The sequence below is a fragment of the Sphaeramia orbicularis genome, chromosome 11, assembly GCF_902148855.1.
Source record: "Sphaeramia orbicularis chromosome 11, fSphaOr1.1, whole genome shotgun sequence".
In the NCBI taxonomy this organism is placed as follows: domain Eukaryota; kingdom Metazoa; phylum Chordata; class Actinopteri; order Kurtiformes; family Apogonidae; genus Sphaeramia; species Sphaeramia orbicularis.
Window position 1 is genome coordinate 30,824,466 of NC_043967.1, and position 144,179 is coordinate 30,968,644.

Genomic DNA, 144,179 nt, shown 5'->3' on the forward strand with positions numbered 1-144,179 from the left:
TTTTGCATTTTGCTTTTGACTTGATCTCCCAAGACATGAACAGAGTAAGTCAAACATCTACAGATAAATGCACATGAAGAAGCTTGAGAAATGGCAAATTCATGGTAGCATGGAGTTTTTAAGAATATGAAGAATTAAAGAAATTTGGCTGTGTCCAAAAAACTTGAAAGAATGAATGAATGAATGAATGAATGAATGAATGACACAGCAGCAGGACACAGTGTTATAAAAATAGCTTTGTTCCCGTTGCTGTCACTGAGCTCAATAAGAAATAGTGACATCGCACTTTACTAACTTATTTATTGATTTATTCCATTTCTTTGCTCTATTTATTATTATTTATTATTATTGTGACTTCAAATGTTTACATTTTTACATTTTATGTTCTTATCCTGTTTTTTTTTTATCCCAGATTGTTTTTATCTTTTCTGGTTTTTATTGTGTTTTATTGCATCTTGTTTTTATTTCTTTGATCTTATTTATTTTATTCTTTTACTTATCCATGCTGCTATACCCATGAATGGTGGAACACTGAGCACTTTTTGTCCTGTCTGTAAGCGTGATCAAGTGCCTGTCTTGCATGTTCAATGGATGTGTTGTTGTAATGCCAAGGCAATCACCTAGACTGCAAAACAAATCTACCTACGGGTATAAATAAAGAAACCTTGACCTTGAATGAATGAATGAATGAATGAATGGTTTATTTTTAGTTTGCACAGTAATCACCACACACAGCACAACAACCACATTAAACACAAAAACCAAAAAAAGGAATAGGCCAGAAGCAAAAGCTTATTTTTTGCCTATCCTTTTCACCCGACACACCACTTACATTAATTTAACCTTTTCATGCACAAATTATGAGAACCTTAATCAAGATTTTTTTCCTGAGTGTTTTCATTTCTCTTTAAACATGAAAAAAACAATGTGATTGAAAAATTTCTTATGAAAAATAAATAAATAAAGTAAAAAAAAACAAACAAACATAAAAATAGTAATAATAATAATAATAATAATAATAATAATAATGATAATAATAATGTTATTAACCTATTTTTCATGAAGTTGCAAAAATATGCATTCAGCTGGATGCCATGTGTTTAATTTTTCAAGCGAAGAAACATGTATTTACCAATAAATTGCATGAAAACTATAACTATTACGCTCAGGGGAGATCTACACAATGTTACCAATTCATGTCATAAAAGATATGTAGTGTCTTAAAATTTTAATAAAGATATGTCCAAAAAAATAAAACAACAAAATCCATGAATATACAAGAGAACAGCTGTCGAATAGCTGTCCACTGTAGTGACCAGTATGCATGAAAGGGTTAAATGTGTACATCATGGAGCATCGTCGTTATAACAAAAGAATCAATAACAAAACAAAAACACGTCTACCATCTCCACTTAATATTCCTGAATGATTTTATACTTAAGACATTTTTTAAACTTTATCAGAGAAGTGAACAACTTAAGTTCATCATCAAGTCCATCCCATAATTTCACACCCACAACCAAAATACCTCTGGACTTCACATTTGTCCTCACTTTCATACATTCAAAAATATAAAGACGACTTAAATTATAGTTACTCTCTCTTAATTTAAAGAACTCTTGAATGTCATTTGGAACAATAGAATTTTTTTCTTTATAAATCATCTCTAATATTTTAATATATACAATATCTGGCAATTTTAAGGTATTAAGTTGAATAAATAAATTATTATTATTATTATCTTTAATAACCCTTTCATGCATGAATTATGAGAACGTTAATCAAGATTTTTTTCTTTATTCCTCTTTCAGCATTTAAAAAACGATGAGAGTATTATTATTTTTCTTATGAAACTAATTTTTAATGGAGTTGCAAAAATGTGCATTTAATTTTTAAAGCTACGAAACATGTATTTACTGATACACTGTGTGAAAACCATAAAATAAAAACGTTAAACGCTGCTAATTTGATATTTTCTCACATTTTAACATACACTACAAACAAAAAGTTATGGATATTTAAAATTTTGGGGGCTATTTTTTTCAGTTGGGATTTTTTACACAACGCATTTTACTTTTTTTTGTGTGTATGTGAATTGAATTGAAACATATTTTTTTAATGACCAGACATAGTTTTATTAACAAATGGTAAAAATGACCAAAAAAAAGAAAAAAAAAAAAAAAAAGAGAAATATCCTGAACTTTTTGTTTGTAGTGAACTCCAATACTAGTCACTTCATGGAGATAATATGTCAAATAATAATAATAATAATAATAATAATAATAATAATAATAATAATAATAATAATAAATAAATAAACACTTTTATTGTTAATTCAAGTCTAATAACGATAATAAGGAATTGATTTACACTCAAACATGTTAGATTTGATTTATCAAGAACAGCAAAGTTACAGTAATGTTATCAATTGCAGTGTTTTGTGTATTGTTTTGGCTGATATGAAGCTAAAATAACAAAATCCATGAATAAACAAGAGAACAGCTGTAGAATAACTGTCCACTGTAGTGACCACTATGCATGAAAGGGTTAATTATTCTAATAGCTGTTTTTTTTTTTTGTTGTAATTTTACTAATGTATCTATACTAGTTTTTCCTTAATGAAATGCAGTTAAATTAAGACAAAGTTTTAACATTTTCCACCGTTATTGCAGCATTTTCCAAGGACAATAATTGATCAGATGTCTTATGTACACTCTGTTTTTTGCAGAAACAGTGAATCAGCAAAGACACAATGAATACACAGTCCGTAACCAACCCTGGCAGTCAGGTACTGCAATTAAAATGCCATCTGTCCTGGTTAAACAACTCCTCACAGACTAATCACTCATCAGATAAGGGGGAGGGGGATTATGTAACCACAAATGAATAAAAACGTGCATGAGCCATAAGCTGTTGGCGGTGGTAACTGTGTGTTTAACAATTGTCAACAGGAGGAAATGAGTTTGTTCCGTCAGCTTGTTGGGCTCTTTTGTTTCGGCAATGACTCAGCCTGTGCAGGATAACTGTTTTCCACCTCTGTTCCCTCCTTCACCTTCAAAAAAAAAAAAAAAAAAAAAAAAAAGTCAATTGCTGCTTTTCTCTCATGGCGTTCTGCCACAAGCTGCGAGCACTCTTGATTAAGAGAGGAGCATTATTGATTTTTTTTTTTCTCCAAATGGTTGGCAGAGCAGATGACCATATAGTCTGAAAAAAAACTGGCAGAAATATCGAAAAGGTTACGCAGCAAGGACACCGATTTTAACACAGTCCAATATTAGAGGTTTAGGTTATTAAAGGAAGACTGAGGAGAGAGGCTGATAAAAGGAGCTTTTTATTTATTTATTTATTTTTTCATGACAGTTTATGTTCCAAATCATGCAGAGTTCTCTTTAGAAATTCAAAAACATTGATCAAATTGGTCAGAACCGTACAAGTAAGTCGTAGTAACATCAAAATCTCTGTTATAACCCTGGGTCATAATTTGTCTATTTATATGTATACAGGGTGGGGAAGCAAAATTTACAATATTTTGAGGCAGGGATTGAAAGACAGTGTATGACCAATTAGTTTATTGAAAGTCATGAGAATTTATTTGCCACAAGAAAATGTCCATAATAGAAAATGTTTTTATTCTATGTGTCCTCCTTCTTTCTCAATAACTGCCTTCACACGCTTCCTGAAACTTGCGCAAGTGTTCCTCAAATATTGGGGTGACAACTTCTCCCATTCTTCTTTAATAGTATCTTCCAAACTTTGTCGTAATAGTTTTGCTCATAGTCATTCTCTTCTTTCCATTATAAACAGTCTTTATGGACACTCCAACTATTTTTGAAATCTCCTTTGGTGTGACGAGTGCATTCAGCAAATCACACACTCTTTGACGTTTGCTTTCCTGATTACTCATATGGGCAAAAGTTTCTGAAAAGGTATGGATAATAGTGTTAGGTATGATTATGACATCAATATATGTTTGGTTTCAAAACAATTGACGTAGTGCCTGTTGAGAAAAAACAACTAAATGTTCATTATAAATTTTGCTTCCCCACCCTGTATGTATATGTATGTGTTTTCTGTTTAGTGTGTGTGTTCTCCCCCGTCCTGTAGGTGTGCTGTGCCCCTTTTGTGTCTGTTTATTGCAGGAACCGGATTGGTGGAAGGTGATTGCCTGGCCCCTTTAAAAATGGCCCTGGAGCTTCCGTCCCCTCTCTCTCTTGCCTCCTGCCAGCTCCCAGCCCGGTGTTCTGTGTGTGACCGTCAGTCTTCGTGGGCTCGTGTGATAATTTGAATGTATATTGTTGTAAATAGTTTTTGTAACTTGAACCTTTTTCTGGTAGGGGAGGCCAGCTCTTTTGTTTTCCCGTTTTCTCCTGTTTTTGGTTAGGAAGCTCAGGTTAGTTTTCTGTATTTTATTTCTTGCATTTATTTTGGTTAGGTAAGTTAGCTTGAGCTCCTCGGAAGATATTTTTGTTTGTTGTTTTAGCCGCGCCCTCCCCTAACCCTTCCTTAGTTGTTTAAAACAAAAGTAGTAATAATAAATATTGTGAATCTTAGTTTGTGACTGACGCGTGTGCTTGGGAGCTGGGAGGGGACAAAAGTTGAGCATTTTATGTTCGCCCTGGTGAACCCCTAGGCCGGGGCGTAACATCTCTGTGATTATATGGGCTTAGTTTGACTTTGTGTGTCTGCTGCAAAAAGATTGCATGACGATTATTTAGAATGGGTGTAAAAATGTATTTGCAGGTTTTCTTTTATTATTAAGTGGCGGTTTTTGGAAGCATCATAAGCCCCCAGTAGACTACCTGTGGCACATTGCAAAAAAAGGGGTGTCTAAAAACAAGATAAAAACACTAAATCTGAGGAAAAAGCTACTTAAAACAACTGAAATATCTGTCCATGCAGCAAAATAATTAAACTTCACAAGATCCTTGAATTAGGATTGCTAACTTCATCCCGCTCCTGTTTGAATGTTTGACTTTCTTTTATATAATTCTTTTGTTGTTTGGTTTTAATGCAAATTCAAAATAAATGTTTATGTTTATGTTTACGCATTTGGCAGACGCTTTTTTCCAAAGCGACTTACAGGGGAAAACCAATTAAATCACTCAATCAATCAAATTTTATTTATATAGCGCCAGATCACAAAAAAGTTATCTCTTGACATTTTATATATAGAATTGGTCAAAACCAGACTCTAAGTCAATTCTACAGAAACCCAACAGAATCCTCCTGGAGCAAACACTTGTGACTGGTGACAGTGGCGAGGAAAAACTTCCCTTTAACAGCAGAAACCTCGAGCAGACCCAGACTCCTGGAGGATGGCCATCTGCCTTGACCAGTTGGGGTTAAAGAGAGAGAGTAGAGAAAGGGAAAAAGAGAGAGCGATAGAGATAGGGACTGGGGGAGAGGGGGAGAAGGGGGGAGTAGGGGGAGACACATGGAGGCGGTTGAGGATAAGTGAGTGGTGATGATGAGGGCAAGGAAGAGGCCGGACCACCGCAGCAGGTCCAGAGATAATCGTGAAAGAATCTGTGGTTGTCTTGGGAAAAACCTTATTAGAATATTTAAAATGGAATGTTTGAAAGTGCTAGGACAGGAGGTGCTCTCGGAAGAGCTGGGTCTTCAGGAGCTTCTTGAAGATAGGCAGGGATGACTCTGTTCTTGTAGCACTTGGTCGAGCGTTCCACCAACGTGGAACGACCCATGAAAAGAGCCTGGATTGTCTTGTACAAGGTCTGGGGACCACCAGACTACGTTCCCCAGACGAGCGGAGTGGTCGTGGGGCGACATAAGCTTTTATTAGTGCACCTAAGTAGACAGGAGCAGACCCACTGAGAATTTTGTAGGCTAGGATTAAAGATTTGAATTTGATGCGGGCAGCTATGGGTAGCCAGTGTAACTCAATGAGTAAGGGGGTGACATGTGCCCTTTTAGGCTGAATGAATAAACAAACAAACAAATCTCAAAATAAACGTCTCTACGGATGTATGAAGACTTATAATAAGAAATTAACTCTTAAAACAAGATGAATTTACCAACACTTCTAAATTTAAGTTTTGTTTTGTTCTGTTTTTTTTTTTTTTTGTTTTTTTTTTTTAAATCTTGGTAAGAACCAAATAATTTGCAGTGCAGCTACTGTTTCATCTGTGTTGCCACGGTAATGCTACACAATGCTTGTAGCTATATGCACATGCTATACATTTACGTAACCAGAGGAACAATGACTAAAAGCTCAACAAAGAAAACAGAATATAATCTAAACAACAAGTACTTAAATGAGCAAATTTCTAAAACAAGCTAACAGTCTGGGGCAAGTGTATGTCATGAATATTTTAATAAAACAACAGACCAATGAGACAAACGTTGCAGTGCTAAGCTAACACAGTCCAAGAATTATTTCTCTACTACTGCAACTCACTGAACGAGCAAAAATAAAGCTTGTATTATGCAGTTATGTTGAGGAATTTTGTCTATATTTACTCTTTTCTGATCATAGTTCAGTTTTACCATGAATGCAGCCTCTGCTAATCCAATATTTCATGTTACATTGAAATGATTCTGAATGGAAACAAAAGGCCCAGGGTTTAAAATGTGTCATGATGATGTGTTTATCTTCTTGGTAACATGTCCTCAAAGTGAAACAACAGATGACATATAAGACCATGGACATAGACAGCAGCAAACATTTGTATGTGCTAATGCAGGGGTGTCAAACTCATTTTGGTTCAGGGGCCATATTTAGCCCAATTTGATCTCAAGCGGGTCAGACCAGTAAAATAATGACTTAATAACCTATAAACAACGACAAATTCACGTTTTTCTTTATGTTTTAGTACAAAAAACCCCCAATTACATTAGGAAAATATCCACATTTTTCAAAAAGATGTGAATAATCTGAAAAATGGAAATTTCATTTGAAAAATTAGTGCAATTTTAACAATATTATGCCTCGACTTATTACTTATACATGTACATTACACACAGTGTTCCATAAACATTTGGTAACAGGCAGAATATTGTTAAAATTTTGGAGTTTGGAACTAAAATTGAACAATTTCTACAATATTCCATCTCTTATTATTAACACAACTACAGATCACAGTGGATCCATAAATGCACAAAACATTTAGTAACAGGCAGAATATTGTTCGAATTGCGCATTTCAGGTTGTTCGTCTTTGTTTTTATTTATGTATTTATTTGCATTTTATTATGAAAGAATAGTTTTGTAGATATAAATATTTCACACTGTGAAGTTATTTTTTTACTTAAATTTTTTACACATCATTTTTCACAAAGAAAATTCGCAGTTGTCATTATTTATGGGTTATTGTGTGGTTATTTTGACTGTAGATCACATTGGTCTGTATGTGGAACCTGAACCAAACTGATTTGGACAACCTGGACTGTTCAGGTTCATTTTTGCACTTTCATCCTGCTGGGCCGGAATGGAACCTTTGGTGGGCCAGATTTGGCCCCCGGGCCGCATGTTTGACACCTGTGTGCTAATGTGTTAAGTGTTGATGCTAATTGCTAATGCTAATGCCAGGTATTGCTTGTATTTTTACAGGTAAAATGCAGAGATTGAATTTCCCTATGGAGATAGTAAAATTAATCAACCTTTAAATTAGAGTTTCATTTGCGCTGTTCAATGCTGAGGTTTAGTTCATTTTCGTCAGGGTTCGGAAAAGATCTTGGTTACTGCTAAAATAAAAGCATTGACTCTATTCATACATTACACTGGTCAACAACAAATTTATTGTTTAAGTTTTTTGAGCTGATTTAGGATAATTTTGGTGTGCTGAATCCAAAAATCACATTCATTTTGCTCAATCAGGTCAACTTTATGAACTATGCTACATATTGGCTTTTTAACATTTTTGCTTACATTTATGGGCATTTTCACATCATATGATACAAAAATTCTTTCATATTTCTTGCAATAAACGAGTTCTGAAGATTTTACTTTTGCCAATTTATGATTAGTGTTTTTTTTTTTTATATTACAGGTGAAGGAAATGGCTTCGACTAGAAGATCTTGCAAAAATAAGCCTGACGTATTCTGCTACATCTGCGGTGAATACACCATTGTACCTAACAGGAATCAAATGATTTTTTTTCTCTTAAAACCTATTTTGGGTGAGAATTATATAAAAAAATCAACGGATAAAATCACAAAAATGTAATCAATTTTGTGAGAAGATCAAATTTTTCAAAATCAAATTAGCAAAAAAACCTGACCTGATTGAGAAAAACAGATGTCATTTTTGGATTTAGCGGTGCAAAATGGTCCTAATTCAGTTGAAAAAACCTACAGGGTGGGGAAGCAAAATTTACAATGAACATTTAGTTGTTTTTTCTCAGCAGGCACTACGTCAATTGTTTTGAAACCAAACATATATTGATGTCATAATCATACCTAACACTATTATCCATACCTTTTCAGAAACTTTTGCCCATATGAGCAGTCAGGAAAGCAAACGTCAAAGAGTGTGTGATTCGCTGAATGCACTCGTCACACCAAAGGAGATTTCAAAAATAGTTGGAGTGTCCATAAAGACTGTTTATAATGGAAAGAAGAGAATGACTATGAGCAAAACTATTACGAGAAAGTCTGGAAGTGGAGGAAGCAACAAAAAACGTACCAAAGCTTTTATTAAAGCTCTCAAATCCAAAGTCCTAAAGGATCCAACCAAATCCATGAGAAAAATGGCAATTGAACTTGAGGTAGACAACAAGACCGTTAGAAATGCAGTAAAATGTGATTTGACGTTAAAATCTTACACAAGAACACCAAAACACTTGTTGACAACAGCAACAAATCCAACTTTAGCAATTTTTGGGAATCATGTTTATGGCCGCCTTCTAGCCCAGATCTAAACCCTCTGGATTCTGCTATTTGGGCCGTTTTAGAACATGCTACCAATAGAACATCACACAGCAATGTCGACTTTCTTAAAGATACTATTAAACAAGAATGGGAGAAGTTGTCACCCGAATATTTGAGGAACACTTGCGCAAGTTTCAGGAAGCGTGTGAAGGCAGTTATTGAGACAGAAGGAGGACACATAGAATAAAAACATCTTCTATTATGTAAATTTTCTTGTGGCAAATAAATTCTCATGACTTTCAATAAACTAATTGGTCATACACTGTCTTTCAATCCCTGCCTCAAAATATTGTAAATTTTGCTTCTCCACCCTGTAGACAACTTGCAAAAAACATTTTTTTTGTAACCCAGTGTTATTATGGTCACAATAAGTACAGTCACCTCCAAAAGTATTGGAACAGCAAGTTCAATTCCTTTGTTTTTGTTGCATACTGAAGACATTTGGGTTTCAGATAAAACGATGACTATGACACAAAAGTTCAGAATTCCAGCATTTATTTGGTGGTTATTAAATCAAAATGTGTTAAACAACCCACGAAATATGGCCTTTTCTTTGAAACCACCCACTTTTCAAGTGAGCAAAAGTATTGGAACATGTGACTGATGGGTGTTTCTAGTTGCCCAGGTGTTGCCTTTTAGATTGTTTGCAGAGACATTAAATATTTCTTGTTTTTGGCTTTGGGTTTGACCTGTGAAAACAGCATTTTCTGTTAAGCAAACATGAAGACCAGAGAGCTGTGTATGGGAGAAAAGCAAACCATTTTGAAGATGAGAGAAGAGGGAAAATCGATCAGAGCTATTGCACAAACATTGGGCATAGCCACTACAACAATTTGGAATGTTCTGAAAAAGAAAGAAACTACTGGTGTAGTGAGCAACAAACATCGAACAGGTCGGCCCAGGGTAACAACAGCAGTTGATGACAGAAACATTGTGAGAGCTGTGAAGAAAAACCCCAAAACTACAATCACTGACATCACTGCCAACCTCCACAGGGCAGGGGTGAAAGTGTCACAATCCACTGTTCGAAGAAGACTTTGAGAGAAGGAATATAGAGGCCATACCACAAGATGCAAACCACTCATCAGCAAAAAGAATCGGAAGGCCAGATTGGATTTTGCAAAAAAGTACAGAGATCAGCCACAAAAGTTTTGGAACAGCGTTTTATGGACTGATGAGACCAAGATTAACCTCTACCAAAGTGATGGAAAGGCCAAAGTATGGAGAAAGAAAGGATCTGCTTATGATCCAAAACATACAAGCTCATCTGTGAAACATGGTGGAGGTAGTGTCATGTCTTGGGCTTGCATGGCTGCTTCTGGAACGGGCTCACTAGTCTTTATTGATGATGTAACTCATGATGGTAGCAGCAGAATGAATTCTGATGTCTACAAAACCATTCTGTCTGGAAATTTACAGAAAAATGCATCCAAACTAATTGGGAGAAGCTTCATCATGCAACAAGACAATGACCCAAAGCACACAGCCAACACAACAAAGGCCTTCATCAGGGGGAAAAAGTGGAAGGTCTTGGACTGGCCAAGTCAGTCACCGGACCTTAACCCATTAGAACATGCATTTTACCTCCTGAAGAGGAGACTGAAGGGAGAAACCCCCAGAAGCAAACAAGAACTGAAAGAGGCTGCAGTAAAGGCCTGGAACAGCATTTCTAATGAAGAATGCAGCAGCCTGGTGAAGTCAGTGGGTCGCAGGCTCCATGCAGTTATTGCAAATACAGGTTTTGCCACCAAATATTAAATGTTATTCACTTTAAGTTGATTTAATAATGTCTGTTCCAATACTTTTGCTCACTTGAAAAGTGGGTGGTTTCAAAGAAAAGGCCATATTTCCTGGGTTGTTTTACACATTTTGATTTAATTACCACCAAATAAAAGCTGGAATTCTGAACTTTTGTGTCATATTCATCGTTTTATCTGAAACCCAAATGTCTTCAGTATGCAACAAAAACAAAGGAATTGAACTTGCTGTTCCAATACTTTTGGAGGTGACTGTATAAGACAGAAACAATATTTATTCTGTTTGAAACAAGAAATAAACCCCTTCTGATATTTTTTCCATCATATCCACCTGAATCTCCCACTGAAGACTTACAAGACATAAATGTAATACTGGTTGACCCCCCCCCGTATAATCATCCAGGGTTGTTGTTTTTCAGATGAGGCTAGGTTCGTCACATTTTGGCTAAAACTCCTCATCAAGATCACAGGTATTTGATAAGGGAGGAATGTGAGCGCTCCTTTTCCAGAGCCAGTGAAACCCACAGACTGTGCTGTAAATCTTGCCCAGCAGGTCAAGCAGCACTTCAGCAGCAGGTACAGTCCTTAGTCACTGTCTACACAGGACACGTTCAGCCAGAAAACTGTGGACATTTGTGCAGAGCTGGGGACTCTGACAAATGTAAGTGTTTGTGATGCATAAAAGTACGGTTGTTCTGTTCTTCCAGATCATAGATGACTAAAAGCTACACATCCAGACTGCACTGAATGGATGTTGGAGTGATGTTTGTATGGATGGCTTCAAACTCCACATTTCAGTTCTGTGTTTTTTCTCAGACCTAGCATAAAGCTTCCCCAGTGTGTGATTTCAAATTGAATGTAGGCGCTACACAATCAGTTACATGATATACACATTGGAAACTCTACTATACCAGTGTTACCCTCAAAACAATAACAGCAGGTGATTTTTTTCTCCTTCTGAATCCCACCGAGGCCCCATTTTCACAGAAGTATTCTGGTTCCTGCCTTAGTTCTTCTGTAGGTGTCTCAGGAGTGTGAGTTTGGGTTCATTTTGCTGAGAACCAGACATCCATTTGTAGATAACATGGGTAACTGTGGTGGCTCATGGTAACAACTGTAGCTACGGTAACTTTGGATTACACTACTTCGTAGTCATGACCATCACAATATCGTATTTAACATTAAATAACAGGACAGTTTTAAAATGACAAACACTACTCCTGATTATTTAATGTCAGCTCTAGCTTTTGTTTACAAGCCACAACAAGTATGTAATATATGTGGTGTTAAAAAACATACATATTTAACTAGACAGCACTGGACATTTGGTTAAACTTATAACATCCATCCATCCACCTTTTCATCCATCCATTCACCTTTTCATCCATCAATCCATCCATCCATCTTTTCATTCACCTGTCATCCATCCATTCACCTTTTCATATGTCCATCCATCCATCCATCCATCCATCCATCCATCCATCCATCCATCCATCCATCCATCTTTTCATTCACCTGTCATCCATCCATCCATCCTTCCGGTCACCTTTTCATTTGTCCATCCATCCATCCATCCATCCATCCATCCATCCATCCATCCATCCATCCATCTTTTCATTCACCTGTCATCCATCCATCCATCTTTTCATTTGTCCATCCATCCATCCATCTTTTCATTCACCTGTCATCCATCATCCATCCATCCATCCATCCATCCATCCATCCATCCATCCATCCATCCATCCATCCATCCATCCATCCATCTTTTCATTCACCTGTCATCCATCCATCCAACCATCCATCCATTCACCTTTTCATCCATCCATCCATCCATCCATCTTTTCATTTGTCCATCCATCCATCCATCCATCCATCCATCCATCCATCCATCCATCCATCCATCCATCCATCCATCCCCAAAATTGATGTGTATTCCTTCACTATCATGTCATAATTCTTTTTACAGTTCAAGACATGTTTTCGTCTTTAGTATCACTTTAGTTGGTTTGGTTGGGGTCACATTTGAGTCAGGTGTGAATTGATGTTTAGCTTTTCTTTTTTTTTTTTCAGCCATAAGTTAAACACAGAATCCAGCAGATATTCCTTTTCAAATGAAGTCTAACACATGCATTTTACAGCTCTAAGTGAAAATTCTCTGCTTAACACTCTTAGTGATGCAGTCAATCCTAACGTGTGATGTAATCGGTAAATGCCGCAGGCTGAGCAGATCTGGCAACTCCACTGACTCTTTTACATCGACGCTGATGCGGCTCTGTGACTACATCTGCCGCCAGCTTAGAGGAAAAACAACATCAGTATTTGTAGTTTTGTGTTCACTTCAGTGAGGTTGGAACAAAAGCGTTACAGTGGTATTGACTGCATGCTTTCCGTGCTCACTCTTTTCACTTCCACCATTGACACCACAACAAAAACCTACCAGGATGCAAAGAATTCCCATCCACTCAGCTCTAATTTACTGGATTTCTGCCTGTTGTCGTGGTACATGTAGTTCTAACCAGAACATCATGCTCTAACTCAAGGGCTTTGGTGAATATGTGACTCGCAGTCACAAGTGTACGAGTCATGAGGCCCGCCACATGGATGAATAATCACAACTTGTTTTCTGTATTTCTTCTGTCTGCGCTGTCTGTGCTCGCTCTCTCATTGAAAGCATGAGCTCTCAATTATCCAGACCAGACACATGATCTCTCTGCGAAAATCTCAGAGGAGGACCAGTCATCGTATTATGTTTCGCTCACAGCTCAGTCATTCGAGCAGCGTGGTAGTGGAGCTACAAAAACACAATCAATCGGTGTAGTATGATACAGTCATAAATACTTTACCTTTGACCTTTATATTATTGGCTGTAGTAAATTGGAGAGTATCAGATGACTGTGAGGTTATTGATCATTAATAACAGATTATAAACTATCATATTCCATAGACAACAACTGCCAGGATCGATAAACCAATATCCACACAGGAAAACAGGCGCTTATGAAGAAATACTCAACCGGTCATCAGAACAAATGTTACCTCTATATAATTCTGCAAACCACAGATCTGTAGAATCTAAGCAAGATTTGTCTTTGAATGATCTATCCTCAGTACTCAGTGTGTGATTTGGATGGATGGAGAATACACAAAATCCAAGAGAGTGGAGTTTACATCCCAAAATGCCTGGATATGGATGTAGATAATATCAGTGCCTGTGGAGTAAAAGTATGTTTCAGATTAACATTCCTACAGTCACCTACTGTATGTCCATGTTTAGTCTTTTCCTGACAGTTCCTCATAATTTTGGTCAATGGACTGGAGTTGGACGGTGAGGGGGGCAGTGGCGGCACCAGGATTTTAAAAGTGGGGGGGCAACTAGAGGGCAAAGAAAATGTTGGGGGGGCGGACAAAAAATTTATGCGCATAGCGTGAAATTAACGTTTTGCACTTTAGTGGCTGCAATAGATAGATAGATAGATAGATAGATAGATAGATAGATAGATAGATAGATAGATAGATAGATAGATAGATAGATAGATAGATAATGTATAGCCTATCCGTTACACTTTATATAGAGGGCAATTTTAGGTAAAATCAGGTAATACTTAATTAATTCAAGGTATTTGTTAAAAACTACAGCATGAACAACTCAGACTTTCTGTTATGATTTTTTAATAGGTACAATCTACTTTCACATATTTCTCCAGTGGGGCTTTGGACAGTGACCAGCTGGCCTTTGAGAGAACCCTCTAAAGATGTGTGCATGGAAGGGGGGGGGACTGTCTGCCTGGTTGTATTATAAGTGTATCAAAATGTGTTATGTACGCTTTCATTGAGGGATTTTTAATATTTCTTTGTTGCCCAAATTTTCCCAAAGATTTGCCCAAATCTTGGGGGGGGGCAAAGGTTGTGACTTACCCCCATGCCCCCCCCCCCCCCCCCCCCTTGGTGTCACCACTGGAGGGTGGAGGGGGGGGGTCCAAAAATCCAGAACCAAGTATTTGTTTGTTACCTCCACCAAGAAGGTTATGTTTTTCTCAGTGTTGGTTTGTCTGTCTGTCTGTCTGTCTGTCTGTTTGTGTGCAAGATAACTCAAAAAGTCATGGATGGATTTGGATGAAATTTTCAGGAAATGTTGATACTGGCACAAGGAACAAATGATTAAATTTTGATGGTGATCGGGGGTGGGGGTGGGGGGGCACTGATCTGCCTTGGCGGAGGTCTGTGCTCTTCAAGTGCTTTTCTAGCTTTTTTTTTTACTCAATAACAGAGAATACTTTGGAGCTTACATTATTTCTAAGTTTTATTACTGGTCCGGCCCACTTTAGATCATATTAGGCTGTATATGGCCCCTGAACTAAAATGAGTTTGACACCCCTGTGCTAAATGAAGACATATCTTCTGTGTTGTGACATGCACCCATGTTAAAATATGAATAAGTCAAAGTGGTTATTATGCTCCTGGACAGCAGTACTTATCTTTTTTTTTTTTTTTAGATCCAAATTGCTTTTCCTTTAAAGCAGGTGTTACAAAGCCATGCTTTTAAAACACAGTGTATGACATTTGCTTTGTGCTTTGGAGAGATCAGTACCCACAGGCAAAGTGGTTCATGTCACTTCACAAAGCTTGGGTACTCTAAGAGCAACCATTTGGGAATAAATCTTGTGAAACACTAAAAAAAATGCCTCAGAGTTTTTGGTTAATTGGGGTTAATGTGAGTATTTCTGCAAGAAATTAACCGCACTGTTCAATTAAGCTGCTCGAATCACAAGAGTAGGGTAAAGAGAATTTATTTAGCTGATCAGACACCTTAAATGCAATGCAATTACATAACATGCAGGATACATAAACAGCATGTGGGCCTGAGGCTGTTCAACTAATAACAAGGCTACGTTCACGTCAACAGACATCCACTCTAACCGGCATTCTTCAGCCACACTGATGAGTACACGTGATTATGAAATCCACATTTCATCACTCAGTGGCTGCACCCTCCTTATCCTGATGATAATTATAAAGAGAATTACATACAGGCGGCACATGTCATTAGGGGGTGCAGTAAAAGAAAAGTAAAGGAGGTGGAGGTGGGGGTTACACACAGAGGCCCACTGACTTTTGCATCTTTTTAAGTGTCGGTAATAAAACCCAGTCACCACCTCCTGAGGAACTTCCAGCCAATGGGAACACATTGAACAAACTTTTATGTGGCCTCAGAAAATGTTTGAGCATCCTCTGCAGCGCTGGCCTCAGTCAGTCCTCAACATGCGCAGGTAGGACTGACTTCAGGGGGGAATTTCAGATCTGCTGCTGCTTCTGTTCCTGCGTCTCATCCCTGTGCACCACATCGCCAAGCCTGTCCGGAGGGGTGTGAAACATGGCCTTCCACAGCGCTGATCTGACCAGGTAAACGCCTCATGTTGAATATCTGTCATGGCTACTCATTACAAGCTCCAGTTGGTGACACATTTTCAGACTAGGTTTTCACTAATAATGGCTCAGAGTTCATTTATTTTGACCTGTCCATTCGGGTGGGCCAACAATCATGGTAAAAAATAAAGTCTCAGATAACCTCAGTTAGAACCCTGCATTAGGTTTTGGCATTCAAAAGATGATTTAGGAAAAAATTTGGAAGAAAAAGGAGATGTTTTAGAGCAGGGGTGTCAAACATGCAGCCCGGGGGCCAAATCCGGCCCGTGAGATGAATTTGTGAAATGCAAAAATTACACTGAAAATATGAATCATTTTAGTTCAGGCTCCACATTCAGACCAATTCAATCTCAAGTGGGTCAGACCAGTAAAATACGATTATAATAACCTGTAAATAATGCCAACTCAAATATTTTCCCTTTGTAAATGTAAACATTTTTATGTAATTTTACTGTATTTATACAAAAACAAACTATCATTTCTCATAAAAAAAGAATAACCTGAACAAATATGAACCTGAGATGTCTTAAATGCAATTTTACCAATATTCTGTCTGTTATTAAATGTTTTGTGTATTTGTAGATCCGCTTTGATTTGTAAGTTATAATGTACATGTGTAAATGATAAACTGAAGCATAAAACTGTTAAAATTGCAGTTATTTTTCTTAAGAAATTTCAGTTTGTTTCTGTTATTCACATTGTTTTAAAGGATAGTTTGTAGATGTAAACATTTTTATAATGTAAGTTTACTTTTTTCATTCTAAAACATGGAGAAAAGTTTGGAGTTGACATTGTCTGTATATTATTATGTTCTTATTTTACTGGTTGGGCCCACTGCAGATCAAATTTGTCTTAATGTGGTCCCTAAACTAAAATGGGTTTGACACTCCTGTTTTAGAGGTTGGACAGGCTGGCATTCTGTGACTCCAGTGTGACACAAGAGCAGAAGCAGCTGATGGTTCACAACATGATGGAAAATGAAGGTTCTTTGGGTTCCACTAAAGCGTTGGGATGCCCTTAATCCATCAGATTATGAAGGGAAGCAGATCAGTGATTTTGTCTCCACCAGCACCATGCATTTATTTGAAACTTTGGATCTGCCACAAACATTCTTCAGAATTCCTCCAGAAGACTGGGCTGATGATGCAGACTTTCAGAAGGCTGATAAAATTGTGCATTCCAGAAAAGCTGTTGAAAGAGGGGTGAAGCTTATTCAAGACGTCAACTGTAGCCGAACAAAAAATGAAGATCACAAACAGTACTGGCTCCAAGTTGTCAAAGAACACAGGAACATTTTTTGTAATTTCAATAAAGCAACAGTGGTTGCTGGACTTTCTAAGTAACATTTTTATGTGAGTTGCAGTTTGATTTTGAGAATAAAATTACACATTATTCTAATATGCCTTATTCATTTGGCTAGTTATGTTATAGTATATAGAGCAATCTTCATGTGTCTTGTGCAACCTCTAAATATTAATTAATTTGCATAAAATTTGGACCAAAGTAATTTGGCCAGATATGGAACCAAATGCAGGGTTCTAATCCAGAGAATCTTAAAAAAAATGTTTTGGACCACCCTACTGTCTGTGAACTTTAGCTTCAAATCGCATGTATCTGTCTCCATTTGAAAGGACTCATACATCTTTGTTCCCTACATCAGGCTCACATGACATTCTATATACTACATCTGATGTTAAGAGGTTAACATCCCATTACAGGTACCTGGAAACACATTTAAGTATTAGTCTTAGGCCATGAAGGACACACTGACTCTGGATGTTCATTTTCAAGTCAAATCTAACAACTGACATGTAGCCTATTTAACTTTTTTTTTTGTCATAACCATAAAACCAAGTGAAATTGTCATGAAAATGATGGCTGTGAAAGGGTTAAACCTATTTTACTGCAAATTTTGATCTGTGTATTTAGTTTAATTTAGTTTATTAGGGACACTATTAGCTACAGCTATAATTCCTGGGCTCTAACACATTAAAATAACTCAATTAAATTAAAAAACGTAAGAAAATTTAGTGCAATTTTAACAATATTATTTCTCAACTTATCATTTCTACATGTGCATGATGGATCAGATCTACAAAGACACTAAACACTGAGGAACAAGCAGAAAAGAGTTCAAATTGGGCTGAATTTTCTTTAGACATTTCAGGTTGTTCATATTTGTTCAGGTTATTCACATTTTATTGTTACAGGATAGTTTGTGAATGTAAATATTTTCATAATTTAATGTTATTTTTTGCACTAAAACAAAGAAAGAAATTAAGTTGTTAATTCTAGATTTTTTTTTGGCTTAATTCAAGAATTTTTTACTTAATTGAAGATTTTTTTTTTGGCATAATTCAAGATTATTTTTAACTTAATTGAAGATTTTTTTTGCTTAATTGAAATTTTTTTTACTAAATTGAAGTTTTTTTTGTTTAATTCATGATTTTTTTTACTTAATTGAAGACTTTTTTGGCTTAATTGGAGATTTTTTTTTTACTTAAATGAAGATTTTTTTTGGCTTAATTCAAGATTTTTTGCTAAATTTGAGATTTTTTTTTTTTGCTTAATTGAAGATTTTTTTTTTACTTAATTGAAGATTTTTTTTTGGCTTATTTCAAGATTTTTTTCCTTAATTCAAGCTTAATTTTTTTTTGCTTAATTCAATTCAAGACTGTGGAATTTTTGCACTTGGCAAAAACATCCCAGGGGCTGAACTGGACCCTTTGGCGGGCTGCATTTGGCCCCCGGGCCGAATGTTTGACACCCCTGATCTAAATGATATAATAGTCTATAGATTTTAATATTTCATTTCCATTATATACTACATATAACATATTTATTCATGCCCATTCTAAATATTCTGTTTTCTTTAAGTACTAATATACTGCATTTTACTACTATGTCTGATATACTAAAACATATTTAATGTATATCCTTTCAAAATACTCCATGTGTGCATGACATGGGACTTGAAAAACACATGGTAACCATATAATGTTTCATATAATTAGAAATAACATGTAACAAATAAATGAATACAAATGCAAATAAAGCAAGTAGCCCTAACCCTCAGCATTTCTTGAAAAGGTCAAGTTAAAAGGTCAGACATGGGAGCTCCTATTTATTTCCTCTTTTCACTCATGATAAATCTCAGCCTTATGGATGTAATAAGATCTGGATCTGAGCTCAGATTACAGAAGCTCCCCATTTGTCCAGGATGGAGATTGAACCATAATCATAATCTGGTCTGCAGAAGCATATTTGTAGCCTATAAACCTTTATCGCGTGACATGTCAACAATTTCAGTCCGAAAGAAAAAGTCTTTCAAGATAAATAGCAAGGTTATGATATGTTTCCACTCTGGTTTTTTATCAGGGGGCTTCTGTGAAACTTGGGTTCATTTTTGTACCTGGTATTTTTTCAGTGTTTTAGACCCAATAATAAAAGACATATTTAGACATATTTCCCCTCAGGATGTACCTAATGATGACCTCAGATAAATGCAAAAACATTATACTCTTTCTCTGAGCAATCCCAAAATTTAGGAATTTTTAATAAAATATTGTGACCAAAATTGGGACAGGAAAAGCTACCTAGGTGTCAGTGCATTTGCATTTCTGGAAAACATGGCTGTAAATGGTCTTATATACCACTATAAATAAAGACACTGTGTTAAATGTGTCGATCTTAGTGGTTTTTCTAATCCAGACATGGAGGTTTTTCATGAATCGGCAGCCTCATTCCACGTTTCGCGTGTAACCCTTTGTGTCCACTCGAGTTACATGCAGAACCTGCCCTTTTAAACACAAATAAATCATGAGTGATTTTGGAACAGTGGCTATTTTTTGTGAAACACTCTGCCTTGAATAATTAGTTCGATTCCCAAAATGTATCTGTGAGAGAATAAAGACATATTCTAAAAAAATAGTAGCATGCAATTTTCGTGTCCTTTTTACTGAGTTACATGCAGATTTTTGTATAAAAAATAATATTAAAAAAATATAAAAATGTGTTTTATCTTTTATCTCAGTAGATATTTATTTTAAAAATAGACCCAAAGTGTTTCCAAACTTGCTTCATAACATTAGTCTACATCTGGTTTAAATTTTTAGCCCCTATGTCCTGTTTTTAGGGACCAGTTTCATAGACGCACCCATGTGGAATCGACAGTCTCATCATTTGTAAAGACACCTCAAAGCCTCTGTCCATTTATTTTCTGCTACAGTGAACTTCAACATCCATTTTGGGTAATTAAGACCAATGAGAGAGTGGAAGACATGCCAGGAGTGTTGGCACATTTGGTGGGAACATAAGGGAAATCACTACATGGGTGGCAGGGGAATCCCATCAAATGTTGATGAATGGCAGGAATTACCGTACATGACGTGCCATTACCTAATTGACATGACTGATGTGTTACAAAGCTTAGGAAATGTACTGGAAATATATTTTGGGAATTTTTTATGCTACGATGTGAACTTGGTTATTACTGAGCGTTAACATCAGTATCTGTGTGGACATACATGTGTGTTTGTATACTCCACCAAGGATCTCAGCAGGTTTCTAACACACACTGTATTTACAATAAATGTGCTTTTTTTTCCACGGTTGACAGGGAACTCTAGAACAGTCAAATTTTTTACAAGACTTCGGCTCCAAACCTGACACTACTGCAGCCGTCACTGTCGAATTCCATCAATCTTCAGCTGCCGTTTTGTCATTACCAACAGTGACAACGTACCCCTGTGGATTTCTTTGCATGATACGAAAAAAGACAGAAGCACCAACTGTTTTATGAAGTTTAGCATCTTCATCTTAAATGTTAGAAGGGAAAACTCAAAGATAATTTGAGCTTTCACAGATACAGAATAAGAGAGTAAAAATAGCTCAGTTTGACCTTGAACAAAGTCACACTTCTCAAAGCAGGAGTTAGTTTATACAGAATGTGTTGCATAATAGAAATGTTTTTAACACATTATATATAATAAAATATGAACTTAAGTGAGTGCTCAGCCTAAATGCATACCAGTAGTACAGACAAAATGATTTAAAAGATCTAAATTTACTAACGACTAAATATATGATAATAATATTTAGACATTGCTGACAACATTAAGTAATAGGAAAATACATATTTAATGCAGTGCATTGCATGGGTGACTGTGACCCTGATTAAAATACAGTTCACATTTAGTTTTTCTTTTCTATATTAAACTAGTCTTTCCAATATTCCTAAGAAGCAGTGAGGTGTTATTTGCTTTGTCAGCTCTCTTACAGGACGCTCTTTACTTGGGATGCACCGATACTGATACGAGTATCGGGCATCGGCTCCGATACTCAGTGTGTGTACTCGTACTCGTAAAAGATATCTGATACAAATGCACCGATACCACTTACGGCCATGTGACATTCACAGTTCAGTGCAGCAGGTACGCGGTGGAGGAATAATGTGTGGGGAGTGTGAAGAGTGTGGAGGTTTTTCAAAATAAATGACGGTGATAAAAAGTAACGCTGACTGCAAGTAACGTTACAGACACAGACAGATACGGACACAGCGTTCTGTCCGTCCTCTGCGTACATTCCATCTGTTTTCCAGGTGATGCCGGATGTGTAAACAGAATGAGAATACCAGCGGGAGTACGGAGCGGTGCGGACCGCCGCCAACAGAAGTGAAAATGAAACTTCTCAGTCATTTCTCTTTTCTCTTCCTGCTGAAGCTAAGCTGTTAAACCTTACCAGTGAAAACTCTGCAATATTAGTATCACATTAGTGTTACCTCTGTCGTCTCCATGTTTGTTATTACTGACTTTCTTCTTCTTCTCAAAAAATTTTACTCTTCTTCGTGGTATTTGTCCATTATGGTTAATTCAGAGCGGCGCCCCCTGGTGGATTAATTGAGAAACGCTCATTCCAACACATTAAATGTCAGTAGCAGCACTTTGTTCCAGTCAGACTAATGACGATAATAAAGCACATTTACAAAAGGAACTAAGAACTGGAATGGGATTATTAAGTACTCGTATCGGTACTCGATATCAGCAAGTACTCAAATGTAAGTACTCATACTCGGTCTGAAAAAAAGTGGTATCGGTGCATCCCTACTCTTTACATTTAAGTACATACTATCAGTTTGTGTTGCTGATGGGGGTTGGAAGAAAAGACTGATATCAATGTTATGTTTGTTAAATTTGCTGCTGCTTTGTGGACACCGAGCTTAACTTTCGACAAACACAGTAGCTAATAGTGGCCCAAATCTGACACATTTTATAACTGTACGTATCATGTTAGATTAGTCCTTGGCTTCATCTGTGATTTTTAATTTGTGTCTTTACTTGAACACATGATTGGGACTCATCTTCTTATCTAACTTTCAGCAGAAAGAATCAAAGAAAATGTCAGACTTTTCCTTTAATACCAAGTATGTAGGCTGAAATTGAAGGCTTTAGCAGCAGAAGCTTCCCTCCCTCAACCTGTAGTTGCATCAGTCTAATGCAGATGGATTGGCAGTGACGGCAGAGCGTCCCTGAGGGGCTCTGAGAATGCTCCTTAAACTTGAAGGGCATAATGTTAGAGCACTAACACCTCCTCCAAGAAGACCTTGCTGACTTGGCCATTAGTCATTTCTCTGACAATCCACTAACACACATGCATGTAAACTCCTCAAACACACACACACACACACCTACACACACACACACACACACACACACACACACACACACACACACACACACACACACACACACACACACACAAGATGAGCAGAGGTAGAGTCCGGTTATGTCCTCACCACCTCAGATACTTTATTCATCTGTGGTAGATTTGAGACGACTGTGGATACAGAAAAAAGGACGTATATTAAGTTGGCTTTAAGCTAAAGGATGCTAACTTAAACAGTGGGATAGTGCAAGCTAAGTGTGGACAAAATGCACTCCTTTGTGGACAAATTTAACGCAAAATCGCTTGAAAAACATGTATGGTAGTTGACACTGTTATGTATCATCCACTGTCAGCACTACTTACATCAGGGGTCTCAAACATGTGGCCTGGGGGCCAATTGCGGCCCGCCAAGGGTTCCAATCTGGCCTGTGCGATGAATTAGCAAAGTGCAAAAATTCCACAGTGGTGAATTGAATTAAGCAAAAAAAAAAAAAAAAAAATTTGCTTGAACTGAGGAAAAAATGTTGAATTAAGCAAAAAATCTTGAATTAAGTAAAAAAAAAAAAAAAAATCTTTAACTAAGCAAAAAAAATATCTTAAATTTAGCAAAAAAATCTTGAATTAAGCAAAAAATCTTGAATTAACAACTTCAAATTTTCATCTTTGTTTTAGTGCAAAAAATAACATGAAATTAAGAAAATATTTACATTTACAAACTATCCTATAACAATAAAATGTGAATAAACTGAACAAATATGAACAACATGAAATGTCTAAAGAAAATTAAGCACAATTTTAACAATTTCCTGCCTGTTACTAAATGTTAGTGTCTTTGTAGATCTGATCCATAATGCACGTGTACAAATGATAAGTTGAGGCATAATATTGTTAAATTTGCACTTATTTTTCTAAAGAAATTTCATTTTTTTCAGGTTATTCACATCTTTTTTGTTTAGATAGTTTATAAAAGTAAGTATTTTCATAATTTAATGTTTTTTTTTTTCTTTACACGAAAACAAAGACAAAAATTTGGAGTTGTGATTATTTATATGTTATTCTGTTATTATTTGACTGCTCCGGCTCACTGGAGATCAAATTGGACTGAATGTGTCCCCTGAGGGAAAATGAGTTTGAGACCCTGACTTACATGTATGCATGAATATAGGCTTAAAGACAATACAAACCCCAGATCTAGACCGTTATTATATTGAAGATCTGGTACATTCCAGATTATGTTAGCATGTTTGTGTTAACTGTTGATTTGTTATTGTTTGGGAACAACAGTTTATTTGGCTAAAAATCCTTTTTTGGGTACGGAGGCTGGTGCACACCTAAAAAGTCTTCAGGGTACAGGTGTGTAGGAACATGGTACGAGTGAAGAAGAAAACAGGTATCCCCCACACTGTCCATTACACTTGCCAAAAACTTTAAGTTGAATGGACAGTGTGTGGGATACCTTTTTTTCTTCTTCACTAAAAATAATGTAAAAAAAAGTGACAGGTGTGACAAAGTTAGCCAGGTAGCTTAGCTAGTTGGCTAATCAACAAACTAATCATTTAGTGTAGAGGAAGCTAAAGTAGGCTAATGTGTGCCAGTGAAAAGTTACTTAACTTGTTTTACTTTCTAGGTGTTTTACTGAGCTTCTTCATTAGCATGCAGACAAACAGACTAAAAAAATATAGATTTAACTACTGGAAATAAAACTGTTTAGCATAAAACTGTGAAATTAAACTCTTAAAGAAATGGCTAATGCAGCTCTACTTGCTAGAAGCTAGCTAGCCCATGTAGAAATTCTGGAACATAATGAAGAATACTGCATTCCAGTCCACCTGTAACTCGTATTTTTCCAACTTTCTACTGGTGAAAATGCTCTGGAATGTCAGTCAAACCTGTGACTTCCCACCCGTGAACTCGTACTAGATCCATGTACTCCCACCTCCGAGTTCTGACATCACATAGCAATGGCGGTCCCCATGGATGCAGTGTTTATGCTGATTGTTTATTAAAACAAGGTACTGCTCTGATATTATTTATCTGCAAATGTTCTGCATAATCAGCAGCGACTCTAGCGTTAGCTAGTTTTCAGTCCAATGAGTGCAAGAATAAATTAATACCAAATACGTATCCAAATATACAAATAGCATAAAAGGTATAACAGCTTCTCTTGCCTTATGCGTCGTTTTTCCTCCTGTTTCCCTCAAATAAGCAAAGAACAAACACCTTTGGCGATAGAAATGATTGTAAATGAGCCTAACGTACGGTCCTAGCTCCCACAATTCCTTGTGCTCAGACAGTTTGGTTTGACTTGCCTGGAACGCTACAAAGTCACAAGTCGTGGTTTGAAGTCGTGACTTACGGGCTCAAAAAATGGCTTGGAATGCAGCATTAGTCCAGCTCACTACACTAATTCCATCTTATTAAAGTGTTCTGAAAATGATAAAAACTCATTATGAGAGCTTCATATGTGTAGTTCTACCTGAACACCAGAACAATACTCCACCTATGTTTTATGTTGGCAAATATATGATCTACAGTTAACATAATTTGTAATATTTCAAGTATTTGAGGATTTAATTATCAGTAAAGTGTATATCATACAAAAGAATCTACAAAGGAATGGACTGGTCATTGATTACATTGACCTTGAAGCCACTCAGTGCATTAAAGATGACAATAAACATTACAAAGCCAGTCTTGAAATGACTGTGTTCACTATTTTTAGGCTGTAAAATAGCTTGTGTGTTTGCATAAAATGTGATCAGTCAAGGCACATTTAGGAATGCATGTTAAAACCAGTTTGAACAGGGCTTAACCACTAGGTAGATGTAGGTCAGGGGTTCGGACCATAAAAATGAACTGTTGTCATTGGACGCAAAATTAGTTATAGCCTCTGAGTTCAGGATGGAAAAACAAACTGTACAATTTCATTAAAAATCGCAGCTTTTCTTAGTGTTGGATCCGATAATGGACCACGATAAGCTAGGTATATTTCATGTGGAGTTTTTCATCAAACTACAATACTTTGATACTTACGTTTCTGGGAATATTTCCTTTGTGGTTGCCTATAAATTCCGATAAATTTTACAACAGATTTGGCTCAGTTGGCTTTACAGTCTGTGCAGTATAAGACACTGGTTTACCTCCAAAGAACTTAATCCAGTTTCCAATAGAGCATATGCACAGTATTTACCAAACATATTAAAATGACCTCTGTGCTCCATTAGATTCTATGAGTGTCTCGCTCTAATCTAAACCACAAAGCAAACACTTAGAACAGTGGACATGTTCTTTGGACTAAACTGGAGAACCAGCAGAGGTCACCTGCTTTGTGTTTGTGTCATCACTGTCATGTTTTATTGATGAAAACCCAAAGAAAGTGAATAAAACCTGTGGATTTTCTCTACCATTCCTGCACAGAAAACAACCATGGCATGTCCTGATGTCCGTGTACTCACCTGTCTGCTTGGCCCTGCTGTCCCTCCTCCTTGCTCCGGTACTTGGACGTAAGTCACCCACAGTGAAATGTACACATCACAAAACCATTGTACCGTGTCATAATGGTGAATGTGTTTGTCCTGTAAACACTGACAAAGAGCCTTGGTTAATGTTGAAGCCCACACACATGTTGACTATTGCCAGGTCATTCTTGTTATCAGTACTCACAAAGCAAAAGCCAGAAATTGCAGGGTCACTGTATGTTTGGGTCACTGGATTTTCTTTTCTGAAGCAAAAGAAAATCTTGTGGTTTATTGATTTTTGTTTTAAAATAGAAGAATTACACCTGTCGGCAAAATTGTGGGGCTCACTTGGGGAACCATACCCACATATTTTTGTTCCACTACTGTTAAGAATAAATTGTTCATGTCTCTTTGCTCGAATATTTATCTGTGTTACTTATGGGTTAATTGTAAACGTTGTACTGCTCACTCAGTCAGAGTTGCTTTTAACAATGCATTCCGTATTATACACGGTTTTTATCGTAGCTGTAGTGCTAGTGGTATGTTCTGTTTTAATAATGTTCGCTCTTATTACGAGATGTTACAGAAAGCAATTTTGAATTTTATGCTGCGTTTAAGTCACTCTAGAAATGTTGTGATTTTTGCAATTGTTAACTCTGACTTTTATGCTGATTCTACACTCATTAAATGTTATTGAAGATAGGGTGTGTGCATGTGTGTTGTTTTTATATTTATAACCCTTTTTATTATAATTTTTTTAATGTTTATTATACTCTATGGACTGTAACTATTTACATGTGTACACAAATAAATAAATGAAAAAAATATTCTGGACGTGTCCTCAGATCAGACCTTTCTGGGATGATATATTTGCTGCTGTGAACACAGTTTTCAACCAAACATTTTCTAAAGATTTAAAGTTTGCTATTTTAGGTGTAATCCCAGAAAGTTTAGAGGGAAATAACCAAACATACCTCTTGCGAATTTGACTAACGGCAGCCATTAAATGCATCACTATCCAGTGGTTGAAACCTGAACCTCCCACATGTAACATTTGGACTGAGAAAGTGAGGGACATCTATCAGATGGAGCAAATTAAATATATACTTAGAATTCAGGCAGAGCTGTTTAGAAAGAGATGGAGTCCCATGATTAAGCTTTTAATGCAATAAGAATTCAGAAGTGGTTGTATACACGTGTGTTTTTTTATCATTCATGTTTCATTTGTGATTAATTGTAATCAATATCTACTGCAGATATACTTTTTATTTCATGTTTGCCATATGGGGATGCTTGATTAGATATGTAAATGTGTGTAAAATATCTTGTACATTTGTACGAGCAAAACTAAATAAAAAATTAAGTAAAAAAAAAAAAAAAAAAATAGACGATTTACAATTGAATTTCAAGATGGATAACCCAAATTGGAAAAAAAAAAAAAAAAAAAAAAAAAAAAACGGATTGGTTTTTGTGATCTCTTTCTACACTGCAAAAATCTAAATCTTACCAAGTGTATTTTTCTCATTTCTGGTCAAAATATCTCATCACACTTAAAATAAAACAGAATCACCTAAAGAGTAACTTGTAAGTGAGACATAAGAACTTAGTTTTAGACAATAGATCTAGAAAATCTTAGATAATTTTCATTTATTCCATTGGCAGATTTTTTTGCTTAATTTTTTTTTTTTTTTGCTTAATTCAAGCAAAAAAAAAAAAAATCTGCCAATGAAACAAGTGAAAATTATCTTGGTAAGATTTCTTGAAATAAGATTTTCAAGATCTATTGTCTAAAACTAAGTTCTTATATCTCACTGAAAAGTTACTCTTTAGGTGATTCTGTCTTATTTTAAGTGTGATGGGATATTTTGACTAGAAATGAAAAAAATACACTTGGTAAGATTTTGATTTTGGCAGCGTAATAACAAAAAAGAAAGTTACTACCTGACAGAAATGGAAAAATAGACCAAAAACACCTGTTTTTTTATCTTCTGAGACCAGATGTTATCATTTTAAAAAAAAAGAGCGCTAATGCCTAGGTCACAAATTTTCTTACGATCGATGGGCTTGTACAAAATCTGGACAGTGTAGACATACTCCCTCCACGAATGTCTACGAACTCCAGATTTTGTGCGAACTGGAAGACTCGGCTTATCTGTTTTAACGCTGAAAAAGAAAAACGCCTTGAAATTCAATTTTTCTATTTTAAAACAACAATCAGTTAACCACTAGCTTTTGTTTTGTTTGTGAAAAGAAAATCCAATTACCAAAAGGTGACCATAGCAGACACACTGTGCTGGTTTGTGTCGTAGGATTAAATCAGATTAAATGTCCCCCCCGATAATCACAACAACAAGGCCGTTCTCTGCACTTGTCTGGGGACGCAATGAGTCCGACATGAACACGCCGTGGCTGCCAGGTAGAAAAGGTGCGCTGCTTCCTGAACATGTGCTACTGCATGTGACGCCTTAATTGCGGTTCATCTCTCGCTCGTTGCACTAATGACTTGCTTTCTGAGCGTAATGCCGCGGCAGGCAGTAACTTTAACAACTTGAGGCCCACATGCACAGTCAGATAAGTGTTTAGTGGTAGTAAATATGGGATTATAAATACCGTCTCACCACTTTATCTCATTTCTCAGCAGTTATGTGGGTTCGGGGAACGGCTTCCAGATGTGCTGTGTTCTAGCAGCTCGGTGTAAATGAGCTGACTCAGGTTACTGACTGGGGAGCCCCTCCGGCACCGTCACTGACCTTGTTTAATGGAGTTTTTTAGGAGGCTTTTCCCCTTCAGGACCAAGTCAAGCAAGTCAAGGGTAGCGACCTCTTCTGGCAAAGCTTAGAATTTACCTTTTCTTTGCCTTATTTTCTGCAGAACAGGGGTGTCAAACTCATTTTCTTCCCAATTTAATCTGAAATGGGCTGGACCAGTAAAATAATAGCATGATAACCAATAAATACTGACAACTACAAATCGTTTTAGTGCAAAAAATAATGTTCAATTATGCCAATATTTACATTTACAAACTATCCAAACAAAAAGGATGTGAATAATCTGAAAAAAACAGAATTTGTTAAGAAATATAAGTACAATTTTATCAATATTATGCTGCGATTTATCATTAATACATATGCACAAAACATTTAGTAACAGGCAGAAAATTGTTAAAATTGCGCTTAATTTTCTTCATTTCGTCATTTTGTTCAAGTTATTCACATGTTATTGCTAATGTAAACATTTTCATAATTTAATGTTTATCGCACTAAATCAAAGAGAAAAAAAATGGTGTTGTCATTATTTATAGGTTATTATGATGTTATTTTTGAGTTTGATGCCCTAACTTGCACTTTGCAAATTAATCCCAGGGGCCGGATTGGAACCTTTGGCGGGCCGGTTTTGGCCCCCGGGCCGCATGTTTGACACCTGTGCTGTAGAACAACTCAGAAAGTGGACACTAACCACAGTTCAGCCAAAAGGGAAAAAGTCAGTCTATTATTATATCTCCCCACTAAAGTAATACATACATCAGTTTAATGGCTGTTTGATCCAGTCTTCAGACTTGCAGCCACAGATCTGATCATATACTGATCTGCTTCACTCATTGACCTTTCAGAATTGGACCAAAGGACATTTTTCTACTCTGCTACTTGCACATGGAATATGTTGCTAAAAGACTGGAAACTGACGGAATTGATCTACTTGAATGTTTTCAACCCTTTCATGCGCAAATTATGAGAACCTTAATCAAAATTTTTTCCTGAGTGTTTTTATTCCTCTTTAGGCATGAAAAAAACAATGCGACTGAAAAATTTCTTCTGAAAAATAAAAATAAATAAATAAATAAAATAAAAATAATTTAAAAAATTTAAAAAATACATTAAAAAAATAATAATGAAAAAAAAAAAAATTCTTATGAACCTGTTTTTCATGAAGTTGCAAAAATGTCCACTCAGCTGGACACCACACGTTTAACTTTTGATGCACAGAAACATGTATTTACTGATAAATTGTGTGAAAACTATGGGGACGGCTTGTGATTCTGGGGGTTTATGATCAGGAGAGATCTACATAATGTTACCAGTTCATGTCAGAAAAGATATGTAGTGTCTTCAAACTTTAATAAAGATATGTGTAAAAAAACAAACAAACAAAACAAAACAAAAAAACAACGAAAAGAACAACAAAATCCATGAATATACAAGAGAACAGCTGTAGAATAGCTGTCCACTGTAGTGACCACTATGCATGAAAGGGTTAAATCCAAACTCAAAATGCTAGAGACTAACTCAGTGACTTGCACTTGTTTTTCATAGTTTAAATGTTGTAACTGTGGGTTGTATTTCATGCTGCCTCTTGGTCAGGACTCCCTTGAAAAAGACTTTCTTAATCTCAATGGGATCTTTTTTCCCGGTTCAATAAAGATTAAATAAAATAATAATTAAAAAAGAAAAAAAAAAAAATCATGTCTAACTTGCTTAGTCTGGACTTTCGGAAGTTTATCCAAACTAGATGTCCTATGGGTCACTTTGAACCATATTTTTGTTTTTTTTGGGTGATTCATGTAGATTTTTGGGCTCACACAAAAGAAGGAAAACAACCAAAAGAAGGAGAATGGGACCTATATTTTAATAAAAATATAAAATTTCAAGCTACTAACTTTGCTTAACTGTCAGCAAAGAATTTTCTTTTGCTCCAGAACGAGTCACTCAAACGAAAAAGGCAACAATTTGCTAACTATTAAATACATTGGCATCAGACACGTCTATAAACCAATCATTTTACTGGGAGACGAAGCCCATTTAGGTAAATCTAATTGGAACAAAAGGACATATTTAAAAAAAATAAAATAAAAAGACATTAACCTTGGTTTGACCTCTCTGATGTAGAAAGGCACTTATCCAACAAAGACCCTAAAACAATCAAAAGCCTGTTAATAACTTTACAAACCTTAGTCCCAGTAGTAGATTTCAGTAATTCTAGTAAAATGCAGTTGCTCAGCTTTATAGCAACATCAGATATGTATTTTTTGGATGTTAAGAGGCTTCATAGTGATCGTGGAAACACTGTTATTTTCTGGAACACTGATTCATCATTAAAACCAGTAGAGTTTGACAAATGAGTGCTTTATTTATTCATTCATTCATTTATTTATTTATTTTGCATTCAGCTAATTATATATTTTGCTGAAAGTCACTTTTACTTCAGTTTTCTTTGTTTTGATATTAAAACCTTTAAATGTACTTTGAGCCTTTATGGACATCTTCATGATTAGTGAATTAAATGTAGGAACACACCTGATTTTTACTGAAAATTTTAAAATGTAGATGAAGATATTATCATACACGGTTATAAATCACTTAAGATTAAACATTTGTAAGTCACCGCAACAGTTCTAGGTCTTTAAGGCATAATTACAATGAAAACTTTAGCAGACATTGTTTTGTAACATCACAAGTCAAAAGACACCCAACCACAACTCTCAAATTAAAGATTATGCTGAGGAATACTAATGGTAAAAGCGAAAATATAATAGTTGAATGTTCTGTCGGTTATATTTTTTCTCCAAACAAGTCTTCCATCTTTATAAATCACACAAACATAAATAAGACAGTAAGCGGATCAGCTGCCGTATTGACCTTCTGAAATATTTCAGATGACTTATGGCTTTGGCTTAAAGTCATGCAGCTCCAGACTGTGGATTAATCAACATTATGTTTCCATCACTGTTGACATATTCAGATCAATAGGGGTGTCTGAGCTGTCTGCATTATAAATCTCAGTGTTTGCACTTTGCAATAAGTATGTGTGAATATGTGAATGTTTTAGCGCATCAAAAATTCACTGCGGCACATTGTGACGTTAATGCACTCCGTCATTAAAGACCTTGTGTTTCCCTTGAATCTGTCTCCTGGAATATTCAGGCTGGAGTAAAGTGACCCATCAAACTGAGACAAGCCTAAAAAGATTAGTGTTTTGATTTTTTAATTTATTTTTGTCTTATCAGAACTAGACCTCAACCGATTGGATGGAGATACCGTCTGCCCACCGATGAGAAGCGGACAAGACGACCTTCCAGGTGAAACACTCTTCAGTCGTTGTGTTCAAAGACGAGTGAAAGCAGCAGCCGAAGCAGTCAGTCATCAAAACCACAAACCTAAGTCATGAAAATCCCTCAGAGAGAAAATAGACTATCCAAAGGAAGGTGGTACGTTTAATTAGTTGAACAGGGTGGGCTGCCCGATGCCTCAAGACACTCTTAGATTTCCAATGAGCCAAATAAAATGTTCCACTTGAGCCTTACAAAATTTTAGTTGGAACACTTCAAAACTCAGCAAGATTGTAATTGCTCACCGCTGCCCTGTATGAAGCACTTCACTCCTTCACCACATCCACGCACATTGAGCCTTGTGGTTTCATGAAGCGATGCCTGTTTCATTAAAGTAGCTGACATCAGGTGGGCTCTGCCTTGACTAAGCTGCCAAAAATGTTCCTTCCTCAGCCACAATAACATCCAGTTGACAACAGTTTGTGCCGATGAAAGAAGCTTTTTGTTTACTTCCTCCTGGATGTGGCACTTGCAGCAGTTAGCAGAAATTCAGCCAAGGTGTCTGGAAAGCAGGGGCGCTGCTACCAATTGTGGGGCCCATTAAAGCTAAACATTGTGGGACCTTTCATAAAATTCAGTATCTTGTCGATCTGGGTGGGGGGGTTCCATACATATACTTATACGTATGTAAGTAATCTTTTATACTTATACAGCGGATCTTACACAAAATTTTCACACCTTCTAGCCTGTATCCACTTGACCCCCTCCTCCGCTCTACTGGCACCCCACAAATGCTGGGCCCTATGAATTTGTCATGTTTACCCCCCCAACTGGCACCCCAGCTTGAAAATCTTAAAAAGCATGGAATTTTGTGCGAAAGTCTTAATAAAGTATGGAAAGAAGTTTCCTTCATAGTTGAATTTTAGAGTATGTACAAAGGCACAGAATCTTGTACGATAAGAGATACACGAGGAAAACATAAAAAACTATTTATGATTTCACTAACCAGTCGGTACTGGAATGATTCTAGTGAAACTTGCTTATGTGATATCCATGCACTTATCCACTTATCCATGCACATATCCATTTCATATGTTTTGAAAACATAATTTACTTTGAATTATGCATTTATTCATTCATACATTCATTAAAATGAACTTTTCTACAACACATAACAGGTACAATTTCAACCAAAAAAGTAGGCACACAAGCATAAAAGTACATAAACTCAAGGTCTTGGGGAAAATGTCTGGAATTTTTATTTGGATGAAGAGCAAACACCCTGTCAACCAAATCTCTGAGGATTTGCAATTTTGTGTATCTGATGAAGGAAAATCCCAAAATCTTACCAATCACTTGTGAATTTACAGTGAGAAATATACATATGCAGTACTTAAGTCACCCCCTCAGGTCTGGGTGTGAAGATATAGACTTGTGACATGTAAATGTGTCATATTTGCAAAGAAAAAATGCTGAAGAAATGAAAAAGTAACAGACTGTCCTACTCGAAAGCAAGGCTAAACTGTTTTGTGCCTTATCTGAAAGCTGCCTGTCGGCTTTACTGAATAATTCAGAATAATTCAGCCAATGTTTTCTGACTTTCAATTATTTCTGCAATTTCTTTGCAAAAACAGAGAAAAAAAAACTAAAAACACAGTAACATGCATTGTAATTATTGGGAAATGCTGCTGTGAGGACTGGTGTATTACAAGTTGTAACTAGAAGCACTCGGAGAGCGCAGACCTCCGCCAAGGCTGATCAGTGCCCCCCCCCCCCCCCCGATCACCACCAAAATTGAATCATTTCTTCCTTATCCCATTTCCAACAAACCCTGAAAATTTCATCCAAATCTGTCCATAACTTTTTGAGTTATGTTGCACACTAACGGACAAACAAACAAACAGACAAACAAACCCTGACAAAAACATAACCTCCTTGGCGGAGGTAATTAAAAAGGAAATTGTGAACTGAGAAAATAGAATATCATAATATTATATTATTATGTAATCTTTCACAACAAAAGTTATTTATTTATTTATTTATTTATTAGGATCCCCATTAGCTGATGCAGTACATCAGCTACTCTTCCTGGGGTCCTCCCAGGTTATTGGTAGTATTGGTAGTAAGTGTTTATGTTTATGTTTATGTTTATGCATTTGGCAGACACTTTTTCCAAAGCGACTTACAGGGGAAAACCAATCAAATCACTCAGTCAATCAAATTTTATTTATATAGCGCCAGATCACAAAAAAGTTATCTCATGACACTTTATATATAGAGTTGGTCAAAACTAGACTCTAAGCCAAATTTACAGAAACCCAACAGAATCCTACACGAAATGCATCAATGGAAATATATATTCCCCTGAATGAAATGGAAATATTTCAGGAAAGGACATGCTTTCTAAATTTGTATTTAACCCATAAAGACCCAAACATTCACTGGTGTCCAGAACCATCTACTGATTTAAACTGTTTAATACCTGTTGATCCACTAATCCTATCAACATGTGTAAATAATTGTAAAATACAGTTTGTCATCTTTTCATGGTCATCAGATATGACCCATTTGGACGTTCAGAGGCTCCGTAATGAACATGGAAACACCGGCATCTTCTACAACATTGATTCACCAGTAACACCCATGGAGTTGGATCAGTAACAGTGGATGGACACACTTGTTTTATGTTCAGTTACTGATATATTTGACTGAAAAAACAAAAACACTTCTTCTCAAGTTTCCTCCATTTTTTTTTTAATATAATAACCATCACCTTTAATCTGAGCTTTTATGAACTTCTACATGATCAGTGAATTAATTAGGAACATACATGATTGTCACTGAAAACAACCCAAAATACAGATGATGATATTATAATAAATGGTGATGAATCACTTAAAAAAGGTTAGATCCAGAGAAAAATTCATTTGGGAACTGACATAAATGTAGCACTGGGTCTTTATGGGTTCAGTAGGATACTATCCTTAGGTAAAAATACATTCCACCGCTGCCACATCAGCTGCTATTTACACTATTTTATAACAAGAACCAGTTATACTCTCAAACTGTATCGTACATCAGATTATGTCCACCTATTAAATTAATAACACATGTGCCCTGTGTAGGTTTTGATCTGATCACCCAGTTCCAGCTGGATGTGATCCCTCTGAAAGGTGTGCGTAAAGTGGACGGCTCCACCCCCCTCCAGGTGGCGTACCGCCTCGACCGAGAGGCCAACTTCCAAATTCCAACCATGTAAGTACAGAAAATACACAGATACAGACACACACGATGGTCGGAGAGCAGCTGATGCAGGTGTTGTATTATTACAGGTCCGACACAGATGTTACTGCATGTAGGGCAGCGTATAATTGTTGAAGAAAAACATGTCTGAGCCTATTTCAGATCTCTGTAGAAACAAAGGCGGCGTGAAGGTATTTTTGTGTTTGTGACTGAGCGTCCTTCAACCATCATATTTTGGTAATCGAAGAGAAAGACATATATCATTGTATTTATTAGCAGTGTGCATCCTGTAGAGTTTTATCATGGTTTGTAACTAAAATTTTACAAAAGTAACATGGCTGCATCAACATGTTTCATGTCCTGGGGCAAGAATGGGATGTGGGCCCTTGTGAGCCCCCACCCCACCAACCTCTTTCCATTCATTACCTCCACTTCAAGGCGGAAACAGAAATGTATTTAATAGTATACAGTTTGGAAAACAATTTGACGCTGTTTTGTAACAGCTTTCATTAGCCATTGATTTTGCTAAATGCAAGTGGTTTGAGTTTACCCTGATTAGGGATTAGAATCGATAAAAATTCAACAATTCCAATTCCATTATTGATTTTGCTTATCGATCCGATTCCTTATTGATTCTCTTATCGATTCTCATTGGGTGAGGAAATTAAAGAGTACAAACAGGTGTGTTTGCATTAACTGTCTTTTATATTTCCACCTCTACACAGAAAATATAAAATATAACATATACAGTATGTACAAATAATAATAACAGATGATGCCGGGCCTGGTTTGGGGGGGGGGGGGGGGGGCGTACTGTGAAAGTGAAAGATGCATTACTAATTCCTCTATTGCCGCATTTCTACTACGTGGAACCGGTTCGACTCTGCTCGTTTCCTGTTGTTGTGCACCTCATTTCCTTTCCCCTACCTTCAGAAACTTGTATTTGAGGAGGTACGATATTTGTTGCCCACACCGGAACTTGGGCCCGGATGATGGTTTGGTGTTCACTCTGCTGCTACATTCACAAGCATCGCTAAGTAGCGTATCATATATGTAACATTCCTGTAAAGGATTCACATGCTGTGGACAAATGTTTGAACATATTGGACCCACCCTTTTAAGACATGGAAGCTTTGCAAGCGTTGTAAGTGGACCTGGTGTCATCTTTTTAGAGGGTTTCTACCTCAACACCATGTTAGCTACGTTCTGACCACAACAATGCAGCATACGCGTGATGTCACCGCGCAGGCGCAATGAAGGCGGAATCGATGAGCAAAATCGTTAAGCAGGCAGGCAAACGATTCCAAGGAATCGAACTACTGGGATTCGGTTCTCAAAAAGAACCAGTTTTCGATTCCCATCCCTAACCCTGATGCACTGATGTACAGGTGTATTTACAGGTGCAGTAAAGCTGAACCCCCGGTCTTATGGCATCGGTTAATGTTCAGTGCATTAAAAACTAGAAGCACTCGGAGAGCGCAGACCTCCGCCAAGGCTGATCAGTGGCCCCCCCTGTGGGCCCCCCCATGCCAAGGAGGTTATGTTTTTGCCAGGGTTTGTTTGTTTGTTTGTCTGTCTGTCTGTCTGTTTGTTTGTCTGTCCGTTAGTGTGCAACATAACTCAAAAAGTTATGGACAGATTTTGATGAAATTTTCAGGGTTTGTTGGAAATGGGCCCTCCCGTGGGCCCCCCCACCCCCGATCACCACCAAAATTTAATCATTTCTTCCTTGTCCCATTTCCAACAAACCCTGAAAATTTCATTCAAATCTGTCCATAACTTTTTGAGTTATGTTGCACACTAACGGACAGACAAACAAACAGACAGACAGACAAACAAACAAACAAACCCTGGCAAAAACATAACCTCCTTGGCGGAGGTAATAAAGAAGGCAGAACTTAAGTACAGAAATCGCTTCTTTGACAGACATGTAGGTTTTTTTTTAAGTGGCTCGTTGGTCTAGGGGTATGATTCTCGCTTTGGGTGTGAGAGGTCCCGGGTTCAAATCCCGGACGAGCCCTGCACGGGAAGCCTTCCTTAAGGTGTGGTCAGGTTGCTGATACTAAGCTATTATGTGCTTAAACAAGGGATAAGGATATGACATGCAATATTTCACCCTTAAGGCAGTGTTAAAATATCTTAAAACAAAGGTGGAAGTTGCACTTTATGAAGTCAAATGTTTGCAACAAAACTCCAGTTTAACTTTCATCATAAAACATACCCTAAATAAATGACATATTAACATTTATGTAAATGTGATTTAAATATCTGGTGAAAACAGCAACTCCCATGATGCCATGCTACTTCACTGTGTCCTCTACTGCTATGTTGTTTGCTTTAGTTAACAGACCCCTAGGAGCATAAATTACATACTGTACCTTTAAGCACAAATGTCAAACACTGATAAAGTTTTTTTGTTTCATATAATTAATAGACAGTAATTTGGTAATTTTAGACTGGAGCACAGTGGTGGAAAAAAACAGTATTTGGATGGCCTTAAAATTTTAAAATTTTGTTTGTTTGTGTTGCTTTAAAAGGTGTGGCTCAAGCAAACAACTGCAATTTTGATTTATTCATTTATTATTATTTAGGCTTTTTTGTTTATCATTAACAAGTAAATATAACGGAATTCTTAATAGGTTGAACATGTCATGTCCTGAATGTGTTTCATTATTTTTCTGGAACATCCAGTTTTGTCTACTATGGAACTGAGCATGTGCACAAGGGAGTATGTGTGTTTGAGAATGGAACAATACTTGGCAGAGTTCAATGGCTTAACCCATAAAGACCCAAACAGCCACTGACAGCCAAAACCACTTACTGATCTAAAATGTTTAATAGCTGCTGATCCACTAATCCTATCAATACATGTAAATAACTGGTGTAAAATACAGTTTGTCATCTTTTCATGCTCATCAGATATGATCCATTTGGACGTGCAGACGCTCTGTAGTTACTGTGGAAACGCTGTCATCTTCTACAACATGATTCACCAGTAAAACCCATGGAGTTGGATCAATGACAGTGGAGGGACACACTTGGTTTATGTTCAATTAATAATAGATTTGCTTTATTTATTTATTTTAACTTGTCTTGTCCAGCATCCTAACAGCAGAATGGTAGTCTGGCTGCCTGTTGGTGCTGAACAAAAAACAAAAAAACAAAAACTGATTTGCTGAAATAGTCAGTTTTCTCTGTTTTGAAATAATAACCACCAACTTTAATCTGAGCTTTTACGAATATTTACACGATCAGTAAATGGCATATAGGAAAATACCTGATGTTCACAAAAAAAAAAACCAAAATACAGAGGATAATGTCATAATGAATGGCGATAAATCACTTACGAAAAGCGAAATATAGAGAAAAAAAATATTTTGGAACTGCCACAAGAGTAGCACTGGGTCTTTATGGGTTAAGAATGATTCTTAATGTATTATATCACAAATGTATGGGGTGTCCAAAAACATTTTCCGCCACTGTATGTTTACCATTTCATAACCAAACCACATGGTAAAAAAAAAAAAAAAAAAAAAAAAAAAGAATGTGACATGAAAGAAATAATGTTGGATGGTGTAAATGGATATAAATCACTGAACAGATTTGACTGTTTATTATTAGCTTACTTTGTCAGTACCAGCTGATGTCTTTAGTCAGTTTTGCGTAGGAGCCACGCAAAACAGACGCAGGGTTTGGCTTAGTTTTGTGCTTGTCTTGCTGTTTAAGATGTTATTTTTGTGGTAGTAGATGTAGGACAGAGTGTGCAGGTTGATAGCTCAACCACTTTACATAACCAAAGACATCCCCTGGTGTTTCCCAGCGTGCCCGCTCCCGTCTGTTTTGGCTAATCTTTTTTCTGCAGGCAAGCTTTCACACAAGCTGTTATGTAACTCGCTGGCACCCTGGACGTACACCACTCGGGCCTGTCACTGTGAATGTAAATACATGTTTATTTCCCCCCATCGAGTCCAGTGGCACAGACTATGCTTTGAAGTCCGTCCCTGCCAGCGAGATGTGGCTGAGCTCCCTCTTTTCCTCTGCAGGGCAAAGGCAGCACATACTTTAGACTTTCTCACCTCAGGGCACAAAGCAGCACAATGGTCTTCATTTGTTTTATTGGGTTACAGGAAACCTCTTTTTTATTGCCTCACCTTGATCGTTTACAAGACGGTAAAAGTCCGGCTACAGCGCCCATCTATGAATGCACCACCCACTGAGAATCTGGCTTATTAAAAACAGAAAAAAAGCACCAGACTGGGGATACTAACCAGGTCTGCATGTTCTAATTGAAGCAGTGATATATGCACGGCTGTTGGTGCTTTCACAACATCTCATCTGTGATAAAATAGCATATCTTTACCCCTTTGAGCGCATAATACATGGCATATTATAATATAAAACTGCAATTAAATCAGCAGTTGGGAAGCTTCTAAGTTATTTCTCCTAGTTTTGCTAAGTGCTGTTTTTTTTTTTGAATACTCTGATGTTAATTTTATCCTGGCGAGAGAATTTGAGCTTCATAAAAGCAAATGTATTTCAACACCCAAACCAGTCAGCAGGATAAATTGTTGCCACCGTCACACATACTCATATAATTTCAGTTTGTGAACCAAAAATGCATCTCATACCAACATTTCCCCATTTCCGTTTGTCCTCATTTTTATGATTTACATGCTCTGTGACTATTTGACCTTTAAGTTTTTGTCTTCAGCTTGATTTGGTGTGAATATCTTTAAATGGTACACACTGGGACACAAATTCTAGGATAAGAAATAGTCTAGACCAGGGGTGTCAAACTCATTTTAGTTCAGGGACCTTATTCAGCTAAATTTGATCTGAAGTGGGCCGAACCAGTAAAAATAATAATGTAATAATACATAAATAATGACAACTCCAAATTTTTGTCTTTGTTTTAGTGTAAAAAAAAACATTAAATTATGAAAATACTTACTTTTATAAACGCTCCAAAAAAAAAAAAAAAAACCTGAAAAAACTGAAATTTAAATTAAAAAACATAAGAAAATTTAGTGCAATTTTAACAATATTATTCCTCCACTTCTCATTTCTACATGTGCATTATGATCAGATCAACAAAGACACTAAACACTGAGGAATGGGAAGAAAAGAGTTCAAATTGGGCGGAATTTTCTTTAGACATTTCAGGTTGTTCATATTTGTTCAGGTTATTCATATTTTAGTGTTACAGGATAGTTTGTAATTGTAAATATTTTCATAATTTAATGTTATTTTTTGCACTAAAACAAAGAAAAAAAAAACTTAAGTTGTTAATTATAGATTTTTTTGGCTTAATTGAAGATTTTTTTTACTTAATTGAAGATTTTTTTTTTTGCTTAATTCAAGATATTTTTTTTTTAACTTAATTGAAGATTTTTTTTTTTTTTTTTTTGCTTAATTCACGATTATTTTTTACTTAATTGAAGATTTTTTTTTTTTTTTTGCTTAATTGAAGATTTTTTTTTTTTTTGCTTAATTCAAGATTTTTTTTTACGTAATTGAAGTTTGTTTTTTTTTTCTTAATTGAAGATTAATTTTTACTTAACTGAAGATTTTTTTTTTTTTTTTTTGTGGCTTAATTCAAGATTTTTTCCTTAATTCAAGTTATTATTATTATTATTTTTTGCTTAATTCAATTCAAGACTGGGTGAATTTTTGCACTTCGCAAAAACATCCCAGGGGCTGAACTGGACCCTTTGGTGGGCCACATCTGGCCCCCGGGCCGCATGTTTGACACCTCTGGTCTAGAGCCTTTCAGTTAATTTCCGGTTTCCAGGAGGTGTTATCACAAAGTGCAGACTAAAATTTGTCTGGACATAATCACACAGACCTACAACCAGACACAGCAGTGGAACATATGATAGCAAGGCCAACTGATGAAGTAAACTCACCAAATCCTGTCAGGTGTACAGCATCCACATCTCTCTTATCTACAGATGCCTTGAACTCCCCATAGAATGGCTAACAGACTGTAAAGCTGTTGTATGATTTCATGCTCTCTGTAAAAATAGGACTCTATAGAGGTCACTGATGTCCCAAATTGCCCATTCTGCTCTGATTGGGAAACTCTACCTATGGAGCGATCATGACCCATAACAACCAGACAACTACTACAGTCGCGGAAAAAATTATTAGACCATCAAAAGTCATCAAAAACAATGGTCATGAAATCCAGTACTAACTCCTGTGTGTATCATGTGACTAAAACAAACAGAAAAGAAATCATGGAATGCCTAAAAGCACTGTTTTTGTCAGTACAATGCCATAGATATTGATGTAAGAACTGAACTGATTTTGGTTATTATCAAGAAAACATGGAAAATGTCTAGATATCAGCTCTGAAATTAAACTCTTATGAGCTATTTTTGTTGTTATCATTATATTTGTCCAAACAAATGTACCTTTAGTCATACCAGGCATTAAAATGAACAAGAAGTTGAGGAAAACAAGGGTGGTCTAATAATTTTTTCAGCGACTGTAGGTTCTCCGCACAGATTAGTAACTGGTAGAATTTGTAGCCAAGAATGAAATATGTGAAAACTCATTAAAAAACCCCCCAAAAGTAAAGCAAGTGTTTCAGCGGACGCAAAATTGGTGTATGTCCCAGAGTGCAGGATGAGTCATTTTTTTCCTAGCAAGGACAAGGTATGTGAGCAGCACTAATGTTTCTGTGAAATCTTAAATATATTCAGTGATTCAACCCCTTGTAGACTATTTTCACAAATTTGCCTCAGTGTTCCACTGTTTTTGTAATGAGGTGCCGCTCAACATTCTTTGTGGATGTACATATGTTACTGATTGTATATGATCCCTGATGTTTATGGATCAGTTTCAACAACCTGTTTCTATAATGGTGTTATTAATTTCATGACATTCTACTGATATTTGCTACTGATATATGCCTAAGTTGCATTAGTAGCTACAGCCTATTTTAAAGGTAGGGTAGGAGATCCTGGAAAAACGGTTCGAGCAAGCTACATTTTGAAAAAACACAATTCATAAGTCCAAACCCCTTTCTTCGGACTTCCTCCCAAAGCCACACCACCATTGTATTGATTGTACTCACAGAGGGGGGAGGGACAAATGGCAGTTGAATTTGAAAGACATATCACCATTCAATCATTTTGATGGGCCGGTTAAAATGATTGGATGGTGTTTTTTCAGTCCTGTCCATTCCACAGTCCTGTCCATTCCACAGTCCTGTCCATTCCACAGGTGACTAAAATTTGTTTTTTTTGTGTGTTAGATCATTTAATGAATTAGGTGTAATTGGGGTGTGAAGGGGATTTTAAGCAATATAGTAAAAAAAATGCACCGGGAAAACATTTCCTACCCTACCTTTAATGGATGATATATGATATTATCAAAATACTAGAGAAACCTGGATGCAGATTTGTAAGTATACAGAGATCAGTGAATGCATGTCTACCCACTAAAGTCATACATTATGAGGGTTATGGCATTTTCTGTTGTTTTATGATATACTCCTCATGGAATGCAAAGAAACACCTGAAACACTGGAAACTGCTGCAAAACAACAGTAAATTGCTGTCAGGTGTTAAACTTTATGGGCGTGTTTGCACCAGCATAACATTAGCAAAATGTTTTTTGTGAATTAGTCTCTAAAATAGAGGAGATTGTGGCTCAAATGCTACGCAACATCCTGTGTAATTAGCAGGTACAACCCATTCTGTTGTAGTGTTGGAAATGGTAGACTCTAAAGACTCTTCCACATCAGTGGCCATCTTGGTTGTTTTCAGGAGTCTCTCAAAGGTCAGCCATTCAGTCAGTCTCATCCCATGTCATGTGTGTTTTTACTCCATTCTCCTGTCAGGCTGAACTTTCCCCGGGGTTTTCCTGACGAGTACTCCTTCATGGTGACCTTCCGCATGATTAAGAACACAGTGAACAAGGTTTGGAACATCTGGCAAATTGTGGATGAAGATGGCCAAAAACAAGCCGGGCTACGATTCAATGGAGACCAGCAGGCTCTGGAGTACTTCCTGATGGGTGCTGATGGCAACCTGCAGACCGTCATCTTCCCTGGTCTGTCTGTGCTGTTCAACACCAAATGGCACAAGGTGATGATCGGCGTGGAGCGTGAGCAGGTTACCCTATACGTGGACTGCCAGCCTGTGGATCGGAAACCCATTAAAGGCAAAGGCCCTGTCAACACAGAGGGAGACACTCTCATTGGCAGGCTGGATGCTGATCCTGACGCCTCTGTAGTGGTAAGCTAGGATGGAGAATTGCCTGCTGTATTTAATCATGTTCACTGAGTCTTTTTACAAGTTCTATCAGTGAAATTCTGCTCTCAGTGAACAAACACATTCGGCTTTATATGTGTGCTGAGCTCTGCTATAATTCTAAAGTGCTGCTGTCACAGCAAAGTGGCTCAGTAGGGTTCCATCTGAAAAAAACTTAATCCCTGCAGAAAATCACATAGGTGGAAAACCAAGCTCAACAACCCATAGAGGGTCATGATTCAAAACTACAAAGAAATAATTGACAAAGCAAGATCCTTAGTAGTATTTCATCTATAAATGAAAGCATTGTATTTGCAGTAACAGTAACATCTCTTTTCAGTTTGAGCTTCAGTGGATGCTAATTCACTGCGACCCAAAGAGAGCGCAGAGAGAGAGCTGCAGCGAGCTGCCTGCCACCGAGGTACAGTAACTGCGATCTGCTTAGCATCTGCTGTGGTTTGTGGTTTTATTCTGGGCAATAGGGCTGCCAGCTTGCTGAAAGAAAACAGGGCATAAATATTGAGATTTAGATAAAGAAGTTCAACAAACCACTGCCAAGCAGTTTACTTTACTGCACGCTGAGGTTAGAGTTCATCCAAAACATCATGTAAGTACAGACCACTGAGAGGAGTCCAACAGCAGATTGAGGTTTTAGTTCTTCTAACAGTTCTTGGAGGCAGAATTTGCCTAGATCCAGTTTACATGGTCTCATTGGCTGTGTTACAACTCAACACATGGAGCCAAAACACAAATATTAGCTACCTAACTGGCAAACTGAACAAACAAAAAGGAAATGTGATTCAATTAAATGTATGAGCTCTAAAGCTTGGCCAACGTCAGCTGCCAAACAGCTGCGGCTCCGGTTAAATTCAGCCTAGAAGCAGCATCTGTAACTTATGGCCATGTCGAGGAATAGGCTTTGAAACTTGTAAATTTAAAAACAACATGTTTTGGATTATAACCTCTACAGATTAATGGATTAAGGTGTTACATACCATCAGACTTTTCATACCACCACCAGATAACAATTATCCTGTGGCATATCACAAAATCCATCTGGTAATTAGAATTAGCATGAAAATATAAAATATATGTCATGATGACCTATACTAACTTTTGTTGTCCATCTACTTTTCAGCAATGTCATAGTTTATTCAATAATCTGATTTGATACTTTTAATCCATACTATTGTTAGCTGTAAGATATAACCATAGTTTAGAAAGTTAGCAATGGTATTACTTTCATTACATCTGCACAGAGGTGTTAGCATAGCTTTTGTCATATATTCAACTGGATAAGTAAGCTTTGCACTTGGATTTTGCATTTTTACACAGATTTACAGATGTGTGAAAACAGAAGGAAAACAAATGTGATGGAGTGATGCTAAAACTGAATAGTGTCATATTCATGTCACATGAGAGTTCTTGTTATGACCATAACTGTATATGGAGCCACTGTTGGTCATTTGGGTGCTTAGTGGTGCCCAAACAAACAAAACACACACAAATAAAATAAAAAATAATATAGTTTGGGTGCTTAAATTTCAATTCCAGGAATCCAGCAACATATTCATCTAGCCACAAACACTGTAAACTATAAAATTAAATACTATGTTGGCTAAATTTGTCTCATATTGACTATAATCTTAATGTGTCTATTGAAGTTGTGCTTCATTCATATTATATTTTTGTGCCATTCGGTGTTCTTGGCTTCACTAGCAGCATGACTGAGGGTCAGAAATGAAGCCTCTGTCACTGCATTCACATATAAAGTGTGGCTCCAAAAGGACAATTCTTAAAGACGGGCACTTTTATTTGGCTTCTCAAACGCCGTGAAAACTAAAAGAAATAAAATACAATGGATTTAGGCACTTAACTGAAACCTAAACAACATGAAATGTGAATAGCAAAAGGCTATCCTACCTCGTGACCACCTGCCACTTCGGAGGTTTCAGGTAAAGTCTTTTCGTCTTGCGCATTCTAAATAAACATGTTAATTAGAACAAACGTGATTATGAATATACAATGATACAAATGTACACAGTATTACAAGATACCTTATACAGCTAGCTTCCCTTAGCAGCTACTGCAGACGTGGCTTCGTCAAAGGCTTTAGCATATCTGGGCTAAAACGGACCTTGAATCTTCTCTAACTCTCACCAAGTCTCGTGATAACTGTGATAAATAGACCGAAATAAATAAAATGCTTTACATTAACCTCAGTATAACAAATAATGCCTCCTATACATGAAACGAAACATATTTTCCATAAATGAAGATAATAACATAATTATAATATTTCATCAAATATTTTAACTCTTAAAACAAAACATACATTTCTTCCATGCTTACACTGACTCTTACATAAAGTTCATGAATAAAAAGGAGTTCCAACCTTTTTGATTAAAATATGGTCACTTCTCACTCCAAAAAGTCAACATGGACATGGCCAAATAATGAGCTACTGGCTTCAGAGCAGCAGTTTGGAAAACCAATGGGTAATATCGCAGTTCCTCTAATTATGTACATTTCATGCGCAGGACACAATGACATGGCATACAGTTACACTTTAGTTAGAACATTTATGTGGTCCACCATCAGCATCCAAGGTTTTGGTCATCTAAACCTGATCCAAATTCACAATCATACAACTTGCATGATGGTGGTGGTGGTGGTGGTGGTGGTGGGGCCTCATTAGACATGAATATTGCATTGTGAAGTCAAGCAATCCTTAAAATAGAAGTAGTAAATGTTAAAATAAATAACCCTTTTTTCTGTTTTTGTGGCAATAAGATCAAGGTAGAAAAGTTTTGCACGATATGACATTTCTGATTAAATTCTCTCTTTCCTTTCAGAGAACAATTAATGAGATTTTTGCCTTAGAGAAATACTTGAAGTTAATAATAAAATGCCACTCTGATGTCTCATACTATGGAAGGTCTGGGGTGCAATAATTTAAGATTAGCATGAGAATGTTATTCCGAAAGGTTTTTATCAAGATGCAAATGTCTGTAGCCACTGCAGGCAGAAATATTCCCTGGCCTAGTGCGCTCTGTCAGATTCCAGGCTAACATTTCTGCTTCGAGCTGTGAAGCGGGCCTGTACATGGGGAGTGATGGTACTGTGGGCTGTGAATCAAATGGCAGCATGATTTACTCACTACTACAGTAATGAACAGCTTCTGCCAACACTTTTGGTGGGGATGGTGTGACTACTTTCACTAACTCCTTTTTATCTGATTTCTCTTGCTTCTTCAGATGTATGCCAATGCTGAGGTATTTATTTTTCTACATCTCTACCTTCTTTTTGCTTTGTAATTTTAAACCAATAATCTATTTCATTGCTTTGTTTGCCTAATTACCTCATTGCTTTATGCTACACCTCATTTTAGTTGTGTTTTTATTTGTCATTTACCGTTTGTTTATTAGATAGTAAATTAGACATATTTTACATCAAATTATATGTAACTAGTATGGTCTTTATTCTAATTTTACTTGTGTATCTGTTTAAGTAGATGTGTAAACTTACAGGATTATTTTTGGTGGTCAGAAAAAAAACTTGCCAAATGGAAGTTAGCTTGAAAGTGTGGTTATTTTCCTTGTTCAAGTGGAGTTAGCCTACACAATCTGACCATAAAATAACATAAAAGGTGTATAATGTAAACTATTTGTGAAGGTAAAATTAGCACGCTTGAGTCATTACGAGAAGTTGGTGTTGGAGCCTGTTTTGTACTAGGAGATATTCATTCCTAATGTTAGTTAATTCCATTGCTAAGCTAACAGCTTTTGATAGCTAACATCCATGATAACAGCCTCTACACTAATTGCTAAGTAGAAGATTTGCATTTTTTTTTTTCTTCAAAGAAAATCCTTATGCTTGCTTCAGAATCCTTAAAATCCTTATTTTTACTCTCATGAGTATCCGATGCAAGCTACAGTTAGCTTAGAAACGTAGTTTAGCTAGCTAACATCAGAAAATAGCTGGCTACCAGGACCAAACACATTCCAACGCAAACTTCTCGAATAAATCGTATACATTGAACCTTTAACCCTTTCATGCACAGCTGTTCTCTTATATATTCATGGATTTTGTTGTTTTAATTCCATATCAGTTAACACAGTGGATGCTTATGCACCACTCCATATGCTGCAATTCATTGTTCTTGATAAACCTGATCTGCAGTAACTTGTTTGAGTGTAAATCATTGCTTGTTATTTATTTATTTAACAAAAAGTTGTTGTTTTTTTTTTGCATATTATCTCCATGAAGTGAGTAGTGACTAGTATTAGAGTATGTTAAAATGTGAGAAAATGTCAGATTAGCTACATTAAAAACATTTTATTTCATAGTTTTCACACAGTATATCGGTAAATATGTTTCTTTGCTTCAAAAATTAAATGCATGGCGTCCAGTTAAGTGGACCTTTTCGCAACTCAAATAGGTTCATAAAAAAAAACAATCAATCGCAATGTTTTTTTAATGCCTAGAGAAATTAAAACTTTCAGTAAAAAAAAAAAATCTTGATTAAGGCTCTCATAATTCATGCATGAAAGGGTTAAGGGTCTTAAAATGCCATCATACCTCTTAGTCTGATCAGCTACAAATTAATCTAGAAATATCTCTAGACTGATATACAGGGTGTCCCATAAGTCTCCATACATAGGAGACATAATACATATGGTTCTAACATGTATTTCTTTATATTTCTTCTTTATAGTTCTTCAGGAGTGGAGGACACGCATTGAAATGTGTTCCCGACAAAATGGATATATAGATATAGAGCATATTATATAAATAAAAATGGTTTATGTCAAGAAACGTTTATTTTTCCTATGTATGGAGACTTATGGGACACCCTGTAGAGTATAATAGCATAAAGGCAGCTAACAGTGCTGTTTCCTCATCTGGTTGTTTTGACAATGGAGTTGCCCTGTTTGTCCCATTTGCTCACTGGTTATTGCTTCTCTCAGCCTGACAAATCAGTCCAAGGCCCTCCAGGTGCCCCTGGCCCTGAAGGCCCCAGAGGGGACCCCGGAGAGGATGGCAGAGATGGAAGAGATGTAAGGGTTTACCTTCACATAACCACTTTTCCTTCTACAAATAAATGTCTGATGTTTCTCTGCAGCCTCAGTACTTCCTGTACTGTAAGAAGTATGTCACTGTTTTCTTTGACGCTGTTGTTTTTTGTTCCTCCAGGGTCTTCCGGGTTCTCCTGGCAGTCCAGGCAGTCCTGTAAGTATCAAATAGTAAATGATGTACTGAAAAATACTTCAGAGGCTCTTGATCCATGGGTCTGTCTTTGAACACTTCATCCCTGGCCTCATGGGTTCACTAGATTAAAAAAAAAAAAAAAAATACAAAAAACATTTAGTCCATATTGGCATTAAGGCCAATGATGACACATTTTTAGACCAACCTTTTGCCACTAATCCTACAATATTTTGTCCTCCATTTAAAGTAAGTAATTTGCTCTTCATAATATACAGACATAGGTTATAAATACATTTTACCCACTGCTGAACACATTGGTAACATAGATAACTTTTGCTGCTGCTATTTTTCTGTCCCTCATGGACTCTCGTTACACCACTTCAACATCTGTTTTCAAGATAGTCACTTTCTAGCCAGTTCTAGATCATTTTTATGCATCATATTAAAGGTTGACACAAACTTTAAAAAAAACTTCCCTTTGATTTTGCAGAACAATTTTTCAACAAGAACACTTCTGAAGTAATGAATATTTAGATTATACATAGCACTGACATTTCCAACTCTTAACACCAGGCAAGACGTTGTGTATCAGAACATACGACCAAAATCAACAACGCATCAATGCTATGTATCCACAGACTGTTTACGCACATCTGTACTATGCTAACTTCAAGTTTTGAAAAGAAACTCAGTTGGTCACAATAAGACTGTGTATTATACTCTTAATGTGCTGCATTAGCTGATAGTTTACATTACATCTCTGTCAGCTTAGCTCTGATTTTAGACAAAAACAGCCACAGTAACACTAGATATGGTTTCTGTATGGTTTCTGTTGTCGAAAGATCTGTTTGGAATCATCTAATCAAGGGAAGAACTGTACCAGTTTAGTCTGAACCGTGGATCAACATACGACACATTCAGGGAAGATGATTACATGACATAGCGATGGCCAAAAAACAAAACCTCTTATCTGCAAATTTTTAGATTTTGAGTTTTCACATTAAATGGTGAGAACAAGGATGACTCCACATTTTCAGTCTATCTGCAAGATAATTCCACCCTTTCTTATGGCATGAAGGTCACCTGACAAAAACCTCCTAGACCGTACTATAATAAAACTAAATGTTTTTTTTTGTTTCCTGAAAAAAGTGATTTTTTTCAAATAGGAGGTTTTGTATTCTGGCCATCGATTTTGTAAGTTTATACCTTCATAAACTTCATAAACAAACTCATCAGTGCAGCTTTCAGCATCAAATGGTATTCTTTTACTATAGAGCTGTGTCCAGTGAATGAAACTTCTAATGGTCGCATACATTCACAGTGACATGTTGACCTGTGGCTGTAATTTAGTGAGTCCATTTCTGTAAATGCAGTTTGATTTTTAAACATTAATGAGCCTTTAAGGTAAAATTGGAAAAGTAGAAATACTGCTGAGAATTTCGTTAACACATATGACTGATTATCTTTTTCTGTCACCTTGCCAAATATTCTCAAAAGCTCCAAAACATGACTGGTAGTAACAACGGGTAATTGTTTAACAGGTAGCTGTATCATTTTTCCTTTTTCCTTATTTACAATGTTTCAAAAGGTTGTGTTACATCACTTGACTTTCACAATACATAGAAACCCAGCTTGTGAGAAATGACTCCAGTGGGTCTCTGAAAAATAGTCCTTAGACATGGCCTGAAAAAACCCCCACAAATTTCTCTTGAAGGATAATCAATACACTAAATGGATTTTTATTGGTTTTTTAAAAAGTTTTCTCTCAAGTCATTCTTCTTGCAAACTTCACATATAGGGTCGTTTAACACTGATATTCAGCAAACCTGAGACATTTAATTGCGTTATCTTTGTCCAGTCCATTTATATCTGCATGGCCACATCAGTGTAGGTGGTCATTGGTCTCAGTAACAACAAAAGTCACTCATTGGTCATTGATTAAATGTTTACTGTCACTGCCTGTGTGTATCTTAGCAACACTACAGGGAGATGCAGGAAGAAGATAAAGCTGTTTTATCCTTGTTGTGTCTGGTTCCTAGGGCAGCAAAGGAGACAAGGGAGAGATCGGTCTTCCAGGGCAGAGAGGTCTGCCTGGCCTTCCAGGACCCGCTGTAAGAACCAGACCCACCTCCACTGACACACAATATGTGTATCATACTCACAAATACTGTCTTTGTGTGTGCTTATGTTGATCTGGGTCTTATCGCTAACCTTTAAAGCAGGGGTGTCAAACTCATTTTAGTATTTAGTTTAATGCAGCTTAATATGATCTAAAGTGGGCCAGGCCAGTAAAATAACATAAATAATAGCATAAGAACTGATAAATAATGTCAGCTCCACAGTTTTTTCTGTTTTTGAGTGAAAAAAGTCAAATTCTGTCATGAAAATGTTTACATCTACGAACTGTACTTGAACATAACATGAACAAATATGAACCTGAAAATTCTGAAGAAAAATAAGTGCAGTTTTAACAATATTACACCTTAGTTTTATCATTTATACATATGCGTCACAACTTACAGATCACAGTGGATCTACCAATACACAAAACATTTAGTAACGGGCAGAATATTGTTAAAATTCCACATACTTATATTTAGACATCTGAGATTGTTCGTATTTGTTCAGGTTTTTCACATTTTTTGTAAAAGGCTAGTCTGTAAATATCAACATTTTTGTGTAATTTAACTTTTTTTTTTTTTACACTAAAACCAAGAAAAAGGTTTGTGGTTTTCATTGTTGATAGTTTATTGTGATAGTATTTTACTGGTCTGACCCACTTTAGACTAAATCGACCTAAAATGATTTGAACATCCTTGATTGTTAATATCTTCAGTGCAATTTTTGCATTTCACAAATTCATCCCAGGGCCGGATTGGACCCTTTGGAGGGCCGGTTTTGGCCCCCGAGCTGCATGTTTGACACCTGTGCTTTAAAGTATAAAAAATATGAGGAAAAAGCTTAAATCTTTGTCCAGTTAGAGACAGAAGAAACTTCTTTTCTTTCTGCGGAGCATATTCAAATCTAATATTACTGTCCCCTCCCAGACAAGATGAGGGCCTTCCCGGTTAATAATTAGCATGCTCATAAAGGTTAATTTGGTGATTACATTCATAAGATTTACATATTACCATAAGAAAGAAATGTAGAAATTACACATGAATTCTCATCTAGCAGGAGGATATTACATGAACACCACAAGGTATTAGAGATTATGGCTAAAAAGTAAAATGATAAAAAACCCTGTCTTTTCACCTTCATTATATTATTCCATGGAAGACTTATGTAGATGTATGCATTGTAACCGACCATGAAATCCTGTCTATCGTGCGTAGTGCAAAAGAGATTCAGAGAACTTTATACAACAGTAGATGGGTTGGAAAATGAATGAACCAGACGCTGAGTCAGTAACCCAATCAGCTGTTCATCTGTTAAATGAGCCTCTAACAACCCCTTTCATTCACTGTGATCGTCCCGTTAATGTGTTTACATAAATAACCCAGCTCTTTTTGCATTAACCTTTAAGAAACCTGGACTAATAACCTGCTACAAATGTCAGCATTTAGTCCAGATCTACACAGGTTGTAGAAAAGGACTTTATTTTAATGATATATGGGAGCAAACATGCCTTGGCTCTTTGACTACAGAGGTAATGCGAGGCCTTACTACAGTAGCTGGTCTTTGCTGGAGTGGGTAGATTTCAGGGTTATTGTGTGGGAGACGGGGGGTTAAATTCTATGAGTAAATGAAAACTGATGACATGACAATATCTTGCACCCCTTTGTCTTGTTTAGCACCACTTGTCATTGGGTGCAAAGTGTAAATGTTTAATGTTGTGGTGAGTTTTAACCAAATAGTGTTGGAGCTGAACTGACTGGGTTTTTGTTGGCAGGGTTCTCCAGGTCCTATGGGTCCCAGAGGACTCGTTGGTGAGAGAGTAAGTTAAAAAAAATTGAGTTGCATTTGTTTTTTGTTGTTATTATTATTATTATTACAGTGTTACTGATCATTTTCCTCTGAATTGTAGGGACTTCCTGGCTTTCCTGGACCAGCAGGTCCTCCTGTAAGTGGACAGTCTCTCAACCAAATAACATATGTACAGCACTCTGATGATTTATGTTTTGAACCAACAAATGATCCATATTCTCTGTCATTTTTCAGGGCCCAGCAACAGAAGGACCCGCTGTGTGTGATGCTGCTGTGTTTTGTTGTGGTCTAAAAATCTTATTGAAATGAGTTCATCTGTAGTTTATTAGTCTACCACTGTACTAACTGGCATGTGTCCATGTCTGACCACTAGGGACCACCAGGGAAACCAGGAACCCCAGGAGATGAAGGAAACATCGGCCCTGAGGTCAGAGTTCAGTCTGCGGTGCTCAAACAAGCATCATAAATATTCCACTACATTTATGAGCTACTTTAGACCATGGTTTGAGCAATCTGAATGTGTTCTTGTATTTTGTACAGTATATTAAATATTATTGATGATTTTTTTTTTACTGGCAGGGTCCCCCTGGACCCAGAGGTACAGCTGGTGTAGCAGGGCCTCCTGGCCCTCCTGGTCCCCCAGGGCCTGTGGTAAGATTCAGAGCTAACATCTTGTTGATGCCTGCTAATATTCTGCATTTAATCCATTCATGGTAGCATGTAAATGGTGCCTAAGACTCCCACAGGATGGCATGCACACAGTGCAAACATGAATTTCTATAATAATTGTTGATTTTTCTAACATTAATGTCACACACTGACTGTAGAGTAGAAGTGGATGTAGCTGCATGTGGTATCACCCATTGGGTTTGGTTGTCCCTGGGAAACGACTGAAGTGCTTTTTTCTGCTGCTTATTTACGTGTATCATGCAAAAATAGGTTTGCAGAGGTATGTAGGATATCATCTTCCTCCAAAAACAAACTGCTCTAATTGGAGCAACTACAATGACCCAGTAATGATCCTTAACTGTGAGGTTCACAGATCCTCTGCAGGGGACAAACATTTAACAGGATAATTATCATCACATATTTTAGGATTTTCCTGATCAAATAAGCCCCAAAAAACATCAGCAACACCCAACCCAATTCAAATTCTGTATTTAAGCCTTTACTTCTTGGTTTTATTGGTGTCAGAAGTGTCAAATAACTTTTTAGTTCCAAATACTGAACAGCTCTCTAACAGAAGCTCTGAAACTCCATCTCAAAGGCAAAGGAGTTGCAGAGATCACAAAAAATCACCATAGAGCCAAAGACATTATAGATACAGTCAATTGATGTATGTGTTCTTAGTAATGGAGCTAAATCTGATCTTAACACTCTGCTGCACAGGCCTAACCCAAATAACCCTTATGCTAATTTGTCATTTCTGTTTTGACATTTCTAAATGTCTCTTTTGGCTGTGATATCTGTGAAACTATGAATGAATGATGTTGGATGCTGGCATGTCTTTTCCCTTTACCTCTGTGGGAATCTCTGCTATGGTTGATTTATATGGACATCTAAACCCTGGCGGCTGTTTTAGATGTCACTCTGCTGTGTTTTAGGGACCTCCTGGTGCCAACGCTGAGGGAAGTGGGGAAGCTGTGAGTGGTTTACTGTCTTTTATTCTGCCAAATGTTTCCTAGATGCATGGCGGTTTGGACTGGTGACGGGGACTTTGGGATCAAAAAGACGCATTAATGTTACCAGTCTCTTCCACAGCCATGCGTTTTAAGCATGTGTCTGTGTTGTTTGTCCCATGTATGAATTCAATCCCATCTGTTGGTGCGTTTGCAGTGTCCTGCTGCCTGCCCTGCTGGACCTCAGGGACTGCCTGGGCTACCAGGAATGAAGGTATGTCGATGAAGGACGCTCAGTTATTCAACCAATGTGACACCAAAAACAACAGAAAGTATATTTAGACTGCAGTTACTTTTGTGTGTTAACCAGAAAATGTGGTTGCAACAAATATCCAAGAACCATGTAGATTATTATGGCACTGTGAAAATGCAAATCCTCAGTTTCATTTAGCAAAAGATGAAAGTGACTCAAAGACTAGTCCAGGATTAGTTCAGGAATCACAAACATTAATAAAGTCACCAGATGTTTATCTCATAGTGTTGTAAATTGTGAATGGACACAACTAATTTCTGATTTCCTCTGACAGCAAACTGCTCATTTGTTTAATTTTACTTTACTTTTTTTTCCTCTTTTGTTCAGACAAGGTATAGTTTTTAGATGTTACCTACTTAACACTGTGACTCCAGTCTTCCTCAGAAGCATCATCCAGCGTGCTGCTGACATGTCATTTATCAGCTGGTCTGAACAAAAGAAAAAAAAAAAGAAAAGCATAATTACATTAACAGAAGACAAAATGAACATCATTAGCCTGCTCATTTGTTTTTTCCTAAATACTTGTACATATTTTTTCCCCCCAGAGGACAGTTTCAAATGGAGTACTAGTGTAATATCAGTTTTGATTTTGTAATTATCACCACAAGTTGTAAGGCTTTTTCTCCTAACTGTATTTTCCATCTGAAATTGTAGCACTTTTACAAGTAAATACAAACTGACATTGTCACATTTGCACACTCATTAAAGTTTTAGGAAGGATTTTGCATTTGTCAAAAACAGTATTTATTTTTTTAGGACTGCAACATGTGGGATAAAGAGTTTGCATTGTCTGTTCATCCCCACTGCCTGACAACTCAAACATTTTGTCTCATTGCACATATTTCTGAAAATATAGAATAGTCATATACAGTATATGCATGGCTCAGTGTACAACAATTCTGTTTTAAAGATTTGTATAATATAACAACATCAAATAATACAAATAGACTTGGTTTGCAAAGGCTGCTGGTATTAGCAGCTAAGGCTGTTATGCTAACATGCTAAGCTGATGAAGACAGAAAACAGACTGATTCTTCAACATATAACACTTGACAAAAATGATAATTAAACACCCTTCAGGAATTCATCAGTTTATTAAAAAGTAAAGCAAGTATGATATTCACATTTTGCATAACAGTAAACTATTACTAATGAGTCTAGTGTTACAAATTAGCTAGCATGGCTATAAGCTAGCACTAAAAACAAAAACACTAAAAACCAAACACTGCCTAAGGTGAAATATTTGGACATGTTTGTACTTAGGAGAAATTCCAGGATTTTTTTTTTTTTAATTTGTAGATTTGCAATTAATTTGTAGAGAAAAGAATGCAGAGCTATGATAATACTTTTGTAAAATCAGATAAATGTATTGACAGTGTAGAAAATGCTAATTAAAGACACTGTCATCTTTAGGGACACAAAGGTTTGGCCGGTGAGCCTGGAAAAGATGGAATACCTGGAGACAAGGTAAGACAAAAATAAAACGGCTGTTACAGGTTGACATTTAACAAATTGAATTTGTGCTGTCCATCCTAATGCTGTTCATATTCTCATCTGAGGTGAGCTCCGTCAGGGTCACGTATCTGGAAAGTGACGGCATCATGTAAACAGCTTGATGTGATTATGATCCGTCATGCACCTTAATTAATTTGTTCTTGTTTGTTTTTCCACAGGGAGAGACCGGAGCAGATGGTCCTCAGGGTCCACCAGGACGCATGGGAGATGACGTAAAACAGCCGCATTAACAGCCACTGTTCGAGTTTACAGAAGTAACCAGGTTGATGTCGACTTTTAAATGTCTCTTGTGTCATTATAGGGTCAAAGGGGGCCAATCGGATTTCCCGGAAGCCCTGGAGAAAAGGGAGACAAAGTAAGTCAAATAGTTTTATTTTTATTTATTTATTTTTTTTATTTATTTAAACATCATAAACAGCAAGAGAAAAAAAAATATTCAAACAAGTAACATCATTGTGCAGGAGAGGATAGAAGCCAAAACAGGCTTATGTGAGTACCTCCCCAGAAATGAACAATACACAGGAGGAAGAAAAAAAAAAAGAATTTAAAAAAAGTGACTTACTATACAGCACATTCTTACTGTGAGAGTCACTTCTATCTTTTCTTTTTTTGTAATTTACTAATTTTCTAAAAGGAGCCGCATTTTACAGCAAATGTTTCAAAATCTATACAGTATTTATATCTTGTCTCGAATGCAGGCCTCTTCTTAAACTAACAGAACTCTATTTTACTTTTGTTATAGACTAAATTGCCTCTAATTTTGTATCTAAATGCGATGAAACATATTTATCACTGTTTTGTTTGTTTACTGTGTCGCATCCCATCTGTTACATCCTACCTTCCACAAAATACAATTCTTTTGAGAACATTTTTTGGCAAGACACATAAATGTTCTGTTTTCAGCAGCAGATGTCAAGTCTGTTCTGAAAAGCTGATTTTATTCTACACACCTGTGAAAAAGCAGCTATTTCCAGTCATTATTTTATTTAGAAATACTGGTGACAGGAAGCAGCTGCATTTTTGGAAAAGTGGAGGACAAATTGGATTTCCAGTACAGGTTGGGTAACAACAGACCAAAACTGAAGCAAGTTTTTTCAAATGTTATTCTACTAGTCACTCTGTAGAAGTTCAACTGTTTTATCCAGAATGTCTATGAGGCCAAAAAAAAACTGTTGACCATCAATAAGAGGGTCAGTCTATCTCAGTTCACCCAATGAGACGATGAAATTTGGTGTATGGGTTATTCATAGATTACAAGATGACACGAGAAGTCATTCCATAAACATGGCGATAAATGTAAATAAAGTGTTGATTGACAGATATATTCATTATTATTATCTATCCCGTACTAAATTTAAAACATTTTTGGGTTTCCTGGTGTGTCCACATATACCGCGACATGTTTCTTCTTCTTCTCTGCTTTTTGTAACATCCGTCAACATCCGCTTTTTTAATTCACCTGACTCTAGTTGCTGAAAAAGGTCTTTCCATTGCGGTTTTGCGTGATATACCAATTCCGCTACTCCTGAAAAACCCCCTCTTGCCAGCACAAAAACATTTAATCGTAAAACGAGAGTTTCGGTGAAATTCTCATTTTTCCATTAGGTAAATTTTTATGCGCAAGTTATACTTGCACAATTTGAGGGTCAATGGAAAAGCGACTACTCTCTAAAAGTTCAACTGTTTTATCCAGAATGTCTATGAGGCCAAAAAAAATTGTTGACCATATGAGAGCGTCAGTCCATCACAGTTCAGCCAATGAGTTAAACCCCACCTCCTCCAATTTTGATGAAATTTGGTGTATGGGTAATTCATAGCCAGAGAAGCTGAAATTTCAATTTTTAACTTTATCGGACCAATGGTTTTCCAGATATGGCAGTTTATTTATTTTTTTCACTTTTTTGTGAAAAAGGCTGTGGCAACCTAATTTCCAACTGGTGAAACTCAGCAACCACTGGTCTGATTTTAAAAAGCGAGGTAATTCTGTAAAGGGGAAACCATAAGGAATCGAAATTTAGAATTATTTTGTGCATTTGGGTACAATTGAGGTGAATTACCTTTTGATTTATATTTTGACCTTGAAAGTGACACTCTGTGACACACCCGACCTCTTTGACAGCATTATGAAAAATATAACCCTATGTGTCAACTACAACATAGAAAGAAATTGGAGGGGTGTTCTTTTGCATACTTGAGCAAATTGGGATAGAATATAGGCCTAGCGCAAGATTCCTTGTAAATTCTGTGTATTAAGAGTGCAGAATATGTGCCTACACATACACCTTGTCCAGACCTTGCATTTTTGACAGGTCTAAACAAACCCAGATTCTAATCAATGTTTACACTGCAGTTCAGTTTTCTGATTATTTCTGATTATTATTGATTTGGTGGAGGAGGTCTCAGAAGAGTTTGGTGAAAAAGTGAAAACATGAAATTGCCATATCTCAAAAACCATTGGTCCAACAAAGTTAAAATTGGAAATTTTGTCTTTTCTGGCTATGAATTACCTATATACCAAATTTCATAAAAATCAAAAGGGGATGAGGTTTAAAAATACCATTTAATTGGGTGACTTGAGATGGGCTAGATACAGGGTAGACATGTTGAAACTGTCAAGGATTTAATTTGGTTGCTTTTGCCGGCTAAGAATTTAAAATAAAAATGCATTTGTTTGTGTCTGTCTGATGCAGCCACATCTTTTGAAACACAAAAATAAATCTCCGCAAATATTTCACGATAATATTTAAGATACATTTTAGAAAAATTGTGTAAAATTTAAATGTGTCAAAACACTTTTTTTCCTCTACTGTGTCTGACATTATTTTATTATTATTGTTTTTGTTTATATCTATATATATCTATCTATATCTATATCTATATCTACATCTACATCTACATCTATATATCTATATCTATATCTATCTATCTATATATATATATATATATATATATATATATATATATATATATATATATATATATAAAATCTTTTATTGGATTTTTGTACACACTTAGCAATATCTGACATGTACAATGTTTCCAGGTGTTCTGGTTGAAAAGTAATAAGAAGTTGTCTTATACAATGTATAATTAGATCAACAGCAGTTGTAATCTAAGCCAGAACGGCCTCTATGAATGAACCATAATGAACTATTATCCCTCCCCTCCCACTATTAAGGAAAAAAACAAAAAGAACCCCAAAACAAAACATATGACCACTGCTGGATTTAGAAATAAAATAAATGAAATTAAAATAGGTAATTGAAACAAACTGGGGGGGCATCTACAGTAGTAACTCTCTGGTAGTATCTGACATTATTAAAAAAAATAATAATAATAAAGTTCTGTTCATCTCCAGAAGAGTTATTCTTAAAAATCTGCAGCTATCTTTCCCTCCAACTTTTCTATCCACTTTCTAGTTACTATTTATAGAATTCTACTCAATTTACTGATACATGTGCAAGAAACATTAAAAACCAAATTTTTTAATGACAATATTGAAGCCAAAATGTTACTAGAGACCAGGAACAGCTCTTATTACATTTCATACTACTTTATTTGCAGGGTCCTCCTGGTTTCAATGGTATCCCTGGACCCACTGGTCCGCCTGGAGCTCCAGTAAGCGGTCTTACTTTGATCATTTATCCTCTACATCCTCTGTATCCTCTGCTCTCTAGCACTTACAGTCATCTGAAAGTAAAAAGCACAGGATGTGATTGATAACCAGCTCTCCGGATGTGTCTCTAATTCAATTTGCTCTCTCAGGGTGTGGAGGGAATCCGTGGACGTCAGGGACTGCTGGGGCCTAAGGGTGACGAAGTGAGTTATCCACTTCAAACTAGATGGTTCGCTGTAACATATATCGCAAAATACGATTTAAAAGACCATTTACAACCTTTGGTATGGCTTTGATCAGGGTGCTGTCGGACCGCAAGGAGAGACAGGAAAGCCTGGGGAAAAAGGAGAAACTGTAAGTTGTGTCCACTGGACTGATTTAATGATCACTTACACTGTTGATTGGTTTATAAATGCGTTTCTGTGACAACACAGGGAGAACCAGGGACAGACGGACTGGATGGACTTCCTGGAGCTGATGGGGCCAAGGTAACTTCTGATCTTGTTATCTTTCACTTTTCAATGATTTTTTTCTTTTCTCCCCATTTTTCAGGTTGTATAAGAAGCACCCAAGAGTCTTATTATAATATTCCAGTTCTATATCATTCTAAAAACCCCAAAAATACAGTAACTAGTAATGTAATAAAATGTCACAGCTGATACATTTTTACCGATAATCTAATACTTTTCAACCTGGTGTAACAATTTAGAGGGCTTTTGTAATAATAATTATTAAAGATGATGCTTTTTGTTGGAAATGTAAGGTGCACTAGTTTTCAAAATGTATAACACTGGTCATATCATGGTAGCCCATTGAACAGATAAACATTTGATCATAATTTGATGTTTGGAAGTAAATTCTAGTAATTATGTTGAAATACGGCAAAGATGCATTAACCCATAAAGACCCAAACAGCCACTGCAACCAAAACCATCTGCTGATCTGAAATGTTTAATCATTTCTGAACCAGTAAACCTATCAATACGCTAAAATAATTCAGATATGACCCATTTGGACGTTAAGAGACTCCTTAGTGAATGTGGAAACACAGTCATCTTCTACAACCAATCCAGTTTTGTCTTCGATGGAACTGAGCATGTGTACAAGGGAGTATGTGTGTTTGAGAATGGAACAATACTTGGCAGAGTTCAATGGCTTAACCCATAAAGACCCAAACAGCCACTGACAGCCAAAACCACTTACTGGTTACTACTAATTACTAATACCTGATTTTCACTGAGAAAACACAAAATACAGAAGATAATATTATAATAAATGGTAATAAATCACTTGAAAAAAGATAAATATAGAGAAAAATTAATTTGGAAAGTGCCACAAAAGTAGCTCAAAGTAGGTCAAAGTATTACAATAATAGATTTTAAATCAAATTTTATTACATTTATAGGAACACAACGGGGGTTATATATATATAACTCCTATGAGAACACATTTATTTCATTGTACTGTTCTTGGTCCCAGAATACTTTGGCATAAATGGAAGTACACTGATTATTTCAAAACATTTTCTTTCTTCTTCTCTTTTAACACTTGAATCTAATTAAAAACTATAACCTCATACAGTTATTGGTTCTGTTAGTTTTTCACTCATTGTTTTTAACTTTGATTAAGAGTTCACTGTTTTTTAAATGGTTGGAAACTTTTGCCCTTAATTTCTAAAAAAGGAGACAATATGGAACTAATTATAGTATCAATAATAATAATAATAATATTACATGCATTTCTATCTAGTTATGGTGATGTGTTCATCAACATTCAATCTACTCTACAGGGAGAGCCTGGTACTCCTGGAGCCTCTGGTATTCGGGGGATTGTGGGTATTCCAGTAAGTCCAATTTCCTTTTATTCTTACAGTTTCTGTTTCAATAACAGAGTCTGTAAAAGTCTGTTATCTCTATATACAGCCTGTACTTATATTCTAGGAAAGAGGACAGAGAGCACTGTGTAAATACAATTATGTATGAAGTTCAGTCATACATTTTACCCTTTTCTCACATAAAAAAGTTTGTGTGAAGAAGTCTTCTCTTAGGTTTTTTCCTGTGCTGTTTTTTTTCAGGGGCTGCCAGGGAAGCAGGGAGTAGTCGGACCCGCTGGTGCAAAGGTAATTAGAACCATTTAATGAGGAATGCCCACATAGGATACACTTTTTTCTGCACTAATACATTGTTATAGAGATAATGTTTTTGTACAGAGTGAATTGAACTAAGAATTTGATAACCGACATGATTACTGTTGTGGCTTCAGGGCGACGCTGGTGACGTGGGAGCCATTGGACCAGTTGGACTTCCCGGAAAAACTGTGAGATTTTTTTCATTAATCTCTCATTATCTTTATTTGTTTATTTATTATTGGAAAACCAGATCACAGACTTACGTGATTTGCACAGGGTGAGACTGGAGCTCCAGGAGAAGATGGAAAACCAGGAGATAAAGGAGCTACTGTGAGTTTACCTTTCATTTCAGGCATAGATTTCCATCCGTTCTGTTCCATTTATTCTTATATATGAGGTCTTCTTAGTTATAGAGGATTAAGGTACGTTGTTATCACATGATGATTAGTCTGTGCTTAAAATTCTAGGGTGAAACCGGAAAGCAGGGGCCAGTGGGGCCTGCAGGTCCTCCAGGAATCCAGGTAAAACATTATTATAGAAGGTCACATTTAATAGCACATGTTCACTCATGAATTACACTTTTAAAGGGGTCAGTTATAGATTACTGGCATTAAAAAGTCTAAACTTCATTAATAGAGAAGATGGATAGAAAACCAAATCAGTGTTTACCAAGCCCCAAGAAATTCTCATATCTGGCATATGGATTCTCAAGTCACAAGACCAGCATGTCCCAAAATAAGACCAAACCAAAACTAGCAATACCCACATCAAGGCCCACATCAGGACAAGTCCCAAGTCAAGACCAAATAAGTCCTGAATGACGACAGAAACTAAAACATGGAAGTCTCTCATCAAGTCCAGCAAGTCCCAAGACACAAGCCAAGAGCAGTACATCAAGGTCCAAGTCAAGACCAAACAAGTCCTGAATAAAGACACCAGACAATGCAAGCTGGTCCCACATAAAGTCCCATGTCAAGACTGCAAATCCTGAGTTAAGACCAAGAAGTCCCCAATAATGACAAAATGCTAAAACTAAAAGCTGCACATTATAACCCAAGATAAGTCCCAAGTCCAGACCAACATCTCCAAGTCCCAACCTTATAGTTAAAGTGATTGTGCTCTCTCAAATTTGATGCCATCTTTAATGTCCTCAGTAGTATTTAAAACCCTTATACATATTTTAAGTGGCTTATATACCTAACTGTAACAGAACTGTTAGCTTCAGCTCATACTGTTTTTACTTTTAGCTTTTTTAATCAGCTGAAGTAGATCCTTTCAGATAAATCATGATAATGATGGGTATCTTGCTGCCTACCTGTAGGCGACAAACACACTTTCCTCTCACACTCACTGACGGTAATGAGTTACTTTATGACTGATCAACAATGCATCTGTGGTTAAGACAATTTATTATGCTGTGCTTTGTAAATAAAATGTGTTTTTTGGCTTGAGGGAAATACGAAGACATTAAAAGTCCAATGAAAACAAATCCAAGAAAGGCGACTAATGGTGAAATTCAAGCTGAGTTTTAAATACTTTATGATCTGGAAGTTGAGGCTGAAGTCAAATTCGTGACTCATTTCTGATATAACATGTATTTTCAGGGTGACAAAGGAGATAAAGGTAGCACTGGTGCAAAGGGACTGAAGGGTCATACGGGACACAAAGGTGATCAGGTTAGAGAAATCAGAATCTACTCTTGCTTTACACATCTAAAGTCCATGATGTTGAAGTGTTGAAAAGTATAGCACATAATAACAATCTATTGTGCCTGTTCAGGGACCCATGGGACCCATGGGACCAAAAGGAAGTCTGGTAAGAACAACAACAATCTGCATTATAAACATAGAGCTAACAGTCTAGCAGCATTCTTACCATGTTACCGTTTTGGACAGGGGGACACTGGTATGGCCGGAGATCCTGGAGTTAAAGGAGACCAGGTAGGACACAGTGACTGATTGTCTTATATATGTTACAAATGAAACAAAGCTACACATGCCACAGACTGTCATTGGTTTTAGAAGAAGTCATTGGGTGTTTGTGTGTTTCAGGGCCCTCCTGGTGTTACTGGACTCAAAGGAGAGGTAAAAAATTAGTCCTGCTACCCCCTTTATTTAAATGGTACTGCCTAAGATGTTTTTGAAGAGATTATCCTACTACTAAGAACTCTAGCGTATTACACTTTGTATAAGACTGTACAAAAAACAATATAACTGTAATGCACTTTCAAGCATTTATAATCTATTCTATATTCTCTGCTACTGTAATGTTTGTACATGTGGACATGCTGCTCATTTCAGAGTTGTAATCATTCTTTTGCCTTCAGCGTGGAGAGAAAGGCATAAGAGGAGCCACAGGAGCTGAAGGTAGACCAGGTCAGCCAGGCCACGAGGGGTTAGCTGGACCACAGGGTGCCCGAGGGCTGGAGGGAGAACCAGGTCTTCCTGGAGCACCAGGTCCCAGGGGCCTACCTGTAAGTATCTGCACATGTACTGCAGCAGACATTTGTTGAACTCAGTAGTCAGACAGCCTGAGGTATATTCTGATATAACGGTGTAATCAATACAATATAGAAAATGTTTCTGTGTTTCATCACATTATTGTGTTTTCTCTGCAGTGGCTAAAGTCACATGATGCCATGATTTTGCAACCTTCTCCATTGTGTTATTCACAGGGTCCAAAGGTGGCCGATGAACAGCTTCGAGAAATATGTGCTGCTGTTGTTGAAGGTACATTTTGTTGACTTACAATATGCACTCATTTAATCTGTGTATTTACATGGATGCTGTATGTCTAGTAATGATGGTATACTGTACTAGAACACTGTAACTGTTAGACTAACCTAAAAGTAATTAACAATGACCACTTCGTTGGTTTTGATATTTGGTAACATAGTAATGGACTGTGACTTTACCTGCTTCCATGTACATACTGGCTGGGGTGCCGTAAAGGCGGGGGGGCATGACAAATTCATGGGACCTAGCATTTCCAGGGGGCCCAGTGGACATATGTTAGAAGATGTGAAAATTTTGTGCAAGTTCCACAGTAAAAAAAGGAGACATAGAAGCCGGGAGTTGGACTTCAAAGTAAAGTTTTACTTTCATTTTCACACGGCTGTTGCGTTTGTAATGGCACTTATGAAACGCAGTACGTTTATGCCCCTCCCCCCCCGCTATGACTACAGATTTACAGAAAAAGTTTTTTCTGAAAACCAGGCTTCATAAATATAAAAGCAGAGTTTTTTGTTTGTTTTAATTTTGTTTTTTGCACTATATAGTTGATCTGTATTTCCCACATATAATATTTAGTTTCTTCTTTGTTCCAAAAGCCAAACATTTTCTCTTCCATCACTGTTTGTGTTTCTGTGACGTTACATAACTTGGCTGAATCCCCATCATTTGGCAGAAGTCAGAAAATAATATGTACATGCATTAGTGTCGAAGTTTCTTTAATCTTGTTGATAATTTAGTTTCTCAAAATAATATAGTTGGATTAGAATGTTCTGTCTACACACACAAACACAATATCACAGTACTTCAAAACCAGACATTTAAATCCATGTAAACACAACCAGTGACAATCTATTTCATCACAGATAAACATTAACTGCTGTCCTGTTGGATTTTCTGTCTTTGCTCATCTAGAACAATTATCAGAATTCAAGAAAGAGCTCCTGAAGAAACCAGCACCCATCGGTGCCCCTGGTACTCCTGGACCAGCAGGCCCTCCCGGAGAGCCTGGACCAGCTGGACCAGCAGGAGCCGCAGGGGCAATGGGTCCCAAAGGCCCTCCAGGGTTCTTTGGCCTTCCAGGAGCACCGGGTAAAAAAGGTCAGTGTGGTGTTTAAAATGCACATAGTGTTACTTAGTCCTGGGCTCCTACAGTTTAATCTCAGTGCTAGGAGGCAAACATAGACGCTACATTCTCTTTCGAGGACTCTTCAGTGGTTTTCAGATACTCAGTGTGTTTTAGCAGGATGTGATAAACATGTAATGCTACTGTGACAGCTTTGTGTTTTCATTTATTTTCCTGGAGAGCATCCAGAACTCATGCCGTGAATCTAGTAGCAAGAAATTAAATGAAGCCTTAAGAGCCTGGCAGTACGCCTCTGTCTTCCCACTGTCACAGCATGCTCAAAGAAGTTATGAGGAGGGCTCTCAGAATGGAAGGGATTTAGCCAGGCATAAGATTATACAATCAGTGATCCGCTAAACAAAGCTGAATCAGAATGGAGCCATTAAGTATGCTAATTCCATGCCCATAGCTGTGAAAACACTGTGCCTCTCTGTTTCATCTCCACATTAATTTAAGGGTTCTCTATGTGCTGTTCTGTTCTGCAGGGGACGCTGGAGAAAAGGGAGATAAAGGAGACAAGGGAGAGGACGGCGTCGGAATTAAAGGAAGCCCAGGTGCACCAGGAGCTCCAGGTATGAGGAGAAATATTTTCATTATCAGCATTAGAATTAATAATAAAATACTTTAACTTTTTATTTTTCGCATAAGGAATTCGAAATGATGCTACAGTTCGAGCGGTACTTTTAAAGAGAACGTAACCATTTTTACAGAATAGGGAACACGTGCAGACAAAGAGTCAGTATAGAGGAGTTAACCACATCTATACAGTTTAACTAGTTAACTTACTTTACTGAGGTAAGTTATCATATGTTGTGCTCAACAGGTTTCTAGGAAAAGCTAAATACCTTTAGCAAAATGCTAATTGGCTTCCTATAGCTACCCTTTACTTAAAAAAGTGTATTCTTTAGACACTCCTTAAAGTGAGCTTGTACTGCATAACTAATATTAAACAGTATAAACTACATATAGGTTTATTTGCACAACACTTATAGTTCACAGTGCAATTTCATTGAAAACAAACCTTATATTAGCATGTTGATAGTAGAGAAATATTTACCAAGTAAACCTGAGGAACATACTTGAACTTGAATGAGAGTGGTTATGCATGTCTTCTATTCATATATATGTATTTAATCGTTTATTTTATTTGCAGACTCGAAGTCCAAAAGTAGACAATACGTGCACACACAATGTATCACATATTACTACATTTAATGAATAAGACATCATTGGATTGAAATTCACTGGTTTTTCTGTTTAATGTGAATATGTTTTCATTTCTTAAGTGACTATGATCAATAACTAGATCTAAAGTTTGTGATTCATAACTACAAGGTCTTTGCTCTTAATTAAAAGAGTTTTTCTTCTTTAGTCTTTATGAGGTAATGTTCCTATTTATTTCTTTGAGAACACATTTCTTCATAAACCTTCGAACTAAACTATGTGCTTTGCAGTTGAATGGTGAACTCTCAGGTGGGACTAAGTAATGACTGCACCTTCTTTATACATACACCTACACAATCACTTTATTTTAGACTCATGCTACCTGTTCGAGCCAAAAATGAATGCCCTCTGGAAAATATAAACAAATAGAATCCTGCAGAAAATTAAATAAACCCTGGTGACTTTATACTTGGCTGAATATATGTGCGAGACAAACAGTAGTTATTGTATATTCATTTTTTACCCATTATGGATGACTTTGATCATGTTTACTGTGTTTTCTTGGTCGTGTCTAGGTGCTGCAGGTGCTCCTGGTATTGGCAAAGATGGCAAAGATGGAGAACGTGGTGAGACGGGGAGCCCTGGCACCCCAGGCGCATCTGGTCCGAGGGGTCCATCAGGGCCCCCTGGCCTTTGTGACCCTTCAACCTGTATAGGCAGAATTCCACCTCTCTATATGGTCAGCGGAAAGAAGTCTGCCAGCTACAAAAATCCATGAGACACTGCAGATGTCAGCATCCAGTGACCATGTCTAAGGGTTTCTCACAAGTCCACATGCTTTAGTCTTGTCTCCACTGGAACCGTGGATCTCCAAGACACAAAGGGAAACAGAGACAAGGCACAATTGTAGAATACTGTAAAGACAATTTAACTGTATGTGATTTTAGTAAGAGCTTATCTGATGGGGTGTACTCAAAGATAGCTGCTACTGATGCCAAAGTGATGTACCCAGCTGACGACAGGTCTGCAGCCCAAACCCTCCTCACCCCTGACCTTTAATGCTGTTCTATCAGCGAGACAAACCGACCACCTCTAAAACATTCTAAAGGTACATCTTTGTAAATCCCTCTTGCATGTACTTTTTTATTCCCTGAATAAGCTCATTGAAAAGCATTCTTCAGCCTCTTCTCTAACGCTGTTGCTCCAAATAAAGCCTTCTGTCCAACAGAACACTAAACCTGGTCCCATAACGTCTCCACTGCATTGATGAGCCAATTAGAAAACTATAGAGGGAAGTCACGCCAAGTGTTTGCTTCCAAAACAAAACATGTTCATATTATTATAGTGACATTTCTGTTCAACTGCAGACCAGAGCTGACGTCTCCAGCAATATGTCTTTTACATTTCCAGAATGTTTGCCTGATTGTTTCATACTAATGTTCTTTTTCAGTCTATGTAATAAAGTGATGTGTTTTGGAAATGTTTATTTACATTGTAATGTAGACAACAAAAAACAAAACATGTAAAGCCAACATATCCTTTAAAATGTGCTTACTAAATTATCCAGGTGGGAAAAAACAACTGAAGCTAGCACCCAGAAACATATAAGGTATACAGAGGAAACAAATATAGGATTTACTGAATGGCTTTGGACGAGGGTAAATTTCCTTAGAGTTAAATTAAAAATGTATAAACTAAAGATGTAAGATGGTAGACCTATTCACTTTGGGGGTTTCTGAAGGGGGAAATGGTTCAATTTCATGAATAAACAACTATTTTGTTGGTTCCATTAAAAATCAGACCTCTGTGAGGATATTAAACATCTTAACCATAGACTAGTGAATGGTACATGATAAGACCTACCAGTACTGACCCAGTGGTGCAGTGGTTAGTCCTGCATAAACCCTGTATCAGCAGGATGAGATGGCATATTCATTATTTTATCATTTTTGTTCACATACAAACCTTGAACAGGTGGTTCCAGGCACAACAAACCCCGCCCCTCGCACGTATTGCAGCTTATTTTGGCATCGATCCAGCTGATGTCATCATGTCTATGTGTGTGCTGATGTCAGCATACCATTTACCTCGATATATGTGCCAAGTTTGGCGTAAATTGAAACAAAATTGATGTTTTTATAGACATTTGAAATTTTGGCCATTATAAGTAAACAGGAGATTTTTTTTTTTTTTTTAATTTATTAAAAATTTGAACTTTGACCTACTTTTCCCAAAATGTAACCACATCTATTCTGGGTCACTGGCAATCTGTAAACCCAGTTTGGTATGAATTCAACCAACAGTTTTGCCGCTACAGACATGTGAATTGTCACCCATTATAAGCAACTGGAAAAAAAAAAAAAAAAGATTTAAAAAATGTATTTAAAAAAATTTAACTTTGACCTACTTTTCCCAAAATGTAATCACATCTAATAAGAATACAATGATTTGGCCAAAACTCAGTCTTGAATTTGATTAAAACAATAATGAAATGGTCTTAACCCTTAAAGAACCATAAGTATTTTTATGTTAACTTCTAAATTATTTTTCCCTACATTGAATCTTTCCTAAGTGATTTATTAACATTAATTGCGATATTATCCTCTACATTTCACCTTTTTTTTTAAAGAGAAAACAGGCATTTTCCTATATTTCATTTATTGATGATGTAGAAATCCATGAAACCTCGGAGTGAATTCAAAGATTTTTACATCAAAACAAAGAAAAGTGAAGAAAAAAATGACCTTTTCAGTAAAATATATGATTACCGGAACATAAAAATAAGCAGTTACAACCTCTGTCATTCGTCAAATTACATGGGTTTTATTATTGAATCAAGGCTGTAGAAAGTGACACCATTTCCATGTTCACTGAACGTCCAAATAAGACTCATTTGATGCTGCTGAAATGCTGATGAACTGGATTTTACCTGAATTATTGAAATGTATTAATATGACCAGTCTCTGGTCATTTTCACACTAGTGTGGGGTTTCTGCTCTGTCTTCCTCCACCTCCTCTTTCCATTTTTCCATTTACCTTTTTTCCCTGCAGGTGTATGAGGAGGCGTGGCCTATCTGCTGCTTGATGGAACAGAGCATGTGCAGAAGGGAGCATGTGGGTTCGGAAAGTGGAACAATACTTGGCAGAGTTTGACTTAATTTAATGCAGTGGTTCTCAAACTTTTTACAGTGGAGTACCCCCTGAAATAGGCTTTTTAAGCCCAGTACCCTCCCCAACTCTCACTTCAGCATTTGTTCTTTTCTTTTTTTTGAACTAGTTTTACTAATCATCAAGGTCAAATACTGATCACATACAATCATGAACACTCCTTGAAAACAAAACTCATTTAACATTGTTAGCTACTGTACCAGTTAATTTGCAAGTAGGGAAAGAAGAAAATGAACTGCAAAAGCCAAAGCTGAAGAGGGGAAGAAAAACAAAACATAACTAGAAGCACTCGGAGAGCGCAGACCTCCGCCACGACTGATCAGTGGGCCCCCCCGGGGGCCCCCCCACCCCCGATCACCACCAAAATTTAATCATTTCTTCCTTATCCCATTTCCAACAAACCCTGAAAATTTCATCCAAATCTGTCCATAACTTTTTGAGTTATGTTGCACACTAACGAACAGACAAACAAACAAACAAACAAACCCTGGCAAAAACATAACCTCCTTGGCGGAGGTAAACATATGAACACCCCCCTCAAAAAAACCCCCAATCAAACAAAAAAAAGGAACTCCTATCTAGATATTTAGCTGTTCCAATGAATATCGCAATACAGATGTCCACCTCTGCGTAAAACGTTTCAGGATTTTTGATTGAAAAAAATTAGGTAAAATTTGTTCCTATGCCAAAGGTGTCTGTTTATATTTCAAAACTTTGTAAAGAAACAACATATATTTAACTGTAATATATATAAAAAACCACATTTTTCAAATAAATTTTGTATACAAAATATAAACTGGTAAGTGCCCTCTTTCACTGATAAGATAAATACATAAATTGGTCATTAATTAATAAGTTAACTTTCCACCAACCAAAAATTATTACTTAGCTACTCAATCTCATTTAGAGTAATATAAAATACAAATGTTTTTAAAATGTTACCAAAGCTTAAATTTATTTTGCATTCGGTACATGATGACTTATTTTATGTTTTTTTTTTTTTTTTTTTTTTAAAGTCGAGTACCCCCTGGGCTTCTTCCAAGTAGTACCCCTGGGGGTAGAAGTACCCCACTTTGGGAACCCCTGACTTAATGTATCACAAATGCATGGGGGTCATTCCATCCCAAATCAACCAGATTATAGAAAGTACCCTACATGACCCCCTCAGAAAACGCTGAAAAAATTCACACTTGTTCACCTACCAGATAAAAGAACACATTCAAAATTTTAATGTCATATCTGTAATAGTTTAGAAGATACAGCCCTTTGAAAATTAATGTGTTTTTTTTTTTTAATTTTGCAAATTTGCTTTTCGGCCAACTTTGAGGAGCTATGTCTCCTTAGGTATTCAAGCCACACTGCTGAAACTTACTGTCTGGGGTGAAATCCCCCTGAAAAGACCATATTTTGCATCAAAATAACTGTAGGTGTGTTCATGTTAAAGCTAAAATTTTGTGCACAACATCTTGAAACATATATGAAGACCAGAGCCGGTAGGATGACGTAGGCAAGGTAGGCAGCTGCCTAGGGCCCCCACGCTGAAGAGGGCCCCCGAAGGCCGCATGGTCATTTATCTGTACAACTTATTAAAAACCATCCATTGTAAACAAACCACCACAGTGAGGCAGCGCTAACCCTCTCCTGTACTGTTTTGTGACTGGGGCCCCCCAAACTAGAGGGATTCCCCCTATGCAATGACAAACACAATGAGGGTCATGTAGAAGTGACCTCCGCCCTCGCGCACCCCCCATCACACCCTCCACGTGCTGTCAGTGGAACTAACGGTCTGTCCACACTGAGCACGGCGGCAGCCATTTTAAAAGAACATCAGTGATGAAGCGCTCCTACCCTTCAGGGTTTGAAAAAAGACAAAAAAGAAAGAAGAAGAGGAAAAACGCCAACAACACAGCGGAAAGTTTGAAGTAAACCATTGTTTTCTCCAAATAGACTACAACTGTGTGATATGTTTGAAAGTGTGCGAACAAAAGCCCTCACATCAGTGACCAAACACACAGATAGATGTTAGCATGAGGGGGGGGGGGGGGTTCAGTTCAACAACTGATCATATACACACAACACAACTGTGTTCTGTTGAAGAATTTAAGGACAGAAGAAACACAACTTCTCCATCGCCCTTTTCTACTGTTGTACAGCGTTCCAAAACTTCTTTGGAGTTAAATAATGTGGATGTGGAGGACCGAAGTACGACAGCATTAACAGTATTTAGTCCTGAAAAGCCAAAGCTAAGCCTACTGAAGTGTTTTCACTTACTCTGGACGGTTGTCTGCTCCTGCTGCCGTCACCCACACAACTTTATTCCAAACTAAATGGTGTGATCCTATGAATCCCATCCAGTTTGGACAAATAATCCATCCAGTTCAGTGGACATTTTCAGTTAGCTAGCAATTTCCGTTGGTGATCTGTCCATCCCATTAGGAGAAACATGTCCCTTTTCCATTGCGTTTGTCCGTCTCATCCATACGTCTGTTCCTTGTGTGTCAGCTGGTTTAGGCACAGAAGAGGACTAGAGTAGGACTGCAGCAAAAGTTTGGATTTTCAGTCCAACATTAGTTCAGTCCCTCACATCAGCTCTGTGCCCTCACTGCGGAACTGAGTTCTGTTCACGTTCAAGGAGGCACACGTAAACAACACATGAGGCGTTCAGGAACAATTAGAATAATTAGGAAATTACAACACTTTTCAAAATCGTCAAATATTCAGAATATTCAAATACAACACCACAAAATAAATAAATGAATGGCGGTGTCTGTGAACCATGTCTGTGAACCATGTAATCCCATCCCACATTTTAAACTCTGTAATTATCTATATTTCCCACACTTGCCCATCAACACATCACAACACTTTGCACCATGTGCTCAGGTGGCTTTGCCGATGAGGTCTGATGTTACATTTTGGTGCATTATGGGAAGTGAAGTTCTTCTCCTGCAAAATTACTATCAAATCCTCTGCACTTTAATCATATACTTCTGGAATAAGGACAAAAGTAAGCCTACTCACCAAATGCCTTTTTTTTTTTTCTTTTTTAGGTGCTTTGCTTAAATTTCTGTCAGCGCCAATTGATAGTGACAATGCCACCTCCTCACAAGCTGAAGGTATTTATCAGGCAACATGGAATTAGTTACATCACAGTCTAGGAAAAAAAATCTTATCATTATTAAATCTATCACAATCAGTACTAATTGCATATTATTAAATAATAAATAGGCCTAAAAAAAAAAATAATAATAATAATTGTATTTGTTTATCCTTTTATCATCAGTAGTACTAGTACTAAATGCACCAGAAAACAGGAAATTGCATCTGGATTTTATTTTTCTTCTTCGGTGATTTGACCACCACACCTTCGCGTATTAGGGGCCTCACTTTACTTTCTTGCCTAGGGCCCCCAGATATCTTGAAACAGCCCTGATGAAGACATAGTAAAAATTTCAAAATTTTCATTAACTGGCCACATGGTAATTTGGGTGCTCAAATAAAGAGTATTTTTGTGAAAAACTGAAATTGACCCATTTTATTCATTACCTCACAGCAACACTTTTCATTGAAATGTCATCTTTTTGCAGTATATTGTTGCATCTTGACCATTAGAATCCACGCAAAAAAAATTCTGTCTCTACATTCATCCATTATGGCACAGTGCAAACCTGAAGAGAGAGGACATTTGGAAGAGTTAGCCTTTTCACCTGATTTCAAGGCCTCATGGACCAAACATGAAGGCACCTACAATTATTTTGATGCAAAATATGGTCTTTTCAGGGGGATTTCACCCCAGACAGTAAGTTTCAGCAGTGTGGCTTGAATACCTAAGAAGATATAGCTCCTCAAAGTTGGCCGAAAAGCAAATTTGCAAAATTAAAAAAAAAAAAAAAAAAAAAAAAAAAAAAAAAAGAAAAACATTAATTTTCAAAGGGCTGTATCTCCTAAACTATTACAGATATGACATTAAAATTTTGGATGTGTCCGTTTATCTGGTAGGTGAACAAATGTGAATTTTTTCAGAATTTTCTGAGGGGGTCATGTGGGGACCATTGGTTGAATTGCCATGGAATGACCCATGGGGTGTCCAAAAACATTAGAGTTAATTCTGACGTTCACAGAGGCCAAGCTTAGGGTTGATCTTGAGTTCTCCAGGACTAGTGTTCACTGAGTAATGACAGTTTCACACTGAGTGTTCACACAGTCTGAGCTGCCGCAGTTACAGTTGAAATCTATTAGACAGATTACCACTCAAAACTGTGTCGATGGCACTGAGTCACATTATTACTTTCCAGGTTAAAGAGAATCAAAGAGCACGCACATTGAAAATAGTCGTTTGGTGAAATTCCACAGCCACTCGACTGTAAAACTGTATTAAAATAAGGTCTGAGTCATTATGAACATAGTCTGGGTTCAGGAAGGCATTTCACTGTTGCCTGGTTACAAAGGAGTGTCAACATCATCGTCCATTCTGTCTGCACAGCACAAATACATTCACAGATCAAATATAACCTTTAGTGAGCTGCAGCCCAGCCAAGGACATCCCTTTGATTTAATAGATCTTATCGTGGCTCAGAGCCAATGGGTTTAAAGTAGTGGGCACAAGTGAAGAAAACTGCTAAAGGTTCATAAAATTTGATTTGTGATTCATTTGCATAATCAGAGGTTAAACGCAAAAGCAAAAGGACAGATTATACTTCCAATGGACACTTTCTAAATCAATTGTAACAGTCCGTGCGTTTACATGACAACTTTTATTCCTGGTTTAATCTGATTAAAGTTTAGATCCTATTTCAGATGCCCATGTAAACACTTTATTCCAACTGAAAAAGAAAAGTTGGGATTAAATTTAACCCTTTCATACATGAATTATGAGAACCTTAATCAAGATTTTTTTTTTCCTGAGTGTTTTTATTCCTCTTTAGGCATGAAAAAAAAAAAACAATGTGATTGAATATTTTTTAAAATCAACCTGTTTTTCATGGAGTTATAAAAATGTCCACTCAGCTACACCATGAATTTTATTCTTGAAGCAAAGAAACATGTATTTAAAACCCAATATCATAAAGTGATATGAAAACAGTGAAATGAAACCATGTTTAATGCAGCTAATCTGATGTTTTCTCACATTTTAACATATTCTAATACTAGTTATTACTCACTGCATGGAGATAATATGCAAGAAAATAAATATTAACAATTAATTTCCACTCAAGAACCAACCAAGAACAGCAAAGTTACAATAATGGTATGAATTGCCATTTATGAGATCATGCATAAATGTCCACTGTGTTGGTTGATATGGAACTAAAACAACTAAACCCATGAATATACAAGATTAAAGCTGTAGAGTAACTGTCCACTGTAGTAACCACTATGCATGAAAGGGTTAAACTCAATTAAAATCACTGGTTTAATCCACTTTTGAATCCGGTCTAAATTCTTCCTCGGACATGTAAACCCTTTATTCCATTTGGACTTTATTCCTTCCATTCTGCACATGCTCGTTGTCTTGTCCTGTTGCGATGATGCACACATTCTGCGCTGGTGGAAGAATATGCAATACAGTCTAGTCAACCCAAACCGTTCCAGTGGACTATTCTGATGGGATCTACCAGCCTGGAAAACCCTGAAGGAAGAGTTCACCACTTGTTTTTTATTCATTCATTTGTCATGCACTAATGAGTTCGATAAGTGGGCTAAACAGTTTGCACTGCAGTGCACCGACTGCCTTGTTCTCGCAGCCCTTCTGTTAGCTTAGCTTAGCCTAGCTTAGCATAATGGCTTCATTCCTATGGTCAGACGTAGCCAGGCTTTTACAGGTGATTTGTAGTATTTTATGAGTGATTTTGTGAAATTCAGTTCTCCCTAATCATTCCTTTAATCCGCTGGGGTCAATATGATCACAAATTGAGGCTCAAATCATGGCAATGTGACTTATTGCAGCAATAAAATCTTGGGAAATAAAAACTAATGCAAAGCTAAAACGGTAAAGCAAAGCTAATTTAGCGCATGCATCCCTTCCAACAAAAAGATTTTCCAACTTCCGTCAACACAACAGTCCCAAGATTGTATGAGTGCAGGAAGTCGCAGATCTAAAGAAATAATTAGGGAGACTCGGATTTCTCAAAATCACTTATAAAAGACAACAAATCACCTTTAAAAAACTGGCTATGGGTGACCATGGAAATGCAGTGACTATGCTAAGCTAAGCTAACAGAAGGGCTGCAAGAACCGAATAAACGTTTCTCATGTAAACTTTTATTCGGGTTTAACATTCCCATGTAAACAGAAGAAAAAGTACTTTAGTTCCGAATTAATTTCTTCTGGAAAAATAAATCAGATTTAAAAAACATCATGTAACCGTACTCAGTGTGAAAAAGTACTGTATGACAACAGGAAATTGAAAAACAAAACAAAGCCTGTTTTATAAAATGAATCTGTTCCAGTCTTTATTATACAGTACAGTACATGTGTCTTTCCAATACTTACAATATGCTACTAATTTAAAATATCTTAGCACCAATTTATCAGAAAAAAAAAAAAAAGGGAAAACACGGTTATAAATTGAAAGCATTAAAACACGTTGTAATTGATTCAATTTATGAATAATTTAGCAGTATAACTTAAAAAGATCAAAAATTCAATCAGCAAAAATAGCTAATTTGAGTTAATAAATGTATAATATTACAAGATTTGAAGGTGAGTGTGAAACAACAACCGAACCCTGGTCCTGTAACACATGTAGACTGTGGACGACTGTAACAAGCACGTACAAAACCAGAAACAAAAATACTGATAGGATATTATAATTCCATAGCAATCCACTGACAAAAGCAGCCTGTACAGATTGTGATTGTCCGTCTGTGAAAACAGGTTATTCACACATTTAGAACTAAATAACTGTCAATACATTGTCTGAATTAAGGTGATGGCTACTCTGTCATTTATGCTAACATGAAACGCATGTTGTAAGGCAGAGACAGAGCTGCTCTACAAGCATTTTAATCTAAAATGTTGAGTTTTTAAATGAATCAATATTTTTGCTGATGTTGAGTTTGGCTGAAACTAGCTGGTTAGTTAAAATAAATAACCAGTTAATTTTAAACTAGCAGCCATTTTCAGGTACAGCTAGCTAGCTTGCTATCTAGCCATCCACATCTTTATTTAATACAAAAAAGAGGTTGTTTTTCATCACTTCATTTTATGACTATTTCTACAAGTTTCTGTTGAACAAAACACCCAAAGGAGACAGAAACCATAGATTCAATAAACCGACTCAGTAATGCAGACGTTATACAACAAAAAGGTGAAGTCCTGCCCTTTCTCGTTCTTATTTTGGAAGAAATTTGTATCATAGTCAATGCCAAGTGCCAGGTATGAAACATGCCATCAGCCTGTAAAAACACACACATGTAACTACTACACACACCTGAAGGTTGGCCAGGTGACACCATTTAAAGTTTCTTGCTCCAGAATCTGTTCTAAGTCACCGTAAATATTTCTGCAGCATCAACATCACAGGTGTCAAACATGCGGCCCGGGGTCCAAATCTGGCCCGCCAAAGGGTCCAATGCTTCCAAGGGTGAAGTCATTAACGACCAATGATGTTAAAATCATTCTAGGTCAATTCAATCTAAAGTGGATCAGACCAGTAAAATACTATCATAACCTATAAATACAGAAAACCACACATTTCTCTCTTTGTTTTAGTGTAAAAAAGGTAAAATTACACAAATATTTACATTTACAGACTAGCCTTTTACAAAAAAATGTGAACAACCTGAAATGTCTTAAGAGAAGTATATGAAATTGTACCAATATTCTGCCTTTTACTAAATGTTTTGTGTATTTGTAGATCCACTGTGATCTGTAAGCTGTGATGTACATGTATAAATGATAAACTACGTCGTGATATTCTTAAAATTTTACTTATTTTTCTTAAAAATTTTCAGGTTGTTTATATTTGTTCGTGGTATGTTCATAGATATAAATATTTTCATTACGGAATTTGACTTTTTTCACTCAAAAATATAAGAAAAAACTTTGGAGTTGATATTATTTCTAAGTTCTTATCCTATTATTTATATTATTTTACTGGTCCAGCCCACTTTAGATCAGATTAGTCTGTATGTGGCCCCTGAAATCAAATGAGTTTGACATCTGTGATCTACATGATCAAACTTATGGTGATTTTCATCTGTCTTAAAACATTTTCATGTAACTCTGCTGAGGTAACATTCATTTTGGTGTTGGTGACAAATGAGACAAAATACACAACCCATTAAGGCATTTCACACAAAACTAGATCTTACTCTGCTCTTTTTGCCACATAATTGGACTTTTTCAGATGAAAAACGGTATTTTAAATTAATAAACATCCTATATGTAATTGACAGCATGTTAAAAATGGAATCAAAACATTGTCATAGACTGCCAGTCATATTTCTTTTTTAAATTTAGGCCCCTCTCTCTTAGTCAAAAATATGCTAGTAAAACAAGTTAACATTAACTGCTGTAAAGTACTGGTCAAAGCCAAGGGGCATGAAACTGAAGCGAGTAAGTACATACATAGTTCACCATGGCACATGTTTATCAGTAGCCCAGTGTTTTTCAACCTTGGAGTCGGGACCCCAAGTGGGGTCGCCTGGAATTCAGATGGGGTTCCCTGAAATTTCTAGTAATTGATAAAAAAGGAAAACTTTACATTAAAAAAATTTACATTATATAACCTAAATGTTGTCTAAAATTAACATTTATTTGCAACATAGTATAGCAACCTATTACACGATCAAACACAAATTAATTTTAGCCAAATAAAATGTCTCTGTTTTGAATGTCTGGGGTTGCCTGAAATTTCTAATAATTTATGAAAAAATTTAAACTTATTAAAAAAATTTACATTATATAGTCTAAATATGTAAAATTAATGTTTATTTGCAACATAGTATAGCAAACTATTACACGATCAAAAACAAATTAATTTTAGCCAAATAAAATGTCTCCGTTTTGAATGTCTGGGGTCGCCTGAAATTTCTAATAATTTATAAAAAAATTAAAACTTATTAATAAAAATTTACATTATATAGTCTAAATGTTGTCTAAAATGAACTGTTATTTGCAACATAGTACAGCAAAGTATTACACAATCAAAAACAAATTAATTTTAGCCAAATAAAATGTCTCCGTTTTAAATGTCTGGGGTCGCCTGAAATTTCTAATAATTTATTAAAAAAAATTAAAGCTTACTAATAAAAATGTACATTATATAGTCTAAATGTTGTCTAAAATTAACGTTTATTTGCAACATATTATAGCAAACTATTACACGATCAAAAACAAATTAATTTTAGCCAAATAAAATGTCTCCGTTTTGAATGTCTGGGGTCGCCTGAAATTTGTGATGTTAAAATGGGGTCAGGAGACAAAAAAGGTTGGGAACCACTGCAGTAGCCTCTTTTCCACAGCACTTCTTTTACGGGAATATTTCACCTTTATTCCAGATCACCATCTCGTCTTTTTTCCAGGATCTCTGTGTAAAAGTGGCTTAAGTTAGCGTTAGCGTTAGCATTAGCGCCCTCATCAGCCTTCACATCACTTGTGCATATAAAGCCACAACACAGGACTAAACCCAACGTGCCACTTCCAGAGGGTGGTCCTCAAACCCCCAAACCAATGTTTAATACCACCAAACTGCCTTGGAAACAATTATGATGAACTAGTTGAGATGTAGAACTTCATTATTTAGAGGTGTTTTATTTTTCATATCAAAGAGTCGTCTATTTGTTTAACTCAACAAATTCGATTACTTATGCCTGTAGAGCAGCGGAGTACTCAGTCCACGGTATTAACATATTGAAACCAATTTGTGTCTGTGCCACAACTTCACATTCCCCTTAAATGGCCTTTAGTTAACCTGAGAAAGGGATCCACATTAGTATATGCATGTGTCATGGTACATAAGGTCTCAATAGTATGACTGAGTTTTCACCATTAACACCATTTCCTGAAAAAGTGCCCCCCCGCCTCCCCTTTGTTCTATTGATGTGTTTCTTAGTTTTTGAAAGGAAGATAAATGTGATATCTATTGTGGAAACTATTTAATAGGTTCTAGATGACCAGTACATATGAGTCTGGGGAGAGGTCTAATTGGTCCATGAGGGACATAAGGCAAAACATGGTTCGAATGGTTAACACCATGGTCTGGTCATCAGGATGCAGGGAAGCAACTTTCCAATTTTAGGTTCCAGGGGACAAATAAAGAAAAGCGATGTGTTTTCAAAGCAGGGCTGAGCTGCCCGGGCCCGTCCTCAGAGTCGGCACTTAATAAGCCTCACCGAACAGAAAGGAAGTGACACATATAAAGAAACAAGCAGCTTTTCAAGAAAGGTGAACAAAGGCTGCAATTATACCACCTCCTCAAAGCTGTTTACTGCTCCAGTCTATGCAGAGCTCGTAGAGAGAGTGGCCAGAGCACTTCATTAAACAAGAAAGTACAAATCTACCACTGACATTTCTTCATCCTCGACGTCCATGTTTTAGACCTGGGTTTAATAAGCATTTTGTGGGTGGAACAAATCATTACAAGGCATATCTGAACATACCACTTAATAGAGGGAGGACATTGTACAACATGAAAATCACTAGATTTTCATGTTGTAAAATGTCCAGCTTTGAACAATGCTAATTCATGTGATTATTAATAATATGTATAGGTTAATTATCCAGTCTTTTAACAATAAACTGAATCTTGGAATGCAATGCCTTAAAGGTACAATATGTAACATTTACTCATGTTGGAAGTGTGTGTTGTTGACATTAGCTAAGCTTTAATAAAACAGTAGCATTGTACACTGGACAGTACAATGTTACCACTGTAGAGGAGCAGAAGAGTGGCAGATATAGTTTTATGTGCATTTTGTATCTAAAGGGTTTATGGGAAAGGTGTAAAAAAACAAAACAACTATGTACGCTAGTGTGAATCTAAGTATTTCTTTCCTTCATTTCACATGGAAAACAGTAACAGAATACTGTACTTTTTTGTGCTCTTACAGTCATATGTAATGTAGGTTATAGTAGCACCATTAGATGACATTATGGAAACATGTCTAATTCACATTTTCTTTTTTGTGACGTTTTTGTTTCAAATTCACTGAACAATTTTGTGTACAGTTGTCCCTCACAATAACGTGGTTCACCATTCGCAGCCTTGCTGTTTCGCAGATTTTTTTTTAGTGCAAATTTGCATGCTTTTTTTTTTACAGCGTATGAGTGCGCATTGTGTTCTGCGTCCTGATTGGCTAAGGGACTGTAGACCACTGTCAATCAATCTCCTCCGTGCCGTGTCTCCTGTACAGTACAGAATGTGTTCAGCTTGCCAAATTCACATAAATGTTCGCTCGCTAGCAGTGTGACTCTGAAGTGCTGTATGTTTGCAAGTTTTCTCCCCGACAAACCCAACAATGTTGACAAAACATTCTGCACCGACAAACGCATCTGCGGTCGCACCCAAAAGGCAAAGGAAGATGCTAACCATCGCACAAAAAGTTGGACTTCTGGACATGCTGAAGGAAGGTAGAAGTTACACGGCTGATAACAGGTTTTGATCTTTGGTTTCATTCTATAATACTGTACTTATTTTTTAAAATCTACGAAGGTTTGAACTTTGAGAGTGTTTAAACAAGAGAGAAATGTGAGAAAATGTTAATGCCTGTCTGAGAAAAGTGTATAAAGTGTGTGGTGAGGGGTTTTACAGCCTTAAAACATATATAATTGTAAAAAATAAAGCTGATTACTTCACGGATTTCGCCTATTGCGAGTTATTTTTAGAACGTAACCCCCGCGATTAAAGAGGGACCACTGTAAATAAAGCTATTGAGATACTTAAGGACCACACAAAAACTAAAGCGTAGAGTCCTCTACAGCCATAATCGGTGTACTATTATGATGAATGGGGGCGAGTGAGAAAAATCAAGGGAAGTGTTGAATTTTTAGGTAAGTTTACACATTGGGAATAAAAATATCAATTACATTTCTATACATTTCTTCATCTGTTACACATTGTACCTTTAAATCTATACCAACACTAGGAACTAATTGCCAAGATTCAAGCTTTTCCTGCTGGTTCCAGCTTCAGAGCCAGGAGTGAACAACTTTTCTCTTTTGTCACTTTACACATTAAACTCATTAACAGTCTTTCTACATAAAGCCACTATTGGTATTTTAAACTATTCCTCAAACTGTCGTCCTCCATCCTATCAATGGCATTGATAATTCCCTTGGCTGAATAGCTACCAATAGATTGGTAGGAGAAAGCCGATGACAGATGACTTGAATTGGCAGGAACTGATACTGCCCGGATAAATGCATTCCACAATGTAGTACAGTGTTGGCTGTGAAGGATAATTGATGCAAAACGGTGTGAGGATGAGAAAAAAAATTGGTGCTGATAAATTCCCGCAAGAGAGGCCCTGGCTGAATTTTTGAGATAATTACTGATGAAACGATACAATATCAGACTCCTGGATCTTCACGGAAATGCATCATCCTTTTATCTCCCTATATATTTTACAGGAAGCATGCAAGTAAGGAAAAAAAAGGTTTAGCTGCCCTCTCTTAACCCCATATTAAATTTAAAAATGTCCCCCATCCATCCCAAGCTTCCATAAAAAAAGAAAACAAAGAATCTGACCGGCAGCATGTATTGCTTCAGCCCTCCACACTGAGGTTTATCTTGAAAAAGAAAAAGTTCTTGATTCATACTGACGCGACCAAGTTCATAAATACAGCTGGACTTCAAGCTCTGTGTGTCTCTTGTGTTTTTTTTTTTTGTTGTTGTTTTTAAGTCCCCTTGACATTCTTGGTGTGGGGTCTTTGGGCCAGGCTGGCGTAGTAGGCACACTGAGTGGGGTCACATTGACCCGGAGGCCCCGGAGGACCAGGCTGTCCATGGGGACCGGGGTTTCCTGGTTCTCCCTGGGCTCCCACTTGTCCTGGGCTACCGTCTTTACCGTAACCTGGCATTCCAGCAGGACCTGAGAAGAAATGCAGAGTGATTTAGAAACAATGTTCCAGATCAGCCAATGAGGATGCAGACTGTGACTGGGAGTTACCTATGGGACCAACAGGACCCTGCTCTCCTCTTTCACCAACACCAGGTTCTCCTTTGTCTCCCTTTGCTCCTTTTTCACCTGGAAAAAACAGAAATGAACATCATATTTACTGATCTTCAACATGTTTAGAGCAGAGGTATATGATTTAATCAGTCAGGAAGGTTGTCTGGAGTGATTAAATAAAAACTTAAAGAGGAACTTCAATGATTTTAGGTTGAGATCAGTTCATATCTAGGCTAAAATCTACTTAAGGGATGAAATGAGTGGCCATTTTTGTAAAAAAAAAAAAAAAAAAAAAGTTGTAAGAAATGCTTAGAACTGTGTTGAAATAATGCTAATACATTTGTGCACAGACTACTGATATTATTTGACAGTGGAAGCTCTATTTTCAGAAATATTGGATTCTGAATAGCACGTGTATGTGAAAACTTTTGCTGGTGGACGGACGTGACATTACCCATGATGATCTGGTCAGTACCAGTACTTTATTAGGAATAAACTTATAGACCTACTATTGCTAATTCTCCTCTTATTCATAAATGTTAGTATTGTGGATTTAAAATAATAACAGCTGACACAAAAACACAAAATGTGGCAGTGGACGGGTGTGACATGGTTGTTACAGATCCCATCATACTGATGCTCGGCAGCCATGTCACCGTTTCCACAAATGATCCCTGTGCAAAAACTAGGATCAGAATTATTTATTGTATAGTTTATCATCATACTAAAGAGTAAATAACAATATAGAATTGTTATTTCTTTATAAAAATGCTTATTATTAGAAAACTGTTGATTTAAAAAGTGACGTGTGACATTCTTCATGTATGTATTGGCGTAACATAAGCAGGATGGATCAGCATCATACTCCATATTGAACCTGTAAAAATAAAACGTGATATGTAGTCTATAGTCTTGTAAGAAAAACTGGGGAATCTAAAAGAATAGAATATTTGTTTTTCAGGTAAACTCAGTTCAAATATAACTTGGCCATTTGTGACATGAAAATATATTAATATAATTAATAATTATATTAATAATTAATATAAAACATTAATTGTGATGAAATTGGACATTTTTGAGCTGAAAACATAGTTCATATGACCATCAACATGTTGCAACAGAACTGAAATCCTGTAAATTTGCAGAACTTGCATTTACCAACACAAAGTTCCTTTGGGGATTCACTTCTATTGATTTCTTATGCACAAAGACAGAAATAAGACCTCTAAGCAAATTTTAGCCAATCTATAGTTCTGTGTTTCATTTTCGTTACCTAAACCAATGCTTCAGCACTCTGGTGGACCATAAGGTATGTCTTGATACAAGAGGATCTAGGGACGGCTCTATATTGCAATATATTATTTCATAATCCACCATTAATTTTAGTTGTGTTTAACTATTCTATGCTTTGAAGGGTTGATTTTATTCCTATGTCTTTATAAGTTATATCTGCACTGTCTAAACCACAGTATATTTATGTTTTAATTACAACTGGTGCACAAAACTTTTCAGCACCATACATTTTTTTTCAAAATCTAGTGGTAAAAATTGATTTTACTCCTGAAGTGCATTTATCTTTCAAATTTCACACTAAATGTTCCTCTCTCTACACCAAAAAGGACTGAGATCCACCCACAACAGTCTCCAAATCCTGTGGGAAACAGCGAAGAATCCACGTTCTCAGCACAAAGTGAGGGCTGTTAAGTCTGAAAGTTGTGGGCATTTTCAAAGCTGTGCAGTGAAAATACACTGGAAATTTAGGAAGCAACACTGGTTGTGTGACTGATACTAGAGACTTCTATAGCATCTATCAGAGATTAATGTCTAATGTAAAATAATCTTTCTGCCTTTGGACTAAGATTTCAGTGCACCCTGCATGACCCCGGATCTACTGTATTATTAAAACCTAAATCTGACCTGTTTTAATATTCTGAGAGCCTTTTAAACACACATCAAACAACCCTTAGATGTTTTTTTCTTATCAGTATAGATGATACCATGAAAGCTTTAACCGCCACTAAAAGTTCACTGATAATTCAGAAAGTGATTTCAAAGGCAATGTTGTCTTGGGGATGTTAAACTGGGCAGATTACTGTTTGACACTTTCGTAGTTCCAGAGTTTAATGTAAATGTAAGGATTTGTGAGTTTAAGAGGAGGTAACACCACAGAAAAAGTACATGAGGAGACTCATACAACCAGTAACATTACTATGTCCTACCTTTAGGGCCCATGGGTCCCCTGGGTCCTTCGCCTCCATTCTGTCCGGGCATACCAGGCTCACCGGGGGGTCCGTGTCTTCCAGGGCTGCCGTCCTTACCTGGAGGGCCAGGAGGTCCAGGACGGCCTGCTGTACTCTTGACATGGGCTGGCTGGATCTGAGCCATGATGTAAGCCAGTTTGGCTGCAGAACAGACCCATACAGTTAAATGTGTATCATAAAGTTCTCCATAATGAAGCTACAATGTCTGCACACAAGGTTTTACCAAGAAAAGAACTGGCATCTCACCATCTAATTGTTTTGACAGCTCTTCCTGGATGAGCCGTCGCATCTGCTCCAGTGATACAGACTCTCCCTGAGATAAGACATTCATGGTTATTTCAGTTACAAACTAAATCCGATTCAACTGCTTCAACGGTACCTTACTTTGCACAGATGATCCTGTTTTTCACTCCAACTGAGAGCATTCTGATGTGAGTTTCAACTTAATTTTCAACATGGATGCTAAATAAAGAACTGTGCGCTTAAGGTCGGTTCAGACTGAAGACTCATGAGACAAGCTGAAAAGTTGGAACTACTTGCAAAATGCTGGTCTGCAGCATTCTGAAAACTTGGCACTTCACATCAATGCAACTAGACAAGATGGTGTATCGCTTCCATAAAAATAACTCCGTGCTCTTAGAATTTCAGGCTTTTCGTTACAATTTGTGCTATTGTAAAACACAAATGAGCACTGTGCAATGAGCGACAGAGCAGTTGTTCCAGTTTTGGTGTAAAAGTATACTGCAGGCTGTGTTTTATGTTCTCTTCTTTATGACTCACCCTTGGGCCTGGGAGACCAGGATTTCCAGAAGGTCCTTGAGGTCCAGGAGGTCCAATTTCTCCTTGAGGTCCTGACATACCCATCATTCCTGTGTGGCCCTTTCTGCCCGGGGGTCCAGGGTTTCCAGGCATGCCGGGGTCTCCTGATTGTCCTTTATCTCCCTTTGTACCTGGATCACCCTACGTTGGATGACAAACTTTGACTTTAATCCTTGCAGGACCTTCAACCTAAGTGTGATAGATTACGGAACACTGAAGGAAGCAGTTACAAAAGTTGAGTAAGTCAGTAGTATGTGCTCACCTTATCTCCTTTAATACCACGATCTCCAACTCTGCCTGGCATGCCCTAAAAAAAAAATAAAAAATAAAAAAAAAACAAAGACAGAGGAAAGTGAGAAAGACCACCACTCCACTTTCAGTTAAGGCCATTTATCTTAGAGGTCTCATAAAAAGCTTACCTGTTTACCCTCTGGGCCAGTTGGACCGGGTGGACCCTGGAATCCAAGGTAGAAACTAACATTAGTCAAAGCTAAAATAGAAATCCATTACTATCATCATAAGACTGAAAATATCAATATGGTTTTTAAAATATACGAGAGCCTGGATTTTTGAAATGGTAAATCTGAGTTTGGGCTGATTAAAAAAGGTGTCCTGCAAGGCTTAATCCTGGGAACAATGCAATTCACTCTATCTAAACGATGTTGTTTATTCATAAATATAAACATTTATGAAAATGACACATAGCTGCACTGCTCCGCCAATTTAAAAGCTGCACCGAGTTGTAACAATCAAACTAGTTCTTACTGTAAATCAAACTAAATTCATATTCATTTTTTTCCTCTAGGGCAATTAAGATGTTTAATTTCAACCTATTTTACTCCTAGGGTATTGTTTTATATGTAAAGTAGTTATGTGTAGTTATTCCTTCATTTCATTTATTTTACTTTATTCTAAGATTTTTAATTACTTCATAAATATAATAATGTCGTTCAAATGCGAAAAGAGTCGCAGAGTATAAGTAATAATAATAACAATACATCACACTTATATAGCACTTTTTTGGACACTCGAAGACGCTTCACAAACAAACAAAACAAAAGTATCTTAGAATCAATGAGAATGATGTAACAAAGAGCAAATTAAGCATGAAAATGTGTTTTTCACAGGAAAAAATACCACTAAAGAAGTTCCTTTGCAGTGTGGAATGATACTTACTGAATCACTTTATTTTACTTGTTGTTTTAGCTCATTTATTTGGTTATTTTTTAATAGTTTTAATTACTCTTAGCATTGTAATGTTCTACTGAATTGCCTTTGGTGGGTTTTATTACATTGTTCAGAGTTCTTATTATAATTACTTCTTCAAGTCTTTAAGTTTTATGTTTACAGAATTACTTTTTTTATCGCCATTGTTTCCTGATGTTTCTTGGCGACATTCTAAACAAGGACTCTGCCTCAGTATATTGCAAAACTAACTACAGGCTGAATGAACAAATAAAGTATTTGAAAGCAGCTTTGGGAGAACATCATGGATATTCTTACAAGACACTAAAGTTAATGCTCTTAAAGGTTTTCAGACACGCTGTTTAAAATCTCCGCATCAGTTACTTCACTAACAGTAATTCTTCTGCTTCAATAGTCTCGGTGCAGGTGTTGTGAGAGGAATTTGCCTGAGATTCCAAAATGATGAGCTGCAAATAATGGTTTAATCAAAACACATTAAAATCAAGCACTTACTGCCGGGCCTTTGGGTCCACTAAAGCCTGGTAATCCTGGACTGCCGGCCTCTCCCTTGTTTCCCATAAGACCCTGTACAACAGCAGAGAGACATGGCTTGTTCATCACATGGCTCACACGTGGTGGAGTGTACTTGTATTCTAAAAGCCCCGCTCATTACTTAGGATTCAGCAAGATTAACATTTAGCTGGATTTCTTTTTGACATGCAGCATTTTCCTGGATAAAAACCTCATAAATGAATCTTGTAGTGTGACATGTCGGCTCTGATAGATTAAAACCCATATTTATAAACGACACAAGTTGGCGCAGGAGTGATTTAATATTTGTGTTTTTATCTAGTTCGATGCTATGCTTTATATTCTAAAAACATCTTCTCCACCTCCATGATAACATTTTGTCCATATGTTCTTGTACCTCTAAGTACCTTGACTCTGTGTTAAAATCATTTTCTATCTCCTTTAATAATCCCTGTGCATGTGGTTGGTGCCTGTCAGGCTGTTTCTGATGACCTGCTCCCTCTGCTGACTGATATCATCACCTCCTCTCTGATAACTGGCTCTGCCCTCCAGTTACCAACAGCACCTCCTCCTCCATCTTCAGCCTCCAGACCAGTGTGCACAACCTTTTTCTCTCCAGCATGGATTACAACAATATATATTTCCCTATCTTTTTCTACTAGAGAGCTAGCTGAGACATTTTATTTCACCTGCAATATATTTATTTTTTTCAGTCCACCATATTTAACCCTTTCATGCATAGTGGTCACTACAGTACTACAGCTGTTCAAAACTGGTTCTCTTGAGTAATCGTGGATTTTGTTGTTTTAGTTCCATATCAGCCAACACAGTAGACGCTTATGCATCATCCCATACACTGAAATTCATACCATTACTGTAACTTTGCTGTTCTTGAAATTCTTAAACCTGATCTGTACTAAAATGTTTGAGTGTAAAACAAAAAAAAAAGAATTGCTAATTGTATGGAAGTAAATCTGTCTCATCAGATTTTGAATTATAAAAGCCATTGAATGTTTTTGCACTGAAATTAAGTATCTGAATGTTTTGTCTCTGAATTCAACTATGTTCATAAATTTAGAATTAATAAAAATTCAGATGCAAAAAAATTCAGATGCAAAAAATGCAGATGCAAAAAAATTGCGATCACATATCCGGGACACCAAGGATAAGCAATCGATTCTATCTCAAGTTGAACCGACAGCCAGCCAATCAAGTTATGTTAGGCTGGTCATGTGACACCTTTTGAATTTTTTTGCATCTGAATTTTTAAAATTCTAAATTTATGAACATAGTTGAATTCAGAGACAAAAAAATTCAGATACTTAATTTCAGTGCAAAAAAAAAAAATCAGATACGTAATTTCAGTGCAAAAAAATTCAGTGCTAGAAATTCAATAGCTTTTATAATTCAAAATCTGATGAGACAGATTTACTTCCATATAATTGTTATTAGACTGTAATAGATGGTGGGGCTTTTTTTAAACCAATTTTTTTTTTTTTTTTTTTTTGCATATTATCTGCATTCAGGTATGTTAAAATGTGAGAAAACATCAGATTAGCATCATTTTAATTTCATAGTTTTCATTCAGTCTATCAGTAAATACATGTGTATTTGCTTCTAAAATTTAACCCATGGTGTCCAGCTGAGTGGACATTTTTGTTACTCCATGAAAAGTATGTTCATAAAAAAATCAATCAAATTGTTTATTTTTATCCCTAAAGAGGAATTTAAAAAAATCTTGATTAAAGTTCTCATAATTCATGCATGAAAGGGTTAATGAACCTATGAGCAGTTAATAAACATCTCCTTTAAAGCATTAGCTTTGTTACCTTTGTAGAGGCTGTTTTACAGCTGGTCAATTGCTAGTCACATATTTCATAATCAGTTCATTTAGAATAATGAACCACAGATACACACAAACTGCATATCTTACATGATATCAGATTTAACTGTAGAAAATCCTGCATCATAGACTGAAGGATGTGTGAATGAGGTCTCAAACAGTATTTACAAAAGACAGTTTCAGAATCAGAACACTTTATTAATCCCAGGGGGAAATTTTTGAAATTTGATGATAAAGCAGCATTTATCAATCTGTTAATTTGGAAGTCTGTCTTTATTCTGGAGTGTACTGACATTGTAGATACTGTATTTATGTGTTCCATTGTGTTTTGATCTGTTTCCTTCTTTTGTCTAAAGTGACGACCTATGTAATGGTATAACGGGCTCTGTGTACAGCCCCACTACTTCCTGAAATTCAGGTGGCTCCTTTATTTCCTGTCTTTCATTATTAGACACACTAGTCGCTTTTCCATTGACCCTCAAATTGCGCAAATATAACTTGTGCATAAAAATGTACCAAATGAAAAAAAACGACAATTTTGCCACAAGTCTCATTTTTCGATTAAAAGTTTTTGCGCTGGCAAGAGGTGGTTTTTCGGGCGTAGCGCAAATGGTATATCACGCAAAACTACAATGGAAAGACCTTTTTTTTGCTACTAGAGTCAGGTGAATTAAAAAAGCGGATGTTGACGTATGTTAAAACAAGCGAAGAAGAAGAAACATGTTGCGGTATGTGTGGACACACCAGGAAACCCAATCATTTTTTAATTTAGTACAAGACAGAGGGGTAATATATAAATCAACACCATATTTACGTTCGTCGCCATGTTTATTGAATGACTTTTCGTGTCATCTCGCGATAATAAATAAACAAATCATCACATTTGTGATTTAATAGAAAAACCGAGTTTACGCACCTCTGTTTTTTCGACATTTAGTAAATATCGGTAAAGTTTTGTGCAGATGTCCAATGGAAAAGTGACTAGTGATTAATCCAGATGTGTCTGCTACTTCTTGTTGTGACTACTGATTAATTAGGCACACCTGGATTAATGTGTCCAATAATGAAAGACAGGAAATAAAGGCACCACCTGAAGTTCAGGAAGTAGTGGGGCAGTGCATAACGTCCATTTTCAGTTTGAGTCAAAGCTGTCTCCTCCCTCACTTTGCTGCACCTCATTGGTCACAAACATTTTCACCTGGGACTCCCAACTGCTGTCCTCTCTCTCATCTTGCCTCACCTCATCATCAACATCAGGTACACCAGTGGCTAACAGGTGTGTCCTATCAGCTGGTCAGCACATAAGCAGCTCTGGCTTAGCTACTTTTTGCCAAATTGTTCTCACTTCTTGCCTGACTATCCAGTGGTTTTCTGTATCCTCTTTTCCTGGTTCCGACCCCAACTGATTCTGATAACGCCGCCTCGTCTCTGCCCCGGAAACCCAACCAGCCTTCTGTCTTTAGGATTAAGAGATTTGCTTTCTGTTTCCGAGTACCTGTCTGTGTCAGAATCTGTTTCTAGTCCGTGTTCCTGTCTGTGTCACAGTCCTGTATAAGAATCTGTGAGTTGAAGTCTTAAAACAGAACATTTCGGACTATTTTACACATATTATTTACATGTATTGATAGGATTAGTGGACAAACAGCTATAAGATGGCCAAAAAACAAAACCTCCTATCTGCGAATTTTTAGATTTTTAGTTTTCACATTAAATGGTGAGAACAAGAATGATATTGTTACCACATAATATAGAAAGAGAGTCTGAGAACAGTAGAATATGCTTGGATATCTTTAACAAAGACCATACTATAATAAAACTAAACGTTTTTTTTGTTTTCTAAAAAAAGTGATTTTTTTCAGATAGGAGGTTTTGTATTCTGGCCATCGTTACACAGTTTAGATCAGTCGATGGTTTTGGTCGGTGATAGATGTTTGGGTCTTTATGGGTTAAATCCAGTTCTTAAACCTCATGTCAGTCTTATACATGCTTCTGCTCTGAAATGTACAAGGTTGTGGTTCTGCGGCTGCATGCAGACAGAATAAATTGGGAGTTTTGTCAGAGAGGCAAGGCAGACATCCAAACCTGTGTTGCTTTTTTGTCTTATTTAAAAATGAACCATGCTGCCCTCTATAACCGTACATGACCTTGCTTGCATCCCGCATCCTCAGATGAATCAGGCCTGTTGTCACCGGGGAAGCTGTTGATGTATTTGTTTATGCTTATGAAATTCACACCTCTGTGCATCACACAGGCCTAGGCCTCCAGGGAACGCTCCACTCCAACCTCTCCTCTGTGCTCTGATGTTACTTGGCGATGCATTTTCTCCTCAACACAGCAACCTGGTCAACTCCTGTCCACTGAAACTCACCCAGGGGAAAGGGATGTTCTGTCCCCGATCAGGACGGCTATTTCTGCAATCTTCCATCATAAACTGACAGCTCATCTCTTCTAGAAACTGTTTACATCCTCCTCTCGCCTTCACTTATATCCTCCATACAGTACAGAAAAGGCTTACTGTGAAAATGCTCCTTTTTCCGCCTCCCTATTGACTCTGCAGAAAGGATTGTTCTGTGAAATAATAAAATCTTTTTCTTAGGGTTTTTCTACTTTTTGACAGCACTGTCAGTCATCGTCAGCCTGTTATGCCTCTACTGAAAGCAAGACAGAACAGCAAATTAAGTTCAAAGATGTACTACTTTTATAAAATTATTTATTCATCATTCTCCCTCTCTCTCTCTCCCCTTTTCTTCTCTATCCTTTTGTCTTTCCCTTTCTCTTGTCTATATTCTTGTAGACTTTTTTCACTGACAGTATCAACTCAACTTGACTTAGCACAGCCTTTTTTTGTGTTTTCATTACACGAGAGCTGGTAGCATCAGATAATATCAGGTCCTACTTTTAGACCAGGGATGTCAAACTCATTTTAGGTCTTTATGTTACATACAGACCAATTTGAGCTCAAGTGTGCTGGACCAGTACAATAATAGCAAAATAATCTATAAATATAAATTTTTTTTAAATTAAGATCCGTTATTGTCAGTATAGATGAGTTTCCGTTTCTTTAATTACCGCGGCGAGCAGCCATCTTGTGTAGCAAGCGGTCATGTTTACTTCCTGTTCATTCACTGACCCAATTTTGAGTGTTGAGATCATGACGACAATGTCCTCCAGACCTGGCGACAAGGTGAAGGCTGTTTACAGGGACACATTAGACGATGTTTGCAAGGCAAGATATTGACAAGAAATTGCTTTATATCGATGGAAAGGATCCATGTACAATGTCGAAAAAGGAGTGGTCGTGTAATCCTGAGGTGTACCCCGATGTTCAGGAAATGGACATTGCTAAGTATCTCATCCACACAGTTAGTGCGTACACTTTTGATGAATTGAGAAGATGAAAGTCTCTGGAAGCATACAATTATTTTGTAAGTGGATGGGTCCAAGATGTAAAGCATGCTACCATTGGAGAAAGGTGTGTTTTCACTGCCAGAGTCCGCCATTCTCAACGTACCTCAGACCCCTTTCTGGTGCCCTGGCTGATAACAGAGAAGAGCAGCAGCGTGATTTGTGGACATTGTACGTGCATGGCAGGATTGGGTGAGGTGTGTTTCCATGTTTCGGCCCTACTATTTTCCATCAAAGCAACAGTGAAACTGAGAAACAGCAAAACAGTCACACAGGAGAAATCTTATTGGCTATTCCCATCAGCTATCAAAAAGGTAAGATGTATTTTGTACATAACATGTATTTAAGTTCCGTGTATCATTCAGTCTGGTTCCAAATCAAAATGAAATTAGCCAGAAACATCCTTTCCAGTGCATCGAGCTAGCTCACATCATCAGTCAGTTCACATCGCTGTAGCCAGACGGCTGATATCTGCACAACCCTCATACTTATTAATCCTTGCGCACCATCTTGTGGGTGTTTTGTTACTGTAAAATAAGATTTATTGTGCATGGTGTGTTAATTTGTCGCTCATTATTGTAACGTCCATGCTGCTGCATGACTGCTTGCCACACAAGATGGCCGCTCACTGCGGTAATTCAAGAAACGGAAACGCATCTATATACTAAATTTTTTACCACACACTGTAATTTAACCTCTGCTTTTAACCCATCTGTAGAACATGCAGGAACATAACACATGCTGCAAACTAGGAGCAGTGGGCCTGCCATAGCAGGTGCCTGGGAAGCAAAGGGGGGGGGTTAAGCGCCTTGCTCAAGGACACATCAGCCTACAACTTTTTCTGACAGTTCATGGAATCGAACTGGCAAGCCTTCAGTCACAAGCTGACTTTCCAGCCCACAAGCAGGGCCACAGCTTCCCCCTACGTATTTTAATAATGATGTCAACTCCAAACTTTTTTCTACGTTTTAGAGTGAAAAAAGTCAAATTACAATATGAAAATGTTTACATCTACAAACTATCCTGTGGTTGAATGCTAAAATTAGGAAAAATATATAGTTTGATTGTTGTATTAAGTTAGTGATAAAGGTGTAAAAGCACTTAAAGGATAGGATTAAATACGTTTATACTTCTTCCTACTCCTTTTCGACCATGCAAATTCAGACTTGCATGTACTTGAAGATAGATTCTGTTCATTTAAATGTTATTTTGTTTTTGTCTTAATTTGCTTTGTTTTGCTTTATTTTGTTTCTTTGCATGTTCTAAATCAATCATTCAATCAATCAAACTATCCTATAAAAAAATGTGAATAACCTGAACAACCTGACATTTCTTAACCCTTTACAGCAGGTCTGTCCAAATCCGGTCCTTGAGGGCCACTATCCTGCATGTTTCAGATATTTCCCTCTTCCATCACACCTGGAAGCCATTACATTGTTATCAGGCTTCTGCAGAGCATGATGATGAGCTGATCATTAATTGAATCAGGTGTGCTGGAAGAGGGACATATCTAAAACATGCAGGATGCTGGGCCTCGAGGACCGGATTTGGACAGACCTGCTTTATAGGGCACTCATAGAAATACTCTGAAGTTCTACATTTCAACCTTAGTGTGTCTTTGGAGGACTTAACAAGACTTTATTACTTAAAATCGAAACCAGTGAAGGTACCGTATTTGGTGGCAACAAAAAAAAAAGTCCAAGAAGTATATATAAAAATAAGAGAAAAACACATGTAAGGTGAAAGGAACATGTATTTTAGAACATTAGACCAATATAAGTGCTGATCCAGACCCCTGTCCACATCCACATTCTCCCTTTGAACATCATTCCTTACATTAGTACCATTACTTCATGGTACCTAACAAAGCAGGTCCACTCACTGTTCATGCAGAGGTGGACCTTACAGACCCTGTAGACCACATTGGACCTGAGATTGTTGACTTACTGTAACTGTTGCCGTCACTGTCTTGTAATGTATGTGGAAATTACCAAAAATAGTCACTTGCCCGATAAAGGATTGAGAAAATTAAGTGCAATCTTAACAATATTATGCCTCAGCTTGACATTTATACATGTGCATTACAACTTACAGATCACATTGGATCTGCAAAGACAAAAAACAAGACGACCCACTAGAGGTCACATTGAACTATACATGGCCCCTGAACTCAAATGAGTTTGACACCGCTGGTTTATTGTATATTTACCACTTTGTCTCAACTTTGTCATGTTGCACAAAAAACATGTAAGTTCTCTATGTGTTTGTGATGTAGACATAACTCACAGGGGATCCAGGGAGACCTGGTTTTCCTGATGGTCCTGGTTCACCTGGTTTACCCTGAGAATAAAGAAACAAAAGCCAAGTGAGGAAAAAAAAGCCCCTGTACACAGAGTAGGAAAAGTGATTGGTGAGGACAGAAAGAGAAATGAGATTACTTTATGATCATGACTAAGATTACGGGGAACAAAATATCACTACTTGCCCTTTTATAGTAATATTTGGGCTCTCTGTGGACTCCTGTTTAAACCAAATAGAGTCTGATATAATAGCTTTTACATCCTTCCTTGCAAGACATTGTATATTATTTCCATGGGAATCTCCTAAACCCCCGTCTATTTCACTTTGGTTTAGGGATGTTATGTTTTTTCTTAAATTAGAAAAGATTAGATTCTCACTACAAGGTTCCGCAGCTAAATTTTTTAATAAATGGCCATCTTTCTTTGGATTACTTTCAATCTTTACGAACGCTGCCTTTAGACTGATCTCTCACACCTCCACCCTACTCTCTATTTTGTGTTTGTTCAGGTGTTGTTTTTTTGTCTTATTTCATTCTGTCTAAGCAATTATTTTCTCGTTTGATACATCTATGTAACACCTAATATTATAAAGCAGGCACATGTATCTACAAGCTATTCTACTTTTTAAAATGTATTTATTTTTTGTTATCTATTTTTTATTTATTTTTCGTTCCCTCTTTTCTATTTTCTGCTGGCTCAGTTATTATTTTTGTATATCACAGATTTGTTACTGCTTGCATTTAATTGCTTTTCTACTGCACAGAGATTTTGTCATACTGGTCTTTTTCCTGCTGTTGCCCCTTCTCAGACGGCCTTGGGGTTGGTTTGGGCATGGGGGGAAAATGATATAAAAGGCAATGTATAATGTATGCACTGTAATTACACGTCTTTGTATATACTGTTACACTGCTAAAAAAAAGAAGATAAATAAAAAAACTAGAAAAGCACTCGGTGAGTGCAGACCTCCACCTAGGCAGATCAGCCTCCCCCCTGATAACCACCAAAATTTAATAATTTGTTCCTTGTGCCAGTATCAACATTTCCTGAAATTTTCATCCAAATCCATCCATAACTTTTTGAGTTATCTTGCACACAGACAGACAGACAAACAAACCAACAGACAAACCAACGCCGGCAAAAACATAACCTCTTTGGCGGAGGTAAAAAAAAAAAAGAGGAATGAGTTGAGTGCTACTTAAAGTCCGTCTAAATCTGTCTACTTGAAACTGTGTGGTGGTTGTCTTCTTTGTGCGTCAGTTCTGACTCACCGATTCTCCTCTTGGTCCAATAAGTCCTTCTGGACCAGGCGGCCCTATAGAGCCCTGAAGGTAAAGAAAGAAAAAGTATTGTTACATGAAAAACTTCAGGGCACACATGAGAAAAAAGGAACACCCAAGCGTTTGGAATCTTTATTGACATGTGACCTCATTCGTCTGCAGGTTCTGCATTACTAAACTCGCCTTTTGGTGAAAGCAGTGGGTGAACGTCGATGTAGGTGGAAGAAGTATTCTAACTTTAGAGCACTCTGAGAACATTCTGTTTTGAAGCCCCGCAGCCAGGGGGTGATTTAAGTAAAAAGGTTTGAGGTAAAGCGCTGAAGTATTACATCCTGCTGCTTGACAAAGAGAGGAAAAAAAAATAGAAGGGCTGCAGCCTTAAGTGTGTACGAGAGACAGATGATGAAGATGAATGAGGTAAAACTTCCACCTAATGTCAGAGGACACTGTATAAGGCTGAGTTTAAAAGTGTTGTAGATTAAACAGACAAGATTAAAGAATCCCTGTTTGCTGGAAGTTTTACATTCTGTTAAACACCTCTTTTAATCTTAGTGATATCTGCGTCCATTCAATCAATACACGGCTGCTTCCAGACAGAAAAGTGAGCGCGATGGAGCCACAAAGGGATGTTGTACCTCAGTATTTAATCTATAATGGCCACAAATTTCTGGCTTTTATAATAATGTGAAGAGAAGTCAAGTAGAGGTACTGTATATTTATAGTCAGGTCCATAAGTATTTAGACACTGACACAAAGTCTGTAATTGTGCCTCTGAAATCAAACAAGATGTGGTTGAAATGTGGACTTTTAGCAATAATTCAAGGGCTTTAACAAATATATTACATTAACCCATGAAGACCCAGTGCTACTTTTGTGTCTGAATTTTTAAGCACTTTGTCACTGTTTATTATAGCATTATCCTCTGTATTTTCCATTTTTAGTGTAAATCCTGTATTTTCTATATTTAATTCACCGTCATGTAGATGTTCATAAAAGCTCCGAGTAAATTCAAAGGTTATTATATTAGAAACAGAAAAAACTGAAGAAAAAGAGACTTTTTCAGCAAAGATATCAATAACTGAACATAAACCTAGTGTCTTCATCCACTGTCATTGATCAAACGCCATGGGTTTCACTGGTGAATCAGCGTTGTAGAAGATGACAGTGTTTCCATGGTAACTACAAAGCCTCCAAATGGGTCATATCTGACGACCATGAAAAGATTTTTGCATCAATTATTGACATGTATTGATAGGATTAGTGGATCAACAGGTATTCAACAGTTTAAATCAGTAGATGGTTTTGGTAGATGGTGGCTGTTTGGGTCTTTATGGGTGAAATGTTTAGGAAATACAACAATTTTAAACCTAGTTTTTCCAATTACTTTTGAACCTTGGAAAATGGAGACCGTTTAAAAAGATAAGAGTAATTTTTAATACTTCGATAAAAATCCTGTATCTAAAGTTTGGACCTTGTGAACATCACCAAACACCAAGTTTCCTCCCTGGAGATACTTTACCAGATTGAAAAAAAAACCCCAAAACTTTATACAGAGGAAGAATCATATAATTTGTGTTATTGTCCAAATACTACTGGACCTGACTGTATTTTTTTCCACAAGCTTATAGGTTTTTATTGCACTTCTCATACTGTTTGTGCAAAATATGGAACCAAATAAGTATTTTTCCCCACTTTTTTTATGAACAGACAGACTGTCATTTATTAAATGAACATACGACAGAAAACTGGGCATTCCTACAAAAAGTCTGTTATTTAATCTGATCATATTTGGAAGATTGGAGTTGTGATATATTCTGATTGGGAATATATTAAATAATATTAAAATACAGTCATGGAAAAAATCATTAGACCATCAAAAGTTATCAGAAACAATAGTTATGCAATCAAGTACTAACTCCTGTGTGTATCATGTGACTAAAACAGACAGAAAAGAAAACATGGCATGCCCAAAAGCACTGTTTTTGTCAGTACAATGCCATAGATATTGATGTAAGAATTGATTTTGGTTATTATCAAGAAAACATTAAAAATGGATAGATACAAACTCTTAAATTAAACTCTTATGAGCTAATTTGTTGTTATCATTATATTTGTCCAAACAAATGTACCTTTAGTTGTACCAGGCATTAAAATGAACAAGAAATTGAAAAAAACAAGGGTAGTGTAATATTTTTTTCCACAACTGTACATTTCCTATTTTAGAACATTATGACAAGTTCTATACTAACCTTACACTGAATTGCACAAGAACTTTCACAAATTTCTACTATTACCTAGCTTTACTTCATTTCTTTACTTTACTTTGTTTACTTCTTTCATTTTGAGATTGCCGGAGAAAGTTTGTGACATAATTTTGTTCCGTGGGGATAAATTGCTTGGTACGAACCAGGTGTTATTGATCCGATGTCAAATGAATCTGCAAAGAGAGCTGTGTCCTGCTCAGTATCGTACATGAAGGCAGCGTCTCATTCATCATTTCCTTTTTGTTTTGTATCTGCGGCTGAATATAAACTCTTCATAAACTGATCAAACTATAAGACACTAAAAATTGCTGCAGTTTTGGGCCTTAACACAGTAATTTGTCCGTATCATACATCTGATATTAAAGCGGATTGGAGTTACACATCCTCAGTCTGGATCTGTTTAATGCAAGGGTTCCTATCATAACACATTCTCCATGGTCCATGCTGCACTTTATTGATTTATTTTGATGCCACTTTTCACACTGATTGTTTCATCTGGATGTTATATTTTATTTTGTTTGGTTGTACTCTTCATTTCCATGTAAATCCAAGGGGAAAAACATAATAAATAGGGCTGTCATATTGAAATGATGACATGATGAATAATGATGTTACGGCTGTTTGATTAATCTTGTGTGAATACTGTCATACAATGATTTATGTGCATGAATCTGCAATGGTTTGCATGACTGGTAAATTGAAGGTTAGTGTGTACTGTATCTGTAAATAAAAATAAAAATGGCAAGCAAACAAAAAACCTTGAAGTCCTGACTGAAATTACAAGAGGAATGCCATTTTCTTTGACATTTTTATATTTTCCCATAAAAAAGGAAGCTAAAAAACCAGACCTGTCTCCACCTGTAAACTTAAACTCACAACAAACTCATAACAGTGACCACCTATAACTTGTATCTCATTCATATGTCCTGTGCTCAAGTCAATAACTGGTAGAATATGTCATCATGGCTGAGAGATATTAAAATTCCTGAATGCACATGATTAGCACATGCTCTACAATTATTAAAATATTTTTGTATTTTCCAGGACATGACAAACTCTAAAATAACATTAACAACAATTAACATTTTTGGACCAAACTAAAACAAACAGAAAAAGAAAAAACTGAGACAAACAAACAGAAAAACCCTTAAAACATCAGATTTGATTTAATATATATGGTCAGACTCACCTCTTTACCAGGTTTTCCATCACGCCCAGGTGATCCAGACTTTCCATCTTCACCCTGGTTGGAACAAACAAACACACATTAACCACATAACTTCACAGCCCTTTCCACAGTTTGAGAAACGCTGCTTTAGCCTTAGAGTACTGAGAACTCTAACTCCAGAACTTCAGCACATACAGAAAAAACAGGAGGAACCCTGTCTTATTATCATCCAGGAAATGTTTCTATAGTACAGACAACATGAATAAACACCAGAGTGGAGGCATAATTAAGACAAACACAAACTTTATAAGCATTTTAGGATCATTAGCACTAGCAGTGACATTACCAATCATTTGGAGTTATATTTCCCTCTGTGCTCCTGATAAATACAATACTAACTTCGCTCTTTGTTCAGTTTAGTTTTCAACACTCCTGAGGGAACCGTATGGTTCATTAGTTGCTAAATGTTTCGACTGGTTAATGAGAGAGGGTGTCTGCGCTAAACACTGAGCTAAAACAAGCTAACATGGAAAACAGCACTGGATAATGATTCATACAAAAGTGGATTCTACTAGAATAACTATTAGGTTTGTAACAATTTAGGATGTAAAAAAGGTTATGCAGATAAGCTTTATTTTTTTCCTGTTTGTCTTAAATCTTTTTAAAGTAATCATTTATTAATTTAAAATACCATTGATGTCTGTACAGCTAACGCTAGTTAAGCTAATGCTAGCTCAGCTAATGCTAGCTAAGCTAACGCTAGCTAATGTTGGACACTTATAAATAAATGTATTACTGAATGAATGAAGCTGAATATTTTAAAACTATTAATTTAAGTAAAAATGCTGAATGTCAGTGCTTCAATAGCTACTTTTTTCCTTTTTATTTTTATTTTTTACATTGTTCGCAGTTCTTCTTTAACCTTATGAGTGATAGCATAACTTTTTCCTTTGTTGTAGTTCACCCTACCAGTAAATGCTACAGGAGAAAGTTTTCCTAGAGTAATACAGTATAAATGTAACCACATATATGCTTATAGCCTCTGTGCTAAATCCATTTTTTAAAAAATGCTAAATATGCATCAGCATGCTGTTTCGTGAATAATAGTGACTATAATTTCCATATGACTGACATTTAGTGACAGTAATTCGAAGCAGTAGAGAGTAATCCTTAGCGTGTATGGAAACACTTCACAGTTCCTTTAATAATCTTAATAAAAAGTGGCTCCTATTAGAATAACTATTAGGTCTATAGTAGTTTAGGATGTAAAAAAAAAAGGTTATGTGCATGAGCTTTATTTTTTCCTGCTTGTCTTAAATTCATTTAAAAGTACAATAACACTGAAGTCTGTGAGGTGTATGCTAGCTAAGCTAACACTAGCTAATGTTCAACACTTGGAAATAAATCTAATCACCTACTGAATGAATGAAGCAATATAAAGCTGAATATTTCAAAACTATTAAAAGTTATGAAAAAAGTGGTTCAATAGCTACTTTTTTTTTTTTTTTTTTACATTGTTTGCACCTCTTTTTTAACCTTGTGAGTGATAGCATGACTTTTTCCTCTGTTTCTGTTCACCGTACCAGTGAACGCTACAGGAAAAAGTTTTCCTAGAGTAATACAGTATATATGTAACCACAAACACGCTCATAGGCTCTGTGTTAAATCAGTTTTGTTTTATTTTTTACTATATATGCATCAGCTTGCTGTTTCCTGAATAACAGTGACTATAATTTCTATATGACTGACATTTACTGACAGTAATTAGAAGCAGTAGAGAGTAATCCTGGGTGTGTATGGGAACACTTCACAGTTCCTCTAATAAACTTCATAAAATAGTGACTCCTATTAGAATAACTATTAGGTTTATGACAGTATAGGATGTAAAAAAAAGGGTCATGTGGATAAGCTTTATTTTTTTTTCTGTTTGTCTTAAATTCCTTTAAAGGTACAATAAATGACACTGAACTAAGCTAATGCTAGCTAAGCTAACGCTAGCTAATGTTAAACACTTGTAACTAAATCTAATCACCTACTGAATGAATGAAGCAATATAAAGCTGAATATTTCAAAACTATTAAAAGTTAAGGAAACAGTGATTCAATAGCTTTTTTTTTTTTTTTACATTGTTCGCACTTCTTTTTTAACCTTATGAGTGATAGCATGACTTTTTCCTCTGTTTCTGTTCACCGTACTAGTAAACGCTACAGGAAAAAGTTTTCCTAGAGTAATACAGTATATATGTAACCACATATATGCTCATAGGCTCTGTGTTAAATCAGTTTGTTTTATTTTTTACTATATATGCACCAGCTTGCTGTTTCCTGAATAATAGTGACTATAATTTCCATATGACTGACATTTACTGACAGTAATTAGAAGCAATAGAGAGTAATCCTGGGTGTGTATGGGAACACTTCACAGTTGCTCTAATAAGTTGTGTGCTGTCGGGGTGGCAGTCGTGTGGGCTGCAGGGCTGAGAGGCTGCCTGTCTGTAATGAGCCATGCTATTGGTCACGCCACTGTGGCACAAACCTTTCCTGAGGATGTGCTGCTGTGTGGGAGACAAAGGAAGCTGCTGCAGTGAATCTCTCAGAGTGGGTGTGTGAAAAAAAAAAAGTGCATGTCAGACATATCTTGACATTGCAGTGTGCTGTGCCAAAAACTGTGGCTGACAGCTATTGTCTGAACTCCCGCTGTGAATCCTGTCGGAGACGTTACCTCTGATCAGCTCACGTGATACATGCATAATGGAATAATCTTTACCCAGGTAGAATATGCAGGTGATTACACTAATTTGTTCAGCATCATTTCTTGTTTGAATTGTCTTTTTGATAAGCTCTACGACAACATTTCATGGACAACACAAACAAAGCTCCAGACCCATATAGGCACAGGTGTCGTCTTCAGTAGCTGCTCCAATATCCAGTTCTTGTGACTTGCAGTCTGCAAAACTGCTCACCTCATCAAAACCGAGTAAAAACAGACACACCGGGGGAGTTTTGCAGCTTATCCACAGTGTGTCACTTTCCCTGAGCCATTTTAGCTCTTTAAGCTGAACACTGATGTCACAAAATGTTGAAGCTTTCACTACACAGTACTGTCAAAATAAAAGTCAGGAGAAATGTGGCTGCGTCTTGTCCTTGTCTTTCTTGTTTGCTGCAGTGTAAGCAAAATGACAGCGCAATTGCTCTGGATTAATACTTTATATCATCATTACGACATGCAGATCTTTGCAGATATCATTTAAGCAAATAAGGCATTTTCTAGCATAGTAATGTAATTCTGGTGCTGTGTCTTTGGTTTTGTGGTAATTAGTGAGCCCGTTTACATGCACACTAAAACTGATCATTATCTGATTTCTGGAGTTATTAGATTATCAGTTGTCAGCTATCTAGGGATCACAGGGTTTCTGCAGGTCATTAAAAAGCATTAAAAGTCATTAAATAGATTTTGTGAAAATTAAGGCCTTAAATGGCATTAACAAGCATTAAATTCGATGTCCAGAGGCATTAAAAATTAAACACTTACATGATAAGGTGAAGCAAATGGATTAGTTTCCTTAAAAACAATTAATGTGTGGTTTGTCTCATAGTCCAGTGAAATGTTATATAAACTGCTGCTCTAAAAATTTAATTGTGTAACTTGATTGCTATTTCATAACTGTAACCTAAATTATCTTTACTATTAGATTGTGACTATTATCTATTGCCGATTGTTGTTTGTTGTTGATATGCTCTGTATGACAAAATGATAAATAACTAATAAAAACTGTCAAAAACAAAATTAATATACTTGATGGGAAAAAAACCCATTGTTATTCACAATTTATTTTGATTATATAAACATTTAAGAGTTTGGTTTGGAAGTATAGTGTGATGACTGACAGGCGGAACCCTTTAATTGGCTATTGTTTATGGCCGATGCATGAAGTCATCAACACCAGATGCTTAGAATGCAACGTGCTGTGAGCGTGCTCGAGCTGTGGCGAAAGAGCGGAGGGAATATTAGCAAATGTCGGAAAAATAGGAAAATGCAAGTTTCAGCAGAAGTGATTGGAGGAGGAGCTATTTAGAACCTGGTTAAAGCCTGTCGACAGTAAACCGACATGTATATATAAAACTATATATAAACCTGTATCTGCAGTTGGATGTGGGCATTAAATTTGTTTAAAATGGCATTAAAATGGGGATTAAAAAGCATTACATTAGATTTACTGATACCTGCAGAAACCCTGGAATATGTAAACAGAATAATCTAATATGTTTTATCAGATAACAGCAGTAATCTGATTATGAGAAATCAGATTAACACACCTGGATTTCTCCCCAATACTCCAGTGTCTTCATGCATATATACCTGTTCTATCTGATCTATTTCATTCTTTTACATCTGCACATGTTAAAAAAAAAAAAAGAAAAGAAAATTGTAGAAAATGGAAGTGATGTAGTCAAACTTGAGTGGAAGACAATAATAGTACATTTGAGTCTACTGTCACTACTTATGTACATGCTCCAAAAGACATCTGATGATGGAAATGAAACGTCTAATTATCAGATTTTGCATTTCTGAAGTGCATGTAAACACATCACACCTGGTTATTACAATTATCTAATTACTCCCAGTTATCTGATTTGTATGGTGATGTTACTTTGACACTGACTTAAACTTTTTACTTATACTTGAAGTTTTTAAGACTAATTTCTGAACCCTTCTGCTGCACCCATCTGTAATTCACCATTTCAAAGAAGAATGTTGTGATGGTTTCCAATAATATCTGTGTTGTATTTGTGATGATACTGCTATGCTACATGCAAGTAAGCGGAAAATGACAGAGTACTAACAGGAGTATCTGAAATGTGCTACGGTATTTAAGATAGATACTTAGCTAAAATAGATTAATATGTGACTTCTTTTTTTTTTTTTTTTTTTTAAATTCTGGTCACTACAAGTTGACCTTTCCCAGTCACACTGACCTTAGATCCTGGAGCTCCAGGTTCTCCTCTGTGGCCCTTAAATCCCTGCACAGACAGATAAAAGACAGTGAATGGGTCATCTGCACTGTCTAGAGCAGTGGTTCTTAACCTGGGTCCGATCGAACCCTAGGGGTTCAGTGAGTCAGTCTCAGGGGTTCGGCAGAGGTCAAGACACACACTCGACTCATTAGTCGGGTGTGTGTGTCGGGCTAGGTCCATGTATGTAAACAAACAGCTTCGGAGACTCTTTCTCTGATTGACATCCAATATACGCAGTGTATTGTTGTTGCTTATAGCACTACAACACATCCGGAAGTTCATGCACTGTATTGGTTTTGTTCTTTGAACACAGTGATGTTAATGCACAGTTCATTTTGTGCACCAGTAAAACATATACCTGTGTCTTGAATTTGAAAAAAATCATATTTTATTTTTTAATAAAGAAGGGTTCGGTGAATGCGCATATGAAACTGGTGGGGTTCAGTACCTCCAACAAGGTTAAGAACCACTGGTCTAGATCTACCATAGTTTTACTGATTATTACTTACAGGGACTCCCCTGAGCCCAGGTGGTCCCGGGGGGCCAGGCTCTCCTTGTTTGCCCTGAAATCACACCAGAAATAGTTACTTTCATGTACATTCACTAGCAGTGGGTGTATGGATCTACTATCCAAACACTGGTATTGGTCACTGTTCACCTTATGGACTACCATCAGTCTATCAGAAAAGAAAATGATGTTTATCAATGACTGGTGCTGATGTTAATCTGCTGTTAGAGCTCCCTGAATAATTACAACCACAGCAGCACAAAATATTACTAAGTAATTGCCCAAGTTTCTTGTCTCAATATACAGGGTGTCCCATAAGTCTCCATACATAGGAGACACAATACATTCCATACATATATGGTTCTAACATGTATTTCTTTATATTTCTTCTTTATAGTTCTTCAGCAGACACGCATTGAAATGTGTTCCCGACAAAATGGCAGTCATATAGAGCATATTATATAAATAAAAATGGTTTATGTCAAGAAACATTTATTTTTCCTATGTATGGAGACTTATGGGACACCCTGTATATTGTTTGTATGTTTTCAGAATCAAAATACTTTATTAATCCCAGGGGAAATTGTTGTGGTATTTGTTGGTTAGCAAGCAGAAATTCCAACATTGACTCATCCACTGCTCAGGGACTAAGTCTAAACCGTATTCATGTAGGCGACACTCATGCTAGTGGCTCATTCCCCAGTTGGCAAAAAACATGAACACAAAACAAACAAATAAACAAATAAAAACATGAGTAATGTTTACTGGCCCAGAACTCCTTTACAGATACACTCCTACTTTTAGCTCATAATTGTATGCACTCTTTATTCATTTTATTTACTTACAGGGTCTCCTTGTTCTCCTGGTCTGCCGTCTTTTCCCATTTTTCCAGGCTGACCCTGCAGATTAATGGAGTTGATTGTTAAGCATTTTTCAGGTGTAAATACTGACAATAATATTTTCTAGTCAGCCACTTCTAAATGTTGACACTGCACATCCAGAAATGTATTTATTCATAGTTCTGTTCCTTATATCATTATTCTTACTATCAATCCAGGAAGACCCGGTGGTCCCTGAATTCCTTTGAGACCCTCTTTGCCCTAGGAAAAAACAAACACACAAACAGGTCACCATCACCAAAGAAAAAGAAATGATTAATGGCCACTATTACCACACAGGCTGGCTGACCTACATGCTGTATGGGGGGAGGTTTGTACAATAATGACACACGGGTAATAAGTTTTCTATGGGGGAAAGTACATGGAGTGCAGGCTAACCTTTTCTCCAGGGGGTCCTGGGGGACCAGGAGGGCCAGGCTGTCCATCGTTACCCTGAAGAGCAAAGAGACAGTGTCAGGGGAGGTCACCAAAAATAGAAAGGCTGAGCACTGGGAGACGAAATCTAAACAAATGAGCTCCGTTTAAAAAACATTTTTAGACCATTGCAAGTGAATTTAAAAAAGGGTTAAAAAAAAAAAAGTCCAAAATAACAACTTACAGCGCCTCCCATTAATCCAGGAGGACCTGGATGACCAGGGGGGCCTGGATGACCCTGTTTATAAAAAAGAACAGTGACTAAATATAATTATGTTATTCAACATCATAATGAATGTGACTTTATGAGTAGAGAAAAAAGAAAGAAAAATTAACGGAAAGTACAAGACTCATGAGTCATAACCAAATATATACCTTGTCTCCTTTGTCTCCAGGGGTTCCAGCAGGTCCACGATCACCTTTTACACCCTGTGGTGAAAAAGAAAGAGCCATTAAATGAATTCTTACTCTACAGGGGGAAGCATTCATGCAAAAGCCTATTGGTCAAATTAAAATAATAGGGTTGTCCAGAATGATGTGAAGCTTCCACTGATGCTATGGTAATCAGCTTACAAATTACTATTCTTTTCCTAAAATTATACCAACAAAAATACCAAATAAACTCTTAAATAAGAAATAATCATCTGCTATTCATTATGCATCCACATTTATTACTATGAATTTTTGCATCTAATCTTATTACTAGTTTTCTGCATCAAAACTCACAATCAACAGCCTAGTCCACACAGTCAACATTAACTTTAACGAATGACCAAAAAAAAAATGACTGCGAATGCTTAAACAAAATCTTGTTTCTGTCAGACTTTATAATGTGGACACTGCAGACACAGAGACTTTAACCTTTTGATGAGAATGAGCAGCAGTTACAGATTACACTGTAAATGTGTAACTGTTGAGGCTAAAAAAACACAAATAAAATGGTAGCCCATGTATAATGCTGGTGATTGGTGTTGTACAAATTCATAACATAATAGACAACAGACAGACGTGACTGATTAATTAATTGATATGTCATTGTTTCCTAAACTCTCTAGTTGCCACATGGGTACACTAAAAGTAGAGCTTTTAAACATCTCGATTTTAGTTTTAGTGACCGAAAATGTCATTTGCATGTGAACGAGAGGTCAGATACTAAGGAAAACCTTCATTTTGAGAGATATCGATTTAAGTGCGGACAGTGCTAATGGTTCCCCAAAAATCCATGTGACATAGTAAGTGGTTTAGCTACAAAAACCCTTCATAAAATGATTTAAAATATACATATATGTATGCTTATAATACTGTTGTTCTTTTTTTTTTTTACCTCAAATTTCACCAGATGCTACTGTGACTATTCAAAACCTGCAGATTTGTGTAGAGTTATTAACTTTAGGGGATGGTCAAGTCTAAAAACCTACACTGACCATGGGACTGTGGGACATGAACAAGTGGCAGGCTTACAAGTTACAACCCTGCTAGCAAGATGTCAAAAAGTGAAGTGCATGAAAGCATTTGAAGGAGCAGTGACTGTTAAAGTAAAGAAAGAAATGGAAAATCCCCAGTGTATCAGCCCTTTGAAGCAAATTTTCAAAAACTGGTTTTATTGTAAGCAAACCTAGAAAGTCCCTGTGGACAAAGAATGTGGACATGTTGGTTTTCCAGTTACACAACTGGTCCATTTCAGTGGTTTAGACACACAAATCAATACAAAGCCTTAAAAATCTAGAGGACATGCAGCAATATTGTCTTTGAAATATAATTCAGTTGCTTTTTTGTGAGGAAAAATCCACCTCAATTACTGAACTTACTTCCACCCTAATTCCTGAAGAAAAAAAAAAAGTTAACAGAAGAAATTAATGAGCAGATGTCAATGGGAGCGATAAGGGTACAGTTAGTGTGCAAACTTGCCTTTCCGCCGTCAGCTCCAGGAGGCCCTTGAGGTCCAGTTAGTCCAGGTGGACCCTGTAATGACACGGCAAGACCATCAGTCTCTGTTCAGGCAGACAGCGTGGAGCGCCATCAGCGGGTCCTAATCGTTCACTGCTGCCCCCAGAGGAGGCCGAGCTAATGATGCACACACGGCCTCTCCATCCGTCACATGGCCATGATGGATGATAACAAAAATCGTGGCCAGGACCCCGTGCCTCACTTAGGGATTATTTAATGGAGATACATACACCTCCAAAGACGAGCAGAGTATACATAATGGACTGCACATAAAAAAAAAGGAATAATTGAATATCAATGATTTAGTCCTACTTGGAATCCATCCTGGCCGTTTTTTCCTGGAGGTCCCTGGTGGCCTTTATCTCCTGGGAGTCCTGGGATACCTGGTGGTCCAGGTGGACCTGCAGGGCAGTCTGAACATACGTCCTAATAAGACAGCAGAGACATGTTTGGGATAAAATAATCAGCCACCAAACATCTGGATACTTCTTGTGGAGACTCGTCTTACCTTGAGGTTGAGGTCTGAAAGGTCGGCTGCCTTTCCCTGAGAGACACAGTGAAAAGAAGGTCAAACCAGTCAACCAAAGATGTGACTCCAAAAAATAGTATTTAACAAAAAACATTATGTGTAAGAAAAGCACATAAATACATGTGATTGGTGAAGATTAGATTTAAAAAGCACTGTAATAACCACCTTCAGTCCTCCACAATAGCTGTTCACACCTGGAAGCCTTGATGACTTTCATTGTGAAGGTTTAAGGTCTCACTCATATAACTTCAACACACAGGTGTCAAACTGGGATGAAGGTGAGGTTCTGTGCAGGTCAGTCAACTTCTACAGTCAAATTTTACTTTGTAGGGAGAAAATAAGTCTTTCTATGCAGTGTTTTTGGAGGAATTTTCAATTTGTTTGTAAAATAAATATCAAGAATTTGCAAAAAAAAAAAAAAAAAAAATCAAGACAGAAAACTTTGTAATAAATGCAATAAGATTCTATGAGTCTTATTTCCAAAAAGTAAAAACAACCCAGAATGAAAACTAAGACCGCAGGCAAATGTGGCCCAAATCAGATTGTTTGCCCATATGTGACTTGAATCTGATCTGTTGAAGACAGTCTGAACAGCACAAATCCGATTTTTTCAAATCCGACCCAGGCCACTTTCATATGTGGTCCTAAATCCAATACATATCTAATATTTTGCAATTTTCAGTGTGAATGGCCAGGTCGCATTTATCTGACCTTTACATCATTGAAATGCAACAAACGTCACAATTCTGCGTCCCAGGAGTGTCACTTCCGTAAACACAGTGCAAGCCTGTTTAAAAAAACTTCGATGGACTAGTGCAAGTGAATTATTCTGCAATACAGGAGTGAACACTTTTCAGGCTCTTATGAGAAACTTAATGTACAAATTTATCTGTTGATTGAACAATTCTTAGAATTCCACCATTAGGCTATTGACAAATTCCAGTCATAGTTCGGTGCGATACCAGTCATCCCTATGGTCACACTGGTACAGTTGTCTTTTATAATATTGATGATGTTTTGTCTGTATTTTTAACCTGTTTTTAAATGTATTCTGTTTGTTGATTGCTTGTTTGTTTGTTTTTAAATGGACTCCCGAGTCTGCAAATAAAGATGATGATGATGTGGTCACGTATTCCATCAGGACCTCTTTTGCGCATGCGGGTCACTTCAGGGTCACATTCAGTTCATACTCAAAACTGATAGAAGTTGCATTTAATGTGTAATATGAATGAGCACACATAAAAATCACATTTCACCCAAAAAATCCAAATTGTGCATCAAGACCAGCTGTAACTAATTCTGTAAAGCCCTGTGAGGCAACATTGTTGTGATATAGGGCTCTACAAATAAAACTGAATTGAAAATTTAATTGAATTAGTACGTAGTTTAAGGTAATATATAAAATAAAGACAAAAAAAAACCAGATAAGACAGAATTCTAACTGAGGTTAAATGCTTCAAGAGTTTCACTCAGTTCTAGACAAATGTAGATGGGAAGAACATTTGCATTGCAGCATTTGCTATTTTGTTTTTTTTCTTGTAATACTGTATTCATGTGTGAAACATATGGTGAGATTAGAGACGTGACAACACCATATCAACCCACCAAAGGCTTAACCCAACAATCTCGGGGCATGGGGAAGAGTGCCAAGTGTAACAGTTGCTGCGTAGTGTGACAGTGGGAGATAACCTACACACCATCTGGGAAACCAGATGACCTCCTAACGAAAAGCATGGGTTCCAATTCTTTCACTTACAAGAAAAAACTGGTGAGCCCAGAAGAATTGTCTCTTTTTCTACTTAAATATGACCTGCAACATTTTCATACAACTCCTAAAACTATGAAAACCCACTGTAAATAAGACAAAGACATTCAGCATTAATATAATTTAAGACAGAAAATTCCCCAGTTCTTTACATCAAACTTAATGCTCTAAGTGGTTGTTTAGAAGCAACTTCCCTCTGCTAGTTGCTTTTCCATTGACCCTCAAATTGCGAAAATATAACTTGCTCATAAAAATGTACCTATTGGAAAAACAACAATTTCACCAAAAGTCTCCTTTTTCGATTAAAAGGTTTTGCGCTGGCAAGAGGGGGTTTTTCACAAATGGTATATCACACAAAACTGTAATGGAAAGACCTTTTTTCGCAACTAGTCAGGTGAATTAAAAAAGCGGATGTTGACGGACGTTACAGCAAGCGAAGAAGAAGAAACATGTCGCGGTATGTGTGGACACACCAGGAAACCCAATCATTTTTTAATTTAGTACGAGATAGAGGGGTAATATATAATAATAATGAATATATCTGTAAATCAACACCATATTTATGTTCGTCGCCATGTTTATGGAATGACTTCTTGTGTCATCTTGCAATAATAAATAAACAAATCATCAAATTTGTGATTTAATGGAAAAACTGACATTAGGCACTTCTGTTTTTTTGACATTTAGTAAATCTCGGTAAAGTTTTGCGCAGATGTCCAAAGGAAAAGCGAGTAGTTTTACATATAACCTCTTTAACATAATGCTGCTCCTACTAGGCCAAATTTACACAAAAAACTAGAACTCACATGTTTTTTTTTCCAAATGCATTGTATCTGTATTTGTACATGTCAGATGTTCCTGTTGTTACTGAACGATCTATTGAACATTATATGAACGATCTGTCTCTCCATATCAGACAGGCCTCCTGTCTGTTTCTAAATCCCTGCTTAAAACTGATCTTTTCTCCTTGGCTTTTGAAACCATGTGAGATGTTTGAAGGTATTATTTTTATTCCATTGTTTTTATTTGGTAGTGGTTTATTGTTCTTATTTTTTTTTTTTGTTTTTAATTGTATGGCTTTTTATGTTTTTTTTTTTAATCTATTCTTGTATTTTATTCTTTTATTTGGGTTTTATTTATTCTTCCGTACAGCACTGTTTTCTTTTTGTACAGTTCTATGTCTTTTAATCTATTCTGTATTTTATTCTTTTATTTTGGTTTTAATTATTCCTCTGTACAGCACTTTGGTCCACTGTGGTTGTTTTAAAGTGCTTTACAAATAAAATTGGATTGGGTTGGATTATCGTTTAACAGTGCTGGTCTACGTCTGTACTCACAGGTTCTCCTGGTGATCCCTTCTCTCCGGGCCTTCCAGGTAAACCCTGCATTTGGAGGAAAGAAAAACAATCACATTTTCTATCAGCTGCAGGTAAATTGTTTGACATGAAATATCAAAAGTCAAGAACAGTCAATAGAAAAGGAAAATAAAAGGTGCCAGTGACAGTCAGACAAGAAAAATACATGTGCAATAAAGAAGGTATTTATCTTTTAAAAATGATCTCACATTGTGTCCTGCAGGGCCCTGGGGACCGGCCACTCCAGGTGCACCCCTTAAACCCTGAAACCCAGAGAAACAGATCAGAGAAACAAACTTCTTATGTTTAAACGGATTCTTTATAAACCTTCAGATCAGTGGTTCCCAACCTCTTTTAGCTCATGACCCCATTTTAACATCACAAATTTCTGGCGACCCCAGATATTTAAAACAGAGACTTTTTTTTTTTTTTGCTAAAATTAATTTGTTTTTGATCATGTAATAGTTTGCTATACTATGTTGCAAATAAATGTTAATTTTAGATGACATTTAGTCTATATAATGTATATTATTATGGATGGAGGCAGAAAAGTAAGGTGTAGATTACTGCACAAAGTGAGAATTTTATTTTCTTTGGTCAGGATATGTACAGTCAGTCCAGCTTGGATTTCCAAGGCCAACAGTTAATACTGAACAAACAAGAACTCAAACTATGAATTATGAAAGAGCTGCAGCATCTGAAACCGACCACAATGAACATTTGAAAGATAAACAGTACCACAGTGCTGCAGTTTCAGCTTCACAGTTTGTCATGTCTGTTATGTATTGGGATTGTCTCTGTCAACTCACCATATATGTTTTATTAGTGAGTTTTGTTTTTTTTCATCAATTACTAGAAATTTCAGGTGACCCCACGTGGGGTCCCGACCCCAAGGTTGAAAAACACTGCTTTAGAAAATATTTACCGCAGCTCCAGGTTCTCCATTATTTCCAGGAGGTCCCTGTGCAGAAAAAGGATTGCATATTTAGAAATGTGTCAATAAAGACATAGAAGATGATACTGTAAGAATGTCTTGGAGTGGTGGTCTTACCGGCAGTCCCATTTTGCCTTCTCCTGGGGGGCCCCTGTCTCCTTGTATCCCTGGTTCTCCACGTTGCCCCGGTTGGCCCTGGAGACGAGAAAAGGTTCACTACAGATCTCTGCTCCTCAGACATTACCACTTCAGGCGTAACGTTTGCCTACAAGACTCTGAAACTGTCAAATTTAGTGACGCCTGCTGATCCCACAAATATCACTCCGTTTTTAATCAATGATGGGGGGAAAAAACAGAAGAAACCACAATTTGCAGTTGACATTTTGGTACTCTGGAGAAAAATGCAACTCGGTGATGAGGGTGAGTGATTTGACACCATAAATCTAACAAATGCCTCTGTCCGTTTCACCAATTCTGTGCCCTCTACATCAAACGCTTCACAGCAAAAAGCTTGTCATCATCACGGCAAAGTCACAGCGCAGTGGACATACAAATTGCTTTTGCTGCTTTCAACAAAAATGAATTGTTTTCTCTCAAAAAAAGGTTTTCACATCAACAAAAGAACACCTGTGCATGATTTAAAAAAAAACAAAACACACATACACACACATACTCTAAACCTACTTTACCTTAGGGCCTGGGGGTCCCTGAATTCCCTGTGGTCCTGGTTCTCCCTGTAATATCACAAATGACATCAATCAAACACATGATTTAAGCCTCTTTTTGGATAAACCACTTGGAGTTGAAAGTGTTGTATGACTTGTTATTTTTCATGCACATAATTGTACGAGGCCTCGGGGCTGCACCTGGCAGCTGTAAAACCAGAACCGCTGTGAGCCAAATCTGGTGTGTTTTAATGTGATATGTCTTAACAGTGTTCTTCCTGTTTGTTCCTGCTTTGTCAGCAGGACGGCCACATGTCTCAGGCAAAAGAGAAAAAAAAAAAAAAAATGATGAAGAAACATGTTGAGCCTCAGCGCCAAATGTGCCTGTTTGGGCTGATTTCCTTCCCAGTTGTCTTAGATTGTGGTTCAACATGTACAGTATTACAGGGGAAATATGTTCACAAGCACAACACATGTAGAAAAAAATATGAGACTGTGGAGAGGAATGATTAGAAATAAAGTACTCTATAATTCTACACCGCAAACACTCATGCCTTTCAAATATGACTTAAAAAGAAGCACGTTACATTTAATAACACATTTTAATACAATATAAACAAAATATACGCTTGTGACCATTTGTTTGTGGACTTTTAAAGCTGCAAATGTAGCATTTGGTTGTGATTTTTAGGAGAAATAAGTTACAATATTTGGATAAAAGATGTTATAGATGTTATGTTATGTTATGTTATGTTATGTTATGTTATGTTATGTTATGTTATGTTATGTTATGTTACATTACGTAAGGCTTTGCTATGCTATTTTATATTATGTCATGCTATGTTATGTTATGTTATGCTATGTTACGTAAGGCTTTGCTATGTTATCTTATGTTATGTTATGTAATGTTGTGTTATGTTATGCTTTGCTTTGCTATGCTATGCTATGCTATGCTATGTTATGTTACGTTATGTTATGTTATTTTATGTTATGCTATATTATGTTATGCTATGCTATGTTATGCTATGGTGTGTTATGTTATGCTATGCTATACTATGTTATGTTATGATATGTTATACTTTGCTATGCTATGTTATGTTATGCTACGCTATGTTTTGCTTTGCTATGTTATGCTATGTATAAGTACATTATAGACTTCATAATAGTATAACATTGCCAAGGATAGAGTTTATGCGCTGTATAAAGAAACAAATTCCTGGATCTACTTAAGAAAAAAATCTTAATGATGGTCATTGATGAGAGACAAATAGTTTTATCCATTTGAATTAATTCATATATGATAACGTATGATGTTTGTTTATTTGAAATATAATTGTACAAATCAATAAAGTTGAGGTTGTCATACAGATAGTAAAGTAACAACTAGTTTTGTGAGGACTGCATCTATTGTCACATGTGATCCATGTCACAAACAGCCGGAAACATCAAAACAGCTGTTATGTCATCATGTTTCACTTTGTTCTTCATGAATGATGTAAAAAGTGTTAAAAGAAGTGAGAGTCACTACAGTCTGGTCATGATTAAGCTACAGAGACATCTTCAGTGACTTTGAACAGATTGTGGAAAAAGACAGTTACAATATCCCCTCTGACTTTTGGATGTGTAGTTCACAATCTAATAGTTTTACAACAAACTCCAACTTTCTTTACTTGTAAAATTAGTTTTTAAACTGACAAACATCATATGTGTAAATGATGCATGATGGTTAATTAAAACAGGATTACAAAAAACATCAGGAGGCACTGCATATTCATTTTTTCCAACAGTTTTCTTAGTCTAATGGACTAACCACATCTGTTGTGGAGCTGTTTGTCAGGAAAAGAAGCTCTGAAAATCCTACCCCTTAACTATTGGTCACTTACAACAGCCATGTCCTTAATTACACATGACATTAAACTGTCATACAGTATAAATAGTTCTATAAAAACGATATTCCCTGAACTACTGTCAGGATCACAGAGTGCAAAATTTGTTTTTGTATTAACAGTAAACTGAGCATTTTAATCAAGGGATCTATGGGAATACACAGAATAATCAAGGTAAAGAGATAATGATGTGGTCAGTGACACTGAAACTCTGGCCATATTTTTTAGAAGTCCCCCAAACCACCAAAGTATATTTAAGAGTTATTTATCTTACACTTTGTCCATCTTTTCCTTTTCCAGGTGGGCCAGAAGGTCCAGTTAAACCGGGCTCTCCAGGTGGGCCCATGGGACCTGTTTGTCCTGGTTTACCTGCTTCACCCTAAAACACATTGAACATTAAAGAAACAAAGATATCAACAGGAGTATAAGGAACTAGAGAGAACAGTATGTATCACTAGTGCTAGAATGTAACCAAGTACATTTAACGTTAAATATGATGTACTTCATTCGAGTATTTCCATTCTGTGGGTACTTCTATGAACCTGGGTTCATTCTGATACTGGACAAATTTAGACACATTTCCCCCAGGATGTATGTAATGATGACATCAGATAAATGCAAAAAAAAAAAAAATATATATATATATATATATATACTCTTGGTCTGAGCCATCCCAAAATTAATGCATTTTTAATAAAATATTGGGGCCAAAAATAGGACCCAAATTGGGACAGGAAAAGCTACCTAGGTGTCAGTGCATTTGATCTGGAAAACATGGCTGTAAATGGTCTTATATACCACTATAAATAAATACACTGTCTTAAATGTGTTGATCCTAGTGGTTTTTCTAATCCAGACATGTGGGTTTTTCATGAATCTCAGTCTCATTCCAGGTTTCGCATGTAACCCATCGTGTCCACTGGCGTTACGTGCAAAACCTGCCCATTTAAACAAATATAAATCGTGAGTGACTTTACAACAGCGGCCATTTTTGTGATCTGCCTTGAATAATTAGTTCAATACCCAAAATGCCCCTGTGGGAGAATAAACAGATATTAAAAAAAATAGTAGCACGTAATTTTCGTGTCCTTTTTATCATCTTAGATGCAGATTTTTTTTATAAAAATAATATAAAAATGTGTTTTATCTGAAAAATAGTTCCTCTTTTATCTCCAAATATTCATTTTTAAAATAGACCCAAAGTGCTTCCAAACTTGCTTCATAACATTAGTCCACATCTGGTTTGAATTTTTAGCCCCGGCATCCTGTTTTTAGGGACCAGTTTCATAGAAGCACCCATATCAGAGACAAATATTTTTCAGTTTCCTTTTGTCAACCTAAATACTGTATACTCTTTCAAACCTTCATGGATTGACTGGAAATATATCATAAGGTTGTACAGGGTGGGGAAGCAAAATTTACAATGAACATTAAGTTGTTTTTTTTCAGCAGGCACTACGTCCATTGTTTTGAAACCAAACATATATTGATGTCATAATCATACCTAACACTATTATCCATACCTTTTCAGAAACTTTTGCCCATATGAGTAATCAGGAAAGCAAACGTCAAAGAGTGTGTGATTTGCTGAATGCACTCGTCACACCAAAGGAGATTTCAAAAATAGTTGGAGTGTCCATAAAGACTGTTTATAATGGAAAGAAGAGAATGACTATGAGCAAAACTATTACCAGAAAGTCTGGAAGATACTATTAAAGAAGAATGGGAGAAGTTGTCACCCGAATATTTGAGGAACACTTGCGCAAGTTTCAGGAAGCGTGTGAAGGCAGTTATTGAGAAAGAAGGAGGACACATAGAATAAAAACATTTTCTATTATGTAAATTTTCTTGTGGCAAATTAATTCTCATGACTTTCAATAAACTAATTGGTCATACACTGTCTTTCAATCCCTGCCTCAAAATATTGTAAATTTTGCTTCCCCACCCTGTATATATCTGTACAGATAGTAAAAAAATCCCTTTTTAGTGATAGTTTTCCTGCAGGATAAACATAACAACATACAATGCATTACAGAATATGAATTAGCCAACGTGTACAGTAGCAAAATGAATACAAAAAAACATTGTATAACAGCAAAACACTGACAGGAACCATTTTATTACTTATCACTTTATTACATTCTGCTAATAGTCCTTGAGTAAGTCTTCTGAAGCAGAACATTTGCTTGTAGTGGTTGTACTTTTACTTCAGTATCACCATGTATAGTAAATCAGCCTTCTATTGGAAGAGATATAATTCTACAAATCATATATATAAACATGTCAGAGGAGTAGTACGTGAAAAGAGAAATACACAAAATAAAACAGAAGCATTTCTAAAGCTCTGAGAGACAATAGACTTCTCCTGAATTGCTATTGTCAAGCGCTTAAATGCTGCAGTCAGTGCAGGTATGAAAGCAGAGGACGTACAAGGTCACTCTGTGCAGTTATTATCATGTATCCTCGATGTTTCTGTGCTGAAACCAACACATTTCAGACCAAATACTTCTTCCTACTCCTTTTCGACCGTGCAAATTCAGACTTACTCATACTTGAAGATAGATTCTGTTCATTTAATGTCATTTTGTTTTTGTCTTATTTTGTTTTTGTTTTTTTTGTTTTATTTAGTTTCTTTGCATGTTCAAAATATAGAAAGAAAAAAAATGAGAAAAAAAAAGAAAGAAAAATACACCCATAGCATTAAAAAACAGGTGACTAACCTTGTCTCCTCTCTGTCCAGCTGGACCAGGGGGCCCCATGATGCCTGGTATGCCCTAATAAACCAACAACTGATCACTACATGTATTCAAAGGAAGCGACTGCTGTCCCAGAACTTCATACCAAACACATGGTTTTATGGACTTATTTTTAAAGACATCCTACCACATTCCCTGGCAGACCCCGAGGACCTGGAGGACCAGCTGCTCCAGGTGGACCCTGAGGAAGACGAAAAGTCCATAAAAGCAGGTTCATTGCAATAATACATTAATTTTTACAGCTCTGTAAAAAAGTGAACGCAAAAGCGAGAAATTTGAGAAGATAGTGTGACTAAAAAAATCAGGTCAAACAAGCAGGAAAATGTTAAAGTTTTAGCAGGATTAAGTTAAAACAAGAGGACAAAAAGTGGAAAATGCAACAAGATACACTCCAGTATCAGCAGAAAAACACAGCATACTGGTTAAATATGGAAGTATGGGTTAAATGACTGATGTTGATGCAGGTGACCTCTGGTGGTTTAATGAATAAAAGCATGCTACGCCTCATCTGTACTGTCTGACTTTTTGCAATTCCACTCTGTTTTATATATGTACATAGTCTATATAGTTTTGATTACTATTATTATTATTACCCTGCCGCCTGAAGGGGAGGCAAGGGGTATTGTTTTTGGTTCAGTTTGTTTGTTTGTTAACACTCTAGCAGCAAAACTATTGGTTGAATTTATACCAGATTTGGTTTATAGATTGCCAGTGATCCAGAATAGATGTCATTACAGTTTAGGAGAAGTAGGTCAAAGTTAACGTTTTTTATGAATTTTTAAAATCTTTTTTTTAAACCCCCATTTACTTATAATGGGCAAAATTTCACATGTCTGTAACAACAAAACTATTGGTTGAATTCATACCAGATTTGGTTTATAGATTGCCAGTGACCCAGAACGGATCTCATTACATTTTGGGAAAAGCATGAATTTTTAAAATCTTCTCATTTACTTATAATGGGTGAAATATGTATGAGGGGTGGGGTTTGTTGTGCCTGGCACTACTTGTTTATTCTATACTGTTTGTTTTCTTGTACTGTCTTCTTTTTTTTTTTTTTTTACTATCTTTATGAATGCACACTTTTTTTTGCTCTTTATTCTGCTGCTGAGTTGATCATTGAATTTCCCCGTTGTGTAAGTGTGTAAGGTCAAGGTCAAGGTTACTTTACTTGTACCCATAGGTAGATTTGTTTTGCAGTCTAGGTGATTGGTTTGGTATTACAGCAATACATACATAGAACATGTAGGACAGGTACTTGATCACGCTTACAGACAGGACAAAAAGACAGGACTAAAAGTGCTCAGTGTTCCACCATTCATCAGTATAGCAGCATGGATAAGTAAAGGAATAAAATAAATAAATAAGATCAAATAAATAAAAACAAGATGCAATAGAACACAATAAAAACCAGAAGAGATAAAAACCAGGATAAGAACATAAAATTTAAAAATTTGAAGTCACAATAGTAATAAATAGAGCAAAGAAATGGAATAAATAACTAAAATAAGTTAGTAAAGTGCAATGTCACTATTTCTTATTAATGTAATGTAATGTAATCTAATCTAATCTGAAACACAAGTGTTCATGTCCTGTCTCAAAGGTGCTTGATTTGTCATATAATTTTCTTATTTTAGCCCCAACTGGAATCTTTTCCTAACCTTAACCAATTTGTTTCTACAGCCTAACCCTAATGAAACTGTACCAACAGTATCAGCACAAATACTTAAATATCTTAACTTTATCTGTTAATTTTTGTGTCTGACAATTATTATCATGTATGAGCTTTTTGTGATCAGCAGTTAATTTGTTATGTTGTTTTGGTGTGAGGACGAGTTCAAAAACTCAGAAAATGTTAAAGAACACAGAAGCACGAGAGGGCAGAATGCAAAATGTCAAGATAAAAAAAAAGACAAAGGACAAAAATACACAAGAGAAGATTAGAAAATGTCAAAAAACAACAAAACAGAAACATGGCAACGGGAAATGTGAAATGTCAATATAAGTAAATATATAATAAGGAAAGCCAATAACAGAATGAAAACACATGAAGAAAGTGGGTCTAATTAAACCAAATCTGTAACGATGGCTTTTAAGAGGTGATTTTAAAGAGGTTACTGATTCTTTAACTCTTATATCTTCTGGGATGTCAGTCTAAAGTTAGGTGTTCTGACTTTGGAACAGTCAGAAGAACCTAAAGATCTAAGAACCATGAACTTGCTCAGTCATTCAAACTAAATCTGAAATTATGTAGTTTAGATTGTGTTTCAGCCTCATGTTAAACACAGAAACTAGAAGATGTTCCCTTTCAGATATAATCAAACACATGCATTTTGGCCTTAGAGTAACTTTGTTGAAGGGTTTTAGGCTCGGAGAAAAAGTTGGATGTAAAAAATAACCTAAAAAATCTCAAAATCAACTCCGAAACAAGTGGTGCCAGGCACAACAAACTCCACCCCTCACACATATTGTAGCTTATTTTGGCATCAATCCAGCTGATGTCATCATGTCTGTGCATGTGCTGATGTCAGCATATCAATTGCCTCTATATATGTGTTAAGTTTGAAGTAAATTGAAACAAAATTGATGTTTTTACAGACGTGAAATTTCGCCCATTATAAGTAAATGGGAAACGAAAAAAGATTTTAAAAATTCCCCAAAAATTTAAACTTTGACCTACTTTTCCCAAAATGTAATGACAGCTATTCTGGGTTACTGGTAATCTATAAACCCAATTTGGTATGAATTCACCAAATAGTTTTGCTTCTACAGACATGTGAAATGTTGCCCATTATAAATAAATGGGGGAAAAAAAAGATTTAAAAAATTCATAAAAAATGTAAACGTTAACCTACTTTTCCCAAAATGTAACCACATCTATTCTAGGTCCCTGGCAATATATAAACCACATTTGGTGTGAATTCAACCAATAGTTTTGCTGCTAGAGTGTTAACAAACAAACCAAACCAAACCAAAAACAAAACCCCTTGCTTCCCCTTCAGAGGGCGGGGTAAGAACCATGGAGTTGAAGAAGGTGGGGTATATTAGGGTAACGCTGGTTTAGGAGATCACATTACATTCCAGTCACATTAAACTTACAGGGTCTCCAACACGTCCCGTCTCTCCTGTCAGTCCAGTGTCACCTTTGGGTCCCTGAAATAACACAATAACTCCATTTAACAAGACACATCAACAAACACATGGAATAGGAGATAAAGGATCATGAGCATCTTACCTGTAGACCAGGTTGACCTTTAAAACCTTGTTCTCCAGGTAACCCTCGTTGACCCTTTAGATGGGAAAAATAATTTTAATATATTACAGAAGATCAAATATAACAAAGATACAGCAACAAAACTGATTAATGCAGAGCTAATATGATGGGAAAGGCGTGTGTGTGTATTTATTGGTAGTTTTGGTATGTTATGTACTCCTTTAGTACAGTCTCAGGGCCCATTTCAGCCCAAATGAACCCACATAAGCATTTCATTCTGTTTCAACTAATATGAAATATGCATATGCATCCAAACAGGTCAGAAAATTACTGTTTCTGTTTGACTTACTCTCCTAATTTAAGAGCATTCCCTAAGATCTCACCCTGGAGAAGAACGGCTTTACTGGTATGATACTAGATCTCTACTGACATCTAGTGGAATTCTCTGCATCACGCCACATAAATCGGTTTCGGTTAAACTGAAGACGGAAAGAATATTAATAAGGAAACAAGAAGAGAAAACATACCATTTCTCCTGGTTTTCCTTGATCGCCCTTCTCTCCTTTCTCTCCAGGTTTCCCCTTTAGGTGGAGACAAGAAAAAAAGATGCATATTGCAAAAAAAGTGGATGAAAACAACACAAAAAGGAAGAACTTATTCTTATGCACTTTATGTCTTTTGAATATTCTATCTGTCCATTGCACTTACAACTGTATATATTAAATCCATTTTACATAGAGTTAATGGCGTTAATATTTTATATTCTGGTCTTCCTACACTTTCTGTTATTGCACTTCTGATTAGATGTTAAATTTCATTCCCTTGCTATATACTTGTACACGTGTAAGGACAATAAACTGAATTTGAAGAAGTAAAGATGCTCTGAAAAAGCAGCAGTCTCTCTTAGACTTCTGCCTACCCAGCTGTTTCTGTACCTGTTTTCAATTTAACCCTTTCATGCATAGTGGTCCCTACAGTGGACAGTTATTCAAAGGGGTTCTCTTGTATATTTATGGATTTTGTTGTTTTAGTTCCATATCAGACAACACAGTGGACACTTATGTATCATCCCATACACTGTAATTCCTACCATTACTGTAATTTTGCTGTTCTAGATAAACCTGATTTGCAATGATATGTTTGATTGTAAAAAGAAAAAAACAAACAAACAAACAAACAAACAAACAAAACATAAATAAAATGCTAATTGTTATTCAACTGTAATGAACAGTTTTGGTGGGTTTTTTTTAAACAATTTTTTTTTTTTTTTCTTTTTGGCATATTATCTCCATGCAGGTATTGTTAAATGTGAGAAAACATCAAATTAGTATCATTAAAAATGTTTTTATCTCATCGTATATCAGTAAATTTCTTTGCTTCTAACATTAAACGCATGATGTCTAGCTGAGTGGACATTTTTGTAACTCCATGAAAAATAGGTTCATTTAAAAAAAAAAAATCAATCACATTGTTTTGTTTCATGCCTACAGAGGAATAAAAACAGGAAAAAAAAAATCTTGATTAAGGTTCTCATAATTCATGCATGAAAGGGAGAACTAAAAAAAAAAAAAAAATCAGAAAAGCCTTTAATTTTGCAAAAAGTACAGATGAAAATGGATTAAATTATGATTCCTTCTATCGGCTCTTTGGTCAACAGCTGAGTTAGTATGTTATTGTATGAATCACTACATCAGATGGTAACTTAAAATTTATATAACAATATGTTTATTTTACATTTCATTAAGGAACCGATGAAGCAAACACTGACAAACACAACCCTGTTCGCTATTAATTATTGTATAGTCTTAGCAGTTACTACTAATATACTAATGGGTCAAAACATGGTATTCGAAATCTCTCTGATGGGGCATTTTAGAGACAATTTGACAGATTAGTGTTGCTAAATGACCCACATTTTTACTGTTAAATTCATTTTTGCTTTAGTTTGACAATAAGGGATTATCCAAAACAAGGAGCTACTTTATATTGAAATAAATATTGGAATGGCAATCAATTAAAGTTAGCTCTCTGACGGGACATTACTATGTTTTGACCCTAATATACAAAAACAGCAGTGAATAGAAACACATGATCATCCTTTTTTTTTTTTGCCAGTTTTCTGAAAATCAGCTCCATTTTTTGGTACATTTGGATAAAAACCTAAACTTATAAATCATATTCAAAGCCAAAAATAATCTACTACCAGGAAACATACAGAAATTATTCACTGAAAAGGAAGGGAGTTATAATTTAAGGGGTAGATTTAATTTCAAAATTCAGAGGGTGTGCACTACCAGGAAAAGTTTTAGCATATCTGTGTGTGGTGTTAAAGTATGGAATAGATTGAGGGAGGAGCACAAGGAATGTGCAAACATAAGACAATTCAAAAACACTTATAAGAACATGTTTTCACAAGATATAGGGAAGAGGGTTATTAATTGTCACAACATGTTCACTGTTGTTCATGTATTTATTTCCTTCCTTGAGTTAGTTATTATTTGTTTATTTATTAGCTAGCACAACTAAGAAAGGCATTGGTAAAAGATTATATGTGTATTTTTATGTGTGCATATGTATAAACGTATATATGTGTATATGGATGAATGAGTGTGTGTGTATGTGTGTTTGTGTGTGTGTGTGTGAATAGATATATAAATATAGAAGAGTAATGTAAAAGGAAGAGGGACACATATTATTAATAATATAGTAGGGAGAGGGGGTGGGATTAAATAAGTTATACTTCTTCCCTTTTCGGGCATGTAAATGGAATTATTGTGCTTTTCTTCTGACTAAGATTGTTATGATTCTTGATATTTGTATTATTATGTATGTTTTGCAAGTGCATATGTGTTAAATTTCATTGCATGTTCGGAATAAATCACTAAATCACTAAAACTTACAGGTTCACCAGGTTCAGGGATGACACTTGCAACCTGTGACATAAAACAAAAAGCACTCAGTAATTCAGTATGATTTGTCAAACAGCACCATTGGGAAATATACTGGTTTAACTGGGCTGTTTCCTCACATTTCCTGGAGCTCCAGGGGGTCCTCGGGCTCCCACTTCACCCTGAGGACAAAGACAATATGTTCACATTGTCTGTAAATATTAACTTTATTACAGCTAACACTGGCTCAGTGACTATAATATGATGTAATACACAGTGAACATGCAGAAATCTGAGATGTATTTACACTTTTGCAGTAGATTTGTTTTTGTTTTACCTTGTCGCCCTTTTCACCTTTCGGCCCAATCGATCCTTCCTGTCCTCTTTCACCCTGTAACGAAATCAAATTGTAAGTCGTCCACTTTTCTACAGACCACGGCCTCAATTTGAGCATTAGCAAAAAAAAAGGGAAAACTTTTTAATCATCTGCAACCCTCCAGGAGATGTGGGTCTGAAAGTGCCATTAGGGATTACCCAGCAGCCTTTGAGGAGGTCTCAGGGGGACGCTCAACCAAACTGAGTTTATTTTTGCTAGAAATAATTTGTGTTGCAGTGACCTTTGGACGTCTCCTGGTGCAGTTGTACATGGGATGCAATTTAGTACAAAACCAAACATTTAATGTTCTTGACAGATGGTTGAAATGCTAAACATCCAGCAGGACTCCAGGAACCCATTTAAGGGCTAGGGTTAGCTACATGCTAAACACAGACAGACAGAGAGACAGACAGAGAGAGAGAGAGAGAGAGAGACAGAGAGAGAGAGAGAGAGACAGAGAGAGAGAGAGAGAGAGAGAGAGAGAGAGAGAGAGAGAGAGAGACAGAGATAAAAAACTGTAAGTGACAATACAATGCAAAGTTGTTTATTTGAAAAGATTTTTGTGTTAACGATTGAATCAAATATAACTGTAGTTTTTACAGGAAGAGTATGTGAACAAAACCAGATTTGTATGTAAAAATTATGTATTTCTATTGTTTTTAGAAAATAAAAATTGTAAATTGAAATACCATGTGGTGCTGTTTAAATTGCAAAGACCATAATGTTGAAATCACGGTGTATTTGCATTATGTGTATATATATATATATATATATATATATATATATATATATATATATATATATAAAAGTTATTTTTAAAAAGTAAACATTTAACAATGTAACATTTTAAATTTGTAAATTAATGGGTTGGTAGAGTTAGTAGAGCGGCTCGTCCAATAAACAAAGGGTTGGAGGTTCAAATCCTGGCTCTGACTGTCCATATGTCCAAGTTTACATGGAAGACACTGAACCCTAAACTGGTCCCAGTTGGACCTGGTGGATTTGGAAAGTGCTTTGGACACCATGAAGGTGGAGAAAATGTGTTAAATAAGTGCAGTCAATTTACCATTTAAATCCAGTGTTAAATCTACATGTTTAAAATGTTAAATCTACATGTTTAAAATGTTAAATCTACATGTTACTCTGTAAATATGTTTACAGTTGGATGTGTTTTTTACAGTATTGTTCTGGAAACCACAGCTGTCAGTTTTTTTCTGTAAAAACAACAGGATTTTTTTTTTTTTTTTTTACAGCGTACTCTTTAGGTGATTACGTCTTATTTTAAGTGTAATGAGATATGTTGACAAGAAATGAGAAAAATACACTTGGTAAGATTTTGATTTTTTGCAGTGTAGTGCAGGTTTCTGTTGTGATAGTGATCCTTTACTATGTCTAATGCACTGGCAATGACTGAGGAGGGATTATTTTATGTATAGTCTGTTGTTTGTTCTGTTTTGTTTTTCTATGGTGCTAGCTGCGACTGATATACACCCATGCTTACTTCAGATTCCTGTAAGAACCATTCAGCACTGCACTTGTATTATACTGAGAAAACTTTAGTAAAAAGATCTTGATTAAAAAAAAAAAAAAAAAAAAAAAAAAACACATGTTAACACCTACCGGTACACCTCTGTCTCCCCTCACTCCATTAACACCAGGTTGACCAGGTGAACCAGCTTCACCCTGATAAAAAAAAAGTACACATTGAGTGGTGTCAGTTGTGTTTTTAATCGAAATAATATAGTAAACGTCTCAGGGAAAGCTGATATCTGTGAACTCACTCTCTCCCCTGGAGGTCCCCTGGGTCCAGGAGGGCCCTCATCACCCTGTGTAAAAACCATATAACCATTAAAAACATGAGCAGGACACTCATGTTATCTCACAAACTACACGTCTTCAGTACCGGTCAAAGTGTCTCTGGGTGAGATTAAGTCCCAGTACCTTGGGTCCGGGTTTTCCAGGAAAACCATCTGCTCCACGTTCTCCCCTGGGTCCCTTTAGACACAAGATTAAAATGTCAGCAAGTCCAAACATGGATCTTCTGTGTACGTACGTTTGCTAGATCCTTCAGAACAGCTATATTACCATAAAATTAATCAAAAAAATCAGTTTTCTTTTTCATATCGTCTCCCAAAATTTATCTTCTATCTAATTTCATTATTTTTTTGTTTTCTCAGTCTTGTCAAATAATGCAAATAAAACTAATATGAATGGATTAGCGGTTTATTTTATTTATAGCAAAATACAAAAAAGCACATTGTGGTATATCTAAAGTTGGATAATAAGTTTTGCCAACAAAATTCTGTGATTTTAACATATAATCATTCACAGCAAACTGAAGTTGAACCATTTTCAGCCATATCTAATGTGTTTAGTGGTTTTGTGATTAAAAACAATGGATAAGCCCATGGGCAGGGGTGGCAAATAGAAAAATACACATTGTATGAGCAGCTTCTTAGATGATTTTGAGCTGCATTTATATTTTTTAACTATATTTTTTATAAACTATAATTCTAATTATATTAGTATGCTACTACTAGAACTTCTACAAAACTAAAACTACTATAAAAATACTAGTAAAGCTAAAGCTGACTGACAAATCCAATGGATACAAAGCAGCATCACAGTTAACTGCATTTTCTTTCACTTGAGAAATGTAGCATAGTTAATCTTTTCACTTCACAAATCCAGTATATATATATATATATATATATATATATATATATATATATATATATATATATATATATATATATGTGCTTCTGGCTTTTATATGTATTATGGGGAATTAGCATAATAACTCATGGCATAACTTATTTCATTAGAAATATCTTCTGTGGATTGTCCTCATAAAGCTGAAATCATATCACACTTTCCATGTTAAGGTCTCGTATTGCTAATATACTAGCAAAAAACAAACAAACAAACAAACAAACAAAAAAAACACTAGATAGGATGCGATATTGACATATATGTATTTTCTACCACAAATACATTGGTGCAAATATGTAGAAATATATATTTTTGATTTTCTATTCAGCAAATGAAGTAAATATATCTAAACATGTGTTTTTATTGCTTTTATTATTTGCTATCTTGAGCATACTCATAGTATTTTGTTAGTGTGTTTTGAAACCACTAACATGTTACTAAACAAATGCTAATTAGTCATTTCCATCATTTACAAATCCATTTTCTGGTCTAGTTCTGTGAAGGTTGGATACTGTGTCTTCTTCTGAACATTTCCACTTAACACAATAAGGTTATTGTAAAAGGTCATACTGACCATGGCACCATCATTTCCAGGAAGACCATCCAGGCCGTCTTTACCAGGAAGTCCCTTTGGAGATCAGTGACAAATGGTTTCCCATTAAGAGACATGAACAGAGAAGCAGCAGCGCAGACAGAGCACTTATGACTGAACGGACCAATGACTGAATGTACTTTATACACAACCAAGGTTGGATCTGAGAAGAAAAGGACAACTCACAGGCTTTCCAGACTCTCCAGGTTTGCCTGAAAATCCAATTTCACCAGGAAGACCCTACAGAAAAAAAACAAATATTGTGTTTATCAAGTAGGATTGGAGTCATTTATTAAAGAATCTATTTATATATCCAAATTTATATCACTTACAGGAGGTCCAGTGTGTCCTTGAATACCTGGTGGACCTGGTGGACCCTGAGGACCCTGCAAAAATGAGGTAAGGTAAGGTAAGGTAAGGTAAGGTAAGACAAGATAAGATGAGACAAGATGAGAATAAGATAAGACAAGATAAGAAAAGGTAAGATGAGATGAGACGAGACAAGATGAGATAAGATAGGATAAGATAAGACAAGACAAGACAAGACAAGATAAGATAAGACAAGGTAAGATAAGATAAGATAAGATAAGATAAGATAAGATAAGATAAGATAAGATAAGATACGTTCATTATTTAGAAAGCAATATGGCCAGGTCGTTATTGTAAATGAGAATCCGTTCTTAACTAACTGACCTGGTTAAATAAAGGTAAAATAAAATAAATAAATAAATAAATAAATAAATAAATAAATAAAAGCAATATGAATTTATGTTACTTCTTAAATGACTTCTGTATTTATATTTAAAGTATCTATAGTGTAAACTGTGATATTATGATGACATGAGCAATGATATAAGTTTTAAACAAGCCAATATACATTTTTGGGGGCTGAAATAATAGAAACATCATCATCCCATAACTTTCTTTCACAAATATGCAAAATAAATATTCAGATTTCCCCCACATGAAACCCAATGACACAGCAGTTCTAGTAAATAACCACTAGAGGGTGCTGTGAACTCACAGTAGAAAACTGCTACAGCCACAGATACTATTTGAAGACAGGTGGATTTTTATTATGCCCCAAGGACTAGTTTGCAAAATTAACTGACATAGCATGTTGGTTGGTTTTCATTTAGGCGGTTTATTTTCAGTCTATTGAAGACACCTTTGAGAGAGCAGTAATTCTGTGTTCGGTAGGAGACATCAAATATTGTGCACTTAATTAAAATAACAAATGAATTCTCCTCAGTTGTCCTTGATAGGTCAGTGAAATATGAACCCTATACATTACCAAAGGGTTATTTTAATGTAAGGGTTTACTTTAGGAGATCAAAGTAGTACTTACAGGAGGTCCAGGAAGGCCGTCCACTCCAGGCAAACCACTTTCACCTTTCTTTCCCTAATAAAAACAAGTTAGATTAGAAATGACAAAGCATCCAATGAAAAGATAAACTGTCAAAAATACAAACCAACTGTATGATTTAACATTATGAGATTATGCCCTCAGTATTTTAGGGTTTTTTTTGTTGAGGGAATCTATTCTGTTCCAGCAAAACTGACCACAGGGAAGTGGAGATGTCAAATGTTTTTACAGTAAAAAGAAATATATAATATACAAGATTTTGAGCGTGAAGCACCTGGACATACAGTAGTGTCATAGTATTTGCATTTCTGAGCTCATCAGGCATGTTCAGGGTATACTATAGACCAGGGGTGTCAAAGTCTACATGTAGTCCAATATGATTTCAGTAAAATAAGAACATAGTAACCAGGAAATAATGTTAAAAAAGTGAAAAAAGTCCAGTTACATAATGAAAATGTTTATCTACAAACTTTAAAAACTACAATCCTTTAAAAAATGGGACTAACCTGAAATTTCTTAAGAAAAAAAAACTGTAATTTTAACAATATTCTGCCTCAGTTTATCATTTCACATGTATATTACAACTTACAGATCACAGAAGATCTACAAATACACAAAACATTTAGTAACAGGCAGAATACTGTCAAAACTGCACTGACTTCTTTTAAGACATTTCAGGTTGTGCTTTTGGTTCAGGTTATCATGTTTTTTGTGAAAGGATATTTTGTAAATGTAATCATTATTATGTAATTTTACTTTTTCTGTATACTAAAATTAAATTAAACACAATATGAATTACATCACTTTAAATCACTGTGCACTGAAATGTGTAAATACTGTACATTGACAATACATTTAGTTTTCTACAGATTTTTAAATTACAAGTCTTTGCTTATAGTATTGTACAGGAAGTTTTTCTAGAGCACAGGTGTCAAACATGCGGCCTGGGGGCCAAATCCGGCCCGCCAAAAGGTCCAGTCCGGCCCTTGGGATGAATTTGTGAAATGCAAAAATTACACTAAGATATTAACAATCCTTTTAGTTCAGGTTCCACATTCAGACCAATTCAATCTCCAGTGGGTCAGACCAGTAAAATACTATCATAATAACATATAAATAATGAAAACTCCAAATTTTTCTCTTTGTAAATGTAAATATTTTCATGTATTTACACTAAAACAAAGTATAATTTTGCAAAAAATGTGAATAACCTGAACACATATGAACAACCTGAAATGTCTTAAGAGAAGTAAGTACAATTTTAACAATATTCTGCCTGTTATTAAATGTTTTGTGTATTTGTAGATCCCCTGTGATCTGTACGTTATAATGTACATGTGTAAATGTTAAACTGAGGCAGAAAATTGTTAAAATTCCACTTATTTTTTCAGTTTGTTCATGTTATTCACATGTTTTGAAAGGATAATTTGTAGATGTAAACCTTTACATGATGTAAATTTGCTTTTTTTTTGCTCTAAAACATAGAGAAAAGTTTGGAGTTGACATTATTTTTATAGCATTATGTTATTATTTTACTGGTTCGGCCCACTGCAGATCAAATTTAGCTGAATGTGGCCCCTGAACTAAAATGAGTTTGACACCCCTGATCTACAGTAAGTTTTTTAGCAAGTATTTTAGAGTATCTATCTATCTATCTATCTATCTATCTATCTATCTATCTATCTATCTATCTATCTATCTATCTATCTATCTATCTATCTATCTATCTATCTATCTATCTATCTATCTATCTATCTATCTATCTATCTATTTATAGGTTATTATGGTTGTATTTTACTGATCCTGCCCACTTGAGATCAAATTGGGCTGAACTAAAATGACTTTGACACTCTGGATCATTAATATCGTCAGTCTCATTTTTACAAATTCATCCCAGGGCCATATGTTTGACACCCCAGCCATAGACTGAACATAACTAGTGGATGAAGGAAAAGTGACATCGCCCACTGGTTTCTGTATAGTTGATTTGAAGTCACTTGGCTGTGACCATGTTAGTTTTTGGGAGCTGGCAGTGACCATATTTGGACAAAAGGGGTGGAAATACAGGAGCCAAAGGGCTCACAGGGGCCAGACATGAGCAAATGCTAAACACTAGCCTACTGACTTGATAAAACAGTAAACTTGTGCAATTAATTTTTAATGTATTTACCTATTTACTTATTTCATTACTATCATTCTACTTAGATATTGTACTTTTTTCTATTATTCCTGCTTTATCACAACTTTCTCTTTTGTATTTTGTGTTCTCTTTTCCTTTAGAGCAGGGGCGTCAAACTCATTTTAGTTCAGGGGTCATAACCTCCCAATATGATCTGAGGTGGGCCCTACCAGTAAATTAATACCATAATAATATATAAATAATGCCAACTCCAAACATTTCAATGTTTTCTATAGTGAAAAAAGTAATATTATATTATGGAAACATTTACATCTATAAACTGTTCTTTTAAAAATGTGAATAACATGAACAACCATGAAAAAACTGAAATTTATTAAGAAAAATAAGTGCAATTTTAACTCTATTATGCCTCTGGTTATCATTTGTAAATGTGCATTACAACTTACAAATCGCAATGGATCTGCAAAATACACAAAATATTTTAGTAAATGGCAGAATATTAGTAAAATTGCACTTACTTCTCTTGGGACATTTCTAATTTTTCATATTTTTTTTATGAAAGGCTAGTTTATAAATTTGCACATTTTCATGGAATTACATTTTTTTTACACTAAAACAGAGTAAAAATTTTGGAATTGTCATTATTTGTAGGTTTTTATGATAGTATTTTACTGATCTGACCTACTTGAGACTAAAGCAGCCCTTTATATGGGTCCTAAAGTAAAAGGACTGACTGTTAATATCTTGAGTGTAATTTTTGCATTTCACAAATTCATCCTAGGGGCCAGATTGGACCCTTTGGCGGGCCACTTTTGGCCCCCGGGCCGCATGTTTGACACCTGTGCTTTAGAGGATCTGTGGGAGTAGGGCAAAGGGGGAAATGAGGGGATCTGCTCTATACATTTACTGAGCTTGTGATTTGTATGTGTTCAACAAAAAAAAAGTAAATAAACACATTTTAAAAAACAAAAAACAAAAAACAGTAAACTTGCACTGTGTAACAAACTAAATTTGACTGTCTTGTTTGTGGAACCTGTCGACCACAACTACAGTCCAGTCGTCTGTCAGGGGAAAACAGGCATTTTATCAAATAAACTAAAACTCAGAAAGTCTGACTCGGCAGGCGAGGGATCTGTCATACAGACCTGTCAATCAAAGTCTGTTATCAAATCTTCTGTTTGACATGAAATCGAATTAATGGGGGAACTTTTAAAGATGGACCACAGGAAGACTTATCTAGTCAGTCCAAATACAATAAATGAGTCCTGCAAAGAAAATATTAAATTTAATGTAAGTCACAACTTTTTGGAGCCTCATCTAGTGGCCACCAGTGGTATTACACTTAGACTTAATAACAGAGCAGAGGTCGATACCCATGGCTGTCGAGTCAGTGTCATGAATATTTTTGACTCGACTCAACTCGATTAAATACCTTTGACTCGATTCATCTGCTCCTCTTTTCAAAAAATTCAAACTTCTCTCAGTTTTTGATGTGAACGTTCACCAGACCTGTGTCTTCATGTACAAATATGTTCACTTAACTCATATTCTTCCCAAAGTTTTTCAAAATTTCTTTATGTTGTCTTCTGTTATTCACAATTATTCTACACGATATTCAAGCAAATTTTTTCTTCCGTACTGCCGAACTTCTGCCAGTCAGTATTCTCTGAAATATCGTGGATCACATCTGTGGAATAATCTACGATCAGAACTTCAATCAACATGTACTTTATCATTGTTTAAAAAGCATCTGAAAAGGACTTTAATTCATGAAAAAATGTAAGGCTGAATATCATCTGATTTGTATTTGATGATTTGTAATGTGATTTACATTTTTAACGTTTTTACTTTAGTTTATTAATTCCGTTATATTGTATTTTTAATTCTTTTTTCTTTTTTTTCGCGTATTGTTCATTTCTTGGGAGGTATTCCTATAAGCCTGTTTTGGCTTCTAACCTCTCCTGCACAATATTGTTACTTGTCTGAAATTTTTTTTTGTCTTGGTTTGTTTTTTTTTGCTGTTTTATTATGTGCAAATAAATAAATAAATAAATAAATAAACCTTTGTAAGAGCATAATGTGATTGATATAAAGAGGAAAAAATAACACTGCACAGAAAAACAATGCTCTGTTGATTGTTTTAATGTGAGAAGTTGTATTGAAGTGTTTTGGATCAGCAGGTGAAGCTTGGAGCAAATACACCACAATACTCTCAATTCTTCATTATGACTCTATGAGGCTAAATTAAGCAATAAAGGCCTGGTGATCCACTAATAATTTACCAAATGTCAGAATTTAACTGCAAAATATTAATGATTAGTCCATTTTTGGCTCTTATGGAAGTGTTACACATAACAGAAGGCTGTATTGGTGTCACACATGTTTGAGTCTGACATTACCATGTGCTTTGTCATATTCTATTTTTTGTGTTCTCCTAACAGAGGCTACAAATGTTCATGAATCATTACAGAATCATCAGTTAGTGTATTGGATCACATGACTGTATGCATAAAGGCTCACAAAGATGAGAATGTCACAGCAAGACACTTTATAAAGCTAAAAATAACAAGATATTTAACATTTTATAGCATTTGTTTGTGAGACATCAACGTTACATTCATCTATAGACGTTTAAAAAGTGGGCCGGTCTATTTCATGTAACACATGTGATTTAAATCATGCTATTCTGCATTTATTGTTGCTTTTTTGAGTGTGTGATTACGTTCACACTGTCACTTAGGGCAAAAATCAGTGTGGTGTAAATACCCACTTGTACACTCAAAATGGTCACCCTTAACAATCACCATCTTGGCAAAGTAGTGGAAGGGGAGGGGCCAGAAATGACAGTGGAAAAAGCTGTGATCATGGTGCAAAATCATGGGTATTAAAAAATCTTTCCATACAAGTTTGCACAATTAATGGCTGTTATGCTGACGGGCGATTATGAGCCACTAATTAACCATTAAAAATACAGAAGAAGAACCCTGCATCTGTATTTCTGGTTCCAGTAAGTGTCAGTCTGATTTGAAACAACACTAATTTTGTGATATTTGCGCACTACACAAGCAAGTACACCATATGTACTGTGCATGTACTTATAGTAACAGAAGCACTCACTTTGAGATGTAGTGATCAAGGTTCTAATAGTTTTGGATTTTTCATTATAGTTTAGTTTTATTTAGTTTTGACTTTTTTTCCCCTCTAATTCAGTTAGTTTTAATTTGTTTTTAGAGCAAGTTTGCTAGTTTTTATTAGTTTTCTTTCTTTTCTAAATGCTTAGTTTTAGTTCATTAGTTTTATTCATTCATTTTCTGAACCCGCCCCATCCTCACTAGAGTCACGGGGGTCGCTTGGAGCCTATCCCAGCTACATAGGGGCGAAGGCGGGGTACACCCTGGACAAGTCGCCAGTTCATCACAGGGCTGAACATATAGAGACAAACAATCACTCTCACATTCACACCAACCAATTAACCTATTAGTGCATGTCTGTGGATGGTGGGAGGAAGCCGAAGTACCCAGAGAGAACCCACGCAGACACGGGGAGAACATGCAAACTCCACACAGAAAGGTCCCACCCCCTGTCGACTGGTGTTGGAATCGAACCCAGGACCTTCTTGCTGTGAGGCACGAGTGCTAACAACTGCACCACTGTGTCGCCCTTAGGAGTTTTAGTTTTGTCATATCTTTTGTTTTCTTCTCTGTCATATTCAAATAAATCCCAGACAGGACTCTGCTGCTTTCTCCCAACTTTAGTCTCCATGTTTCCAGGTAGAGTGGGAACCAGAAGACAACTGGAAACCACAAGTGTCGTACGGTGCCGCTAGTTAAAATTGCTAGAGCGAAATAAATCGATTTCGTATCAATCCAAAATCCGACGTTGACAAAGACGAAAACGAAGGGAATTTTATCCTTAACTTCTAGTTAGTTTTGTAAGCACACAATACAGTTTCAGTTAGTTATCGTTTTTTTTTCTTTTAATTATAGTTTTTATTTATTTCAGTTAACGAAAATGTTTTTACAATTCTAGTTTTTGTCATTTTGTTAGTTTTCGTTAAAGATAATAACCTTGGTAGTGATTAACCCATATAGAACCAGTGGTAATTTTTCTCTCTATTTAAACCTTTAACTCTTTAAAACCTGACGTGTCATCGCTGACACACCCTGTGCATATGCAGTTTGGATGGCTGTAACTCTTTCACTGTTTGTGCCTGTCATAGAAGCTGGAGATGAAGCTGTTTTAGTAATATTAACACATGCAGTGAATGTAAATGATTGCTAGATTTTGAAAGATCTGGAGAAATAAAAGTGCTGTGGAAAAATGGGCAAATGGACTCACTCACAACATATTTTCTAACCTTTTAGTTCGTCAAAATAAGAAAAAAAAAAGTCCAGGCAGACCATTTTAGGCTTAGGGTTTAAAGGGTTAAGTGATTTATTATCAGTTGCTTTAATATTATCCTGTGTATTTTTCACTTTTCCCTGTAAATTACTTATTTTCCTGTATTTAACCCTTTCATGCATGAATTATGAGACCCATAATCAAGATTTTTTTTCCTGAGTATTTTTATTCCTTTTTAGGCATGAAAAAAAAAATGATTGAATTTTTTTATTAACTTATTTTTCATGGAGTTACAAAAATGTCCACTCAGCTGGACATCATGCATTTAATTTTAGAAGCAAAGAAACATGAATTTATTGATATACTGTGTGAGAACTATGAAATGAAAATGTTTTTAATGCTGCTAACATGATGTTTTCTCACATTTTAACATACTCTAATTCTGGATATTACTCACTTCATGGAGATGATATGCAAAAAAAACCCAAAAACTAAAAAAAAATCCTGTTCATTACAGTCTAATATCAGTTAGCAATTTTTTTTTTACGCTCAAACATGTTAGTGCAGATCAGGTTTACCTACAACAGCAAAGTTACAGTAATGGTATGAATTACAGTGTATGGGATGATGCATAAGTGTCCACTGTGTTCGCTGATATGGAACTAAAACAACAAAATCCATGAAAATACAAGACAACAGCTGTAGAATAGCAGTCCTCTGTAGTTACCACTATGCATGAAAGGGTTAATTTCCTATACTTAATTTAGATGCTCAAGAAAACTTCAAAGGTTATTATATCAGAACAGAGAAAACTGACGAAACAGTGAATTTTTTCATGAACTGAACATAAACCCAGTGTCTCCATCCACTGTCATTCATCCAACTCCATGGGTTTTACTTGAGAATCAATGTTGTAGAACAGGGGTGTCAAACTCATTTTAGTTCAGGGGCCACATTCAGCCCAATTTAATCTCAAGTGGGCCAGACCAGTAAAATAATAACAGTGCAAAAAGTGAAACTATATTATAATCAGGTTTACATCTACAAAGTTTCCATAAAAATCTGAATAACATGAACAACTTGAATTGTCTTGAGGAAAAACAAGTGCAATTTTAACAATGTTATGCCTCTGTTTATCAGTTTATCACTTACACGTGTGTTACAATTAGGGCTGAACGATATGGACAAAATTTCATATCTCAATATTCATGCCAGATATCTCGATATCGATACGATACGATATGAGTACGGGCTCAGTGAAAACCAAGCATTTTTCAGAAAAATACAAACATCATAATACAAAAGAATGTGGAAAATGCAGTTTTATTTATAAGAACTCATTGCCAGTCATCAACATTAACATAAAGTACAAATAAATGAAATTTGTTGTGACTTCCAGAGCTGTACATGCAGGGCGCGCGCAGGGGAAATCTATATCGTTTATATCGTTGCTTTTTCGATATTAATATCTTGAATGTTCATATCTAGATATCGATACAATAACGATATATCTTTCAGCCCTAGTTACAATCGCACAAAACATGTAGTAACAGGCAGAATATTGGTAAAATTGCATCTGTTTTTCCTACGACATTTCCATTTGTTCATATTTGTTCAGGTTATTCACATGTTTTTGTAAAAGTATAGATTGGTCATGTAAACGTTTTCATGCAATTTTACTTTTTTACACCAAAAAACACAAAGAGAGAATTTGGGGTTGTCATTATTTATAGGTTATTATGATAATATTTTACTGGTTCTGACCCACTTGAAATCTAATTAGACTGTATGTGTCTGTATGTGGAACCTGAATTAAAATGATTTTGACACCACTGATTGTTAATATCTTCAGTGTAATTTTTGCATTTTACAAATTCATCCCGCGGGCCGGATTGGACCCTTTGAATTTGGCCCCCGGGCCGCATGTTTGACACCTGTGTTGTAGAAGATGACGGTGTTTCCACGTTAAACAACAGAGCCTCTGAACATCCATGAAAAGATGACAACCTGCATTTTACATTAATTATTTACATGCATTGACAGTATTAGTTGATCAACAGGTATTAAACATTTTAGATCAGTAGATAATTCTGGTCGACGGTGGATGTTTGGGTCTTTATGGGTTAATATATTGAAAGTTCCGTTTGGACCCCTTGCATCTATTTTCCATCTATTTTCCTGAATACGTTGTTGAAATCATTATGTGCGGCCCCTTACGACCGTCCACATTCCACCACAGACAGCGAGCCGTCAGCTGTCATATCAGGATGAAGCTGAACAGACAGACCTGGCGCTGGTGACACAGGCCACTGATTAGAGCTTTACTGCAGTGGAGGTGAGAGTAGCTCATCTATACTGTGGCAACTGAACCATACAGACCCTATCAGCTCTGGCAGCAGTGCAGACCACCTTATTATCACAGCTCTCAGCCTACCTTTACCCCCTCCCCAACACCACTACCACCACCACTCTCCAGCAGAGGGATAACAGCCCTAAACCTCCAGAAAATAGGTCAACCTCCTCATCATCTGCCTGTCTTTTTTTTTTTTTTTTTTAGGACGCTCTTGGAAAGCATCCCATAAAATGCTTCGATGGACCTGCAATGAGTTTGGCAAATAACACAAAGCCTGTACAGAGGGAGATGTTGTAGATATTGTGGAATCTGAGTACAATTTAATCGCTTTATACATATTAATAAACTATAAATCCCTACATCTCAGAGGAGCTTGTCTGGCGGAGGACGTCCTGGTGCTACAGTCTTTCATTCGTGGCCAGAAGGGGTCTGGTTTGACTCTGCTGCCCAGATGAGCAGCTGCAAATGTTGATTCGAACATACTGCTGATGAGAAGTTAATTGCTCCCAGTAGAGAAGGGGAAGTCACTATCTTTGCTAATGTTTTGGAAGAACAAATTATGTCGAACTACTGCGTCTGCTTTAATTACACACTGGTGTGTGACGGAGCTAGTGTGGTGACAGACAACAGACACTTTTCAATGAACTCCACATGTACTGATAATACTGACATCAGATCCCATTAGCATAAGGAACAAATACAAGTTTTCTTGATTCGAATTAACCCCCTCGGAATGAAAAAAACGAGTCATTTGTATCTTTAGTTTTCCTCAGTTGTTTTCCCACTAGCGCCTTTCTGGCAAAAACAAGTCTGATCTATATTTATATACTGAAGCAGTGAACAAAAACACAGAACTCCCACGGCGAACTTACAAAGGTTATTAAGCAATTTTCACTTAATTTATTGCAGTTTCAAGCACATGAATATTTTATGTTGGGGTTAATGAAAAATGTTACAGTTTATCTGTGCTAATGATTGGAACTAATGTTACACACTACATACTAAACGCTGCATGAGGTCATTTTTTTGCACTGAGGTACTAATAGGAGGCAGTCCACCTGGACTTTCTCAATAGAAGGAATGCACAAACATCACTTCCCCCCTGGGCCACGCCCCTCTAAGTCAGACTGAGTGGCAAAAACAAATCAGCTCAACATGGTGGAGCATAGCAGTAACTACAGCAAGACCGGGAAAAATGTGGAATATAACATGAAATTAAAGACAATTGGACTGGACATGGATCCATACAAGCTACCAAACAACAAGTGGTCTACGAACATTGATATGTGGCTGGAAATCACCTATTCTGACATCTATATGAACCTGATTTCAACGCTGGGAAAATCACAAAGCAAAGGCTGAAAGCATACAAAAGACAAAGAGTTGTTGACATTGTCATCGTTAATTAGAGGATTACAGCTGGTGAGTGCTTTCAGTTCAACATACTATTGTTTTGGAGGTTTTCTGTCAGCGCAGACGTATTTTCTTGGCGGTGATTGCCAAGGTAAAGGCCCAGCAGTAGTGCTCACAGTTCACTACTGATTTACTGGAGTTGAACCCTTAGTACTGACCCAAGTGAGTGGATGATCTACTGGTACTGTGGAGATTTAAGTAGAGTTAACATCAAATACTTGATACAACACAGCTACAACAGCTTTGTGCTAGAGTACCCCCTTATTTGGAAAACTAGGTTAGCCTCAGTTTAAGCTAGTTTACAAATTATGTAGAGCACAAGGTTCAGAATCACACAATTGAAGACAAAAATGTTTCAGTTATGAAACATAGAACTAAATGACAGACGCTAACATTAAGAGCTTTACTAAGAAGGAACGTTAGCCAAAACGATACGTAATTTAAGGTATGATTTTACGTAAGAATACAGCATAAATTAACGTTACCTGACACAAATCCAGGTTTCGTTGCCTGGATTCCAGTTATTTCTACGAATTGCAGCGATCCATCTGCTTCTTCTGTCTTTGGCTTTAGGTAGCCGCTAAAACGATAGCTCCGAGTGCTTTTTAAACCTATTTGTGCAATCAATGGCACAACAGCTCTTCCCCATTTTTACCTCCGCCAAGGAGGTTATGTTTTTGCCAGGGTTTGTTTGTTTGTTTGTTTGTCTGTCTGTTTGTTTGCTTGTCTGTCCGTTAGTGTGCAACATAACTCAAAAAGTTATGGACAGATTTGGATGAAATTTTCAGGGTTTGTTGGAAATGGGATGAGGAAGAAATGATTAAATTTTGGTGGTGATCGGGGGTGGTTGGGCCCACGGGGGGAGGGGGGGGGGGCACTGATCGTTAGTGTGCAACATAACTCAAAAAGTTATGGACAGATTTGGATGAAATTTTCAGGGTTTGTTGGAAATGGGATAAGGAAGAAATGATTACATTTTGGTGGTGATTGGGGGTGTGGGGGCCCACGGGGGGGGCCACTGATCAGCCTTGGCGGAGGTCTGCGCTCTCCGAGTGCTTCTAGTTTAGACTGTTCTAAAGTTTTCGCAGTATTCAAGCCAAAGCTGCTACTCGTCTCCATCTTTCTGCCACCAGTGGGCGGAACCGCGGTGACTTCCGCTAGCGGTTACATCACGTGCATACCCTCTATACTTGGGAATACATTATATAATTAAGAGTTCAGTATAAGATCTGTACATGCACCTCAGAGCTAGTCATACAATTGACATTAGCTAACTCTGTTTTGAAGGAAGGTCATGTTACATACAGTAGAGGAATAAAAGACAGATAATGAAGAACTAAGTGGCAAGTCCAACTATTTTAATGGTAAAACTGACCCATGTACAATGAATAAAAATGTATAGGCCGGTATCATGACCAAGACAGGTGTTAGCCTAGAAATGGAGTTAGTTAATGTCAACAAACTACAGGCTCCCAGCACAAAACAGACCCCAAAACAAACTCCACATAAGCACACAAGCATGTGCAAATGTTACATATTGAAACTTGGAAGGATGTATATGCAGTATTTCTACTAAAAATAAATAAATAGATGACCAAAATCATCTACCAGTACAAAAAGTTTAATAACTTCTGATCCATTAAACTTATCAATTCATGTAAATAACTGGTGTAAAATGCAGTTTGTCATCTTTTCATGGTCATCAGATATGTCCCATTTGGACATTCACAGGCTCCGAAGTTACCACAGAAACACTGTCATCTTCTACAACATTGATTCACCAGTAAAACCCATGGAGTTGGATCAATGAGAGCAAATGGAAATACTTGGTTTATGTTCAGTTAATGATATATTTTGTTGAAAAGTCACATTTTCTTAATTTTTTTTCTCTGTTTCTGATATTATGACAATTTACTTTAATCTGAGCTTTTATGAACATCTACATGATCAGTGCATCAAATATGGGAAAATGCCTGATTTTTATTGAAGAAATGCAAAATACAGAGGATAATATTCCAATAAGTGGTGATAAATTGCTGAAGAAAGGTTAAATAGAGAGAAAAATTCATTTAGGAACTGCCAGAAAAGTAACACTAGGTTTTTATGAGTTAATGAAAGATCAATTATTTCTACGTATGATGTAATCATTAATCTGTAAGTTGTAATCCACATTTACAAATGATAAGCAGAGGCATAATACAGTTAAAATTGCACTTATTTTTCTTAATAAATATCAGTTTTTTCATGGTTGTTCATGTTATTCACATTTTAAAAGAACAGTTTATAGATGTAAATGTTTCCATAATATAATTTTACTTTTTTCGCTATAGAAAATATTGAATTGTTTGGAGTTGGCATTATTTATATATTATTATGGTATTAATTTACTGGTAGGCCCCCTTCAGATCATACTGGGAGGATATGGCCCCTGAACTAAAATGAGTTTGACGCCCCTGCTCTAAAGGAAAAGAGAACACAAAATACAAATGAGAAAGTGTTGTGATAAAGACAGAATAATAGAAAAAAGTACAATATCCAAGTAGAATGATAGTAATGAAAATAAGTAAATAGGTAAATACATTAAAAATTAATTGCACAAGTTTACTGTTTTATCAAGTCAGTAGGCTAGTGTTTAGCATTTGCTCATGTCTGGCCCCTGTGAGCCCTTTGGCTCCTGTATTTCCACCCCTTTTGTCCAAACATGGTCACTGCCAGCTCCCAAAAACTAACATGGTCACAGCCAAGTGACTTCAAATCAACTATACAGAAACCAGTGGGTGATGTCACTTTTCCTTCATCCACTAGTTATGTTCAGTCTATGGCTGGGGTGTCAAACATATGGCCCTGGGATGAATTAGTAAAAATGAGACTGACGATATTAACGATCCAGAGTGTCAAAGTCATTTTAGTTCAGCCCAATTTGATCTCAAGTGGGCCAGATCAGTAAAATACTAGCATAACAACCTATAAATAAATAAATGGATGGATGGATGGATGGATAGTTCCATATTTCAGTAGGAATTATCGGGTTGGAACAGGTGGAACTGAGTAGTCTAATGTTATTTTGGACATTTAACAAATACATTTAACACAACACAGCAAACAGGTTTATGGCAACGTAACTTAAGACCTACCATATAAAATTTAATACCTTAAATAGACTTTTTTAAGGTATTAAATGCAGATTTGTAAATTCAAGACTTTTAAGACTTTTTAAGACCCCTTTTTAAGAACTCTGTCCATAAGTCAATGTATGAGTTTGTAGAAATATGAGCTGAATCTATTCATACTGGCAATCTGGTGGATTTATGTGACCACTAGAGGGACTAGTGAGTCACTCTGCAGGTCACCTATAGTGAGGAAAACTAACACTGCAGGACATTTGACCAAAGAATCAGAAAGTGATGACATGGGATGAGGACGCCACGGGACAAAGCTCTAACTGAAAAGAATGGGGTTTGATGATGACATCCCAGTGTTTCTTCTACATGGGTGAGTTTGAAGCTTATGAAGATATAAAGTTATTATATGATGTTATTATGTTATGTTTGCTGACAGTTGATCCACTGTTCAGACTAAAAACAGAGGTGATTTGTGGTTTTATTGTGGCTGTTTTATGTCTAAAAACAGAGCTGAGCTAACAGATCAATAATGTAATAATGTAAGCTGATGCAGTAACCAATGTGAAGATT

General features: G+C 36.4%; 2 protein-coding genes and 1 non-coding gene across 3 annotated transcripts in view; 2 read left to right on the top strand and 1 right to left on the bottom strand.

Moving 5' to 3' along the window:
* The first annotated feature begins 15,932 nt into the window (after positions 1 to 15,932).
* col9a1c (collagen, type IX, alpha 1c) lies at positions 15,933 to 68,523 on the top strand. The gene is made up of 38 exons (XM_030147333.1): positions 15,933 to 16,043; positions 26,148 to 26,233; positions 32,190 to 32,261; positions 35,357 to 35,486; positions 43,324 to 43,720; positions 44,076 to 44,156; positions 46,993 to 47,010; positions 48,706 to 48,795; positions 48,932 to 48,967; positions 50,986 to 51,057; positions 52,839 to 52,883; positions 52,974 to 53,009; positions 53,108 to 53,131; positions 53,247 to 53,300; positions 53,453 to 53,524; positions 54,478 to 54,516; positions 54,710 to 54,766; positions 56,219 to 56,272; positions 56,479 to 56,532; positions 56,622 to 56,675; positions 59,885 to 59,938; positions 60,086 to 60,139; positions 60,237 to 60,290; positions 60,371 to 60,424; positions 61,726 to 61,779; positions 62,011 to 62,055; positions 62,199 to 62,252; positions 62,341 to 62,394; positions 62,532 to 62,585; positions 63,669 to 63,740; positions 63,844 to 63,879; positions 63,960 to 64,004; positions 64,116 to 64,148; positions 64,391 to 64,537; positions 64,739 to 64,793; positions 65,709 to 65,894; positions 66,405 to 66,491; positions 67,659 to 68,523. The coding sequence occupies exons 1-38, from the start codon at positions 16,015 to 16,017 to the stop codon at positions 67,859 to 67,861; spliced, it is 2,841 nt and encodes a 946-aa protein (XP_030003193.1). The 5' UTR covers positions 15,933 to 16,014; the 3' UTR covers positions 67,862 to 68,523.
* trnap-ugg (transfer RNA proline (anticodon UGG)) lies at positions 37,423 to 37,494 on the top strand. Its single transcript has one exon. It is a non-coding gene; the product is annotated as a tRNA-Pro (tRNA).
* Positions 68,524 to 81,987: 13,464 nt separating the features above from the next.
* The window catches only part of col22a1 (collagen, type XXII, alpha 1), a 134,546-nt gene continuing 72,354 nt past the window's right edge, over positions 81,988 to 144,179 (bottom strand). The window contains exons 20-61 of the mRNA XM_030147327.1: positions 130,223 to 130,276; positions 129,207 to 129,260; positions 129,061 to 129,114; positions 128,857 to 128,910; positions 127,512 to 127,565; positions 127,352 to 127,396; positions 127,191 to 127,253; positions 125,532 to 125,585; positions 125,335 to 125,376; positions 125,207 to 125,239; positions 122,834 to 122,887; positions 122,328 to 122,381; positions 122,192 to 122,245; positions 119,220 to 119,273; positions 119,057 to 119,110; positions 116,611 to 116,715; positions 114,475 to 114,519; positions 113,903 to 113,980; positions 113,777 to 113,812; positions 113,061 to 113,114; positions 112,834 to 112,878; positions 109,711 to 109,746; positions 109,515 to 109,628; positions 109,164 to 109,217; positions 107,631 to 107,684; positions 107,440 to 107,493; positions 107,220 to 107,273; positions 106,989 to 107,042; positions 106,788 to 106,841; positions 105,944 to 105,997; positions 105,396 to 105,440; positions 100,441 to 100,494; positions 96,979 to 97,032; positions 95,697 to 95,750; positions 88,145 to 88,216; positions 86,866 to 86,901; positions 86,709 to 86,753; positions 86,408 to 86,587; positions 85,874 to 85,940; positions 85,586 to 85,768; positions 83,364 to 83,441; positions 81,988 to 83,285 (exon numbers count right to left, since the gene is read on the bottom strand). Coding sequence (XP_030003187.1) covers positions 83,092 to 83,285; positions 83,364 to 83,441; positions 85,586 to 85,768; positions 85,874 to 85,940; positions 86,408 to 86,587; positions 86,709 to 86,753; positions 86,866 to 86,901; positions 88,145 to 88,216; positions 95,697 to 95,750; positions 96,979 to 97,032; positions 100,441 to 100,494; positions 105,396 to 105,440; positions 105,944 to 105,997; positions 106,788 to 106,841; positions 106,989 to 107,042; positions 107,220 to 107,273; positions 107,440 to 107,493; positions 107,631 to 107,684; positions 109,164 to 109,217; positions 109,515 to 109,628; positions 109,711 to 109,746; positions 112,834 to 112,878; positions 113,061 to 113,114; positions 113,777 to 113,812; positions 113,903 to 113,980; positions 114,475 to 114,519; positions 116,611 to 116,715; positions 119,057 to 119,110; positions 119,220 to 119,273; positions 122,192 to 122,245; positions 122,328 to 122,381; positions 122,834 to 122,887; positions 125,207 to 125,239; positions 125,335 to 125,376; positions 125,532 to 125,585; positions 127,191 to 127,253; positions 127,352 to 127,396; positions 127,512 to 127,565; positions 128,857 to 128,910; positions 129,061 to 129,114; positions 129,207 to 129,260; positions 130,223 to 130,276 — 2,730 coding nt within the window. The 3' untranslated portion in view covers positions 81,988 to 83,091. The remainder of the gene's footprint in view (positions 83,286 to 83,363; positions 83,442 to 85,585; positions 85,769 to 85,873; positions 85,941 to 86,407; positions 86,588 to 86,708; positions 86,754 to 86,865; positions 86,902 to 88,144; positions 88,217 to 95,696; positions 95,751 to 96,978; positions 97,033 to 100,440; positions 100,495 to 105,395; positions 105,441 to 105,943; positions 105,998 to 106,787; positions 106,842 to 106,988; positions 107,043 to 107,219; positions 107,274 to 107,439; positions 107,494 to 107,630; positions 107,685 to 109,163; positions 109,218 to 109,514; positions 109,629 to 109,710; positions 109,747 to 112,833; positions 112,879 to 113,060; positions 113,115 to 113,776; positions 113,813 to 113,902; positions 113,981 to 114,474; positions 114,520 to 116,610; positions 116,716 to 119,056; positions 119,111 to 119,219; positions 119,274 to 122,191; positions 122,246 to 122,327; positions 122,382 to 122,833; positions 122,888 to 125,206; positions 125,240 to 125,334; positions 125,377 to 125,531; positions 125,586 to 127,190; positions 127,254 to 127,351; positions 127,397 to 127,511; positions 127,566 to 128,856; positions 128,911 to 129,060; positions 129,115 to 129,206; positions 129,261 to 130,222; positions 130,277 to 144,179) is intronic.

Excerpts from the sequence above, each read along its gene's own strand:
- col9a1c (XM_030147333.1), top strand. The coding sequence starts at position 16,015 with ATGGCCTTCCACAGCGCTGATCTGACCAG. Across the intron at positions 53,010-53,107 it reads CTGGACCAGCAGGTCCTCCT|GGCCCAGCAACAGAAGGACC; the intron begins GTAAGTGGACAG and ends GTCATTTTTCAG. Across the intron at positions 60,425-61,725 it reads CTGGAGCTGATGGGGCCAAG|GGAGAGCCTGGTACTCCTGG; the intron begins GTAACTTCTGAT and ends TCTACTCTACAG.